Raw genomic sequence first — 144,179 nt, forward strand, 5'->3', positions numbered from 1 at the left:
AAGTTGGAACACTTGTGGTCACAGAATGTAAATTGTCAAGCAAAGATGAATCACCTAGTGCGATAAAAATAAGGTGCAAATCAATGACATGAGGATTACAATATCTAACACAGACATGACCAAATATAGCTAATGCATTAATTATTGTGGAAAGATTCCAAGTAGATCCTAAGAGACATACTTACTTGTACTAAAAAATAATTTTTAGATATATGAAGGGTACATCTGATTATGGATTATGGTATGATCGATGACATGATTTTACCCTATGGGAATACATTGATGTATACTAGGAAAGAAATGTGGATGATAGAAAGAGTACCAATAAAGGAGCATTTTTCTTGAGAGGAAGATTAGTTTCATGGCTAAGAAAGAAACATGATCGTATATCACAATCTAGAGAAAAAGAAGAGTATGTAGCAATAATAAACAATTGTAATCATATGATTTGGATGAAACAAATGTTGAAGGACATAGGTATTGAATTTTTAGAACCTATTATCATTCACTGTGATAACACAAGTACAATTAATATGTCAAAGAATCTAATATTGCATTCAAAGACTAAAGACATTGCTATTAAGTATCACTTTTTGAGAGAGAAGGTAATAGAGAAGGAATTAGATTAGAATATGTTAGTAAAAAGGAATAGATAGAATATACGTTTACAAAACCTTTGGCTAAGGATACTTTTGAGTACCTCAGAGGTATGATTGAGGTAGCCAACCTTATTTAGAGAAATTGATGCAAGGAGTGCATCAATCCAGTATATTCAGAGCATTTTCTTACATCTAGACTATATATTTTATGATGCTTCCTTTGGTAGAATTGTCACTTTGAGTAGAGTAATTAAAAAATCTTGAGTAAAGTATTGTATAATAGTGTCTATTGGCACTTGGATTTTGAAAATTTTTTTTTGGAGATGATTGAATGATGAGAGAACTTTAGATTCTTAGATTAGCATAGTGACACCTTTGTCATTGATGCCAATGGAGGATATTTTTACATGAAAGACCTTATATAGTATATGGTGGAGAGTAATATGAATGCAAGTGATAAGCCTATAAAATTTCATATTTATATCTATCTATTATAAAACTTTAACCCATGGTTTCAATATATTTCCAAGCCATTTCCATACATTAACTTGATTTATGAAGCATTAACTATGATAAATGATTTATTGATTTGCATTTGTATGTGTAGCTAGTTAATGCAAAATTGTGATGATTTATTATGATAAGTGGTTATTATTAAAATATAGTTATCTTTAGATGATTAACATGTTTTTTTTGAGGTATTTGAGTCATTCATATAGATGGGAAGAAGGAGAAACAAGTTGACACTTGTCAATATTCAGTAGTTGTAGGAAATGCAAAAAAAAGTCAAAAGTCAGTTTCAGAAAAATAGGCATATCTCACTCAATTCTTAATGAAATTAAGAATGGATTATGGATTTGGAAATCTTAAAATATGGTGCACAAACCCTTTTGAGAATTTGAGTTGGTTCAAAATAGTTAATGAGCACCATGGATCAGAAGTTGACCGAGTAAAAGGTGGCACATTTTCAGGCAACAAAAACCCACTTTCAATTAAATGATCATAACTTCCACATTTCTTAGTTGAATTCAGATTTTAAAAATGATTTGGAAAGATTAAAATGAGGAGAATAACTTGTAAAAGGGTTTGATCTAATTCATAACAATAAAGGAGAATCATGCATTTGAGTGGAATGTTGAAAATGTGGAACGAAAAATCAGCACACTTAGTCATTAGTTTTGTAATAAATCTCTTCCTTGTTTAAAGGAATGATGAGACACTTGTTAGATGGTTGTTAGAGAGTAAATAATATTATATATTTGAAATCATAATCAAGAATTTCATATGCAGACATACATAGAGATATAGACAAATTAGATAATATATAGTTCCTGCAGCCATTACGGTGCAGTTTTCTTGTAGTTTCCTGTAGCCATTACTATGTATTTAGATTTATTTCCAGCATTGTCATTTTTAAATGATAGAATAACTTAGAGATTTTTATAGTGCATATACTTTGAAGACTTGTTTCAAGTATACGTCCTTGGGTTGACAATTTAAATGAACCTTCTCTATTAGAAAGATAACAGCTCATTTTGGATGTCTAATCCATGAGTTGTGTTTGTAAACCAAGTTATTGATTTAATTGGGAAGCCAATGGAGAGTATGTATGAGGAGAGTAGTAATATGGAGAAGATGTATTACACAAAAGATTAATGTCAATGTGGGAGTATTCAATTTGAAGTTTTGGCATTTATGGTTTTTCAGCATATGTTGTCATCAATGCCAAAGGGGGAGAGTCTTCGCATGAATTTTAAAGGGAGAGATAGTTATCATGTTTGGTGAGATGATTGAGTACTTATGTGTTGAATTTATGACTTGGTTTGTAATTGATGTTAGCATATTTGTATTCTAGCTATTATAGTCAAAGTTGTAGGGGCAGATTTGGTCATTGAGGTTAGAGTTTGTAGAACTTTGTTCTATGGGCTAGAATCATGTATATGGATATTTCTTGATGTCATCTCTATGTGTGCAGAAATTTATTTGAAGTATAGAGTTATTTTTAGTAGATTATGTGAAGATTGGTCATAGGGAAGATTGTAGGAACTAGTTTACTAGTAAATGAATTTTATATGTTAAGCAAGATGGAATCTAGTTGAGTGAGGTTGGAGTATGATTGAACATGTGTTCAAGATAGAAGATGCTAGAGATGATTCTATAATGGTTGAAAAAGTGTAACATGTCATATGTCACTATTAGGCCAACTTTTTTGGTTATGTTATTTTGGAAGTTGTAAATGTAATGTGACTTGTAATGTAATATCTTAATGAGGTCCTATATTATTCATTTTACATTAAAGAAGCCTAAAGAATGACTCAGTTACTTGTCAAGACAAGGTATAAAGGATAGATGTTTTCCTTGGTTATAAGATTGATTGTGTAAGTCACATGTTTAATTTGTTGAGGATGCAAATTTGATGAGATCAAAGTAGAAGATGATGTTGATGATGTATTGAGAACTTCAAAGACACTATATTAGAAAATAAGTTTTTTTTTTGGTTAGTTCACTCTTGGATATGTTATCCTAAAGAATTATTTTGTGAAAAAAATTCTAAAGCAAGTTAGACTATGGGTTTAGTTGACTTCCTATCAGCTCCTAATAGGGTTGGAATCTTCTAGTAGGGATTCAAAGTATCCTAACATGGACTACATGTACTAATTGTAACAAGATAATTTTACTGGTACATCATCTTGTGGTCATCATTTTGACTAGGGTTTTCCCTTCGATCAATGGTTTCCCTAGTTGAAAAATCTTTTATTATTGTGCAGGATTCTTATCTTGTGGTTGTTTCATATATTGGTTATATGTTTTGGATTTGACAAAGTTAATTTAAGTTGTTTAAGAACACAATTGATTCCTCCCTCCCTCTTAATTGTGTTGGTGGACTTTACTTTCTAATAAGAGGGGTAAAAGTCTCAAAATGAAGTGCTTCCTTTTTTAAGATAGTACATTTTCCCCCCACTTTAGTGAGAGTATGAGGCAAGTCATAATCTCAGTAAAGGATGTTGAAGAAAAAGAGAAACGATAGAGAGATCAATGAAAAGTCACAATGAGATAGAACATCACCAAAATCAAGGATGTAAGTGCCTAAAACTTAGGATCATAACTCCATTCCCATGTCTAAGAGCACAAAAATGGTGCAAAAAAAAAGGAAATGAAAAGAAAAATAACAACATAAAAAGAATCAAAAAAATCCAAACCAACTAGTGAAAGGGACCTCAATCAAGAATCCCCTGCCCACTAATATCATATTTGGAAGGCTATTAAAAGAGCATAAAATATCACATAGGAAATAAAAGAGCATCACAAAGGATGATATCTCTCATGATTCTATCTTACTATTATGAGAGAGTGTGTGTGTTTGATTATCTTGCTTAGTAAGGTTTGTGCACATTACTATGAATTACAAAGAACAAAAACAAAAAAGAAAGATTGAATGGTCTAGTAGGTTTGTGCACCTAATAGTCAATCTCATGCACTCATTAGTGAATTTTTTATGCATATGTGTATGCCCTTTGATCAATTCCTGGGTATCACCACATAGAGTAGAATATATTTGTGCCATTTTTGGATGGACAAGGATTGGTTATTCATAAAGATGTGTGTGTGTGTGTGTGTGTGTGTGTGTGTGTGTGTGTGTAAATGTGTTGGTCCACACACAAGTAATTATACTAAGGGGGGGTTAGTTAGAATACTCTAGATAACTTCAACTTTTATCACCTCTTTGACTTTACATTAGTCTACATGTTAATTCTAGCTATAACTTAATTGACCGGGATTAAGCAAAAATAATAAAGTCAAAGATAGCATCACATAACACAATATTATCTTGTGGAAACCCAGCTATGGTAAAAACCATGATATGTGAGTTGTTCCTCACAAATTTTGCACTCACTTGAAGTGCACTTGGTCAAGAGCTTATCTCTTTTAAAATATTACAAAGACATTGTTAGATGCCATTTGATTAAGGGATTTAGATAAAACCTATGAAATTCTTTCCTGGTTAAGGGAGGCCTAGTTACTTCGAAACACAAACTAATGTGCCACCCTATTAGGGGATTTAATACAAAAAAACTTGTTGGGGACCACCCTCGATGGGATTTTCTATTATAGTGATTAGAAAACAATAGATGGGATGATTTAATAAAAATTAACTACTACACTTAGCTTGAATATAGATCTCTTTGATGCTCCTTGGACCTGTCTACAACTTTTCTCTTTTCTCCCTTAGCTCTGCAACTCAAACACAGTAACTTATGTGCTTGTCTCTATTAGTTCTTGCATACTGCCTTGTGTTTAATGGGAACATTGGCTTCTTCTCAATACACTAACTTCCTCTCACTTTTTGGGACCTCTCAACATCACACTTCTTAATCCAATATTATACTTAGCTTAGCTATGTGGATCTCTTTATATTCACTCTCCAATATAACCTTTTTCCTTGAAGAAGCATTCTCTTATATAATATTTTTGTGCTCTACTTTGAAACCCTAATCTATGAATTCAAAATTTGAATCCTCAAGCCTATAACTATCTTTTCCTCCCGTTATTGTCATGCATTATTCTTGTTATTTGTAGAATGTATAAACAAAAGTCATGGATGTTTTGTGACCATGATGGCTTGCACTACTAGAAAGAATTTAAATTTGAATTCTCTTATTTGTTCTTGATGTGACAACACTATCTCTATTAATGTAATGCACTTCTACCCACTTCATGATGTGGTAGTCATGGGTATCTTGCTACTTGCTTTCTTTTTACTAACTTAGCCTAACTATTTTGCATGACTACTAGTGACACCATCTTGCCTACATACTCAACATCTTCCTTTAGGTTCTTACTCACTGAGCATGGTTGGGCTTATCTTTTTTCTTTCTCTCACCACCCTTATGAAGTAGAATCACACATATGTGCTCAACATGCCTCATCAGCCATAGCTTCATACTAGTAAATATTCCTTCTTCACTTTGATATCAATGAGAATTTAGTCATAATTGAGTATACTAGTCACTCCACTGATCAATCCTTAGACTTTTGGTTATTTGTGCCAATAAAATGCATTTCCATGGGATGAAGAATTGTCACTTGTATCTATCAAGGAGTGGCATGTTGCAATATAAAAGTAAAAGTGCATAAAAAGTAAACTATAATACAAGGATGATGTATGCTTTTCACCCTCCTTATGATGACTGAGTAACCCAGTGATGAACGAGTGTTAGAACTTAGTGTTGTCTAAGGAACAAAAATTTAACAATTTATGAGAAATCATAATTTCCATCTTGTATCGCCCCGCTTAGGAACCCAAAAGAAATAAATCTAATATGTTACAAAGTTTACAAAACTATTTTTTTTCTAAAGTTTATACAACATCAAAGTAACAATGCAAAGTAATATTCACAAACACTTGACATTTACACATGCAATTACAATATAGATTTCATTCCTCAAGGGTTCCTTCATGTTGAGTCACATTTAAGATTTTCTTATTATTTATTTAATTCTTAAGTACAATTTCAATAATCATAAAAATATAACATATTAATCTCATAATAAAATGAATGAATAGAATGGATACAATGAAATACATCTAATGAATAATTGTCAGTGTAGTTTTTTATTTTTCCTATTTTGCTAGGTTTTTCCTACACTTTTTAATAATCTCGCTTAGGTTAATAAAGCATGTCTTATTAGGTGAATGGTTGTGAGGTGTCACCTTCCTACATGTGAGCATCCATTAGCTATCTTGGGAAGATACTTTGCTATCTTTAGTCCGATAAATGGTTGCTCCTCATTGGTTGGTGTTGCCACCTCCTCCCTCTTCCTAGCCTATATAAGCATGCTACCTGGCTTGTATTTGCATCTCTTGTTTTTGCATCCTCTTAATGCTATTTTGCTTCCAGAATTTGCATTACTCTCTTGGAGACTAACTCTGTGTTGCTATTTTGATTTTGTATCATCTGCATTCACAGTTTAGATATTTACTCTTTGCACTAGTTTTCTAGGTTATTAATCTTATCAGATTCTAACAATAATATCCACTACACACATTACAGGGTATGCAAGAATAGATACAAGTACATCAAAATACAAGATATATGATAACATATAAATACATCAACTAAATAGAAGTCTCCAAGATAGGGATAAGAATGATAAAGGTACAATTGCATCTTTGATTTTCCAAAAAAATTTAATCCAAGGGGGACCCAAATGGTAAGAAGTCACTACCTCCCGACCACATGGTTACCTAGTTAGGCTTCCACTCCCACTATGCAAGTAAGATAATGAACAAGCCACATACAACTAATCAAACCATAAAGCATTCCTACGCAAGGAATCCTAATAGCCAAATCTACCTCAAGGGTAACACAAACTACTCAAGAAGAAAAGATAACCAAAGTTGAAAGAACACTCATCCAATATCAAGTCAACATACATATACCAAGTATATATCGAGTGCCAAAATCATGAGATAAAGTCCACAAAAGATATCTACTCCAAGTCAAAAGACACATGTCAAAAGTGCAATCACCATGAAGCACCAATCACCATCAATGAAAGTAAACACCAACAATAAGTACAACACCAATAACTACACCACTAGAGGCAAATAATAAATCTATGGAGGATACTTAAGCTACATACTAGGGAGTGTCATCACATGGTCAAACTACTTGAGTTACCCTGGACTGGTCTTTCATTAGACCCCAGATGCTCAAGCATTGAGTTACCTTGGACTGGTCACTTTGGACCCCAAACCCTCAATGTGACACGTGTTGAACTAGAATACTCTCTCATGAAGATGAGAAAAACCAGTTTACCTTTCACTAGGTATAATCTCATTCCCATCCTTATCATGTACAAGCACTCAAGGCATGAGCGAGGCACATCTCTAACTTATCTTTTAAATGTATCTCAAGGAAAAGGGCTAAGAAAGATATTTTAATTACTATGTTATCACTTATTACACAACTTACAATAGGTTCCCTGGTATTGACCACTTTTGGTCTCAAACCCCTATTGCAAGCCACTCCCAAAGACATGTACCTAGACAACCTCCCCTAAGCACATAAACTACAATTGTGTCCCATACCACAACATCCATAATGATAGAACTTGGTTCCTTAATAGGCAACCCAAAAATAATTTGGTACTCAAAACCCAAGTCATCATATATTCTCATGAAATAAAAATCTCACAAACATAAGCCTCAATTTTTAATCGTAAAGTACATCTTAACATCTAGTCAAACAACCATCATAAAAGACATCTTAAAAGATGCCTTTGGTGCACATCCTAGTTTGGCTAGCTAAATAGTTCACATAAAAGCCATCACAAAACAAAACATCATTATAAAATCTCCAAAACCCATCACAAAACAAATACCACAAAACCTCGAATAAACACACATCAAATAATACAAGGTTCCATCAAATGATTTGGATTAGATCATTTTCAAAAGTTTTGTTTGATTATAAAGGGCATATAAGTGTAGATAAATTAAGTATGCTAATTAACTAATAATTTTAGAACTATTTATTATTATTTAAATCAATAATATTTAACAATAAAGATAAAACATTTTCAAAGTTCATAACATTGTGTTTTTATGCAATTTCTCTATATAAATTACCTGGTAATTTAAATGTTATAATCTCATATGGAATGATACAAATCTATAACCTATATTGATGGAATGATAATTCAATTTCATATATCTTTCATTACTACGAGTCCTAAAGAAACATTCATTTGAATGGTGTAAAATGTAAATCTTCCTAGCAACACTATTAAGATTTGAAGGTTACCAATCTAGAAGAAAGAACATAACTTTTGTTTGAACTGTTCGATCTTCATGAAAACCAAGAAAAGAATTCATAATAGAATTATTTACAATGCAAAATTTCTTTTCAATTGGTGAATGGACTATTTTTTCATCTGCAACTAGACACTGAGCTAGGGTAGTTGTGCCCTAGCTTGTCTCTATTTTCTCTGCGCATGTGAAGGTGGGGAGAGTTTGATCGATTGTGTGGGGCCTAGTTTTTGTTGTAGATGTTTGCTAAGGTGTTGGTCTATTCATGTTTGGCTACCCTTTTTTGGGTGGCATTCTCTTCTAGTTGGGGGTGCCTTGGATAGATTTTCCCGTATTGTGGTCTATCCAGGGTCATGAGTAGCTATGTCTTAGTGTGAGCCTTCTAGGGTTGCAGCTAATATGGATTTTCATGCTGCAGTGGGCTTGAATCCACCAAGACAAGAGGTGAGGGTTTTTTTAAATTCCCTCTTTTCTCTAATTATAGGAGCTATGAAATCGAACTCACCTAGTGGATCTCAAATCTAGAAGATTAATGGCTGCCTTGAGCATTGCAAAGAAAGACCCAAACTGGTAATCCAGTTTGAGATGATTGCTAAGGATGTTGAATACTATTATAAGCACTCTTTGTGTTGCAAATTTTTGGGACTAAGATTATCTCTTCAATTTTTGGAAACTTGGGCTTAGAGAATTTGGGAATGAAAGGGCAAAATGGAGGTCAAGTTACTTGCAAATAACTTTTTCATGGTCACATTTATCTGCTTGGCTGATCGCAATAGGGTTTTTAAGGGTAGGCCCTATTTTCACAACCAAGTTGGGCTATTCATCAAGCTATGGAATCTAGGATTTAATCCCTCTAAGGAGCTTACAAATCATGTTCTGGTGTGGGTTTGGTTATCCAGATTTCCAATTGAATGCTATCGTGAGGATGTTCGGCATATGCTTGCATCGATGCTCAGAAAACCAGTGGGGTCTTCAACAAAAACCCTAGGTAAAAAAGTAATGACTTTTACTTAGATTTGTGTGGAACTTGATTTGAGTAGACCATTGCCATATGCTATTGATATGTGTGTGGGCTCACATTCTTGGGTGCAGTAATTGGATTATGAGATCCTTCATTTTTTTATGTCACCTCTGTCATGAATATGGTCACCTATTGTGAAGATGCCCGAAGGCTAAGATAGTGGATCAACAGCCTCCACCTCCTCCTCATAACACTCCTAGTGCTAATAAAGGGAAGAATCCTATTTTTGGCAAGGGGAAGGATGTTGAGGGTTTTGTTTAGGTTAAGGCTCAAAACCAAAATAGAGGTCATAAGAGGACTTTAATGGAGAGACAAGATGAGGATACTTTTAATAGGTTTGAGGTCTTAGATGACTTGGGTCATCAAGAAGTTAATTTAGGATTAATTAGTATAGAACAATGTGTGGTGGGTTCTATCTTGGAGAATAACACTTCCATCCCTCCTCTTGTGGAGAGGAATCTGCCATGCCTGTGGTCATAGATGGGTAGACTGGGCCCCAAATCATATTAGGGCCAAATGCTCAATTTAGATAGGGAGAAGGGGGCACTTCTCTTCCTACACAGATTGTTGTTTTAGATATGGATGAGTGTGGCTAGTCTTCTCCTCATCTGGGCATTCTTTAAAAAGATGGAAAGAAGGGGGTTTCAGTGAAAAGCATTAAAATTGGTAGAAAGAAGGATTTGGAAAAGATTAAGATGATAGGGGAGACTTTGGTGGAGTCAAGATTTGTTAAGACCTTGGACTCCCATTTCTTGACTCCTTCGAAATGATCATTATTTCATGGAATGTAATGGGCTTGAACATCGGCCCTAGACAAAAAGTTGTTTGGGAATTGGTAAGAAGTCATTCTCCTAATGTTATTTTTCTTTAGGAGACCAAGGTATTTGTTGAATACATGATGAGTATAGTGCCTAAATTGTATAATTTTGCTAAGCTCCTTTAATATGTTAAGTATCAACTTAAACGGTGGAACCAACAATGATTTGGAAACTTTTACCATCCAAAGAATGTTGCACAAGCTGAGTTGAATGATATTACCAGGTTGATTAGGGAGGATGGGATGTCTAAGAATTTGTTGCAAGAGGAAGCTAGGGCTTTAAAAAATCTGGAGGAATGGAAGATGAGAGAGGAAATATATTGGAAAAAAAAATCTTGGATTGAGTGGATTCAGGAGGGTGATAAGAATATTGCCTTCTTCTTCAATTCGGTGAAGGCCAGACAGTATGGTAACTCTATATCGACTTTGGTGACTAACAAGGGAGAGGTTCTTTCTTCTACTTAGGATATCTCAAATGAAGTTGTTTAGTATTTTGCCTCTTTATTTTGGGAGGAATCATAGGGGGAATCAGTTGAAGAGGCTCAAGTCCTCTCTTGTATTCCTTCTTTGGTTTCTTGGGAGATGAAGGAGCATTTTATGAGTGCCATATCTTTGGAGGAGTTGGAGAAGACTATTTTCTAGATGAAGAAAGGAAAAGCTCTCGGTCCAGATCACTTCCTGATCAAGTTCTTCTAGGAATTTTGGGACATTATCAAGTTGGATTTATTGGTAGTTTTTCAATAATCCTAGAAGAATAAGCAAATGCTTTAGGCCCTAAACTCTACCTTCCTTGCTCTCATCCCCAAGGGTGAGGAGGCCAATCGGTTAAGTCAATTTTGCACTATATCTCTTTGCAATGTTATTTATAAAATTATAACTAAGTTGATTGTTGATAGGTTAATAAAGTGGCTTACGCTACTAATTTTTGAAGAAAAAAGTGGTTTTGTGGCTGGCCGCCAAATTTTGGATGGGGTGGTTGTTGCTACTGAGACTATTCATTCCATAGCCAACTCCAAAGATAAGGCTATGTTCATCAAGTTGGACATGGCCAAGGCTTATGACAGAGTTCGATGGTCCTTCTTCCAAAATGTTTTTGGAGCCTTTGGTTTTGAGGAGGAATGGATTCGTTGGGTTATGAGTTGTGTGACTTCGGTTTCCTTCTCAGTTTTGATTAATGGGGAGCACTCTAATCTCTTTGGTGTCTCTTAGGGTTTATGGCAAGGTGACCCCCTCTCTCCTTGTTTCTTCTTTTGGTGGAAGGTTTGGGTCGACTAATAAAAAGGAATGTGGAAGGGGGCTCCATTCAAGACTGGCAATGGGGAGGAGGTCTTCTTGTACAATCTCACTTACAGTTTGTGGATGAAATGAATTTGATGGACATGGCTACTATTAGGGAGGCTTCTAATATGCACAAGGTGTTGGATATTTATCTTGTTGCTTCAGGCCAGTTAATTAATGAGGGCAAGTCTTCCATTTTTTTCTTCAACACTTCACCCTCCATACAAAGAAGAGTTGCTCATATTCTTAGATTCCAGATTGGGAGTCTCCCACTGCCCTACCTTGGGATTCCTATTTTAGTTGGTAGGTAGTCTTGGGATTCTTGGTAGGTTATTCTGGATAAGTTTCGTGTCAAATTCACTCATTGGACCCATCATTGGCTATCTTTTTCGGGTCAAGTTTAGTTGCTCCAATTTGAGGTTTAGGTTCTCCCTCTCTATAGGTGTATGATTCAGGTTGCATCAATGGGTTTTGTTAGGGATCTTGATTTCTTAGTAAGACAATTTTTGTGGGTTGGTAATATATCATCTTCCAAGTGGAGCCTTGTTAAATGGGAGGTCATATGTAGCCCGAAATAGTTTGGTGGTCTTGGATTACGATAGTCATTGCTATCTGGTATTGCTCTAGTAGCCAAATTGTATTGGTGATGGTGTGTGGAACATGACCAAGTGTGGGCTAGAATTTTGAATCAAAATTACTTTCTAGGGATCCCTTAAAGAGATATCCCTCAATATAGATTGATAGGGAAGGGTTTGATGATTTGGAATACTCTCAAGAAAGGGGTTGCGCTCATTAAGGGTGGCCTATTCTGGATTTGAAAGAGTGGGTCAGAGGCACATTTCTAGCATGATGATTGGGATGGATACCCTTCCATGGTTTTCCAATATCCTCATTTGCATATATTGTGCCAGAAGTTTTGTGAAGCAAGATGGTCAAGGGTGCACGACTTTAAGTCATTTTCCCTTGAGGGGCAGTTGGTGGAAGTGAGATGGAAGAACCCAGAGGAATGGCCTATTTTTGGTTTGGAGGTGGAGTGCATTGAGATTCATTACATTCTTTCTTGTTGAAGCTATGGCACCCTTATGGATGATGATGTGTTGGCTTGGTCTCCTAATCCCAAGGGTGCTTACACTATTTCTTCAAGGTATCAGGAGTTTCTCTCCCAACAACTTACAAGGGGGGAGGTTCATTGGTGGAAGAAGGTTTGGAATAAATTTTCCTAACCAAAGTGTAATTGCTTTATTTGGACTTTGGCTTGGAATAGATGTTTGACTTGGGACAATATCTAGAAGAGGGGTTTTTTTGGCCCTTCAAGGTGTGTTCTATGTGGTTGTGGGGCGGAAGAATCTCCACACTTGTTCTTCTGATGTTCTTTCACCCTACAGCTCTGGCATTTATGGTGAGGTGTTTGGAAATGCCCATGCATTCATGCCTCCTCCCTAGCTGAGTTTTGGATGAGACTAGGGAGGCCCCCCTCCTCGGCCCCTTTCTTGCAGGATGTTTGGTATGTTGGACCCATCTTTCTGCTTTGGCAAGTCTGGTTGGAAAGGAATCGAAGAATCTTTCGAGGTGAAAACTTGGGGATTCAACAGGTTTGGCTTAGAATTATGGGAATAATCTAGGATACTGTTGAAGCTAAAAGTGAGATTATGTTGCCACTTGAGAAAGGAGATATTGAGATGGTTGATCGATTTGGAATTCAGGGGCTATCTCCAGCCTCAACTTGCATCAGGAGAGGTAGACATATGAGGCAAAAATTTCAAAGGATGGGGAGATGGCTACACCCTCCTATTGGTTTTTTTAAAATTAATATGGATGCTTATCTAGGGGTAATCTAGGTCTAGCTGGGATTGGCAAGATTGGTAGGGATTCTTTTGGTTTAGTGGTTTTTATTTTCTCTACTAATGAAGGGATTTAGATTGTTAATAGGATGGAAGGTTCAACTGTCCTATATGTATTGAAGTGGGCTTATGCTTTAGGGTGGCATAAGGTGATTTGTGAGTTTGATTCTCAGGTTTTGGTCAATCTACTCCTTGAGAGGAATATTTATGATGGTAGTTGGTAGTTGACTACGATGGTGCAACAAATATTACAGGTTAGCTCTTTGATGGAATCATTTTCTTATGTCCATATTCCAAGGGAATGGAATAGAGCGGCTAATTGTCTAGCCAAATATGCATTAGAGAACATAGATGGCAAGAAAATTGATGAGTGGGAGCAGATGCCCTGCAAGTTATATCAAGATCCGGAGAGGATTCTTACAGAGGATGTGAGTGGTATTGGGGAGGGATGATCTAGTTCTTGTCTTTTCTTGTGGTCTCCGTTGATTCCTCGAGCTCTGGCCCTTTGTTGTTTTGTAATGCTTTGTTCTAAAGTTCAATAAATTTTTTACCCCCTTGTTTTAAAAATAATAATAAAAAAAAATATTTCCTAACTATATAGTTTTCAAAAGTTATAAGTGATTGTTCATGTGTCCCTAATTGAAAAATCAAGCTCAAATAAACCTAGTTTTAACATGATAGTCAATATCTGACCATGTTCGTACAAAACAATCATATGTGATTTTTATACATGATAAATAAAATCCAAATGGGTGTCCAAATGTATGTTTACATTTTTTATTAAATATATTAAATAAAAGTTATAGAAAAATCACATGTTTCAAATCCTCAAAGTGACACATAAGTAACTGTAAACAAATTTATTCATAATCAAGAATATAACTATATATTTTAATTAATTTATATAAAATAATAAAATAATAATTATAAATAACAACACCATACTTTATATTAAATCTTCTCTCCCAAGGTTTCCAATCAAAGTTTCTTAGAATATCAATTATGTCATAAACAAATTTTTTAATAGAAAATTGAAGGTTCTCATTCAAATTGAAAGCTAAATTCACAATCAAGAAAATACGAAGAATACAATCTTTTCAAAAAAAATTGCAAAGAGATGTGAAAACCCCTACCTTCAAACATCAAGTTGATTTGTTAAGAAGAAGAAGAAAACCCAATTGTAGACTTCACTCCCAAGCTTTGAAGAGAATCTCCTACTTCAAAATCTAAATGAATAACCTATAACTTGTCTTCTAAAATCTTTGTTCTAAATTATCTTTTTTTTCTCCAAAAATCTTCTCCCTCAAAATGACCAGAATGACCTCTTAATAAAAATAAATAAATAAAAATAATAAAACTAAAGTTTCTAAAATGAGTAAACTTACAAAAGAAGGTAACTCAACTAAAATAAAATAATAGTTTTTCTTTGTTTTCTTATATTATTAAAAATAAATAAAATCACTTCACTTTTTTTAAGTAAAGAAATACATAATTTATTCTTTTTCCCCCTTTCTTTTAATATTAAATAAATAAATATTTATTTATCTATTTACTTTCTTTTCACAAAATAGATTTGTCTTTTTATAATAAAATAAATAAATATCGTTTACCTATCAAAAAATTAAAAAATATATATCATTTCTTTTAAATCAAATAACTTATTAGCCACTAAAAAAATAATAATTTTATTTTATTAATTATTGTGCAATTAAATTGCATATAATTAGTTAAAGCCCACTAATTATGTGTCACTCTAATTTTATTATCATTGATTAAATATTCATGATAAATCAATAGTCAGTCTTTAATATTTTAATTTATCCTTTTTTCAACTTTCACATTTTGACTTTTTAAATCAAGTCTTATAAAAAAAATATATATTTAATTAATTTAATTTTTGAATTAATTAAATATCCTGATATAATAATTCTTCTTTTTATTTAAATAATATTTAATAATTCTAATAGTATGTGATTGATCTAAATATCATAATTAAACCTTTTACCAAATAAACAAAATCGTCAAATCCACATAAGCAAAACTATTCAAAACTCACTTTATAAACAACACATGCAAAGACAAACTCACGGGTTTGAAAAGGGGTAGAGAGTCAGATACAAGTCCTCCTTACAGGACAAGTCTTTAGGCTATGGCTGGGATTGGACCTGATCATTATCTTCTGATTCTTACCATTATGTTATTGCGATATGGCACGTTCATCCTGGCAATTCAAGGAAGTTGATGTCTGATACCTGCATCCTGCATAAAAGATGAGCATGTACATGTGCATAAATATATCTAAACTAAATAGGAAATGACAAGGAGTGGTACATCGTATAGATCCCGACTAGCAGGTGACTACGACTCCCTCCCTTAGCCACATCAGACACGTCAGACATAAAAGTTAAATAGACATGCACACCATACACATGCAAGTATGGGGTAAATACCATAATGAATCATGAATCAACTCATCAAATGCTCAGATACAATAATGCATTACTATGAATGTAGAATAATCATCATTAAAGACATATCACCTGACATCATTATGCAAGCAATCACATTTACTAACTAATAATCATAAAGCAACATTAACACATAAGTAATCATAATCATAAGACAAAACATGAAATATAATCACCTATGTAATCATAAATGATATTTTGAAGTTATGAAATAATATCATACCACATATCTATGAAACTAACACATGTATGAAATAGTCCTAAAAGAGTTCAACATATATAATATAAAGCAAATTATGGGTGGGCATTACACGACCCACTAAGTTGATTTCTTTAGATATGGAAAGCATGTTGAAGATAAGGATTGATGAGCTAGATCATTTAATGCCAAGAGAGGATTAGATAAATCATCTAAGGAGTGGATTTTAAGAGAAGTTTCTAGAAAAGAAGAGGATAAACAAAATGGTGATCATATTCATTGTATGTGATGGATCTAATCGTAAACCCTAAGATCTACAATGATGTTTAAGTGGCAAAAAATCATAATGACCTATTTAAGGAGGTACAAGGGTCTAACCTACTATGTGTGTGAGCATGTGGAGTCAAGTGAAGGTTGGAGTAGTTGTTGATGTTATTGACTGGCAAATCTAAGCAAAAGGCTTCGAAGAGTTGAGATGAAGGGGAGTGATTGCTTGAAGGGTTTCCAAGTGAATCAGAGACTAAAATGAAAATGAAGACCAGATAGTGAATCAATGCACAAGAGTCAATTTGAGATCTATACATGCAAAGTGAGTTGTACTTGACAAATCAAAACCTGTTGTTACTTTCTAACCATTGTAAACAGTATTTGAAATCCTTTAATCAAGGTTGTCCTAACAATCATATATAAATCCTTTAAAATGGGGACATTCTAATGGAATGTTCTAAAGTTTTCTAACAAGGCCACTCCGAATAGGGTAATTAAATTCTTTAGTCTAGTGTGTTTTGTAACCTTTAATAGGGTTGACTCCTAACAAAACTTACTTTAGAAGAGTGAAAATTGGTGACAGGTTGTTTAAGTGTTTTTTTGAAGTTGGTTAAGTGTTTTTTTGTTCAATTGATATATCTAGACCTTGGATAACCGATTCACCCTCACCCCCCACCCCTAGTTATTCTAAATATTCTAACAATTTGTATGAGAATTTGAGAATGAATATGCAATGAGAGCACAATTGTATGAGATGACCAATTTCTATTTTTTAACATTCAATTAATTTTAATATATTTATCACATATTTTATAAATAGAATATCAGTTTAAATTTTAACCTAATATTATTAGTGAGACATGGCACACACAATGCATAAATAGTTATATATCATTTAGTATAAATATGGGCGAAGATAAAGAAAATGAAAATTTAAAATATCAACTAAATGATAAGCATAAAATTATTAGAATTTAATCTATAAAATAAATAAAATAATAAATAATTATACATTTGTAAGTTTAATTATACTTTAAAATAAATGTGCATAAAATATAATATAGTTTATAATAGAAAAAATTCAACGCATTTTTTCAGAAAGCTCTTTGATTTTGCACATCATAAAAAATAAATAAAACTACACTTGCAATAAAATAAAATAAAATAAAATAAAATCTTTCACAAAGTTTCTAATTTTATCAAATAGAACTCTTTAGACAAATTAGCACAGATACAACTATATTTTTTTAAATGTATTTGCAATTGTTTTTCTTTTTATTTTAAAAACTTGTATATTAATAAGGTGATAATTAGTTTTGAAGATTTTCAACTATGATAATAAAAAGATAATATAAAAATAATTTAAAAAAAAATAAAAACTATATATGCATGTGTTTAGTAAAATAACTCTAGTTTTTAAAAATGTATTTTTTTGAGGAAGCATTAGAAATAAGAGGTTTAATAAAATTTTATAATCTCTATTTTATGATTATTTTCCTATATTTTAAATTCATTTTATTTAAATCAATAACAACAATGAAATTTTTCTATCATTTAAATTTTATAAATTTCAATATCAATTTTCAATCTCTACACTATGTACAATCTAAATATCAACCTATATAATTACATATAATATAATAAAATAATTTAGTTAAATTTTCCACAAGTATTAGTTAAAAATATTTACAACAAATTATTTTGTATTTCAGTAATGAATGCAAACAAGAATGATTAATGTAAAGTACAATTTATTACTTGTTTAAAGGAATACATAAGGAGAGATCTTGTTTGCAATCCATAGTTCCTCGGTCTAAAAGGTGGGAGGATGAAGTTAAACCACTTTTGACTTGAATTTTTTTCCCCCTTGAGTACCCTTGAGGACTGGTGTAGAGATAACAAGTGGTAGCTTCTAGAACAAGATTTGTACAAACATTAAAGACATCTACACATTTAATGCATTCTTATCATGTAGATTTTTTAGGCTTTTGTTCAATCCAAAAAAATCCAATTTTTCCCAGGAAATTGGCCATGTGCCAATCACAAATAAGAATTTTAAATGTTATGAATGAATTTAAAAATAATCAGTCTAAAACTTTAGCTTGGAATCAAATTTTCTTAGTATAGGGACTAAAAAAAATAGAGTGGGGGTCAAACAAAAACATTAGTTCCCTACCTTATATAAGACATGGAGTAACAAAGATAAAATCTTTAAGACAAAATTAGAGGGAGGATTTAAAAAAAGCACTTATTTAGCCCCTTGTGGCTAGGTAGAATAGGGATCCTTGGATGAAGGATGACAAATTTTAAAACACACAGTAAGGGTAAATTTTTATAATGAGCACAAAATCTGTAAATAAAGAAGATAGTCATGATCAAGACAATAATTAGTAATAGGAAAAGGACATCTCATGGTAGCGAAATGACATTGTACTAAGGAAAGTCCATCCTTAGAAAAAGAGATTAAGGATGTGCAAGGATTCAATCCCCCAAAGTATGGAAGCAATAAACCACAAGTGAGCAATGAGAAGGAGTCCATGGAATATTATAAAGTGATAGACAAAAACTTGTAAGATATAAAGAAGAATTGTAAGAAACAACGATAATCTAGCCTTGCATATGTGAAATCGAGAACCAAGATGATATATGTGAATGTCAATTGAACCAATTTATTAAATGAAATAGATCTAGGAGAAATATATATGCAATCAACCCAACTAAAATATGGAAAGAATTTTATGCTAAGAGAATAAAGGAAGAGTAGAAACCTAACCTTAAAATATAGATGGGAAAGTGCTTTTTTGTACCATGAATTTGAAACCATTACCAAGAATTTAACCACAACTATGTGATTAGAACAAAAAAACCCGAAAAATCCAAAAAAAACTCTTAGATCTCTAGGTACATGCTAATTTGAGTGACATCTACTAGTAGGTTTACTAGATGACACACATGTTCCCAAAAAAAAAAAAAGATAACTGAGGTTTATTCTTGAAGCCCTTGACTAGTAGACTTTAGGTCTGAATTCAAAATCATGATAGCCTTTTCCTACACAAAAATGATTTTGTTTATATGGGGAGGACTTGCCTTAGTTAAGCCCTAGATTGAGGAATCAACCTTGAATTTTAAATGTAGATATTGATAAAGGAAATGATAGCAAGTAGTAGAACTAAACCTAAGAATGAGGAATAAAATTACGTTTATAGATGTGATTGAATTCAATATATAATCAAGTATGATAATGTAATATCCTTGACTCAACATGAAACCAAAAATGAATTGTGAAATCTAAAACCTCATGAATGAGAATGTTTGTGCCATATCTTGATGATGAAAGAAAGATCTTGGATGAATGAATGGATGATATCCTCATTACAGTTTTTTCTCCAAGAGACCCTTTCTTAAAGGCATCATAATAAAAATCAAGAAGTTTCAAACTAGTCCATTCAATATTCTTCCAGTAGAACTTGGAAGGCATTCCATCTAGCCCTTGATATTTTCCATTAACCAAGGATATAATAGAATCCTCAATTTATTTAGTGGTTATATAATTTCTCAAGATCATTTTCATATGAAATAAAAACCTTTTTGGGGATTAATTTCAAACAATTACTAAGGATTCATGGTTCTTTCCATGTTTAGTATAAAACAAGCTTTAAAAAAATTACAGAATGGATTTTTGATATCATCTACTTCTTTTGTGAGTCCCTTATCACTTTGAATTTTAACAATAAATTCCCTTTTCTATTTGGTTATGATCATATTAAAGAAGTATTTAGTTCCTTTATCTCCTCCCTTGAGCAAATTCATTTTAGCTTTGATCATTTGACATTAAAAGATATAGTGGTACAACCTCCTAAGCTCTATTTTGGTAGTGCACAATTCTTCCTCCAAGGTTTTATAAATTTTATTTGATTATAATATCCTTTCTATAAAGTTTAGTTTAGACTACAAAAGTCTTGATATTGTTTCCATCTTTTACCTTTTTCTCACCAATCAATTGAAACATCATCCTCCATACCAAAGTGACAGAATCTTAGAGTTTTCTTGGGTCAAACACCTTATTACATAATTTATAAAGACATGTAGCCATCCTTATTACCTCAAGGGAGTCATTATCATGTAATAGATAAATTTTAAGTTTCAACGAGTTCTTGGTTTTCAGCCCAAGTGTGTGGGTCACACTCTCATAAATCAAATTAGCAATTTAAATAGGGGAACTTAGTTTAAGATAGTAGAAGGAGAGACCTTTACTAATGATAAACCATCAGAGGTAGAGAATTAGAAAGAGAAGAATCAATACATACTTGGTCAAGACCACACTAACCCCTCTGTCTCTTTGCACATGTTCACCATATACCAAAGAACAATTGTTTCTTACTTTTGATGGGATCAATAAGACTAAGAATCCTCTAAAATTTAGCTCAAAATAAGTTTTCATTGCCCTTCCAAGTATTCTTAATACCTCCATATTTCTCTTCACCATGTCAAAATCTCTAGAACAAATTCAATGATCTTTGGTGAGGGATGAGGCCATATATTCCCATAACGCAACTCTATCTTTGTAGTCATTGGCAACATAGATGTTCTAGATACCGATGGTTTTATCCTACAACTTAAGAGTCACCCAAATTTCTCTATTACTTGGAAAACCTTGAGCTGTAATTTATATCTTATCAACCTGCTAGGGAATAATAAATATAGTCACCCTCCCTTCTCCTCTTTCATGTTTAAAGCATACTAGGTGACTTTCTCCCAAATCAATTTCACCATTTTATAACAATGGAAACTGATCACCTTGACTTCTTGAATGAGCTTAATATATTTATTTATTTTTTAAATCATTTTTCACCAATCCCTCCCAACATATTTCATATAATTCATTTCTAACGCTCTCACATTATAACTATCAATGTTAATAATCATGAACTTAGTTTTGAGTGAGTTTCTAATTCTTGTAAAGCTTGTTGAAGAAATAAAAAAAGTTGGAGTTCTTAGACCTATTCTCATTCCAATTGAAATTGATAAAGATTTTATGTTCATAGTCTTCCACTTTTTATAATAATTTTTGCTAAAAACTTCAAAAAACTGACTATCATCCCCACCTTTCATAATAGATTCATTCTCAAGTGGCACAATTTCTTCACCTCATCATTGATAGAATCTATGAACTTAGGGGGGACCATAATATTGCAAAGGCGTCTGTTTAGATTTTCTATATTATTTTAGCTCTTTCATTAATAGTTTCTAAATTAATATCTTAGGTATTCTTTTTATTGGGGATAGTCTGATCAATAGGAGGAGGGATTTCTAATTAGCAACATACTATAAAGGAGGTGGGCTTACCATGTTCCTCAGTGATAGTGATAACATCATAATCATCCTCAAAAATAGGATTAGTGGGAGAAATAAATTTAGGTCTCTCACTCTTGGAAGGAGGTTTATGAGTTTTATGGTTCAATTTATTATCAATATTCTTTATATTTACATATTTATACACATTGATACATCTCTCTTTTGTATTATTATAATTATTGTTTTCATTATTTACAATAGGGTTTGTACCCCAATTAGTGTAGTAGACACATTAAAATCCACTTCTTGTGTGTATTTTAGAGATAAGAATTCCCTTCTAGCACAGACATTCAATTTACAATCAAAATAAATATTTAAACTACCCAGAAAAGTAAGTTCCCAAGTATAAATATTTTCATCAATTTTCAAAGAAATCCTTTTTAGAATAATTCTTTTAGGAGATAGGGCTATCAAAATTCTACATTTAGGTGAGGAAGAGTGACTCTTGAATCCTCCATATGTAGGATCAACTCAAAATGTTTTAGGTTTTGAGGAATAAATGAGCATAATTTGAGTTGAAATTCTCTAAGCTCCACCCAATTTGGAGAGGATTGTAATGTCCCCATTTTGAGAGAGCAATAAAGTCAATGGATTTAACCTATCACTCGGTCCTTGTACGATAATATTGATGGACCTTATTGTGAGTTTTGGATCCATTTTGAGGGACTTACTATATATAATAAGTCAATGGATGATTCCAATGAGATCATATGATTTAGAGGAGTTATGTAATGCTTCTAGATATTATTTCTAACTCCTGGATTGGACTCCAATATTCTTAGAGAGAGTGTCTATTTTTATAAGTCACCCATTTGGGATTATTCATCATATTTCATCATCACCATCACTCCTATGTGGTCGGATTTCACTTTCCATGTGGGTGGGCAATTTTTGCAAAGTTAGATGCATTATTGGTTTTAATATTTATTTAAGCGCACTAAGGTTATTATTTATTGAAATTATTTAATGGGCACCTTAGTGTTATAGCTTATTAGAACTGAGATGAGAACTATTAAATCATGGACACATGAAACAAGGAGCCTTTGTGTTATAATATTAGTATATTAATGAAAAGGTCATTTTGGAGCAATGGGGGAGTTTAAATTAATAAAGTGACTTTAGTATATGTCAACTTTAAATTATTACTTAAAGTTCCTCTTGGAGGTAAATATAATAAAATATTATATTTTGAACTTTGCAACCAAAGAGGCACATATATAAGTTATGTGAGGAGTATGCTGGAAGATTCAAGCTCAACCTACATTTGAGAATATGTGAGGTGCGTATTAGAAGATTCAATCTCAATTTAAATTTGAGAATTATAAATGCATTCAATGAAAAAAAACCATGTTCATATGCATGATTTTTTATGGATTTGTGTAGTGAGGATATTAAAAAAACTTTCAAAAATAAAATAAAGTAATAATTAGTTGGAGTTAGAACCAACCTAGACCTTTATAGTGGTATCATAGCTTGTATGTTGTGTTTGGAAAAATGTCAAACCACAAGAATTGAAGTTAGAACTAGTTGGGGTAAACATGTCATCACTTGCTCAAGGTTACCCTTCAATGACCATGGAAATGCATGAAAAAGAGAGTATTGAACATTCTTGAAACCCTTCTTCAAAGATCTAGCTTGTATGTCATTGTTTTCAAAAAAATAGCAAAGAAACCCTTCTTAGTCATATGACAAAAAATTATATATCTACCAATCATTTTTTACCAAACATTTCATTGCTAATCAATTTTTTTTTTGAGAAAGTAGGAATTACAATCAATAAAAAAAAATAAAATGACTATATTCCTAAAATGAGTCTTTTCATTCCTAATAGCCTTGACCATATTTCTCATTAAGAGAGTGAAAAGTTTTCCAAATTAGGAAGAGAGGACTTACCGCCTCCTCCCACTCTAGAGTCTCTAGCTTGGAAGATGCATCCATCTCTATCTCCAGTGGCATTGACACCCAATAATCCTCACGGATTGACTTTGGACTAGAGGATGATTCCATTAAACTTTTTAGATAGATGACAACATGTAACTATATTCTTAGAGATAATTATTTTATGTAATAGTTGAGGGCCTTCTTTCTCTGCAGTTTTATGCACTTCATTCTTAGCAACCTTCATATTTCTTTGATTAATATCATTCTCCTTATTCCCGATAACATGTCAATAATAAAATTCATTAAATGTAGTAATGGGGATCAAATACCTTTACCCTAGTGTTAAAAAACCTAAATAGAATGACACACACTAGTGAAGGAGCATCCTTGGGACCTAATGTGCCTACATGAGAGAACAGTTTATATATATATATATATATATATATATATATATATATATATATAGTGTTTCTAGATTCCTATTTTGACCATTAATGATCATCTAGATCATTATGTCAATTTTTGAGTCATTTGGACAAAAAATGTAAAAGTTGTCATGACAACTTTTACAACTCAATGACAACTTTTAAAAAGGTTGTCAAAAGTTATTTATAGGTAGTTGTAGATTGGTTGGATAGTTGAATATTATGAAAATTATAATCTTTTGATCCCAAACTCGAATTAAAAGGTTGGAGAGGCTTGGAGAAGGATGAAATAAGGAAAAAACTAATTTTAGTATCATCCTTACCATTTTAAAAAAAAATTCATAATTTGTCATATGAAACATGGAATTGTACAACCTTTTTTTGACCTCATCTTGAGGAATATAATATATTATGGAAATTTTTTTCTTATTTCCAATTATTTTTGTCTCGTCAAATTTCATCAAGTTGTATGTGAGATATGATACTTTTAGTGTTTGCTTCTCCAAATGACTTGTGTTTCCTCTAACATTCTAAAATAAATGTTTGGTACAAACATGTGCAATATGGTATGACCCTAAATGGGTGACTCCCAAAAAGTTCAGGTGCCTCACCTAGATCCAATGACTGCTAAGTGGTCCATTTATTCTCACAAGATATGGATTTGTGTGAATCAAAACTCATGAAACATGAGTCAATGAGTTTGGCTCAAAAACTACATAGTTAAAGCCTGCTAGCAATATCACAATTTGACTTGTTGTAGAAAATATATCCTAATTATCAATTGATGAGCTTAAGGGGCTTTCTAATGAAATGTTCATAAGGAAAAAAACTTGGTGAAGGTTTTTCAAATGGGGTTGCAAATAGAATGGGTTTAACCATGGAGGGAACTCTGTAGTTAAGTGTGCTCAAGCTAGAGTAGTACTAGGATGGGTGACCTACTAGGAAGTCTCAATGCTTCACCTCTATGAGAATCACCTAGATCCAATGAGTGCTAAGTGGTCCATTTATTCTCATGAGATATGGATTCATAATCACTACTCATGAAACATGGGTCAATGAGTTTGACTCAAAAATCACGCATTAAACCTGATAGCAATATCACAAGTACAAGATATTTTCCATAGTAAGTCAGATTGTGGTATTGCTATCACAATTTAACTATGTGATTTTTGAGTCAAACTCATTGATCCATGTTTCATGAGTAGTGGTTCATCAAACCCACTTGACACTTAGCACTCATTGGATCTAGGTGATGCTCACATAGGTGAAGCATCAGGACTTCATAGGAGGTCACCCATCCTAGTACTACTCCATCTCGAGTGCGCTTGACTATGAAGCTTCCTCCATGGTTAAATCCACTCTTCTTGCAACCTTATTTCACCAAGTGCTATGTGTTCCATTCATTCTCATGAGAGATGGCTTCAGTGAATCACTACTCATAAAATATGGATTAATGAGTTTGACTCAAAAATCACACAGTTAAATCCTAATAGAAATATCACAATTTGACTTGTAGGAGATATCTCCTACTTATCGATTAATGAGCTAAGGGGATTTCTAATGAATGGTTCATAAGGCACAACACTTGGTGAAGGTTTTTCAAATGGGGTTGCAATTAGAGTGAGTTCAACCATGGAGGAAACTCTGTAGTTAAGCACATTCAAGCTAGAGTAGTACTAGGATGAGTGATCTCTCAAGAAGTCCTAGTGCTTCACCTTTGTGAGAATCACCTAGATCCAATGAGTGTTAAGTTTTCCATTCATTCTCGTGAGAGATGGGTTTGGTAAACTACTACTCATGAAATATGGGTCAATGAGTTTGACTCAAAAATCACACAGTTAAATCTAGATAGCAATAACATAATATCTTCTACTTATCAAATCTACACCTGTTTGCTTGAATATGAATCTCTCCCCTAGTGTTATATATAAAGTCTTAATTTTTTGATATGATTTACTATTTCTTTGGCTTATTTGAAGTGACATCTTCTTGAATATTAAAATACATACTTGTAATTATTTGAAATTATACATATTATAACTAATCTAAATACAATAAATATATATGAATATGATCTTGACTTCAAGATCTACAAAAGGGTATTTTTAATTTTTGAAGATTTCTTTAATTTTGATAGAGAAAGTAGTCCTAGAAATTATAAGTCTAAAAAATTTATAGTTTTTTCTTATGTGGTTGCCACATAAGCAGTTTTGACCAAAGGGGGTTTTGTCAAAACTAGTTTGACCAATCCCCCCAAAATGGCTAGACATGCAACCACGTAAGTAGTTTTGGCCAAAGGGGGTTCTATCAAAACTAGTTTGACCAAATCCCCCCAGAATGGCTAGACATGGTTACAAGAGCAACTAAGCCCTTAGCCTCATAAATAATTTTTTTTTTTGAATTTACAAGTTTGGTCAAAATAGTTTTGATCGAACCATTTATTGCTGAACCATTTTTGCCTCATCTATGCCACATCAATGCCATCTAGCACCATATATATTCAACCAAAAATAGTTCTGGTTAGAAGCCCTTTGGCCAAAAATATTTTGGTCAAAAGCCCCTAAGATATATTTTAATGTGACACAACTTTGTGCTTTACCCTACACTAATAATATTGTTTTAGAATACATGGTAGATAAATCGAGTTTGGAAATAATACCACACCCCACACCTTATTCAATGGCTTGACTTCAAATAGGCAATAAGGTACCCAAAAGTTATAAATTTAAAGTTGAATTCTACAAAGGCCCTTATAAGGATGAAATACTTTGTTCTATTATGTATTTGGATGTATGCCATAATATTTTTGGAAGGTTTTGGCATTATAGCAATGAAATAAAGTATAACAAGATAAACAACACATAAGAGTTGGAAAAGAATGGGGAGAAATGTCCATTAAGGGTGAGTACATACGAATTTAAACTCATTGTTAAATGCCATATGAAAGAGTGAAGAAAATATAAATGAGGTAATGGTAGAGGTAACCAATTCTAAGAAAAACATGTTGTTTGAAAGACTAGATGAAAAAGAAGTGGAAGAAATTTCTTTAGAATTTTCTCAAACTAATGAAAGTAATAATGACAACAATGTTGAAATGGGTGATGTTTACTAAGAGAAATTGATAATAGCAGATATTTTAGAGGACTCAAGGATAGTCCAAGTAGATAAGATAGTTATGGAGGGTAAGGAGATACATAATTTCTCAAGAGAAGAACCAAAACTTAAAAATATACATAATTTCTCAAGAGAAGAACCAAAATTTAAAAATATTGATGTCGAGGAGATCAAAATAATGGAGGAGCAATTCAAAATAAAAGTGAAAGGTTGAATGAAGTTGAAGTGAAGCCAAAGTTTTGGAGGATAATGAAGAGACAAAAATATATGACAAACAACATGAGGTGGATGAAGAAGTTGATGATAAGTAATGACAAGAGGCATTAAGAAGGAATAAGGAGAGAGATGTAGATTTTATGATTGATTTTGATACTAATCAATTCAATTATGTCCATAAATTTTTCATTATGTTCATTCCAATGTAGGTGATAAATAAATTATGCTAGAAAAAAATTCTCTTTGACAGGTCCAAATATTTTTGTAAGAAAATGAGAAGGCCAAGGGTGAAGATAAAGTATGAAGATTGTGCAAGTTCTAAAGTTGATGCATTTTTTTTCGTACCTTGTAAATTGAAAGGCATACTAGGTCAAATAAGAATTTGAAGATCAAAGAAGTAGGGGATTAAATATGATTTTTTTCAGGTCCTTGCTCAAGGGAGTTGAGTTTCATTTCTATGGAGAGTATGGTGCAAGAGCACCCTTAGGACCTAATGTGTTGTAGTGCCTACCCCTAGTTCGCATTTCTGTTATCATTGTTGAACTCTTTTAGGCTAGTTTTACACTTATGATTAGTAGCATTGCTTTGAGTTTATCAGTTATTGTTTCAGATTTAGTTGATTTTTATGATGAGATTATTTGGTACTCTATATTTCATGTATGTATGATGATTATTCAGTATTTTCAGTTATTGATGATGATAAGTTAGATGGATTATAATATGTGTTTCTTATGGATACTTACCCCATACTGCATGTGTATGGTGTGTGTGTTTGTTTTCTTTATGTATGACGTCTCTGATGTGGTTAAGGAAGGGAGTCGTAGTCACCTGCTAGTCAGGATCTACATGATGCACCACTTCTTGCCATTGCTTGTTTAGCTTAGAATATTGTGTCTGTACATGCGTGGGTTTTATGCAAGTTGCAAGTACCGGGTATCGAGTTCCTTGAATTGCTAGGATGAGCATACCCTATCACATTATCTCAATGGTAAGAGAGAGGAGATAAATTCTTAAGTCCAAATCCTAAACCTTTAAGCCTTTTGTCCTAATTGATAATTAGGACAAGTATCTAAGTCGAGTACCCTCCGAATGCATCGAATGACGTCAATTCATGATTATAACCCTTTAGTTTGATTTAGTATGTGTTTTGCTTTGATGGGTTTTCGTATGTTGTTCTATGAGTCTTTCATGTATTTTCTATTAATTAAGTCTAATTAAAAGATTAAATTAATGATTTAATTTAGTGAAAAATTATTATGATATTTTAATGTTTAATTATATTTAATTAATTGATAAATTAATTAAATAAAAAGAATTAAATTTGGAGATAAAAGTTTAAGGATAAATTCAAAACGTGATAATATTTATTTAATTTAATAATAATATATATATTTAGAGTTCATTTTTCAATAAATGCTAAATATTATTATTATTTGAGTTAATAAATATTTTATCAATTAAGTTTCTAAACTAATTTAAAAAGTGAAGATATAATTATTTAATAAAAGATTTTAGATTTCATGATGCATGCATTAGTTTAAATAGAAGAAATTAATTAAATAAAAAGATATTTTAATCAATAAAGTGTGCATGAGATTAAAGTAATAAATAAATTAAAAATAGAAGTCGAGTGAAAATTAAATAAAGTAATTTAATAATTCACTTAACGTGCATGAAAAGATAAAAGAAAAGATTAATAAAAGTTAATTGGAGTTTGAGTCTGATGAGCACGAAGTTCTCCCGAGTGAACGCACAATTAGTGCCCCGATTTGAGGAGAGAACTCCTTATCATCACTTGAGGGTTCATTTTTGAAACACATGAATTCTGGAAACAAATTTTAGAAGACGAATTTGGATGCAAAATTTTGGAGGTGAATCTTCTCACAATTCTCGGGAGTTTGTGTGTTAGCATCAGGTTCAGGTAGGGTCTTGTGTTTTGATCATTGATTGAATTATGTAATTTGATATTCCTGTCTACTTCGTGATTGTAAGAACTTGTCTTCTCAAATTTCATTATACGAATGTGTCAATTCTTTATTTTGGATCTTTTGCTATTCGAGTCCATCTGTTAATCCAAATTGAAAAAAAAATGTTTAGCAAACTTAGTAACACTTTAGGTTAATTATTTTGGATCCCTTGGCGGGGTGTTACATGTGCTTACATGAGAGGAAATTGTATATTGATTTTCTTTGTTTTGGGTTATTTAATGCTTGTAAGGTGATTTTTTACCATTCATGTTAATGTTGGATAAGTATGATAAGTTTTGAGTCATTGGGAAAAAATGTAGAAGTTGCTCAAAAGTTGTCAAAATTATCATGACAACTTTTGCAACTTGACGTCAATTTTTAAAAGTTTCTCAAAAGTTGTTCATGGATAGTTGTAGGTTGGCTAAGAAATTGAATATGATTTAAATTATATAATTTTTTTTTACCAAACTCAAATTTGAAGGTTGGAGAGGGTTGGTGAAGGATTGAATACAGAAAGATCTTACTTTTGTAGCATCCTTACATTATTTTCTTGAAGTTTTTAGAATTTGTAGTTTGAAACATGGAATTGTATGACTTTTGATGACCTCATCTTGAGGAATGTAATACATGGATGGAAATTTATTTGTTTCTAATTTCCAATCCTTTTCGTTTCATTAAATTTCATTGAGCACTATTGTGTGAGATATTATACTTTTAGTGCTTGCTCTAGATGACTAGTGTTTCTTGTAATAGTCGAAAATAAATATTTGGTGCAACCATGTATAGTATGGTACAATCCTAAAACCAACTAGAAAAGTTGAATAAATTACTATACTTTAATCTAAAAGTGGTTTTGAATAATATTTATTAAGTACTATGAAAGTTGTGACAATTTTAGTGTTGTTAGGTTGAAACCCTACCTAGGGTTTCTAGTTTGAAGGAAAATTTATTTCTCTTAATTCCCATAGGGAAGATCCATAAAATTTTGTGAGAAGTTATATAATTTTTTAATCTAAAATTTCTCTAATGTAAAAGTCTTACACTTTAATTTGTATGAGTTATTAAGGATAATTGTTTTTAGATCATAAGGTGAAGTAGATTGAAGATTGTCTTGAATATTTATGTGTTTTTTTCGGTTCAAACCATTTGCTCTTACATTACACACTTGCGAAGAAACTATAAAAATAGACCAAAATAATCCCTAAAAAATACAAGGAACAATGGGAAATCCAAGGGAAAGCAACAAATGCCACAAAAATGACCAAGTACACAAAATGCACATCAACATGACAACTGAGTATGGAAATCAAGGCAAATGAGGTGGCCTTTTACCTCCCATAAAGCATACCTAGGGCAAGAGACCCAATAGCCACCCAAGCTAACTTCTCTCACCTAGATCTCTTAAGTCATATGTCAAATTAAGCCAATTTTTTTGGTGTACCTCCATAGGTGACTCAAGAGCTTAAAGATAAGGTTTTGGTGTTTAGGTATTTATGAATCTCTCTATAGAGGCCATAAAGTGCACATGAATTGGTTGAAAAGTGCCATTTTAAGACCCTCGCTCCATACCTATTATGTTCACCCCCTAAAAGTTACTTCACCAAAAACACCAGTACATATGGTAAATGCTCCAGTAGTCATTATGAAATATCCCAATAGGGGTCCACAAATGGGTCAATCACTAACTAATTTTAAAAATAATAATCCATTATTAGTACATGTGTGATTGACTATTGGGGGTATCTATGACATCCACTCTATCATGATCATTGGTCCTCCTAATGGCTAGTGAACCTCTTCCCCTAGTTATAGAGCTATCATGTCCTTCATTGAGTTTTGTTTACAAGGTGAGTTTGAGATACCACTAATGTTTGTGATCACACTGCCATTCACATTGCCCCCAAGTGAGTGTGACAATAAAATTCTCAATAGGAGAATGAAATCTAAGACCATAGAGATCTACTCACAACCTCTGACCAATTCCAATAGGAACTATTATTTGAAGATGTATTAATAACACAAAAAATTATTAATCCCAAAATACAACTTAACATAATCATTTTTCAACAAAAAATTATATCCATTATATTTTTCAATTACAAAAATAAATACTAAACTACATTTGTTCAAGTACAATTCCTCATCTAAGTGTGACATATGACACGATGAATCTGAGAAGCTTTAAAACTTACTTCTTAACAGGGTCTCATGTGTTCCACTTTTTACCAAGAGTTGATATACAAGTAATTTTTGCCACACACAGTGAACAACAAGCTTAGATTTGAAATGAATTGTGAATCAATGTTACAAATGCCAAAATGACTAAGCTATTATTGGATTGTTGAGTGTGTGTGTGTGTGTGTGTGTGTGTGTGTGTGTATTGATGGAGGTTAAACATTTTTTTTCTAGCCTTTGGTTAAGAAAAAGGGCAAAGAGGTATACATTCCTCCAAATTTGCCCAGGGCACGATTCTGACCTTATCCCTTTTAGATGTTAGAGGCCTTGTACTCAGCAAGACTTGATCCCTGGTGGGCTCTTTGTGAGCCTTTCAACTTCAATACTAGACCAAGAGCCCTTTGAAACTATATATACATACATACATGCATACATGCATACGTATATGTATATGTATATGTATAGATATATGAATTGGAGATAATGCACATTATTTGATTCACAGAAGAGAGAAAGATGGTTGTAAGAAGATTTTCAATTTGTAATGTCTACAACAGCACCACCAAAAACATCAACAAAGGACCTTATATTTCCAATGAGAAAAAGGAAGGTGCTACACGTGAAAATTTCAATGCCAATAAAATTAAAATTCTAAGAAATGGTGAGAGAGCTTTGAAGTCCTTTCACTACAATTCACACTATCATCTATCTTTAGAATCTAGTGGCATTGTCAAAGTGAAGGAAGAAGAAATGATACTCAATTATAGAAATAGCCTTAACCATATTCTCATTAGGAGAGTGAAAAAGTTTCCAAATTAGGAAGAGAGGACTTAGCACCTCCTCCCCCTCTAGAGTCTCTAGCTTGGAAGATGTCTCCATCACTATTGACACCCAATAATCCTCGTGGCTCCACTTTGGACTCGAGGGTGATTCCATTGAATTTTTAGATAGAGGACAATTTGTAACTATATTCTTAGAGACAATTATTTAATGTGATAGTTTAGGGCCTTCTTTCTCTACAGTTTTATGCACTTCATTCTTAGCAACTTTCCTACAATACTTTGATTAATATCATTCTCCTTATTTGCTGATAACTCATCATTAATAAAATTCATTAAATGTAGTAATGAGAATCAAAGACCTTTATCCTAGTGGCAAAAAACCTACATAGTATGGTACACACTAGTGCAAGAGCATCCTTAAGACCTAATGTGTGTACATGAGATAAATTTTTATATTTAATTTCTTATTTTGGATCTCTTTAGTGCTTGTAGAGTCATATTTTGACCACTGATGATCATTTGGATCATTATGCCAAATTTTGAGTCATTTGGACAAAAAATGTAAAAGCTGTCAAAATTGCCATGACAACTTTTTAAAAGTTTGTCAAAAGTTGTTTATGGGTGGTTTTAGGTTGGTTGGATATTTGAATATAATGTAAATCATATAAATTTTGATCCAAAACCCAAGTTCAAAGGTTAGAGAGGGTTGGAGAACGATGAAGTAAAGAAAAAACTAATTTTAGTATTATCCATACAATTTTTTTAAGTTTTCAAAATTTGTCGTATTTTTGTCTCATTAAATTCCAAACGACTAGTGTTTCCTCTAACAATCTAAAAGAAATGTTTGGTACAAACATGTGCAATATGATATGACCTTGAAAATAATTGGAAAAGTTGAACAAATCAATATACTTTAATTTGAAGGAGGTTTGACCAATTTTATTATGTTTTGTATAAGTTATGATAATTTTTGTGCTGGTAGGTTGAAACCCTACCTAGGGTTTATAGTTTGAAGGAAAATTCATTTCTCTTAATTCCCATGGGGAACATCCATAAAATTTTGTGAGACAATTAGTAATGATGTTATATAAAATTCCTCCAAAGGAAATGTCTTTGCTCCTCAATTTGTATGAGTTATTAAACATTATTGTTTTTAGATTACAATCTCAAGCAAATTGAAGACTTTCTTGAATCCCTGTGTGTTTTGTTTGGTTAAACCCTTCACCTCTGCATCAAATTGGTAACAAAGTCCAAAAAATGGGGAAAGAGAAGCTTTAGAACTCTATATTTTGAAAGGATGATTCCTAATAAGAATAAATGGGAGAAAGGAATTAAAGTTATTAAATAAATTATTCAAAGTAACAAATATGTTATAGATGAAGAAATGGAAAAGATGCTAGCGGGGTAAGAAATTTGGAAAAGGAAATATTATTCTAGACTATATGAAAATATAAACTTAAATGTTGTTAAGCTGTTATTTCATATATTGTAGGGTAAAAGCACAAACATATCTCACACTTTTATAAAGGAAAAAGATGACATCAAACAAATTGTTCAACTTTAACGACATAAAAGTGGCATTTGTGTTAAAATTTTGAAGATGATGTAAACTAAAGAATTGTGTAAAATTCGATGAAGTTTATATCTGTAATTAACAAAAAAATAATTGAGTAAGACTATGCATTTTTTAATTTTTGAAGTCTATTTTTTAATTGTTGAAAAATGTTGAAAATATAGGTTTTCATTCCCACTAAACAAATACATGCAAATGATCTTTTTTTGCTCTAATTTTAGAATATTTTATAGTTGACATGTATAGCTAGTGTACAAAACAAAGATTTGAGTTTTGATGCATATTTTCTTTGTTATAAGTGCTCAAAGTCGAACTTATCAGACTTTGACAAAAAATTTCCCCCAAAAATTTTCTATCAAATCTACACATTTTTAAAAATAAATTACATATTCTTGAAGAGGAATCTCTCCTCTGGTGCTATATATAAAGTTTTTTAAAAAAATATGATTTACTAGTTTTCTCCCTTTTTTGAAGTGATATCTTCTTGAATATTAAAATACCTACTTGCAATATTTTGAAATTATAACATATTATAACTAATCAAAATAGTTTTGAATTTATATGACCATGATCTTGACTTCGAGATTTACAAAAGGGTATTTTTAGTTTTTGAAGAAATTTCAATTTTGATAAAGAAATTAGCCCTAGAAATCATAAGTTTTAAAAATGTGTAATTTTTGCTCGTGTAGTTGCCACATAAGTGGTTTTGGCCAAAGGGGGTTCAATAGAACCTATTTCGACCAATCCCCCCAAAATGGCTAGATATGGTTGCAAGATAAACTAAGCTGTTAGCCTCATAAATACATTTTTTTTTTTAATTACAGGTCCAACCGAGCCATTTTTGGTCGAATTGTTCTTGCCTTGTTCATACCATGTCATTGACGCCATCCAACAACATGTATATTCAGCCAAAATAGTTTTGGTTGGAACCCCTTTGACTGGAAACACTTTGGTCTGAACCCACTTAGATTTCATTTAGTGTGACACAACTTTGTGTTTTTACCTGACATCAATAATATTGTTTTAGAATACATGGTAGATCTACTGCATTTGGAAATAATACCATACCCCACATGTTATTCAATGACTTTGCTTCAAACACGTAATAAGATACCCACAAGTGAGAAATTCAAATTTGAATTTTGCAAAGGCCCTTGTAAGGATGAAATACTTTGTACTATTATGCATTTGGATGTATGTCATATTATTTTTGGAAGGTTGTGGATTTATAGGAAGGCAATAAAGTATAACCAAAAAAATACCACATAAGAGTTGGAAAAGATTGGACAAAAATGCACATTAACAACTTTGAAGGGTGAGTACATAGGAATTAAGCTCATTGTTAAACAAGAAGAAGGTCATACGAAAGATTGAAGAAAATATAAATGAGGTAATGATAGAGGTAACCAGTTCTGAGAACATGTTGTTTGAAACACTATTTGAGAAAGAAGTGGAAGATTTTTCTTTTGAATTTTCTCAAACTAATGAAAGTAATAATGATAGTGATGTTGAAATGAGCGATGTTCAAGAAGAGGAAGTGACAATAGAAGATATTTTAGTGGACTCAAGGATAGTCAAGTAAACAAGATAGTTATGGAGGGAAAGGAGATACATTAGCTCTCAAGAGAAGAGCCAAAAGTTGAAAATATTGATGTTAAGGAGAACAAAATAATGGAGGAGTAATTCAAAAATAAAAGTGAATGGTTGAATGAAGTTGAGGTGAAGCCAAAGGTTATGGAGGATAAGGAAGAGACATAAATATATGACAAACAACATGAAGTGGAAGAAGAAGTTGATGAAAGAAATGGCAAGAGACACTAAGAAGACTCGAGGAGAAAGATGCATAGTTTTATGATTGATTTTGATACTAATCAATTTAATTATGTCCATGAATTTTTCATTATGTTCATTCCAGTGCAAGTGATAAAGAAATAATGTTGGTAAAAGAAACAAAATCTCTTTGACAAGTTCAAATATTTTCGTAAGAAAATGAGATGGCCAAGGGTGAAGATAAAGTATGAAGATTGTGCACGTTCTAAAGTTGATGCCTCTATACCTTGTATATTGGAAAGACATACTAGGTCAAATAAGAATTAGAAGATTAGAGAAGGGTGAAATTAATTTTTTTCAGAGGTCCTCATTCAAGGGAGTTTCATTTCATTTCCATGGTGAGTATGGTGCAAGAGCACCCTTAGGACCTTGTGTGCTTTATGAGAGAAAAATATATATTGATTTTCTTTGTTTTGAGTTATTCAGTGCTTGTAAGGTCATTTTTTCTGTTCATGTTAATGTTGGATAAGTATGATAAGTTTTAAGTCATGTGGGCACAAAATGCAAAAGTTGCTCAAAAGTTGTCAAAATTGCCATGACAACTTTTGCAACTTGATGTCAACTTTTTAAATTTTCTCAAAAGATGTTTATGGGTAGTTGTAGGTTGGTTGAGTGATTGAATATGATGTAAATTATATAAATCTTGTTCCTGAACTCGAATTTGAAGGTTGGAGAAGGTTGGTGAAGGATGGAACATAGAAAGAACTTACTTTTGTAGTATCCTTACATTGTTTTCTTGAAGTATCTAGAATTTGTAGTTTGAAATATGGAATTATATGACCTTTTGATGACCTCATCTTAGGAATGTAATACATGGATGGAAATATATTTGTTTCTAATTTCTAATTCTTTTTGTTTCATTAAATTTCATTGAGTTTTGTGTGAGATATGACATTTTTAGTGCTTGTTGCTCTAGATGACTAGTGTTTCCTTTAACAATCTGAAAGAAATATTTGGTACAACCATGTATAATACAATACAACCCTTAAACCAACACAAAAAGTTGAATAAATGAGTATACTTTAATCTAAAAGTGGGTTGACCAATTTTTATTATGCACAATGAAAGTTGTGACAATTTTTGTGTTGATAGGTTGAAACCCTACCTAGGGTTTCTAGTTTGAAGGAAAATTCATTTCTCTTAATTTCCATGGGGAAGATCCATAAATTTTTGTGAGAAGTTAAATAATGATGTTATCTAAATCTCCTCCAATGGAAAGGTCTTACTCTTTAATTTGCATGAGTTATTAAAGAAAATTATTTTCAGATCATAGGGTGAACTAGATTGAAGATTGTCTTGAACCTCTATGTGTTTTGTTTGTTTCAAAGCCTTTGCTCTTGTATCACACACATGAGAAGCAAGAAAAAAAATAGACCAGAACAATCCCTCAAACAAATATAAGGAACAATGGGAAACCCAAGCAAAAGCACAAAAAACCACACAAATGACCAAGTTCACAAAAGGCACATCAACATGACAATTCGATATGGACATCGAGGCAGATGAGGTGGCCTTTCACCTCCACAAAGCATACCTAGGGGAAGAGACCCAGTAACAACCCAAGCTAACTTCTTGCACCTAGATCTCTTAAATCACAAGTCGAATTATGCCAATTTTTTTGGTATACCTCCGTAGGTGACTCAAGAGCTTAAATCTAAGGTTTTGATGTTTGAGGATTTACAGATCTCTCCATAGAGGCCATAGAGTACGAAGTGGTCAAAAAGTGCCATTTTAAAACCCTCGTGCGATACTTGTATGTCCACCCCCCTATAGTTGCTCACCTAAAACATCAGTTTTTGTGGTAAAATGTCCCAGTAGTCATTATGAAATGTCCCAATAGTGTTGCACAAATGGGTCAATCACAAACCAAAAAATCTAAAAAAATGATTGACTATTAGTACATGTGTGATCGACTATTAGGGGGTATATATGACATCTTCTCTATCACAGTCATTGGACCTCCTAATGGCTACTGGACCTATTCCCCTAGTTGTAGAGCAACCATTTATCGTTCATTGCGTGACAATACTAATCTTTGTGATCATGTTGCAATTCACATCACCCCCAAGTGAGTGTTACAGAATAATCCTCAATAAGAGAAAGAAATACGAGACCACATAGATTTACCCACAACTTGTGATCAATTCCAATATGAACTATTATTTGAAAATATATTAATAACATAAATTTAATTGAATTGTTAATCCCAAAATACAACTTAACATAATCATTTTTCAACAAAAAAAAATTATATCCATTATATTTTTAAATTACAAAAACAAATACTAAACTTGGCCTACATTTGTTCAAGTGTAATTCTTCGTCTAAGGACGACATATCACAGGACGAATCTGAGCAGCTTTAAAACTTTCTCCTCAACAGGGTCTCATCTTTTCCACTTTTTACCAAGAGTTGATATACCGGTAATTTTTGCCGCACAGGGTGAACGGCAAGCTAAGATTTCGAAATGAATTGTGAATCAATGTTACAAATGACAAAATGACTCCGTTATTATAGGATTGCCGAGTATAGATATTTTTTAATTGGAGATAATGTGCATGATTTGATTCACAGCAGAGAAAGAGGAACATGGCTGTAAGAAGATTTTCAGTCTGCAATGTCTACAACAGCACCACCAAAAACATCAACAGAGGACCATATGTTTCCAAGGAGAAAAAGGAAGACGCTACACATGAAAATGTCAATGCTGATAGAAGTAAAATTTTCAGAAATGGTGAGAGAGCCTTGAAGTCCTTTCACTATAATTCACACTATCAGCTGCCTTTAAAATCCAGTGGCATTGTCAAAGTGAAGGAAGAAGAAAATAAGAGGAAGAAACGATACTCGATTACGCAAATAGACAACGATAAGGATGGTGGAGAAGGGGGAATCTGTGTCGGGGACAATGGAATTGCGTACAAAGTCCCTGGTGCCCCATTTGAATTCCAATTCAGTTATTCAGAGACACCCAAGATCAAGCCCGTTGCACTGAGAGAGCCCCCTTTTGTTCCTTTTGGACCTACTACAATGCCGAGGCCATGGACTGGAGGACCCCCTCTGGCTCAGAGCAAGAAGAAAACCAAAAATATGTTTCCTCAGCCTCCGAAGCAAGGGGTTCCTCGGTTTCAGCAGCCTGTTTTTGATGGGACTAATGCTACTCGTATCAGTAGAGACCAGATTTTGGGGAAGCCTCTTTCTGAAGAAGAGATTAAGGAGCTTGTTAATGCTTGTGTGCGCAGCAACCGCCAAATTAATCTGGGTATGTGTCTTTTTTTTGGCTTAATTTGCTGGTAGAAGTAAGGGCACGATACCCAGTTAGCAACTTAGAGCTTGGGTGTACTTACTCCTTAGTCTGCAAAATAATATTGGTCTATGCTTTCTGAACTTGTCAGGCTTTTTTTTTGAAGGATTTCATTTCAAAAAATTAATACCGACTTGGCCTTGAAAGTTTTTCATTTCTGGATTATCTTGTATGCTTTTGAGGATTTCCAGATTCCTTTTTAGACATGTCGTATAATTTAAACAATGGCCTTGAGATTATTTACATCTCTAGATTATTCTGTCGGTATATGTTTTTAGAGGCTTTCAGGTTCCCTTTCTATTATATGTAGTTTGGATAGCAAAATTCGAACCTGGGAGGAGGAATCGGAAAATGGGATTCACTGTAAAACTGAGGAAATACTTTTTAAGAATTATAAGTCACTGTTTCTGGTCTGATTTCCAGAGAATCCTTATGGTGATGTTGAGTTAGCAATGTAGAATACAGATCACAAGTGCTCATAGTTTGCCACTTCAATGCAATGGCCGAAATTTATAGATAAATGATTTTAAGAAACTAATAGAACATGAATTCCATAGTTATATGCATCCTATCAAGAGGAATTGAATTCTATGCAAGGACCACCATCGAGGTCCCACTGGGCCATTATCTTAGTTGTGCTCCACATGAACTAGCACGAGACCTTGTTGGACAGGTTCACATTCAGCTTGAATAATTCTATCGCTTGACTTTTAAAAAGTACACATGAAAAAAAATGTCACATAATATTAACATATCCCTGCGTTTCTTTATAAAACTTCAATCAATCACACAATAGAAGAAACACAATGTCCTCTCAAATATATGTAATTCCCCATTTGGCCTATAAGGGTATTTTCATGTCTGAATTGTCGTGTAGGATATTGTTGTGCACCATTTTTAGTGCTTTTCAAGCCCCCTTTTCAAAATTTTATGTGTTTGAATTAAATTTTTGTAAAATCTCCCATGCACGGAAGATCTGGCCAGGAATGAGTCAAATATAATAAGTTGTGTACAATTCCATGTATATAGTGGCATCGACCCTTGGTCAATAATATTTGTGATGATGTCTTTAGACTAATATGGTGTAGACACCTATCCATGTGGTAACATAAAATAAAGTCACACATAGGTCAACATCAAAGTTTCTCTTGGCTGGTTACTATTCTTGAACGCCAGGGATATATTAGTCCAAAAGTCATGACCTCAAAAAGCTATGAATTAAGTATTGCAAATTGAATGATCCAATTTGCAACATCTAAAAAATAAAACTAAAATCAGAATTTTTTAATCTGTATTCTCTAATTGACGTTAAAAAATAAAACTAAAATCAGAATTTTTTTATCTGTATTCTCTAATTGACGTTATTACTTAACAGACATCTATTAAGGTCAATGAAATGAAGAGCTTGCTTCTCTTCGCATTATAGGCATCTCATTCTAATGATTTCCTTAAGGAAAAGGCACTGGTCACCTCTACCTAATGCATCTGTCACATAAACTTTACCACAAGAGAAAAACCAATATGCATAGAATCAATTTTAATAGCAAGAGGTTTTGTTGCCAATAGTCATTGCCTTGGCTGCTAGTTGTGCCTCGAGTCCTAATGCCATTAAAATTGAGGAATAAAGAGCCGAAGACTCCAATACACAAATTAATCATTCATCTTCAATACTTTTATAATTGTATTTCAATGGCATTATATGGCAATAAAACCTACAACTACCTAATAGCTAACTAAAAAACTAACATTAGTACATTTTTTATTAAGATAAGAAGGGTTTTGAAAGGGCTTTAAATCTTGAACAGAGCATAGGATAAAGCTTGAAGCACTGCCAGACACCAATGAACAACAAGAGGAGCTATACAAAACTACAAAGGACAAGGACTTAACAAAAAACAAACAGTCCACCCTAAGCCAAGGTGTCTTAAAAAAATGATCTATATAACTTTTCTTAATCTCAAAACAAGATCTATAGTACTTTTCTTAATCTCAAAACAAGGATCCTTCTCCAGAGATCTATATTTTTTTTGAAACAAGGAGTCGTTGAATCACTGACAGAACCATCAACCAGCCCAAAATCATTACAGTCCAGCTGAGATTTACCTTTGATAGCTAATTTCTAGACCTCCTTAAGGTTAATAAGGGAATCTGTCTTAGGATATGATAAATCCTTCTTCCAAACAAAGTATTATTTATTTATTTTTCAAACAGATACCAGAGGTATGACCCACAGTACCACAGTAGTGGCAGATCAGAGGACAATCTCATAGTCTATCTGCTGCACCTAAGTACCAAATTTTGAAGGCAAGGTAATCTGATTGGGGAGCTTCTCGTGTTTGTCCACAAACACACATAGTCTAACAAATAACCACCTCCTTGTAAATTTATTGATCTTATCAGTAGCACAATATTCCTCAAAAGATTTAGTAATAATGATGAAGACCTTTTAATTCCAAAATTTCAAGGATAACCCTGGTAGATGAGCCCAAATAGGAAACTTATATATTTTGGCAAGTGGTTTGAAACCTAAAGATCAAATTTGAAGACTAAGACCATCAAGACCCAGAAATCAGGGTCCTTCATGAAGATTCCTAGAGATATCCTCTTGGCAGGAAAATGATAAAAGGTAAAAAACCATTCAACGTAGCTGATACCCTGACCTACCTGCTAGTTTTCCAAACCCGAAGTATCTATCTTCTAACTGTATCAATATTGAGCTGCTTTCCACAGGCTTTCCCAAGAAGTGTGTTCCTAAGCCGATTGGACAAATCAGAAAGAATAGAGTCGGGACAAATCAGAAAGAATAGAGTCAGGAACATCAATGTCAATCCATGCATCCTCAAGATCTACAGGAGAATACCTGTAGTAGAACTCCCAGCGTATTAGACTTCCTCCACACCCTTAGCATTAAGATTAGAAACATTGGCCAACTGAGAAGAAGCATCAGTCAGAGGGGAAACAGAGCTAACATCAGGGGTTGGGTCAAGAACAATAATCAACCATGAAGAAGTAGCAGCCACAGGGAAACTGAACTCACAACAGCGGTCGACTCAAGAATAGAAATCAAAGAATCAGCAACAGTAGGAACAAAAGAACTCTTATCAGTCTTTATACACTTCAGAGGAGAAATAACCTCCTGAGTAGCATTGTCAACACATTCCTCCAGCTTGTCAGAATGAGAAACAACATCCTTAATATCCTCAGATTGAAAATCTCTGTCATCCTTAAAAGGATACGAGGGTTTTGGCAAACCTGGAATTTTCTTGTTTCAAGAAGGAAGACAAAGGACCAGCAGTAGGGAGGAGAAACCCTTTTCACATATAAAATAGATTACTACCCATCGCCTCAAGCATCTTATTCATCTTTAAGTGAGCATCCAAGAGGATCTTCAGAAGGAGCTCATCCTCTTCATCCAGATAATCCCCATCAAAAGGTGAGAGATCAAAAGAAGACGAGGAAGAAGGAAAACCATTTTCCTGTTCCCACAAAACCCCATCCTCTCTACCAACCATATCACTAGCAAGCAGAGCTTCATGAGCAGCAGTTTCACCAGTAACACCATAATCTGCCCCAGAACCAACATCGAAAGTTTTGGAACAAACCACCACCACCATCTGAGATAAGGACCTAGAGATGCAAAGCACCAAGGGAACATCCTCCTGCATCATTCCCTCACCATCGACCACTTCAGCTTCAATTGCACTAGCTACAGCTGGGAAAGCAGTGGAACCAGTAGTGCAGCATAAAGGGTCAGCAGGGATGCGATCAGCAGGGTGCTGCACACATCCAGAGGGGAGCACTATTCCCTCACCATGGACAACTTCAGCTCCAATTGCACTAGTTTCATCCAGGAAAGCAGTGGGACCACTAGTGCAACCAAAAGGGTCAACAAAGATGCCAACAGCAGCGTGCTGCACACCAGGAATGGGAGGGGAAGCAGGACCACCATTATTAAGCCCACGGAGAGCATCCCCACATGCGGTAATGGCCAGTTCAGAAGAAACCACAAGAGGACCTCCTTCACTTGAGTCACCATCACCATGTCCCAAGTCACCATCCTCTAAATCATCATTTCTATTGGTAGATTTCAGGATTCTAGAACTGGTTACTCCTCTTCTCGCACTTGCCTTCACCTTTTCTCTCATTTCCATTCTATTTTTGTTGTCTTTTTCACATTAAAATGTTAACTTCCTATATTTTACACTATCATTCTATGTCATTGCACTAATCGATAGCTGACACCCCACTTTAGTACTGAAATAGAAACTTTATTCTTGTTGCATTGATGAATGGTTTCGATCAGTTGTCATCTCCATTAATTAAGTTCTTGTTGAGTTCCATGTGTTTCATTTTGTTCTCCCCACTTAAACAAAAGAACTTTAGATCTTTTTGGATGTCACTTTCCACCAATAGTGCATCCAAATTATTATAGAAATATTTGAAAAATTATAAATTTCCTTTCTTTGTTTTCAATACTTCCATGATACACAATCACACCTTTATGACTTCAAATACAAAGCTTAAAAAATATCACAAGAACTTCAATATTTGTTTTGGGCTCTGCCATGGCATCCCTTGAGAATATAGAGGTCAGGGTGAGCATGATGAGATCCATCACGTCATCCACACGAGAAATGGAAAACTACAGATCAAACAGACTCTGCTCATAGGGATCCACATGCTCAAGTATTCACATGTTGAAGTGGGTGAATATAGTGCTCCTCTCTTTGGGGCCCCTCTCATTGAATTAGTCTGTGGAAGCTGATCAAGCATCCTTCATACCCACATTTCAAATTGTTATCAATCACAGCCTTGTAATTAGCATTGTAACATTTGCTATATTTACTTTCATGTAGACAAAAGTTAGACGAAGTGAATTTAATGTTAAAGTCTTTAAAGACCTATAATGCACTTAGAATAGTTTCAAATAGCATTCATAACTGCTGCAATCTCATTCCTTTAGAGCATAAAGCCAACCATAGTGTAATATGCCTTCTTAATGCGACCATCAATATTAGTTGTTGCAAACAATTGTAATGCCAAAACATAACAGTAATATCCGATGCTTCCAAGTTTCAACAATAGATAGATCATAGGCCTAAGCAAGATGTTGCTCTTTACAAAATTCTGATGACATATTCCACACAATTCATCGAAACAAGAAATCATGTTGAAGTAGCTATAAAAACAAAGAAACCATAACAGTTTTGCATCCATATCTTTAAATGGCAAAAACCATAACAGTTTTGCATCCATATCTTTAAATGGTTAAAACAAGAAACAATTGCAAGTTTTCTAGGACTGCTTACACTTGATATTTGATTGCTGTCTATGAACAATAGAGGTTTCTTCTATTCATTCATGTGATTTTCAGATGCCTCCTTCACATGGCCAGGTTTCTTATATCTAAGTCAATCTCATGCTTTTTCAAACAACCTGAAAGCACATCTTCCTTTTTACAACCCTGATTTCCTCTAACTAAAATACAGATTAATATTTTTTTGTTAAAAATCATATAAAAATGAAAAAAAATGGAGAAAAAACAATGAAAGGAGTGAAAAAAAATAGAAAAAGAACAGAAATGCAAATTAATGATGAATGTCACAAATTTGTGTGTGGTTGTAGATAGGTTTTACAGAAAATTACCAGAACATGAATTTAATCTATCAATATTCAATATCAAGTTCAACAGAAACATATAACAAAACTACTACCAATGAATAACATAACTAATACCGTATGAATGCGAAGGCAAAGCAGTATTCTTTATTCATCACCAAAATGGTGTATACATCTTTCATGTTCACAAGTCCTTAAATACATCCATGGTTGGTTAAGAGTACCAACTGACACATCCCTTCGCTATGCCTAACTGCTCGAACCCCTCACTAAAAATTCTTAATCAAGACTATATTATACTAATGTTTTACTATGACTCTACACTATCCCCCCCCCAAAAGAAGTCGTCTTCCAAATGACTAAACAAAACTAACAAACAAATCCACACTTCTATGAAGTAGGGTGGGAAGACGTCCCTAAACTAGAGGTATGGTGCTGCCTTAAGATCTGCAAGTCTCGGTCCACTGCTAGTTGTTTGGCCCGTGTTGTTTGAAGTAGTCACAGTGCATCCATCTGATCCTTTTCTGCCAGTGCTAACTTCTCTGCCTGAGTCACTTTCTCCATCTCCCATTCGTCCTCAGACTTATGCATCTTTGCCTCCAGGAGTGTCCATTCTTTTGTGTTTTCTGTTACCTCCTTTTTTGCTTGCAGGAGCTCTAGAAAGGTTGTCCTAAACACACCCTCCATCTGTTCCAGCATTTGTATAAGGAGCTGCTGCCCTGCTTGTGTCTCCATAATGTGAGATGTCTTCCACTTCTCTGTTCCCTCTTCCTTCCCAATTCCTCCTTCCATCAGAGTGGTCCACTCTTCATGACATCCACCCTGTATAAATGTCAAGAGTGATTCTTCTGCCTTCACTATTGTGTCCACATTAGACTCCTATGTGCTCTATACGGCTTCCTAGGTAGCCTATGTGATCTATTGTAATTCTATCAAGAACTTTCCAGGTTTCTCTCGTAAGGAAAGTACCTTCTTTTCAGTCATCCCTTCTGTGTGCTCACTTTCTGCTTCCAGTGATATGCTTCTCCGTTCTCCTAGTCTCAGTCAGCATGATTATCAATGCAATTGTTTAGCCACCTCTACTCCTCGAGGGGTGGTGATCTTGATAGTGTGTGGTGCCTTCTTGTGGGGTTGAAGATCTACCACTTTAGCTTGAGTTATTTGATTTGTTGGAACCATAGTGACAAAAATTGCTGCAATTCATCCGGTTTAGGTGATTCAGCTTGGCCTAGCTGATTTTTGCTGACTGGTTGAATCAGAGTGGCGTTTTTTAGCCTTGAATTTATATGAATTGCTAGTTTGGGCAATTTCTCCAAAAATTGCCAAAAACACCTAAAATCCTCCGAAAAATGGCAAAATTGACCCCAAAAATCATCAATTTTTTTATGCATGTGATGGATTTATTGTTTATGTTAGGCTTTAGCTTTTATTTGATGATGTTATAGTGTGTTTAAGTTATATTCAATAAAGGGTGCATGAATTTTTTTTTTGAATCTTTAAAATCTCTAAATTTTAAGTTTTTTCTCACTTTGCCGATTTGTAGGCAATTTGTAGGCAATTCATGGCCGATTCATGAGTCGAGTCAGCCTAGCTGATTCCGATCCAATTCTGACTTTTGGTTCTTTGGTTGGAACTAAGTTTGCCACTGACGACAATTGAGATGTTGGAAATGATACTTGTTTAGCCCCCAGTTTGGGAATGCCCATACTGTATGACTTCCTTCCTCTGTATGAGTTCCTTCATTTCCCCCTATTGACATTGTACGGGTGGCTTCTGTTTTCGTATGACTTCCAGTACAAGTTTCTTTGTTTATCTCATTTGTATGGGCCTTCTAGGTTCTGTCCTCTATATGCGCCTCTTGGATTTTGTCCTCCATACGGGTCTCTTGGATCATGTCTCCTGTACGATTTTCTTTCTCCATACAGTCTTGTGTTTCGGTCATACAGTCGTATACTAGCATACGAATGTCCCTTGTTGGCATACGATTGCCCACTTCTAGCGTACGATTATGATATGTGTCCTGTCCATCCTCCTACATTCCAGTCGTATGGGCTTCCTATACTTCCATACTCGTACAGTCTTTTCCTCTTCTCGGTGTTCAACGTGTTGCTCCCTTTGGATTTCAGCCTGTTGCGGTACAACTCTTGGCAAAGGTCCTTCAACTGGTGGGACATGACTTCCCTAGGTGTTCCTCGAAAAGTGTTGTTTGGCAAACAAAACTCATTTTCATGGGAACTTGAAGATGAATCCTCCATACTTGTATCGTCACCTCCTGCTCCATCATCATCTGAACTTCCTTCTTCCACTGTGCTTTATATCTAGATGGAAACTTCCTATTTAACCCATTTGTTCCAAGGTTCACCACTTCCCACTCCAAATGTGTCTATGTGCAGCCAATATGTCATTATGGGCTTGTAGGGCTCCCCTATATTTGCAAGGATAAAAGTCATCCAATGCTCTGGAGCAACCTTTGTGTAGAGAGTTTCCAACACGACTATGGCATGATGCGGCATGTAGAAGGTTTTATGCCTTAGCTCCAAAAATTCCTTCAATCGTTTAGAGAGAAGGGCCCAATTTATTACCCTTCCCACGTTCAATCCATTCACTAGGGGAAACATCTATGTAGCTAGGTCAGAGGTTCAGATCCATCCTGAGAGCTTACAGTTGACCAAGTCTACAATGCACCTCCATTCTCCATTAGCTATGAAAGTTTTTTTCAAGCCCCAACTGTTTCTTTTACCAAGAGTGCTCTCCCACTCCCTGTCTATAAGATGATCCCTGCATATTAGTCCAAGCCATTTATGCTTTTCTTTTGTTGTCATTTTAGTTGGATCTTTTGCCGGATCTTTCCCTTGGTTGGGAACCCCAAATACCTTACTCACTCTTTTGTAGAATAAGAAATTGTAATACTCTGCTGAAAGTTTTGGATTATAGACTTGTGACCTTTCTTATCATACCCAACAATCATTGTTCAAGTATAGGATCAAATTCCTTTGAATAAAGCACGTGCATAAAAATAATTCTATCTACCTCTTCTTTTCATGATGCCTCCTTTAGGATATGATTCTCTTCAGCATTCTCCCACCAGGTTCAACACTCGCTTCCAGATAGACTCTTAAATGTAACATTTGCGGTTGTAGTCTTCTCACTGCCCTTCTTTTTCCCCCTTTTCTTGGTAGAGGCCATATTCTTTGCCTATAGCATGTTGTCGCTTCCAGAATCTGTTATTGTGCCCTTACTGGGATTGCCCATACTGGTCTTTACCATGTTGAATTGATTAAATAGTTATTTTTTTCTTTTCAATTATTCTTGTCACTTGCAAATGATTGTTCTCCATGTGTCCTTTTAATTGTTGCGTGCCTCTTTCTACAGTCTTGCATCTTGTGTAACTGTACACCTTCTTCTCGTACGGTCATCCTCTTCCTTTCCAAGCAATGTCAGACTTGTATGGTGCCATGCTAAGCCACTGTCTTTTTCTCCTTCCGTTAGTCGTATGTCATATGGTGGTTTTCTGTCCTTGTATGGTGACTCTTGAACAACAATGCAACCATGTCCTTCATTTTTTCAGATACTGTATAGTCATTTGCCATACCCAATCCTTGCCCCTTTTGTGTACAATGGTCTTCGTATGTTGTACAAAATTCTTGTCCACGTCTCCTTCTGCCTTTATTTTTGCCCATATGGTTCCCTTTAATTTCTTGTCTTTGTACTTTCTGCTGAATTTATAAGTTTCAACCATTTCCTTTGTCCATTGCCTTCCATTTCTTTTGTTACTGTTTTTGATATTTTCTGTTTTTGTTTTTGTTTTTTTTTCAATTCTTCCTTTTATTTTCCTCAAACAATTTTCCCACTTTATAGAAAAGCATCTTTTCTATCCCCCATTTATTTCTAGTAAATTTATACAGAGTCTCTTTTCTTTCTTTATAAATCTTCAACTTTGATCCATTTACAGGGTCTTTCAAAGGATTATTGTCCATAGTGGATAGTTTTATTGCTTTGTATGCTCCAACTTCTCTTATTTCATAAGGTCCTAGACAGCGAACCTTAAATTTTTCTAGTTGTATCTCATTCTTACCATTATATTTAAGTACTAGTTGTCCCTGTACAATTCATTCTCTTCAAATGTTTTTTGTGCTAGATTTTCCTTTCCTTTTATGCTACCTCGGTAGCTCATTGTGTTGTCATTTTCCTTTCATCCAACTTCATTAGAGTGTTGAACCTCTCCGTTAGGCTTTCTGTATCTCCTAGTCTTTGTTCAATTGCGCCCCCTTAGACTAGGAATTGTGTATTTTGCTAGCATTACAACCTCTTCTCTATACATTAACTGAAATGGAGTTTTCCTTGTACCGACTTTCTAAGTGGTCTACTACACCCATAACACGACATGCAACCTTTCCTTCCAATCATCATGTTCCACCCCACATGTCTTGTACATAATGGATACCAATACTTTGATTGTGTCCTCTGCTTGACCGTTGGTCAAAGGATAGTATGGACTGGAAAGTGTACAAAAGATCTTGAACTCAATTGTCATCGTTTGAATCACTTGATTTACAAAATGTACTCCTCTGTCACTTGTTATTTGAAGAGGCATGCCAAATCGAGTTACTATTTGTTCATACAAGAATGTAGCAGTACTTGTGTTGTCGGAAAGAGCCTTCACCTCCACCCATTTTGTGAGATACTATATGGCCACTATTGCATATTTGCATCTATTCATGTTGCTCATTGTTAGGGATTCTACACAATCCAATCCCCACCTTTTGAATATCTCTTGCAGTTGTGATGGAAAAAGAGGCATGAAGTCCCTTTTTAAGGGTTTACCTGCCCTTTGGCATGTGTTACTATTTAATACCCATTCTCGGGCATTTGTATGTAACGTAGGCCACCATAGTCTTGCTAATAACATTTTGCATGTTGTAGCATTAGGTCCCATATGGCCTCCTGCAATTCCTTCATGGGATTCCCTAAGTACTCTTGGAATCTCCTCCTCCATTACGCATTCGCATAGTACATTGGTTGATAAGTTGAAATGTCTTACTTTTCAACGTAATCCTCCTCCTTTCACTGACTAGCATATCCCTTGGGAAAGTAGAAGTTGATAAATACTGGCCAATTCCTTTATACCAATGAGGTAGTATTGCAATCTAGAACAAATGTGTGTTCGAAAAATCCTCATCCACTCCCTCCTCTACAAGTTCTCCTAACTGTATCTAAGACAATTGATCTACAATCAAATGGTTCTTTCTGTGATATACTATGATTTTAAAAGTAAACTCTTGGAGGAAGATTATCCACCTACTTACCCTTGTATAATAGACTAGTTTACCAAGTACCTTAGAGCTTGATGATCAACAAAAATTGTGAATGGTGTGGCTAGTGAATAATTTCCAAATTTATGAATGACATTAACCATGCCTAGTGCTTCTTTCTTTGTTGTGCTATAGTTTTGTTTGGCTTTTGAAAGTAGCTGGCTTGCGAAGTACACTGGATGGTCCAATCCCTCTTGACCTGTCTGGGCTAGTGTGGCTCCTATTGTAGTTAGACGCATCCACGTGAACATGGAATTCCTTATTCCAATCTAGATACACCAAGACAGGTGCTCCTACTAGTCTTGACTTCAGTTCTTGGAATGCCTCCTCTTGTTCCATTTGCCAAGAAAATAGTTCTCCCTTTTTGGTTAGCTTCTCCAAAGGTAGGGGCACCTCCGCAAATCCTTTTATGAACCTCTTGTAGTATCTAACATGCCCCAAGAATGATTTGATGCCAATTACATTTGTAGACCTTTACATATGAATGATAACATTGATCTTTTCGAGATCTGTTTTCACTCCTTCCTTGGATACTACGTGACCAAGGAGCTAGACCTACGGAACCATATACCTACATTTCTTTGATTTAGAGCCAATCTCACTTGTCGGAATTTCTCATGCATTCCCCGAGGGATTTCAAATGGTGTTCTTTTCCACTATAGATTGACTAGTCATCTACAAAGGCTTTGAAGCTCCTCACAGATATCCCATCAAAGATATGGAGTATAATCCTTTGGAAGGTGGCTAGTGCATTACATAGTCCAAATGACATCTAGTTGTACGCATAAACTTCATCTTCCACTACAAACGTGGTTTTCAACATGTCTTCTTTAACTATGCTAATTTGGTTATAACCCAAAAATCCATCCATGAAGGAGTATATTTCATGGCCTGCCACTTCTTTTAGAATACTATTTGAGAATGAAATTCGAAAGGGATCCTTCATAGTTACTATGTTCAGACATATGACAACTACGCAAACCTAGATCTGATTACCCTCCTTTTTAAGGGTATGACTATAGGCAAGACCCATTCACTGGTTTACACCTTAAAAAAATGATGTCAATATCCAACATCTTGGCAATCTCCTCCTGTACTCTAGTGGCATAGTTTCTATTCATTCATTAGGGTCTTTTACATATCAATCTAGCTCTTGGTATGATGGGTATTTTATGGATGCATAGTTTTGGTGGTACTCCTTTTAGGTCCTTATACGTCCATGCGAACATGTCATTAAACTCCCAAAAAAGTTTGAATGTTGTTTCTTTTAACACTGGGTCCAAGTTGTCACCAACGAGAATCTCCTTGGCACGATCTTCCTCCCCTAGATTCATTATTCTTAGTTTAGGTTCTTCGTATTTAATTTCTTTGTCCTCAAATTTGTGAGTCAAGGTGTCATCAAGTTTGGTCGTACCTTCCTTGTATTCCTCGTAGTGTCTTGGGTACTTTTCCTCAAGTTCTGTTTCTTGAATTTGCAACATATTACATTCTGGTTGAAAGACCTCATAATCTCCCATTTTCCAATGAAACAACCCGTTAAGGGAGCTCGTTTCGTCTTCTGAGCAATTCCCCAACCATAATATGCCTTCTTCACCAACTTCTACTCCATCTTTGTCCCATTCTTCTCCTTCTGAATCAAAGGCCATCTCTTGACTCACTATTTTGTTTGAAAGATCAATTACAGACTTCCGTCCATTTGCTTCAATGGAAAGAGTATTCTTTTTCCAATTATGATGTGCTTTGGTTGTAACAAGCCAACTTCTCCCCAACAGTGCATCATACCTTTTCTTTTCTAAAGAACTAACCATGAAGTCTTGGGAGAATTATTACGTACCAATCAATGTTCCAATGGGCTTGATCCATGTTGGTTAACCCCTACCAATTGGAATGTGGGCAGCCAAAGGGTTGGTTTTTCGAGGGCCTTCCAATTTTCTTCAAGAAGGATGTTAACATTTGATCCTCCATACACAATAGTGTTTGTTAACTTACAACCCATTATTTTGTCCTCCCTACCCCTACGATGAATAGAGTACTGGTGTCCTATTCTCCCTTTGCTTCGTCCTTCTCTCGCCCCTTGGGTTTCTCCTCCTTATCACTCTTGTCTTGTGTTACATCCCAATTTTTGACCTAGCTTGAAATATAGACGTTGAGGTTCACATGAAGTCAGTTGGCAGTTTAATTTGATATAATCTGGCAAAATGGTAAGATAGTTAGTCGTTATGATTTCAAGTGAAGATGACATGTTAGTTGATCGTTAATCGTGAATTCATGGAATTAAGATGAAAGGTTAATTGATATGATTATTTATAATATATAATTTAATTACAGAGGAATTCCTTACAGGGAGCATGTCGAAGGGGTGGAAGCATTGTCAGAAAAGAATTAGGTAGGGCATCACCATCACTGGCAGACGGGTAAAGGACCTAGCGATTTGAAACAGGATACACCCGTGGAATTGCATGAGTTATTTAAATAAATAATTTAAAATAAAATAATTGAGTTAAAATATAAAACGTATCTTAAAGAGTTTTTAATTATCGTTTGTCGTAGTATCTTTAATAATTGTTTATAAATATTCATTTAAATATAACCATGATTTGGCACCATTATCATTTAATAATTTAAAAGTTGTATTTTATAATAATGTTCGGATTATAATAATTATATTATTATAATCTTTGAATTTTAATTCTATTTTCTTCTTTATTATTCTTGTTTTCAATCGATTATTGTTTAACATGTTTAATAGTATTTATTTTTAAAATTCTTTTAGACTTCTTTGGAATTTGTATAGTTTCTTGTAATGGATGATAGCTATAGAGTCGGGCTCTTATTAAGTGATGTTACTTATAAGATTTTAATAATTAAAAATAACTTGTTAAAACCTTTTACCTTCTTTCCTTCTTTCTTTTCCTTTAGCCGATTGTTTAATGTTTCGAATGATCTTTGTAACTGCTGGGTAGCTGTATGGTTGGCTCAACTCTATTTATGCAATCATTGTCGTATCTTGGTTTCACCTCAGCCTACGATTTCTTCCTTACATCTCTGGCCGGGTTATTAGTTCCAGAATTTCGAATTTCTTTAGGATAGAAGTTATTTCTTTTTGAACGATTCAAAACCAGAACCATACACTAAGGATCTCAGGCATGGTTTTTCAGAGCCGGTTAGGCAGTCTTTCTCAGGTGTCGGCCTTCCAGAGTGCAGTGAGAAAAGAAGTCACGTAAGGTTTGATTTATGTTATTTTCATTTTCAATAAGATTGCTGAGTTTACATAAGAACTGAATCAAAGCAAATAAATATATAATTTGCTCCTGTTATATATTTGTGTATCGTTCTTCCCCATGTATTAGGAAAACCCGATTTATGCATATAAAATCCATATTCAATCTGACTTTTAAATAATAGGAAATAATAGTTGAAGCCGTCTGCCATAGTGCATTTTATGCATGTAAGATCAATCGACTGCCACAATGAATTACATTTTGAATCTGTATCATTATATATATCAGAACATGCAATAATGCTGTAAATCTTTCTTGAATGGCTTTTTCCTCCATGATCAAATTTAATATACAAAATAAAATAATGATTATAACTGAGATAAGCTAACTTCCAATGTAAGTATGATAGGAAAGGATAAATGTGTTTACACCATTTGTAGAACCATGCTTTAAACTCAGATAAATGTGATTAAATCAGAATACATCCAAATTAGATATGACTTTGAGTTACAAGTCTGAATTTCTTATTCCTTCACAATTATATTTGTCTGAATATGTAGAGCTACATGAAATAATTAGTAAGTCTTTGAATGATCTTCTTCTATGATAAAAGTTATAATACAGTATGAAATATTGTTTTAATTTGAATTGAATATCAAAACGGAGTACCAAGGAAATTCACCAGGCTGAGAGCTAGAATAAGGTGAATAAGGTACAAGACTTAACAATAAGGATAATTGACATTGTTTAGGCACCAAGAAGTCACCAGCCAGATGGCTTGATTATGGTGAGGAGATATAGATGAACCTATTAAAAAGAATTACAAGAATGTTGACAATTTGAGAACTCTTAAGAACATAATCATAGAATATGAAGTGATGGATGAATAAATGGAGCCGTTTGCTCTAAGAAATCCTGAATACCTGGAACCGAGGTGAGAGAAAGGAAATCTACAACAACATGAAAAAGTAATCAGTTATGACATTTCAATGTTATCAATTAAATATGAATTAATAGCTCATGCACATTCTTGCTATTGTGATCTCCTACTGCCAAGTCGTATGGCGTGTTTATATCTTGAAGTTCAGTGGATGGTAAGATGTTCCCTGTCAATTCCGGGTAGGGAGGGCCTTTCTCATTGGAGATTGTGTGGGGATATTATGTGGTCTGAGGTTGGGTGGTTAAGCCCCTGACAATGTTTCACCTCACTCAAGATGTCGACATAAGTAAGCTATGCATTCGATTGTTTAGCAGCAAACAAGTATTATCATTTTGATTATAAAGAGGTAAGATTGAATTGAGTTAAGTTTATTGTTATCATTATTTTACACCTGGATTGGTTTGTGAATCGTTTTCATTTATATGAATATTGAATATAAGTAATTATCTAATCTTGAGAAACCGTCACAGATAAGCAATCAGAAGGAAAAGAAAACCGAAGCCCTAATTGAATTGTGTGATAGCTGGAACCTTAAATGATATAGTGGTTTTGGAAGCCCTAATCGAATCCGTGGTATCAAAAGCCCTAAATTGAGTCTGTCGTCGCAGAAACCCTAGATAGAATTTATCCTCACGAATGCCCTAATTGAATTCCGTGGTCGCGGAAGCCCTAAGTGGTGAAGTGGTATTAGAAGCCCTAAATAAATTGATGGTAATCGATGCCCTAATTTGTAAGATGATATGTGATGCCCTAATTTAAATTATAGTTGTAATCATCAAATGATTTTTGAGATAGCAGTCGATTTTGAGAAATTGTTAAAGTATTTGTGGACTAACCCGAGTGGTTGCAGAAGCATACTTAGATGATTTTCAGTCTCAGTTTTCCGAGGTATGTGATTTCAATTTTTGAAGTAATTTCATTAAAAGGTATGTCAAGTATTTAGTTAAGAAATTTTTGTTTAACTGACTTTAACGGTAAATCTTCTTCACTTGAACATGAATGATGTAACTACCTTCTTATGAAATCGAAGTTAGAACTGTATTCTATGCTTATGTTAGATGTTAATTTAGACCTGGAAAAATCTGGATGTTACATCTTGCGTTATAGCCACCCTCAATTGAGTTAAGGTTTCTAAAAAATCTGTTACGTTCACTGGAATGGTGGCTTGTAACACTTGTAGTCTAATATTGGTTTCCGATGTTGATCTTAGAGGAAGGGGATTGGGGGTACTCGCCTGCCCTTTTGTCATGGCCTCTTGGATATCTCTCCTTGCCTCTTTAAATTTCTCTTTTTTCGTACTTGCATCAGGATAAGTGAGTTTTTTGGCCTGGGTCCTTGTAATAGCTAGGACTTCCCTCCTTGGTTCTGAGATATCAAGCATTTTCATGCTCTTCTGTCTAGGACAATCAACATCCTCATGATTGCCAGGTCTACACCATTTGCATAGCATCTTTCCACTTTGTCCTCCACTTTGTTAGTCATGAGAAAAAATGACCCCACTCCTTACATCTCTTGCATTTGATCGTAGGGCATCCCTTGGTGTCATACTGGATGCGGCTCCAGTGTGTATTAGAATTGCTATTATTATTACTTCCCCGTCGAGTGTTACGATATCCTCTTGGTGATGCCTATATTTGTGTTCCTTAGGGGTGTAGATGGTGGTGTAGATTGACCACCTTGAGTGAAGAATTGCTGGGCATCCCTTGCCTTCAAGTTATAAGGGCATTCCTTGATGAAATGTCCTAATACCTAACATATATCATAGATTGCCTTCTTTGGGCAATTGGTTTTATTGTGTCCTTCCATTTGACAGTCTGTGCACCAGAGTTCCTCTCCTTTTGTGCGTTCCTTTCTAGTGGTCATCGCCTTCATTATTTGCATCATTTCCCTCCTTAATGCTTGGATTGTTTTGGATTCTTCCCCATTCTCTTCCATACTGTCGCTGTCACTTCCATGCTTCCTCCCCTTCGAGATTTTATTTTCACTTTTGATATCCATTGCATTTGTGCAGACATCGACATAGGATGATGACAGTACCTCTTTCATCTGATGACATAAAAATGGAGTTCTCATTTGACTTAAATCAAAATAAGTTTGTCTTCCAATTTATCTCTAGAAATTTAAGAGGAATTTCATTTATATTTTAAAATAATATTATTTATATGTATTGAGATTCTCATCTTAAGATTGAATTTTTTTGTTGCGGATTAAACTAGAGGAAGATTCAAAGTGGATCAAATGCAAAAAGAAAGGACTATATACGTTTACTGCATTAGATCATGTCTTCACAAGATAGGTAAGGCCTATGATGGAATGGACTATGCTGCATCATACAAAGGCACTAGGTGAGGCCTGCAGTGGAATGGGCATGAGCTACATCATACAAGGGCACTAGGTAAGGCCTGCAATGGAATGGACATGAGCTGCATTATACAAGGGCACTAGGTAAGGTCGGTGGTGGAATGGGCATGAGCTACATCATACAAGGGTACTAGGTAAGGCCTATGGTGGAATGGGCATGAGCTACATCATACAAGGGTAGTATGTAAGGCCTCCAGTGGAATGGGCCTAGGTTACATCATACAAAGGCACTATCTTGGGAGTAATGATCAGAGGGAGGTAGTTACAATAAGGGGGAACGGTGAGGCCCACTAGGCACACCACTCCATATGACATGGGGCCAAGGGGGTTGGGTAACAGATAACCCTATTGTAGTCCTTCCTCCAAACTTAGAAGGAATCTGAGTAGACCACCTTAAGGGATGCCTAATACCTGCCATCAAGGCCAAGGGGATCAAAGTCTCACCCTTGGGCTTAGATTGGACAAACTAAAGAAGGATATAATGATTATCTAAGTAGATCACCTTGATGGATTCCTAACACCTGCCATCAAGGCCAAGGGGTCAAAGTCCCGCCCTTGGACTTAGATCGGGATAAAGTATAAATATGGAAGAAAGCAAGCATCTTGCTAAGTAGGCCACCTCATGTGGATGCCTAACACCTACCATCGAGGCCAAGTGGGTCAAAGTTCTGCTCTTGGGCTTAGTATGGAATTAGCTTGAACCTAATTTATCATAACACACGTTTCTTTGAAATTTGTACGTATGTATATATATACTAATGATTTTGTGGCTGCAGAGTTCACAATCAAGTACAATAAGGAAGTAAATATTGTAAATCCTAACCATGACAATTGCAAATTACAAGACTTAATCAAGGAATTGCATAATGTGTGCATTATGTGTTTACACAATTTATGCTTAGTGTCTTCATGCATCATCTGTCCACATTGTGTCTTCATGTATTCATGTGTCTACTTTGTGTATTTATGCATCAATATATATAATCTGTGTATGCTTTATGTTTTGTTACATCATATTTTTATGGACATTAACTTTACATGGAAATATTTGTATTAATTATCTTTGCTTGAGGACAAGCAAAATTTGAGAGGGGAGGACTGTGATGTCCCCAATTCCAAAATAGGTTTTAATAGGAAATAAGAATTAATTATCAATATTAGATTATTGAGATAATATAAATATTATCATCTATTTTAAAATATAAATATTATTTATAATAAATAGATCAATAATGTAAAATATCTTTAATATATACCAATGGATATATTTAAATTTAAAAATTTGTATAATGATAATATATTATTATTGGATAATATATATTTACTAATACAATAATCTTATGATATGCATAATAATAATAATAAAATTAATATAAATTAACATTCATAATACATCAAACAAATAATGACCAAATTATTCTATTATCTACATTATTAATATAATAGGTATATTATATTTAATGGACACATGAATATAATAAAAATATAGAAATATAAAATAAGTAATAATGTATTTAAAAATTATATGATATTATTGATAATAGATATAATATATATTATAGAATATGAGTTAATTAAATCTTAACTATAATAATTAGATTAATTTTTACTTGAAAGAATGTGATTGTTGGCAACCACTCACCAGTGATGACATCTACAAAAAAGAGAGCAAAAGAGAGGCTTGAGGAAAAATATATAGAATTTACTGAGTTCGATGAATCATTAAGCAAATTAAGTACAGTCCTAAAAAGGGACATTACAAGTAGAGTTTTAAGTATGAAAATTAAATGGAGAACATCCTTGGGAGTGGTGGAATTCTGCCACCCTAGAGGATTACAAAATCCTTGTCCACCTCCACCCAAAAAGATCGCAAAAAAACCCTTGAAGTATTCCCATTTCCACCTTGAATAATGATTAGAGGGATTGATGTCATTGTGAGAGAAGAAGAAATGCTGAAGGCTTGATCAAAGCATGTAAATATAGCAACTCCTCAGGGAGTCCTCCATCCCCGAGGATAAAATCCTCATGCATATGAAATTTCCACCCAAGAAGACTCAGCCTAAGTATTTGAGATGACAATGATTTTAATCTATCTTCCCCCAAGTTTCTAGGACGGGGACAGTAGGGGATAGTGGGACAGGTTTCCGGGACAGCAATTTTTTTTGCCAATTTTGGGAACCGGGTGGGGGGGACGACAAATAGGGATGGCAAGAGTGACATTTTTGTTTATTTTTAAAAATTTTTGTGTGTTGAAATATTGGGACGGATGCAAGTCCCCAGTGAAGTCCCCAAGACAGGGATGTCCTCGTCCTTGAAGAAACGTTGGCTTTTTTGGGGGGAAATGTGTCCTCGAGGAACAGAGATTTTAATCAAGGGAAGAATAAACATTTAAAATATCACTCTCCCCTCACCATTGGTCAACCTAAGGAGCTTCTAGTAATTTACTTTAAATGCTTCCTACTGGTTTGATAAGACCAAGCCGGTCTGCATAGATTGTTGTGCCTTTTCAAATCTCATTTACCTATATAAGTAGGAAAGGCAAAATCATGTTGACACCAAATTAAAATCAATTTCATAACTGCAAGAAGACAATGAAGCTCTCCCTAATAGGCAGTGAATTCAGCTTCAAGATGCAGTAATTTTTGTGCATAAAGGCAGTTTTCCTCCAAAAAAATATGAGATGAGGGTAGTAAGAACAAAATCTGGGAATATTCTTACACCCAAAAACTCATTTAGAGTCCATATTTTTGAAGTATTTATTTCAGATTGCAAGAACACAGATCATTTTACCAAAATTAGAAATCAAGATTTGCAAGAGAATGAGGGAATGGTTTAAACTTGAAGGAACCCTTGAGAAAATCCATTTTGTTTTATATTGCTGTAATTTCTTACATGTTTTCTTGTCATTCCATGAGCTTAATGTTTTTTCCCCTCTTATTTTGCAAGGTGAGTTGCTGAAGGAGGATATTCGAGACTCCGAGTGGATACTTCATGCAAGAGGATCATGATCGAGGACTTCAAGTGGGAAGGAATATTTAAATCAAATTATCACAAGGACAAGTTCAAGTGAAGGTTCAAGTTTACAACCAAGTTCAAGTCATAGCAATGCAAAAATTCCCTAGAAAAAAGATGATGAAGATTTGAGAAGGTGAAGCGATTTGGGCATATGCAATCACTATTGAAGGCTTGGCAACAGTGAGTATCAACTGATATATCTTGATCACAAAGAGAGATCAAGTTTACAAGATACGGATGAGGAGGTGGCACCCACTTGTTTTCTCAATTAGGAAATTCTAGTTACACATGTTTCACTCACATCATGCAAAGTTTACAATTTTCTCATTGGCTTTCAAAATGATTGTAATTTTCTGATTAACCCACAAGGTTGTGCTTCATGTAATTGGTTGACAATATGGAAAACCCTTATTAGGGTTTCTAGAGGGTAAATCTTAGCCCTTGATCTTGAATTGATCTTGTCCCTCCTTTGTAATTGAACAACTATAGAAGGTCAAGGCCTCTTCATTGGTAAGGGGTTAGATTGTAGATTCCTTTAGAGGAGAGATTAGATTAGATTAGATTAGTTGAGGGAGAGCCTTGATCAAATTGTTGCTAAAATGCTATCGAAGTGATCAATGATTCATTTTTGGTCTTCATGGTGGATTATTTAATGTTTCTTTGTAGTGTTGCATGGTTTCTTCAATCCCTCACTTGGAGTAGATTTTTTTAATGTTGTTTAGAAATAATTCACTTGAATGAAAGAAATTGTGGATGTTTAATTTCCTTGACTCAACATAAATTAGGCAACTAGTGTCTTGCCCGAAAAATTAGGGCAAAAACACATCAACAATTTTTAAATTTAAAAAAATGATAATAACTAAGTTGTCTACAAACTAACATTGAAGGAGTTGCAAATAAGATAATGGTATGACAAATTTTATAAGTTTTCAGCATCGAGGTTGCATGACTAGTTTACTAGTGTTTAGGTTTAAGATGTAGATTTGCATTAACATTCAAGGTGATAGTAACAAGGTGAAGTTAAGGTACATATGAATGGATTGTTCTCGCTTCTAGGTTTAAACATACTAATGAATTCGATTAACATTTCTCTATGATTCAAGGTCGATTTGAAGACATACTTTACTAAGTTTGAAAGGCGACAATGTTGTCGTTATAGGAAAACTTGATCCCAGGTTGATAAGGTTTGATTGATTAACTATTAGGTCGTGAATAATAGGTACACCATATAAGGTGGGGAATATTTAGATTCAATTTCATTCTACAATGTTCGATCTACTAAGTTATCATTTAAAAGGTTAAGTTCAAGTGTGCATAACAAAATATTTTACATACATTTTTCTAACACCAAAAGAAACATTACTGCACTATCAACATGTAATAGTTACCAATATAATCTAAACATATTCCAATATCCTAACTTACTAAAAGAATACACTTCTAAATATTTATAAAATAAAAGAATTAAATCCAATCCCTAATTACTATCACTCTACCTATGTTATCATGATTTCAAAATAACACCATCAACTTCTTTAACTCACTCAATACTTATGACATGTAAAATCATAAAACCTTTTAAATAGTAATCTAATAACAACTTACTCTACAATATAACCACTAACTACAGTTACAAACTAAACGTGTGAATCACTAGCTAAGACAATCAACTAATATCTAACATTACTAGTTAAACACTAATTACTAACAAACATATCCTACTCAATCTCACCTTACTACTAATATACTTAATACTAATAAAGTTCCCTTCTAACCACTAATTAACACATTAATAAAGAGCTAATTACAAAATTAACTACTAACAACTACCTAAGTCTACCCTAGACCCTATTAACCTCCCCTATCTCTATCCCACTTGCCCACTTGTCACAAGTGGTCCTTACACCTAAGCCCCACCCCAAGGTCTGCAGCAAGGTCAGCCCCTTGGGGCACACGCATAGACCTTGGAGTACGCATGGGCTGCAAGGAAAGAGAGTTGGGGGCATTAAAGTTTACTCCAATGCATGGGTGAGAAGATTGGAGTGCTTGGGAAAGTAAGAGGAGGGTTGGGGGGTGTTTGGGACCCACCCAACCAAGGGTCCCATCACCAAGTCTTTTCCTTTACAAAGCTTTTTTTTATTTGACATTAACTCCTTAGTGCAAGCCCTGTTAATGCATGGAAATGCATGAGAAGGGAGTTAGGGGGGAGTTGGTGGCCCCACCAACTTAAATGATCCCCTTAGCAAGGTTTAACAAGGTTAACATGAATGCCAAACTCATGTATTCAAAAGTCAGCGTGAACTTTGGAGGAGAGAGGAGAGTGGGGTGTGGGCCCCACATAGGTCACATCCCACTCCCTCAACTTGATTTTTTTTATTGTTTTAAATATATTGCTGTAAAAGAAGTTCTCTCCCTTTTCATTTTACAATTGATTTATATTTTCTACTTGAGTGTTTGATTTATTCAAATGTTTAAATATGCAAGTGGCCTCTTTGAAAAACAATATTTAATTGACTATGTCTGGGATTTGTATGGGAGGAATTTATTTTTGCTACCATACAAATTCTAGAGACCTGTAGGTCTCATTTTGGAGGAAAAATGCAAAAGTTCTATTTGCTCTCTAATTTTTTTTTTAATATTCAAATCAATTTTGTTAATGCATTGAATTACCAATTAGACTAGGGATAGTCTCCTAAGTGTTATATTCAAACTGTTTTATGTGGATTTTACTATACCAAAAGCTTACCCATTTAATCTACTGTATTAACTAATGATGAAACTATGCAGTAAATATCCATTTAGAGATTTGATTAATCCATGAACTATATATCCTATTTAAATTTGGACTTGATTCTACCATACAAAATTATGAATTTATAATGAAAAATCCCTTTTTTCTTCACCATTATTTCCAAATGCAAAGGATTGAAATTTCACAATGAACTAAATCCATGTTTCAAGCAACACATATTTTATTTCAACTTGAGATCAAGGATTACAATGGAGAACATTATAGAAGTATTACATCTTTTCAATACATCTTTACTCATATAATGAAACTATCATTTCCTATACATTGATATGTAAATACAACTTTAATCAATTCAATACATTGCAATAAATACAGACATTCCATTCATTACAAGGATGCAACAATGCAACAAGAAGATGAACACCAATGGAGAACTCTCCAACCACAATGTGAAATAAAGACACCATCAAAAGCTCAATTTCCAAGCTTTCTCCAACCTTTGAATCCATCAAAACCTGCAAATATAATGAACAATACCATGGAGAGCTCACCTCCCAACCTAGACCTCAAGGAGGCTACTCACCGAACTAGGAGAAGTAATACCAACTGGGTCACATTCAAACTCAATTACAAACACATGAACAATACAAGAAACACCCAACCAAGACTTTCACAATGGGTTACACTTATGAACCCATGACAAAGGGTGAAGGTGGAACATCCATGAAGGAGATGCCAATGAAACTTACAAAAACATGCCTTCCTGTTGATGTGAGTTTTTTTAGCACTACATAACATATTAGCAATTGAATATCTAATACGGAGTATCAAACACACAATTCCTCTCTTGAAAAGTTAATGCTCATGGGATATGAAAATAACTCCAATGTTCCTTACACATGTGGATACTCGCTCAGTTTATCAATGTGATTTGCTGGTAATCACGTAGGTGGACTTACGTTATTCATTCGAAGATAACTTGGACTTTGGTGGAATGATGGTTGTGGTGATTTGGTGTGAATGCTAGATGATGTTGATGGAGACAGTAATGGTGGAGGATGTAGCGCCATATAATGTTGATTGTGCGAGGAGGAGGCTATAATGCTTCTAATGACTTCTACCTTCCTAACTTCCTTAGAGTGAAATTTGACTACTCAACTACTCACTATTCTACTCCTACTCCTATGAATGGAAAGATTAGCAAATGGACAGGGATTGAATCTAATGAAAGCTTACCAGCAGCTCCACCTCCATAGATGCAATGATTCAAAGGAAAAGAGAACTAGTTTACCACACAAGGCTCCCTAACCAGCGGCTACGATGCTAGTGGTCTAGTTGTAGATCCCTATCAAACATTCACTAACATCACCATACAATTAGCCATCTACTTCTATTCTAACAACATGAAATGAAATCTTACTTTAATTTGAGAGATGAGAAGAACCATGCAATACACCAAAATGATCATGTATATCCACTATGCAAGTTACAAAAAAGAATAGAGAACAATTTTGATAGTATTTTGGCAACAATTCTCCAACATAACTCCCTCACAAATGAGAGCAAAATGGCCTTATATAGAGGCCAAAATTACAACTGACGGTAGAGATCAAAAAGGCAAAATTGATGACCCAGATTGAATCTTAGAAACCCTAATTAGGGTTGCCACCCCATCAACCAATGAGGAGACGCCACTTCATCAATGGACCAATGAAAAAAGTGAAAATTAGCAACTAATTAGAAGGCACCAAAATGGTGGCCAATCAAAATTAGACACTTGTCCTACCTTAGAAGAAAGAGAAATTGCCACTTGGGCTTACATCAAATGATCTTCTAATATAAATCTCCTTTTTTATTTCTTTCTTTTAACTAAGGCAATGAACCTAGCTAGCCTCTCATTGACTTGCTCCATGGGAGGACAAGGTGTATACTTCATCTTGAGTTTAGCTGATTTCACCACGCTGCTTGTTGCTTGTAGCGTCTTCTCATGTGCCTTCTCGTATTCTTTTGCAAATCCGATAAAGGCATTGAGGGAGGAAAGGGTGTTCAAATGTTTCTTCTTGATAGCAACCTTTCCTAACTCATCCAATCTTAATCCAAGCTTTGTTTCATTGATGTCCTCTTCTTAGATATCTTCAAAATCAAGTGCTGCTCTGATGTCACTCATCATGGTTGTAATGGAAGTGTCGACGCCTAGGCTGTGATGTGCAACCGCCTTCTGTATCTCCTCTTTGCCAAGGGGGATTGTGCTTCCTTTAGTCTGTCCTTTATCTGTATCATGTTTACTGTACCAACATTGGTATCGATTATTCGCCTCATTTTCGAGAAGAAAGTTGTTTTGGGCATCATATCCTCTTTGTCTTTCTTAGTGTTTGTTCCCTTAGAATTCTTGCTTGCACTACCATCCTCCATCTCGTCCCCCTATTACGAGATGGTAAAGTGGTGGACAATGAATGCAAGAAGAACCAAGGGAGACAATGTCTAGACAAGAACGAAAGAGAGAAATCCGCTTGAGGACCCCTTTCAACTCTAAATGATTTGAAGTTACCTTTACTAATAGCCTGGTCATTTTTTGGATTTTAGGATTAGACTTAGTATTAGGTTTTCTGTATTGACATTGGTATCGGTTATTCGCCTCATTTTTGAGAAGAAAGTTGTTTTGGGCATCATCCTTTTTGTCTTTCTTATTGTTTGTTTCCTTAGGATTCTTGCTTGCACTACCATCCTCCATCTCGTTGCCCTATTACGGGATGGTAAAGTGGTGGACAATGAATGCAAGAAGGACCAAGGGAGACAATATCTAGACAAGAACGAAAGAGAGAAATCAGCTTAAGGACCCCTTTCAACTCTAAATGATTTGAAATTACTTTTACCTATAGCCGGATCTTCTTTTTGGAATTTAGGATCAGACTTAAAGAATTTCAAACCCCTTGCAAATCTTGAGGCCATAGCTGGAAAAAATCAGAATTTAATGCTCTTAGAATTGTCCACCATTTGCCTAAAAAATCATACCTTTGATCACAATAATCTCCTCCAAACAAAATTGCCCAAATTAGGGCAGAAATCACAGCTTCTAAGCAAAAATCAGAATTTTGTCTCCCACAAAATTCACCAAGTAAGAAGAGTGCAGATCTGCCTTCAATCATGGAAAATCGCCAAACATAGAGATCTCGTGAAAAAATTTGCCAACAATAATGCCAATTTGCCCTAGCTGGAAAAATCACCCAAAGAAGAAGAAATCTGCTCCAAGTCAAAAATCGCCTAAGCACCAAAGAGGAGGAGTGAGGAATGAGGAAATGAGAGGAAAGAGTTTCCTCTTATACCCAACTTGCTCATCCTCCCTAGCTGGCCGACTGGGACCCTGGGAGCAAAAATAAATCAATTAGAACACAAGACATGGCCCCCAATTGAATGCTTAGCCCAAAATTAACTTTGCCAAGATGAAATTTACTTTTTTAAATTGCCAATTAGACCAAAATTGCAAAAAGAAAGTAAATAATGCCTTGGAGATGTTAAATGTTCTCATTTAATGAAGATTTAGTAATTAATACGTCATTAAAATTGGATTTTGGCTAGCCAAAAGCCATTTTTTCAATATTAAATTACCAATTTCATTAAAGGCTTAAAAATTTTCAAGGCAATTTTAATCCATTTAAAGCCAAATTTTGCAATTCAAATCAATCCAAATCGAATTTGCTATTCCATTTTAATTTTCTTTTTGACAAAATAAATCATCTCTCTAGAGTCTAAAATCGATTTTGCAATTTGATTTCATCATAACAAAAATTAATTTTCTCATCAAAAAAAATTTCAAGATTTTGCAAAAACCTCAAATCTAACAAAATTTCACTTTTTGAAAATTATCCAAATTTATACAATTACATCCAAATTTTCAAACGAATCGTCTAAGTACAAAATTTACAATTTTATCCTGCCAAGTGTGGCTCTCTGAAATTTGTTCGGCCTAAGGATGAAATTGGTTGTTCTGGAAAATCAAGTTGAAACAGGGTGAAAATAGATCTAACCCTCTCCCCTCTGGCCTAAAGGTGTCAAAGACTTAAAGTTTTCAAAAATCAAATCAAAATTGTTGGACAATCCAAAAATTTGCCAAGGTGATTAAAAAAAGGGGGTCCCCAAAATTTTGGGGGCCATGGTGTGAAAATCGCACAACATCTGGCAACTCCACGAGTGAAATGTTCCTAAATGTTTCAAGAATAAAATAACTTAGTATAAAAATCTCAAGATGGCTTACCCGAAAACCTACTTAAGGACAAGCACTCAACAAGGGAGAGAACTCTCAAGTTGAACTTAAGCATCTTGACCATATGTTACTCACGTGTGTGCAAATGATTTATTCCCCGCTTGACAAGAACTTAATACTCTCTCGGATCCATTAAACTTAGCTTACTATAATATCCAACTTCAAAAGCAACCTAGATAGAGCCCTGCTGCCAGCCAGGCGTCTATTAGCCTCGATGAAGTTATCGCTGTGGACCACAATCATGGCTCTACCTTTAGTGATTATTTTTATAACACCGGTAGAGATGATTGCACACCCTTGAACCAAATTTCATCTTTATTTTCACTTTGATACTGTCTTTTATCTTTTCTCATGATATTCTCTCTCTCTCTTTAAAATCTTTAATTTGGTTTGCAGGCAATGAAGCTTGCGGAGGGTTTGGAAGACCACAGTGGCGTTGAAGCAAGTGTATAATTTTTATTAAGTCCAATTTCACTTCAAAACATCAAGAATTCAGAGCAATTAAGTGTGAGTAGAATCTTGTAACCATGCCAGAGATAACTTAAGAACCTCCATCGAGCCTAACCCAAATTTAGGACAAGTTGTACCATAGACCAACAACTAAACACATCCTTTAACTTCTGAACTTTGTTAAATGTATTCAAGTAATGAACAAGACGGACTCTGTTTTGTCACCAAAAATGTAAAATCTACACACCTCGCCCACGAGTGATAACATGGACCCCCTTTGCACTTGCAAAGGCCCAAAACCAAAATCTACTCTCGACTAAGGGAAGCTAAAAGATCCCAAGTCAAAAGACTTGATGCAAATTGAGCTTGAGCTACCTCACAACACCTAAACTAAACAACTAAAAGAAATCTACTCTAAACAATTGAAAGGGAAACTACTCTAACCTTTGGACCAAATGGTCCAAAACAAACTCTATTCTAAAAAAAAAGACAAAAAACAAACAAACTACTAACCAAAAGCACACCTATTCTAACTATGTACAAAAAGGCTCCAGATGGAGTCCTAGGCTTGGAAATAATGCTTGAGGAATTGCCCATTGACAAGCAATGGGACATCCTCGTCAGTGAGTGTCTTAAGTCTAAATGCATTATCTCCAATGATCTCGGATATCTGGAAAGGACCCTTCCATAGTTTATCGAATTTGTCGTGTTGCCCTTTCCTCTCATGGGCTTTGTCCCAATTTAAGACCAAGTTAGAGATCCTGAAGGCCTTATTTTGTGCTCTTCTATCGAACCAATGCTTAACTCATCTCTTTTCTCATCTAATTGCATCAGTTGAGCCAACCTAACTTGGACTCCGTCTTTGTTTTCATCATAGTATTCTTGTATGAACCTTAAAGTTGGAATTTTCAATTGAATCGGGAATACAAGATCTTGTCCATAAACCAAATGATAGGGTGTGATCCCGATGGACTCTTTAACTCTTGTTCTGTCAGCCCACAAAGCGTATCTCAGTTGTGTGTGCCAATCTCTTGGGTTCCTGTCTAAAAGTTTTCCAATCACGGTCAAAAGGTTCTTATTTGTGGATTCTGCTAGGCCATTTCCCTGGGGATAGTATACTGATGAAAATTTTAAAATAATCCTGTGGTCAAATGCCCAAGTGTGAAATTTCAAAGAAGTGAAAGCAAAACCATTATCACATACAAAAGCAGGACACCCAATCCTGGTAGTTATCTTTTCCTCTAAGAACTTAAGGACAGTCTTAGCAGTGCAATTCTTGAAAGCTTGAGCTTCTGACCACCGAGTATAGTAGTCAGTTGCAGTTAGAATATACTTGTGTTGTGCTGAGGAAGGTGGATTGATAGGACCAATGAAGTCAAGTCCCCACATCGCGAAAGGTCTTACCTCAATAATAGGCCGCAAAGGCATTGTTGGATTCCTTTCTCTCTTCGCCGCAGTTTGGCAAACATGACAAGTCTTTACATGCTCGTGAGTGTCTTTGAATAGAGTTGGCCAGTACTATCAGACTCTCAGTATCCAATGTGCTGTGGCCAAATCTGATCCATGTCCTGTTCCCCATTTATCATGAAAATGTTCCAAAATGTTCTTGGCTTCTTCCTTTCCAACGCATCTCAAATATATCCCCTCATGATTTTGCTTGTAAAACACTGCTCCTTGTAGCATATAGCTTCTGCTCTTGAATCTCAGTGCTCGTTTTTGCATTGGGTTCAAATGTGAAGGGCATCAATGATTTAATAGATAGTTGATTGTTTCTTGATACCATTCATCGGGATGTATATCCTCCAATTCATAAACTTGCTGCACAAGTCTAGGCCCCTCTGATGCCATGGTCCATGCCAATTGTTGTCCTCTAACCAATTTCATTGGTTGAATCTCTATGTCATATTCTTGGATAGCGGTGACCCACTTGCCTCGTTTTTCTCCAAGCTCGTTTTGCATCAAAAGAGTCTTCACTGCTGTGTCAGGCACAATTGCATGTACTTTGCTTCTCAAGATGTAATGCTTGAACTTCTTTACCGCTTTCACCAAGGCATAAGCCTGTTTCTCCACATTTGGGTAGTTCAATTCGGCCTCCTTGAAAGGTGCACTCATGAATGCAATCAGATGTTCTTCCCCTTATTCTTCTGTGTTAGAATGGCCACATACGCGTGATCAGAGGCGAAAGAATATATGTTGAATGGCCTTTCATAATCTGGGCTTACTAGGGCTGGTGCATTGATGATAGCATGTTTTATCTCTTCAAATGCCCTCTTTGCTGTCGGAGTCCAATCCACTTTTGCATCCTTCTTTAGCATGTCATTCATTGGTTTTACAATCTCAACAAATGCAGATATGAACTTTCTCACGAAGTTGATCTTTCCAAAGAACAATTTGAGCTCTTTTTTGTTAGCTTGTATACCAAGTTTGGAAATTGCTTCCACTCTCTCTGGATCTATCATTATACCCTTCTCTGAAATTACATGTCCTAGAAGTTTTCCTTCAGTAACTCCAAACATACATTTCTTTGGATTCAACAAAACTCCGAATCTTCTACACCTCATGAAAACTTTCCTCAAATCCATAATGTGATCTTCTCTGTTCTTTGAAAATACCGTTATGTCATCCATGTAAATGATAATGCATTTGTCCTTTAAGTCCTTGAAGACATAATCCATGGCTCTTTGAAATGTTGCGCTTGCATTGATCAGGCCAAAAGGCATCCTTTTGTATGCAAAAGTTCCCCACTTTGTGCTGAAGGTTGTTTTCAGTCTATCTTCTTCCTTGACAATCACCTGATTGTATCCTGAGTATCCATCCATGAATGAAATCATTTTAGCCCTGTTTACAATTTGCAAAACCTTGTCCAGTGATGGCAATGAGTAATTGTCCTTTTCTGATGCTCTATTCAAATTTTTGAAATCAACACATAACCTTATCTCTCTGTTCTTCTTCTTGACTGGGACAAGATTGGTGACCCATGTTGAATGTCTTACTGGGAAGATGATCCACGCATCTAGCAACTTCTTCACTTCTTGAAATATCAATGGTTCCAACAAAGGGTTGACTGGCCTTTGTCGCTGCCTAAATGGCTTACTCCCTTCCTTCAGTGGAATTGTGTGTGTAATGATGGCAGAATCATATGTTTTTAAATCTTCATATCCCCAAGCAATCACGTCAGGGAATTCCCTCATCAAACTCAATATATCCGCTTTCTCCTTGGGTGTGCAAACTTTCCCAATGTGGATAATTTTGGGACAATCCTCTATTCCCAAGTTAATTTTTTCACACTCATCGCCTCCTGTAGGTTGATATTGCGCTTTGTGGAATTGGTCCAGGTCGAATATTCTTTCTAATTCAATCATTCCCTTTGGAATAGTATTTGTCTTAAGCTCATCACTCCTACGTCAATTTCTGCTTCTTCATCCACCTCACCATCAATGATTTGTGTAGTGAAGACATCCGAATTAGTCAAGAACTTGAGGATGTGTCTATCATCTTCAAACGCCTAGAAATTCTTGACATTGTCTGGTACTAATGGGATTGATGCCAACTCAACTCTAAACTTCTTCAAACCATCCAACTTAATTGGTGCTAGTGAGCTTGCAGTTTGTGCGAGGGCATTTGCCACCTGATTGTTTTCTCTATAGCTAAACTTGATATTAAAGGCATCGAAGCCCTCTGTCAAATCCCAGACTCTGTTTCTATATCTCTTCAATCTTTTGTCATGGTAGGCGAACTTTTGTTTTATCTGCTCAATTCCTAAATAGGAGTCTCCAAGTACAAGAATTATCTTGGCACCTTTCTTGATAGCACACAACAAGCCTAGAATCAAAGCTTCGTGTTCTGCCGTATTGTTGGTGCATGGGAATTGCAATCTGTGTGCCTCCAAATGTGTTGCCCCTATTGGGTTGACTAACTCAAATCCAGCTCTAGCTCCTTGCTTAGTTTTGGAACCATCAAACCTTAGAGTCCATACTCCACTACTTTCTTGATACTTCTTCTTTTGGAAATTCTTGGACTCATCTATTTCATCATCTTCTTTTATTTTTGCATTGGGTGGTGTAATTTGGTCCTTTGTTTCAACCATCATACTACTTTCCGCTTCATCAACTTGTTGAATCTCAACCTTCTATTTGCCACGTTGATCTTCTCGCTTTAGAGCCCCTGGGATTCTCTTTTCCACTTGTTCTGAGGCCACTGTACACAAGGAGCAAGATAACTCCGAGTGGAATGCATTGTGAATTCTGCACCAGTTGGGAAATAATAAGTCTCTTACTGGCATTCGGTTACCCAACTCTATTCCTTGTTGCACAGTTCTAGTCACAAAGTTCTTGAAGTTCTCAAACATGCCTTCACCCTCCTCGGATGAAGCATTTGGATCTGACTTAATCAGGATCTCAGTGGAATCCCTTCCTTCACTTATGATGTTCATAGTCAATACTTCCACCTTCTTTGGTCTATAGGTGCTCATATTTGTTTCTAGAAACAATATTTCGTTTGGTTCCCCATATTCTGTGACTATCAATCTCAGCCTCGGGGTGCTATCGATTCTGATCTAGTTGGCTAGTCCTTTCCACGGAAGCCACATGTGAGAGAAGTCAGTTGCTACATATCCATTCAATCTTCTAGCCCAATCTCTACCTAGGATCAATCCATAGGTATTGGCCACATCTACTACTGAAATATCTACCATGTGTTCCATTCTCGAATCGATTGCCAACTGCATGTGTATGTTGTGTAGTTCACCCACTATTGACACTTCCGTTTTATCCAATTGGGTAACCTTTCTGTTTGATCCCAAAGGCGTGATTCCTGAACTTCTGCAAATGTTCAAAGGCATGACGTTACTTGATCCTCCTTAATCTATCAGGCAATTGTGAAGCAGTTTCCTAAATATCCTTATTGATAGCAAGAATGGGGCTGGCTCATCTTTTCCTTGATAATACACCATGGGTGTCTTATGTACTTGCTTTGGCTTCACTCCGAAATCTATTGGTTGAGTTGCCTCTTCTTTCTTCACCTTTTCTTTATCGTTTATTGGGTCTTGACTCCTTTGAGTTTGTTGTTCCACCGGCGTTGAACCTTGAGCCACATAAACTGGTTGAGGCCCTGGCTGTCTGTTGAATTCACTGATATCGCCATATGCAATCTCTTGTGTAGAACTTCCTATTTCTCCGTATGAAATGTCTTAGATGAGTTTGTCATGTTCGCTCCCAGAATGTCTTGGATTACATGTACCGAGTTAGGGGAAGACCTCCCTTGAGTATGTGTCATTGCACCTTGAGTGTGAGATCCTTGTGATTTATTATCTTTCAAACTATCAAGGAACGTATCTCTAATCTCTGCTACCTTCAATAATTCAAACAAAGGGAGATTGATTTTGACATTCTTCATCTCCTCTGTCATACTTTGTCCTAATCTCTTCAACTCTTCATTGTTCACAACATTGTTTCCTCTATTTGCTTCTTGTGTTGACTGGACATTCTGCGGTCTTTGAGTACCTTGATTGTTCTGTTGTGTGTTTTGTTGAAAGTTCTGTTGCCCATTTTCATTGTCGTGGTTACCTTGTCTGTATTCAGGTGCATCCCTTGAAGCATTTGGTACATTACTCGCATTGGGGTGTGGAGGCGTATTGAAATTATTTGGGGGTATGGAGGATGTGAAGGGTTCATCATTTCTCTTGTTATTCCTTTGATAGAACCTTGCATTGCTAGCCAGTTGTTGAAATGTTTGGTTCCCACCTATCCCTTGAACTAGAACAGTGTCTCCTAAAGGTGGGAAAGGAAACCGACCCATTGTTATACCCCTTCTGATCCATTACTTCATCAATTGGTCCATTTGCTGACTCGAGAGGAAATCTCCCCTGGTGTTCTTCATATGCTTCAAATTCTGGAGGAAATGAAAACTCCTCAAAAGTCAGACACTGATCATATCCCGGGGATGGGACAATCTCATACCCCGAAACCTTAACATCTTCCTGATTATTTGACTCATCTATTATGTTTCGAAACAAGTTAGATGCCCTCTTGAATTTTGCACATCCTAACTCTGAATGTTGATCAGTCTCATGGAATCTGCAGTATTTAGACATGGCAGACTCAGCTAAGAATATCTTGTCTACTGGTCTATTATCCGTTGGAACTTGATTATCAAGTGGCGACACCACATTTCCATTGTTTGGGCCTGTATTCCAAGTCCTCTTTTGGTTAGACTGATTGTTGTATCCTTGGTCTTGTAGTTGTTACCTTGATAATTATTGTTTTGATAGTTCCTTTGATAACCGCCACCCTGATTATTTCTTTGCTAGTCTTTGTCTTGATAGTTTCTCTAGTATCCACCTTCTTGATGACTTCTTTGATACCCTCCTTGATAACTTCCACCTTGATTCTGGTAATTATTTCCTTGATTATTTCTTTGGGAATTTTGGAGTTGATTGTTCTGGTTTCTCAAATAGGTGACTTCCGTAGACAGCTTCTTGACTTGGTCAATCAATTCCTTCATCTCATCCTTTTCTTCTTGCGTTCTTGTGGATGAAGCTGCACTTTGCAAATAAACTGGCATTGATGGCGATGCTTGAGACAACGGAGGTCTCAGATGTACCACCAATTGATTTGTAGGTGTCTGGTATGCAAGTTGTGGAACTGGATTGTTCAGATATCTAGCGCCTGGGGGTTCCATTCCTGGTTGGCCTAGTTGCTTCCCTATCTCAATTGCTTTAGTGTAGGCCTTAGTTAACGTTGTGGGAGCAAGATTCGCCATCCTTGTGAACATAGCAGTCTGGTTGTAAGGCACTGTAGTATGCTTCCAATGCACCTACTTCCGTCATTGTGTAAGGGGCTTGCAATCTCATGTAAGCGTTATGGAAACGATCATTGAAGGAACTTATTGACTCTCTGTCATGTCTCCTTATGTCCACAAACATTCTATGTAACTCTAGTGGTGTGGTGGGCATGCCAAATTTTGCAACAAAGGCTTCTCTGAGTTGAACCCATCCCGTTATAGATGATGCTGGCAAATTGACAAACTAGTAATAAGGTTCTTCCCCTAGTGAATAAGGGAAAAGCCTACATGCGACATCCTCCTCTTGAATTCTTTTGTTGCATAATGCCTCTTCAAACACTTTGATATGCTCCTCTGTTGTACGATTAGGGTCATTGACAAAAAACTTGGAGCAGAATATTGCCGGATTCTTCGGTAGATCATGGTATTGTTGGAATGAAATGGGTGAGGCATTGTTTCAAATCCATGGTGGTTGAGACATCGTTGGTTGATTGACTTGAGCTTGAACTGGTTGATTGACTTGAGCCTGAATTGGTGGGTTAACTTGAGCCTGAACTGGTTGGCTACTCGAGGGGCTAGCTAAATCTGAGGCATCAACTACCCAACGATTCCTTGATTTCTTATGAAATTCTAACACAAGTCCTCTTCTTGGTGTGGTGTATTTCTCAGTATCCTTTGCCTCTTATCAGTTTTCAGTTTCTCAAACCTTTCGGGGGAAAAAAACCCGATCTTTTTATCTAGCTTTGGAAATAATCCCAACTCAATTGATTCTCTAATTCGAGTTTTCTTCAACAATAGCTTGAGCTTGTCTTTGTGCTTTCCTTTCTCTCTCAAGCTTCCTTTCCAATTTTCTTTGACGTTCCAACCTTTTTTGAATTCTCCTTTCAATAGCCCTTGCTTTCCTTTCTTCTTGATTTAACACATCAACGGTGTCTAGGTACTCTCTAGTGTTCTCACTTTCCTCCCAAGTAGTTGAGCACAAAATTGCTACGATATGATCTTGAAGTGTTCTCCAAGTTGCTCTAGGCTGATTTGATCTAGGAAGTACCATTCTTCTTCATAGTTGAATGCCATCAAATCCTCAACATAAATTTCCAGGCCCTCCTAGTGCTAGATAATGTTGGTGCGAGTTTTTGTACCACTACATAACATATTAGCAATTGAATATCTGATACGGAGTATCAAACACACAATTCCTCTCTTGAAAAGTTAATGCTCATGGGATATGAGAATAACTCCAATGTTCCTTACACTTGTGGATACTCGCTCAGTTTATCGATGTGATTTGTTGGTAATTACGTAGGCGGACTTACATTATTCATTCGAAGATGACTTGGACGTTGGTGGAATGATGGTGGTGGTGATTTGGTGTGAATGCTAGATGATGTTGATGGAGACAGTGATGGTGGAGGATGTAGCGCCAAATTATGTTGATTGCCGGAGGAGGCAATAATGCTTCTAATGACTTCTACCTTCCTAACTTCCTTAGAGTGAAATTTGACTACTCAATTACTCACTATTCTATTCCTACTCCTATGAATGGAAAGATTAACAAATGGACGGGGATCAAATCTAATGAAAGCTTACCAACGGCTCCACCTCCATAGATGCAATGATTCAAAGGAAAAGAGAACTAGTTTACCACACAAGGCTCCTTAACCAATGGCTAAGATGCTAGTGGTCTAGTTGTAGATCCCTATCAAACATTCACTAACATCACCATACAATTAGCCATCTACTTCTACTCTAACAACATGAAATGAAATCCTACTTTAATTTGAGAGATGAGAAGAACCATGCAATACACCAAAATGATCATGTATATCCACCATGCAAGTCACAACAATGAATAGAGAACAATTTTGATAGTATTTTGGCAACAATTCTCCAACATAACTCCCTGACAAATGAGAGCAAAATGGCCTTATATAGAGGCCAAAATTACAACCGACGGTAGAGATCAAAAAGGCAAAACTGACGATCTAGATTGAATCTTAGAAACCCTAATTAGGATTACCACCCCATCGCCAATGAGGAGACGCCACCTTGTCAATGGACCAATGAAAAAAGTGAAAAGTAGCAACCAATGAGAAGGCACCAAAATGGTGGCCAATCAGAATTAGACACTTGTCATACTTTAGAAGAAAGAGAAATTGCCACTTGGGCTTACATCAAATGATCTTCTAATATAAATCTCCCTTTTTCTTTCTTTCTTTTAGTGAAGGCAATGAACCTAGCTAGCGCCTCATTGACTTCCTCCATGGGAGGACAAGGTGTATACTTCATCTTGAGTTCAGCTGATTTCACCATGCTGCTTGCTGCTTGTAGTGTCTTCTCATGTTCCTTCTCGTATTCTTTTCCAAATCATTAAAAGCATTGAGGGAGGAAAAGGTGTTCAAATGTTTCTTCTAGATAGCAACCTTTCCTAACTCATCCAATCTTGATCCAAGCTTTGTTTCATTGATGTCCTCTTCTTAGATATCTTCAAAATCAAGTGCTGCTCCGATGTTGCTCATCATAGTTGTAATGGAAGTGTTCTGTATCTCCTCTTTGCCAAGGGGGATTTTCCTTCCTTTAGTCTGTCCTTTACTTGTATCATATTTACTTTACCGACATTGGTATCGGTTATTCGCCTTATTTTCAAGAAGAAAGTTGTTTTGGGCATCATATCCTCTTTGTCTTTCTTAGTGTTTGTTCCCTTAGGATTCTTGCTTGCACTACCATCCTCAATCTTGTCGCCCTATTACGGGATGATAAAGTGGTGGACAATGAATGCAAGAAGAACCAAGAGAGACAATATCTAGACAAGAATGAAAGAGAGAAATCCACTTAAGGACCCCTTTCAACACTAAATGATTTGAAGTTACCTTTACTAATAGCCGAGTCATATTTTGGATTTTAGGATTAGACTTCGTATCAAGTTTACTGTATCGACACTGGTATCGGTTATTTGCCTCATTTTCGAAAAGAAAGTTGTTTTGGGCATCATATCCTCTTTGTCTTTCTTAGTGTTTGTTCTCTTAGGATTCTTGCTTGCACTACCATCCTCCATCACGTCGCCCTATTACGGGATGGTAAAATGGTGGATAATGAATGCAAGAAGAACCAAGGGAGACAATATCTAGACAAGAATGAAAGAGAGAAATCAGCTTAAGGACCCCTTTCAACTCTAAATGATTTGAAATTACTTTTACCAATAGCCGGATCTTCTTTTTGGAATTTAGGATCAGACTTCGAGAATTTCAAACCCTTTGCAAATCTTGAGGCCCTAGCTAGAAAAAATCAGAATTTAGTGCTCTCGGAATTGTCCACCATTTGCCTAAAAAATCATACCTTTGATCACAATAATCTCCTCCAAACAAAATCGCCCAAATTAGGGCAGAAATCGCAGCTTCTAAGCAAAAATCAGAATTTTGTCTCCCACAAATTTTGGCTCTCACAAAATTCACCAAGCAAGAAGAGTGCAGATCTGCCTTCAATCATGGAAAATCACCAAACATAGAGATCTCTACCATGAAGAAATTTGCCAACAATAATGCCAATCTGCCCTAGCTGGAAAAATCACCCAAAGAAGAAGAAATCTACTCCAAGTCAAAAATCGCCTAAGCACCAAAGAGGAGTGAGGAATGAGGAAATGAGAGGAAAGAGTTTCCTCTTATACCCAACTTGCTCATCCTCCCTAGCTGGCCGACTGGGACCCTGTGAGCAAAAATAAAACAATTAGAACACAAGACATGGCCCCCAATTAAATGCTTAGCCCAAAATTAACTTTGCCAAAATGAAATTTCCTTTTTTAAATTGCCAATTAGACCAAAATTGAAAAAAGAAAGTAAATAATGCCTTGGAGATGTTAAATGTTTCCATTTAATGAAGATTTAGTAATTAATACGTCATTAAAATCAAAATTTTGCTAGTCAAAAGCCATTTTTTCAATATTAAATTACCAATTTCATTAAAGGCTTAAAAATTTTCAAGGCAATTTTAATCCATTTAAAGCCAATTTTTGCAATTCAAATCAATCCAAATCGATTTTGCTATGCCATTTTAATTTTCTTTTGGACAAATTAAATCATCTCTCTAGAGTCTAAAATCGATTTTGCAATTTGATTTCATCATAACAAAAATTAATTTTCTCACCGAAAAAAATTCAAGATTTTCCAAAAAACTCAAATCTAACAAAATTTCACTTTTTGAAAATTATCCAAATTTTCAAACGAATCGTCTAAGTACAAAATTTTCAATTTTATCCTGCCAAGTGTGGTTCTCTGAAATTTGTTCGGCCTAAGGATGAAATTGGTTGTTTTGGAAAATCAAGTTGAAACCGGGTGAGAATAGATCTAACCCTCTCCCCTCTGGCCCGAAGGTGTCAAAGACTTAAAGTTTTCAAAAATCAAATCAAAATTGTTGGACAATCCAAAAATTTGCTAAAGCAATTAAAAAAGGGGGGGTCCCCAAAATTTTGGGGCGATGGTGTGAAAACCTCACAACACTTCCCAAGACTCAAAATCACACACATCATCCATAATCATGCTCTCGTTATCTCCCCCAAATAACATCAAAATACATTTGTGACAAGGGCTCGTACACCTTGCCTTTTTCCCTATTCTCCATGAGAAGAGACTCTACACTTCAATGGAGTCACAACTAACCCCTTCATCCACACATGGCCACTTCTTCCCTATCTAAGGGTGAGTAATGCCATCACTCTTATTAACAATCCCTCAAGCAAATGTAAGGAAAAACAAGAAACAAGATTGAAATCACCATCTTCCCAACTCTCACAAACACAACACAACAATACATGTAATGCAAGAACAAGGAACTTAAAACACAAACTACTCTATTGCAAGAATGAAACAAACATCTATGGCTAAGGAAATCACCAACCTTTCTCAACGTGTTATGGAATAGAAAGTTGAGAAGAGCCCTATCCCTTTGTTGCTCCAATTCCAAACCCTAGTATCTCTAAAGATAGAGAGTGAGTGAACACCCACTAACTTCTCCAAGGGCCTCTAAAAGGGCCTCCAAATCCCACCCACAAGCAATAACTTCTGAATTGAGCCTAAGTCCTTTGGCCATCATACATGTGCCCTACCATTAATGCAAGTTTGGGCAAGAGTGTGGATATGGGTAATGTCATAAGACCACTCCATTTTCGCAACTATTGGAAAATGAAAAGTTTAGAGGGTCCCTAAAGCTACCTGGCCTTCTAGTGGTGCTAAAAAGGTCCCCAACTCATACCCTTACCACTTAGGCACTTAGATTCCACTAAATTTGGCTCCTATGACCACTTTTTGGCATCTAAAAGTGACTCAAAAAAATTGAATTCAAATTCCTAACCAAGTTATCTCTAACCAAGGGGGATTAATTTAGGCTCCTAATTAGGTTCAATTTAAGGTTAAGGGTCACATTGCCAAACCCTAATTGACATGTAATTTTACACATATACATGACAGTGTCAGGTGACACTATAAAATCACATTACATAAACAATTGACATGTCGCTAAATGCAAAATGAATTAACCTAATACACACATTCCAATTACGATTACAGATTAAATTACATGACAACAAGGTTTGAATCTCTTCATTAGATTCAACCTTGGTTTTACAGTTTGCACATAGGGTTGGTTATTAGTTCTCTGATAAATTTCATTGTTAAATTTCCTGCAAACTCAATCCGAATATCAGTAGTTTGAGAGAATCACACGCGCACGCGCACACACACACATATAAGCTTGCATAACCAGATTTAACCAAAACATTCTAGATCTCATTTTGGTAACCTTTTTCTATTTTTGCACATTGATTAAAATATGTTTGATTTTCATAATTAAAATACCATAACATATTCATCAGTTCAAATTATATTATCGAAATCAAACATCACAATGCATGCATCTACATAAAACATTTTTTCCATTTTTACACATTGATTAAATATATTTGATTTTCATAATTGAAATACCATAACATATTCACAGTTCAAATTAAATTATTGAAACCAAACATCACAATGCATGCATCTATATAAAACATCATAAATCATCATTAGTAAAGCATACTAGAGTAATCATTACATGGCATAAATAATACTGATCAATGTTTAATCCGTCCAATAATGTCTCAAAATATCGAATCATAATGTATCGGATAAGCTATAATGGGTTAGGGTGAGGCCTCACAACTAGCCTCTTGCTACTTGTAAGTCTTCCATGTGTGGTTAGCTAGTGATTCAAAGTACTTAACTTCTGTTGATATTCAATTTTTAGTTCGCATCCATTGATGGGATTGAAGATGAGATATTGATTTGAAAACCATTTGAGTATACCCTTGGAATATTGCACTAGTGGCTGGAGTCATTCACAAGATTGCATCTAGTAGAGTCCAAGCTCATCCACACTTCCTTGTATTCGTAGATAGAAGTAGAAGTAGAAGAAGTTAAGTTTGAGTTCAAGTTGAGGTTCAAAGTTGAAAAATATAACAAACTATATTTTCATTGCAATTGTGAAGCCATGTAGAAGTAAGTTGATATCAATTGAATGAATAAGTGTAAATCTCCTTAGTGATTACCAGCAAGTTACATTATTTCATAGGGTGTGTATCCCAAATTGAGGACAACCTTGAAGTCATTTTATGATCTTACTTTGCAAGCTTGACGGAAGAATTGACCTTATTCAAGAGGATTGAGTATTTAGTGTTTCACCTCAAGACATTGAGTGTTTGATTTTGTATGTTGTAGTGGAACAAATCTCATATCAATAGAGTCTTTGGGACAAGCATGTCCAAGGTGTCTCAAGTCATGGCTCCTCTAGAACATTTAATTCCCTTAAGCAATTCCATGAATTTCCTTCTCATTTCCCGATTTCCTTCTCATTCATGTCTCAGATCTGATCAAATATCTCATAGTTTCAAGTGCAAATCTGGTCTCAAATTTGAACCTCATCTTAGATTATTGATTTCACTTTTGAATGTGATATTTGAGCATGCAATCCTTCCTGATTTAAGTTCTGATTTTATGTTTTTATGGAGGAGGTTGATCTTTTCACCATCTTGAATCCAACTTTCATACTCGGGGTGCCTATACTCCTGACAGAATTTGATATTTAGTTTTTGGAGTCCATTTTTGAGGGCAGAAAATGAGGGATTGGTAGAATTTGCATTCCAGATTCTGACCTAGAGCCAGAACTGGAGTTCCAACACCTGGTTGGATTCCAACCACGTGATGGAAATTTGGAATTCCTCCAATATTGCATGTTGACACGGGATTGCTAATTCAACCTTTCCTACTTGCATTTCATGATTTCATCATTGTTTTTCACAATCTTTTGTGCATTCTTGATCTCAGATAAATCCCATTTGATTTGATTTCGTTGAACTTGCAAAGGATCCGCTCTTGTAATATGATTGTCATCCTTGGAACTTTGATTGAGTCACCATCAACTTAATTCAATTTGGGTTTTCCTCATCAGTTTGAGTTCATAGTGTACCTTATACTTTCTTAAAAACCCTTGTCTTGGGCAGAAATGAGGAGGGTGTCGGAATCTTCCATGTTAGGAAGGGTGGAAATCAAGGGTCTGTCGGAACAAGAGTTCCAAGGGGTGGTCGGTATCTACACCGTTTGGAGTTCCTTCCAAGGGTCAAAAGATTTGCCTAAGTGTTCCCCCTTTCCTTTGTAATTTTGATTTCTCTCTCTTTACTTTGGCAGAAAACTTCTCTAATCTTCTTTTCATCTGATTTTCAGTGGCATTCATCTCAGATATGCATGTCTAAGTTCCCATTTTCCATCTTTCTATACTTAGACTTTGTCCATTTGCAATTGGATCCTCATTCCACCTTCTTGATTGTTGAGTTCCATTCTTTTCCAATTTGTTTACTTCAGTTCATAATCCTCAAATCAAGTTTTACTTCAGGTATTTGTCTCAGATCAGATTGCAAGGCTTCAAAATTCCATATCTCTTGTTTTGATTTTGTCTTGTCATTGCATCTTGATTTTCATCTCATATTTTCTTCACTCTACTCTTCAATCCTCTTTAAACTCTATTTCCTTCTCTCTCAATGATGAGAACTTCTACATAAAATCAAGTTGGCCGTTCTCAAATCAGGCTCTAGACTCCCTAGACTAAAATTCAAGTAAACTTTGGCACTTGACTAAGTGTTGGATGCTTTCTTGACTTCATCCTTCTTCATGGCTTGACTCTCATGTCGACATGACTTGCACCTAAAGTTGCTCAAACTCATCTCATTGTCTCAGAAACTACAAAACTGCCACTAAATTGTAACCCATTTTTAGCAGGTTCCTGCAGTTGGTTTGGTCAGTTCATCATCGCGACACTTGTGAGCTAATTGTGGGAATTGAGAGTCTCAGTTGCGGAGTTATTAGGCTTTCTAGTGGCCTATGGTGAGTATTGGCTCCGCTATGAGGGACATTCTATTTATAGTAAGTCAATAGTTGGCTTAGATGAGCTCAATTGAGTTAGAGGAGTTGAGTGATGCTCTCAGTTTTTATTTCTGGCTTCTAGCTTGTGCCCCAAGAATCTTGGAGGGAGCATCTATTTTTAGTAAGTCACCCTGTCAAGATCATTCATCATTTTTCTTCCTTAGGATCACTCCTATGTTGTCAGATTTCGATTCAAATGCTTCTAGAGTCATTTTTGCAAGGCGGCTGAATTATTATTATTATTCAACTAAATATGTTGAGGTTGCTATTTTTGTTGGTATTGTCGAGGTTGTTATTTTTGTTGGTATTGAATGTCGGCCAACATAGTGTCATAGCTTGTTGGAACTGTGTTGAAAAGTTCTAAATCTTGGGCACAAGAAGCAAAGGCCTCACATGTCAAAAAATATTTTGATATGGTTGAAAAGGTCGTTTTTGGGAGCCTAAAGGAAATTAATAAATTATATTATGTGCCTAAGTATAAAGCAAAAAGGCTTTTAAGTGAAAGGTGTGTAGTTGAAGCTAATTCACACAATAAAGATTATAAACATGGCTCCCATTATGAGAATTGATCATTGGAGTATTATTTGCTTTTGTTGATTTGGTGAGAGTATCTGAGATTGTTGAATTTTGTGCCCTTGTTGAAGTATAAGGGTTTAAAGTTGAGAAGTGCATTGCAATTCACAGCTGAGGTATTGTGAATTAGTTTCTGAGAATTGTTTTGAATCACTGCTGACGTATGCTGATTTGGTTATTTCAGTTGAATCTCCTACTGTATTTATCTGTGGCTGGGAGATATTGCTAATGCTAAACGGAATAGCGTGTGTTGCAATCAATTAATTGCACCTGCGATCTGGTCTGAGGAGATATTGTTCGTTGTTGGAGGGCTACGAAATTCAATTGATAGCAGTGTTAGACTCTATTCCATACATGTGATCAACTTTACATGGTCTGCAATCATTGTTTGTTACTGCAGTTAAGCATTGGCAGGCAGCATTTGGGTTTAATAACACCTTCGTTTGCAAAAGCCAGACCTGCGACTGATTACTTTTGGCCTGCATTGCAATTTAGTGCCCTGTGTTTGAGGATTCAGGGTCACATTGAGCTGGTAGGAGCCTGCAATCACATTCACAGGGGTAGCGTTCATACTTTTGGAGCCTTAATTCCAATTTCTGAGGCTTGTGTCCAAGCTGGGAAGTCTGCTATTAACTGTGAGGTCTGCATTTAATAACAAGGAGGCTGCCAGTGATCTGTATGGGCTGCAATCAGTTGTGCAATTGAAGGAAAAACTCCCTATTGTGCAAAATTCAGGTTCCTTATTTAATAAAAGTAATATCCAGTTCTTCCTTTGCAAAAAGTGATTGCATAGTTGGCTTTGATTTCCATTATTAATGTTTAGCATCATTTTTTATTTGAATGCATTTAACCTGCAAAAATCATCTATATCTGAAAAACACAAAAAAAAAAGACAAATACATAGAAAACATCATATACAGTTATAAGCCAGGTTGAGTGCCGAGTGTTTGACGAAATATCAAACCATGGATTGGTGAAGAAAATTGATGATTAATTTTGCTATGGCTGAACCAGTGTTTGTACATAAACTAAAGCTAACTAAAACATCTATCTATACTGCCAAGCAAAAATAGGGGTCCCCATTTGCAATGGAGCAATGGTGTGAAAAGGTCACAATAGGGTTCAGCAAATAAAACACAAATTACTGGTGGTGTTGCACTACTGTCAATGCATTGAGGTGAAATCATACCATTGTATTTCATTAAGGACTGAAGAATACTCGTCAAGTCCCAAAGTAGGCAGTAGCTGCAAATCTGCTACTTTTACTTGTTTAGGCAGTGTTCTACTAGACTCATAAAATATAAAATTACATTTAAGAAAAAGTAATTATATAAGTGACATTTTTTTTACTTACCAATCATGATCATTCCCATTTAAAACATGTTTTTTTGGTGGAGGAACTTTATTTTATGTTCTTTCAAATTACTATTAGTGAATTTAGCCCAAGGAGTTTTACTAAGTCCAAGGCTTACTTAAAAAAGAGTTTGCCAGGTACTCAGCAATTGCAAGTCTCATTGCCATAGATGAAAAACTAGGATTCAGCAATAACTCAGCTAAACTAAAGTTTTTTAAAACTTCAAGACTCAGTAGAAATTGGAATTTTTTAATCATTTAAAAACAAAAAATTATGTGAAATTATCTTTTGAAAACATGTATATTACCGAACTTAGGAGATATATATATATATATATATATATATATATATATATATATATATATATATATTCAATAGAAATTAAAATTACACTTTAGATTATAGATTTCTTCTAAGATTGAAGCTTATAAAAGCATGCTGCTGCTGTGTAGATGTCCTCAAACTGGGTGGTATAGCTGAAAATGCTGCTCAAGAAGAGCCAAATAAGCTGACGAGCTAATTTTTTGGTCCCCACTGCTTGCAAACTGAAATGTTCTTGCTCCAAAACTGCAACTCAAAAAAAGACTTCAAAAAAATCCAGAATGACTTTTTCTTGGTGCAAACTTACATTATGAAACCAAAGTTGTGATATTGCTATCAGCATTCAACTGTGTAGTTTTTGAGTCAAACTCATTGACACATGTTTCATGAGTAGTGGTTCACGAGAACCCATCTCTTGTGAGAATGAATGGAACTCTTAGCACTACTCACTGCATCTAGGTAAGTTTTTTGATAAACATTGCTTGTTTTTGGCAAATAATCGATAAGTGTTAGACAAAAAACTCATTGATTACTTGGCTGTGAATTACTTATGAGCCACTTTGACCTGCAAATGCTCACGGGTTATGCAAGTACTTGGTGGATTTTTCAACTCTAAGAGGAAAACATCTTAATTGATACCAATGCATTGATCATCCATTGCTATTCCTTATTTGATTTTCTTGAAATTTCTAAATTTTCAGGGTAACGCTTGGAAAGGTGACTAGAATTTTTAACTAAACTTGAAATTCATTCTTTTCTTAGGAAGGGATGGCTTCACTCATAATATGTTGGAATTAATTCATGAACATTGGAGACGTCGAAGTGTTTGCAAGATAAAGTGCAAAGGTGTACCCACTGTAGATATGAATAATGTTTGTTATCATATTGAGGTGAGAACTCCAAATTGAAGCTAATATATGAATATTTCAAATTTTTATGACAATTAAAATTATTTTTCTATAATAAGAAGTTGCAAAATTTCTTTTGGTGCTAAATTATGTTGTACCTCTTTGTTAGTTGCAATAATTTCACACTTCATTAGTCGTTTTATGTTTTTTAAATATTCAAAAATTCTTTGTATTCTATTATTGAAATTAATATTTCAATTTTAAACTTATGCACTGGCAAGATCATGATTAAACTACTATATTTTTTTTCAGAAAAAGGCCTTAAGCCTGTATCTATTAATATATATTAAAAATTACAGTGTCATAGAAAGAAATGGCTCTTATTTAGCCCAGATTTAGTGCTATATATTTATACAAGCTGCACTTATATTTGCAATTTTTGGATGCATTTGAGTAGGCTGTTTCTTATAGATTTTCATTCAGCCATTACAAAGTAAAACGACTATCCTATTGTTGTTCTCATACCATACAGTTGCAAGGAACTTCGATGGTTAATCCAAATTACAACAAAACTGCCAAACTAGGTTTCCACAAAATGAAAAATATAAGAAACAAACATCCACATTACATAGATAAGCTGACCCAATATGATTGGCAACAAGTTGTTACACAATAGCAGATAAAGATCATCAATCTATAATATACCTGAAATAGCCTAAATAAAATAAATTAATCCTTGAGTGATTCTAGTTCTTGGTGGTTCCAGTGGTAGCTATAATGACAAAAATAAGGGTTTAAACTTTAAACAGAATAGTCTCATACACCTTATTGTACGCATTTGTATTTTTCTTCACAACATGTCTCTAAAATCTGATTGCTCCCTTTATCACCAACAAAACCGGGCAAGGAAATTAAAAGAGGATAAAGATAACTACTTAGGTCGATTGCTATTGTGTTTTGTGACAAGCTATGAATATCTTCAACTATTTGACTTTTGCTCTCCCAAGCTCATTTTTCTAAATGGGTGTAGTATGCTACCCAGTTTTGTCTTCATTTTTTTTGTTTTTGTTTTCTGTAAGTCTTTGCAATAGTTTTGAAATGACAAATAAAGTGTAGATAACAGAAATATTTGCAGCTAACTAATAAATTAGAAAACTGACGATATTAAAAAATACCAGCTGAAAATTTCAGATTTTTATATCAAGTTGTATTAACAATTTTTTTTTTTAAAACTATGAGTAACAAAGATCATTAAATAACTTTACATATCTAAATCATACGTACCCACAAAATGCAACAATAACTAGCTGGTTCTGTTCATAAAATGTGTAATCTGGCTCACTAAAACTGTTCAGCACAACCTAGGTTCACCTTCATTGGCTAACTTGAAGTTATCTTCATGTTCTCCAGACTTGGGCGATCCAAAATAACAAGATAATCTCTCGGAATCCTAGCTGATGAAGTCTCTTGAAACACAACATCCCTCTACACTTGTATGACCAACAATGGAAATAATACGATTGACATAAAGCAAGATAATAACAGCTCCATCCATCCTTACACTACACAATTAATAAGCCTCCAAAGATTTGCAACTGTTAACTGAGAAACCATGAAAGCTTGAGTGTGTTTACTGAATAAAAGCACCAAGTAAGTCCGCCAGATTGTGCCTTCCAGCAATGTGGAGAATGTTGCTGCAAAGGTTGTCCTCACAAATCCAAGAAGAACAATCTCCTCCAGAAGCACAAGCAATATCAAATATCCAATATCAACATGATAAAATGAGCTCCACAAAATTGCTTATATAGCTCTGCTGGGAAAATTGACCCTCTTCAATAAATGTCACTCTCTAATTTTCCATTGAAGCATCCAAATATAAAAGGCCCCATTCATCTAAATTAAATCAGCATTCATTTTATAGCAGGTCCATCTGGTCTAACTTTATCAATTATAACTTTTCATTATTTTATTTTAGACCATCAGACTATCTAAAATGTTGATATAATCATCAAACTTGAATCCACGATGCTAGAAAGAATACTAAATGGTAACCTTACCAGTTTGCTTAGCTAGTGCCTGAAACTTACTAACAACAGGAAGTACTGGGAGACTAACTCAAAATCAGTCCACAAAAGGACATTATGCTTATAATAACATCTGGAGCTCAGCTAAACATTAAATATCACCAAACTGTTGGATAAACTGCCTTCAGAGTTCCGTAATCCTTAACTCATTAGCCTGTGGGAATTAAGTTGAGTAGGATAACAGTCCACTTACTCAACTAGTTAGGAAGGAGACATTGGAACCCACTCTTTCCAAAATTGTTTGTCCTCAAGAAATGTCAAGACGAGTTGCTACAAATTTTGCTCATTTCCCTCGTTGCACCCTCCAATGATAATTTATTCCATTTGACTAAAAATTCTTTGATGACCCTTCCCGAAGAGTTCACTCTATGGTGTCAATGATGGCTTGTGGAGTTTATATCAACTTCCCATTTTCATCCAACTATGGCAACTCAGATGAGGGAACCGCATTTTGACGAGTGCCTTCTTGAGTGTGGATACATGAACCACATTATAAACCTTGTTGCTAGCTGGTAACTAAAGTTCATAGCTAATTTAACCTCTCCAACCTGTTGAGATACTCTGAATGGACCATAGAATGTAGGCTGGAGTTTGTCTACTCCACTCTTCTTGAGAGTAGATTGTCGATGTGGCTCAATCTTAGATAAGCCTTGCTTCCAACTGTATAACTCTACTCTATCCGATGCTAATTATTATATAACTTCTGATTTTGTGCTTGTTGCAAATTTTCCTTTAGTGACTTCGTGATGTTCTGACTCTCATTTTGCAAGTCCTTAGCCTTACACACTCTACTATCCCCCAAAAGAATATTCACAAATTGGGAGCCTCATATCAACATAAAGCTTGTACGGTGTCTTCCTAATTCACATATGATAAGTTGTATTATTGCAATACTCACCAAGGTGCAACCATTTTATCCAAGCCATTTTTTTTTTGGAAACATAGTTCATGACATTCCCTCCCACTCATTGATTTATTATCTCTGTCTAGCCATCCATAAGCAAGTGATAACTCGTATTGGGAATAATCTCAACCCACTCAATTTGATGAGTTCTTGCCAAAAGATTATTAGGAACTTATTGTTCCTATCACTCACAATGTTCTTGGGCATCCCATTTTTAAAAAAAAAGTCCCCTCAAAAACAAGTCAGCTACCTATTCTGCTATATAAGTCACCAAAATAGAAAAGAAAGTTGCAAATTTTGTTAACATGTCAACTACCACATATTACAATCTTCGCTTTGTACCCTAGGTAATCTTCTAATAAAATCCGTGAAGCTACATTCTTGTTTTGATTAGGAATGGTTAAAGGATCTGTTGGTTTCCAAAACCGCAGATTGGAAATCCAAGAGCCTTCCACTTCTTTGATAGGATTCCGCAGTTAGTTCTGGCCAACAAACGAGAATCACCATGATTCCCCTCCACTTCAGGCTTCGCTACACCTAGGCAGGTAGACCTTCTCCTCGAACTTGATTACTTGATTCAGAGCTTTTTTTAAAGCGAATGCTTTGGGAGTTCTCGGGTTGGCAAGGTCCTCAAACTCAATTAAAATGAAAATTGGATGCTGGATAATGGTTGAATGTAATTGAAAAATAGTATGTTTGATGCTTGTAAGAAGGAAGTTATAGATCTTCTGACAGCAATAATAAAAAGGCCAGTGCCTCTGCTCATCAGGGAAATAGAGTCAACTTCAGCGAATTTTCACGTACAACTTTATAATGTTCCATGCACTTATACTGTCAACAATTAAATAATCAAGATGCGATAGACCAAATATTACACAATCGTAAATTAGTCCAGATTGAATTTTAACTCCTCTGGTAGGGAGACAAACTGGAAACAGATACAAAAACAATTTAATATTTCACAATATATGTGATGATCAAATTTAAAATGCTAAATGACCATGTCCACTTATTTGACATTAAAATTGTATACAGAATTCAGAAAAATAATTATAAAAGACGATTCATTTGCAGTTTAAATCTCCATGCCTTTAATAGTAAACAAAGAACATTTTATTTTATTATTAAAATAAAATAATAGAATTTATATTACAAAGTCATAATGTTGCTCCTTGTTTCTCCATACAAATAAATATAAAATACTTCTTGTTGAAAATATGTGAATCTGAATGTTCTTGAATATGTCTTGTTTCCTTCTTTGCATCTTTATATTTATATGCAAATGAAAGGTCCTAACTTTAAACAACATGCCCTTTCACCCTAATTATCATAGGTTTATGATTAAGTCATATCTTTAATATGCGATAATCTCCATTATTATAACCATAGATGGAAGACTCGCCGGTTACTCGGCGAGTTTTTAAAACTCGCCGAGTGTTTTGGGACGGCGAGTAAATCGCCCAAAAACTCGCCTGCCAAAAAACTCGGCGTGAGTCCAAAAACTCGCCGAGTAATCGACGAGTTTTAGTCAAAAACTCGGCGAGTTATGTAAAAATACTCGCGGTTCAGGGAACCCGCGGCCAGACGCCTAAATAGGTCAAATTTGCATTGTTTTTTGCATTGTTTCTTTCATTTGTGTGGAGCAAAGAAGGTTTTAGCTGATTGCAAGTGATTAAAGGCAGATTGGAGTGGATTTTGGAGGATTCTAACCGAATTTAGAAGAGAAATTTCTTTCCAGGTATGTTCATCTTATCATTGTTTGAAAACTTTTTATAGTTTTAAGCAAAGCTTTTATTGTTTTTGTTGTTGTTTGTAAATGATTTCAAATCATTTGAAAGTTGAAACCCTAGTGGCTAGTTGTTCTAAACTTCTAGCTTCTAAGTTTTAACTCTAAGTTCTAACTTTGTTTATTCGTTTTTCTATAAATTTAATTATTTATGTGTAGGGCAGCGGACAAGCATTAAGAAAACATGACAAACCCGCAAGAAGAGTGGCCACAAACACCATGCCCATCTGGATATATAGGCACTCGGCCTAAAAATGCAAGAGATAAGGCATGGCGGTATGCCTATGAAGCTCCAAGTCCAAATGATATTGGGAAGGTGATATGCATTCCCTGTGAGAGAATTATTTCTGGAGGCATAAACCGCCTCAAATACCACCTTGCAGGCATAAAGAAACATGACTCAAATCCTTGTCTCAAGGTAAGTGATGAAGAAAAAAGATTCATCCATGCCCTACTTGCAGCTGCTGAAGAGAAAAAATTGAATAGGGAGAGGGCAAAATTATCTATGAGGGCAGCCATAGCTGAATCTGAAGGAGCTCCTTTTGATATGCAAGAGGAAGAAGAAGCACTTGAGAACATACCAGGATCTCTTCGTGGCCCACGGATCCGCAAACAAAATTTCTCTTTTACCGGTTCCACTTCTTCTACATCTCCTACTTCTTCATCATCACCATCCGGATCCCCATCAGGGATAGGTGGTTATTTTGTGCCCAGGAACACACCTGGAGCACAACCATCATTAGAGGGCACTGCATGGTTTAAGGAGGTGCATGAGCAAACTGATATTGCAGCAGTTGATTTTTGGTTTTTCAACAATATCTCAATGAATGCCGCTGATAGTCCCTATTGGGTCAATATGGTGAATGCAATGACAATATCAGGCAAAGGGTACAAGCCGCCTAATCGCAAGGATATGAGTGGAAGGTTAGTATTTTACTATTTAGTAATTGTAAATAATTGAGATTCACTTTAGTTCATTGTTATATTTTAAATCTTAATTGTTATAACTTATTTCCTAATTTTTTACTAACACTTACACTTTATTTAATATTACACTTAAATTTTGTAGGTTGCTTGACAAAGCGGTTGGTAGGGCAAGATTGTTGATAGAAGACCAAAAGAAAGAGTGGAAGAAGTATGGCTGCACCATTTTATCTGATGGGTGGACAGATGGAAGAAGTAGAACCATTATTAACTTCTTGATTGCTTGCAAAGATGATGTGGTGTTTTGGAAATCTGTCGATGCCTCCAACAAAATGAAAAATGCAGCCACATTGGCTTTAATGTTGGAGAATGTTGTCATGGAGGTGGGAATAGAGAATGTGGTGCAAATAATCACAGATAATGCAGCAGCATATGTGGCAGCAGGTAGATTTAATTTTTTATATTTGAATCAATATGAATCATGAATGTAATGCTATGGTATTATTCAATTTAGATTTGATGTAATTTGTAAATACTAAATATGGAAAGTTTGTTACTGATTATTGATTTTTTGCTAATCTTTTAGGTAGAATCCTCCAAGAGAGGCATCCCACACTTTTTTGGTCACCTTGTGCAGCACATGTCCTTGACCTTCTTTTGGAGGACATAGGAAAACTTGATTGGGTGAGTCCAATTGTGGAAGATGCTAGGCGAGTCACGAAATATATCTATAATCACCCATGGGTTCTCAGTTTGATGAGAAAAGCCACTAAAGGCAAAGATTTGATGAGACCTGCTATGACAAGGTTTGCAACGGTCTTCTTGACGTTGCAAAGTATTCTTGACCACATATTGGCTTTGAAGCAAATGTTTGTGTGTGCTGATTGGGTTGCTTCACCTTACTCAAAGAAGCCCGAAGGAGAAGCTGTGGCACGAATAGTCTTTGATGATAGCTTTTTTGCAAAGGCTAAGGAGATTGTGGAGGTAACTTCATTATATTTTTAGTTTATTCAAGTTTCATTTTCAATTCATAACTTACTATGTTATTAACTAATTTGTATTTTTCGAATTTCAAATGTAGATGTCTCTGCCCCTGCTTCTAGTCTTGCGCACATGTGATGGGTAGCAATCCCCAATGGGAGGTCTTTATGAGGCCATGGATAGGGCGAAAGAGGCTGTTAGAAGTTACTATCACGGGGACAGTCTCAGATTTGACCCCATTTGGGAAATAATTGATAGGAGGTGGAACAATATGCTCCACCAACCTATTCATGCAGCAGGCTACTTCCTCAATCCCAAATTCAGGTACTATGATAATTGATTGTCCTTGAAGTTGGGATTTTAATAAGTCTTTATTTTACTTTACTTTTTAAGGTTGTGTAGTAAGACTTGATATCATTTTCTATTTGTTTTAGGGCTGATGATTCCTACTTAGATCCTAATGGAGAGGTCATGGAAGGTCTCTCTAAATGCATTGAGAGAATGATATCAAGTGAAGAGGAAAGAGACCTTATTGTGACCGAACAACAAATCTATGTGGAATCAAGGGGTCCTTTGTTCTCTTCTATGCTAGCAAAGAGAGCAAGATCTACTCAAGCACCAGGTAAAGCGTCAAACTTTAAAACTTTTGCTAATTGATAAGTTGTGCTTCTGATTTTGTTTTGTAGATGCTTGGTGGGCAAGTTGGGGTGGCAATACCCCCAATTTAAGGAAATTTGCTCTCAGAGTCCTATCCCAACCTTGTAGCTCATCCCATTGTGAGCGCAATTGGAGCTTATTTGAGTCCATCCATACAAAGAAAAGAAACAGAATGACTCAAAAACGGCTTAATGACCTTGTTTATGTGCACTATAATCTTAAGTTGCTCATAAAAAAATCACAGCTCTTAGAACTACCTGGTCCGCTTGATCTAGATGAGATAGATCCTTATTCTGATTGGACAGCACAGGAGCCAAGTCCATTTTTTACACCAGATGAGATCGCTGATTTGGAGAGGCAGGGCATGGAGGGGGAGGTTGACACTGATTTTCAGTTCACTATGGATGACATTGAGGATGAGGACGAGGATGATGATGATTCAGGCGAGGATCAGACATTACCATTAGGTGGAGATGCATCCTCTTCTAGGACGCCGAGCCAGTCAGTAGGGACGTTGAGCGAGGGGGCACAGCCACAGAGTTCACAGTCACGCAGCTCACGCCCTATCCCAGTGCGGGGCACTTCTTCTAGGACTAGACCCCCTCGCTTTCCTGCTAGTGCAAGTGGAAAGAGGAAGATGTGATTGGCATTGTCACATTGTATTGATGTATTTATACTTTTAGTATTTACTTCTAGTTTGACAGATTGAAACTATTTAGTAATTTACTATTTTGCTTCCTACCATGAGCATTCTGCATGAGAATGCAATTTTGTACGCATTATGCATTTATATATATCTAAACTTTGTTTCTTTCTTTTGTATTGTCTTTAATTAACTTATTAGATGCATCTTCTCATTAAATTTTGCAAATTAAATGTATTTTTAATTAAATTTCAGCGGTTTTTTAGGTTCCCGAGTTTTTTTTTTAAATCGCCGAGTTTTTCCCGATTAAACTTTTGGGGGGCTTGGCGAGTTTTTGCATTTGGTGAGTTTTCCAACTATGATTATAACCATAGCCCTTTGAAGAATCAAATGACCTTAATCGATAATATGAAGCTCTTATTCATTTTGCCGATATGTTTGCTGCCAATATTATATCTTTGATGAGGCCCTTCGAAGTTACAAGATTCCCGATGACATTGAAACCTCAAAAAATTCCGCTTTGTCCACTAGCGTGGCTCCTTGATGTTATACTAGATTAATGGATCAAATCTCCATGGACGCATTCCAAGCGTAAAATTTGAAGCCGTCATTCTGCAGGTGGAATTCCCCGTGTATTCTAGTAAAAAAAAATTTGGATGATAAACAACTTTTACCATTCCAAACTATTCAAATGGTACTTGAAGATCCTTTGGTCCATTTCCACAGGCAATATTTCACACAAGGAGAGTGGTGGGAAAAAGCAAGCATTGATTTCTGAACCTGTCTCTGCTTCCATAGCTGTGTTTGTGATGAGACGAGGGCTTAGGCTCAGACCATAACTCACGTCCCCACTTCTACTTTTACTTTTCTTTCTCATTGACGGATGCTGAATAGATTAAGTCTTCTACACACTGGATGCATCCAACGATTTGGGTAGTCACACTATGGTATTCGTGTGATAAGACCTGGAGAATATTCACAAAAACATGTCTTCTATTGGGCATCATATTCAAGGGTTCATCTTCAGCAATATGTTTGGCTTCATCATTATCAGGCCTTCAACTTTATCGTTTCTTTTGAAAATGCAGACTCCTCCTTTATTCAAACATTTCTATCTTATTGTTGCATAGATCAGGCTTTGATCCTGTCACAGTTTCATTCAATTCTCTAATAAACTTAATGTGCAGGCCCGATCTTGTTCATTTAGCTTATGACTTCTTCATAAAAATGTCGGAATCTTGATTTGTTCCTAATAACTTATGGGTTACTTGTTGATGGTCTGTGTACAACAGGCAGATTAGATGATGCTTGTAAACTGTTTAGAGTGTTACAATAATCCAGTACTGTAACTTTGGTTCAAATGACAAACAACTCAATTTGCAGCATTATGCTATACAGCACAAAGAAAGGATTTTCTAGTAAGCTTTTCCTAAACAATAGGCACGTTGCAAAGACTGTTTGAAAGGATATAGATTTCTGATAAGCTCCATGAAACTAAGATTCCATCTCAGATTTCTGAAACTATAGTGGATAAAAAAGGATGTATCGGTTCTGTTTGTTTGTTCTATTCACTCCTCTTATTAGCCTTCACATCAGTATTATTACTTTTCTTCGTATTAATTTAATCATGGACTTGAATATATATATTTCAAACATAGGCATCTCCTGGCTGTATCTTTCTGATTAACCATAATAACCATAACACTTCCATTGGCTGACATGACATGGATAATGAAGTGATAGGAGCATGTGCAAAAATGGAGACTAGAATTTGGGCTCCATCAGTGGCTCTTATTGGGGACATATGCTCCTTAAGGGCATAATGAGATTCCAACCATCTCTGGAGGAGTAGTTCAAGCATCCATGCTCAACATGATGCACAGTGAAATTGGGTGGCCCCAGGGCCCCCATAAGTGAACATTGTGTCTTTCCTCTATCAAATACCCAATACTGATCATGCAAAATCTTCTTCCTTCTAACCATTGTATGCTTCTCTTTTTCTACTTCAACAATGCCATATTTGATGTCTAACTTCTGTTTTGCATTTAAAATATTATCAGCCATACTTGTGTCCTTACTGAATAGAAAATCTTCATAGCCACGTATGTGATCAACTATATAAACATCTAGATCAGGGTTTTGAATACATCCTTGCGTACAATCTGCTACACACTCCGGATGTTTCCTCTCACAAGAAACTTTTGAAGGTAACTGAATTTCAGGGCCTTCTTTCTGATTAGATAAGATACTAGGGCAATTTTCAGAACTGCTCTTCAATACATCATCCTCATCATGCCTTGCTGATTTTATTTTATCTTTACATGTTTGATACAATTGCTGCTCATGTGATGACTTGAAAGATATCTCACGTTTTGAATGCACAACATAAGTTTTATCAACTTCAAAAGTGGGCCTGTTATCTTCATCATTTTGCTGATGGATTTTGCTGCATGGAAGATCTTCCTCAAATAAAGGATTCAAGAACATAGAAAATTCAAACCTGTCTTCTATTGCTTCTTCTTCAAACAATGGTTTCAAGAATAAGAGAATTCAGCCATACCATGATGAGAGCTTTCATCGGGATCAGCAAATGTTTCATCAACAAAGCTATTTTCTTCATTATCTCCTGAAACTTCCTCTTGTTCATACACCATATGATGTTCTACTTCATCCTCACTATATGATTCGTGTGAATTATTATCTCCTTCATCCAGTACCCCTTTAGAATGCACTAATCCATCACCTTGTTCACCATGGTGATTTGAGAAAAAATTTGGACCATTTCTTTCAATATGTTTCTGATACTCTATATCTAACAAGGCTGAAATCTCCTCCACACTAAGAGAATCCTCTTCCTCATTATCAAATTCACTGTCATCTATAGGCATATAAGTATCATCATGGGCTGATTCTCCTTTAGAATGTTCAAAATTTTCATCTCCATTCAAATCTGAAACTTTACTTGACTTATATATTACTTCAGTCTCGCATTCATTTTTCTCTGCAACTAGTTCATTATCCATGAGTTTGAGAAAGTGAAGAAACTGATGATCATATAAGAGGCCTAACTCCCGCATCCTGTAGAGATGATCAGATGATGGAGGTCTGTATTCTAAAGGTATTTCTTGATAGGCATTAAACATCCTTATGAAGAATTCTGTTGCGGATTCATCTTCTTGCTTTTTTAAATTCAGATATGCATCCAAAGGAGATATATAATTCGGACTTTCATCCAATATTTGGAAGAGAAGCATCAAATCAAGATCTTGTGGTGAGATTCCCAACCGACAAAATTTTCTTATCAATTCCTTGCGTGGAGGCATATCTCTGAAGGTACCTCCTAAAAAATATTCAACATCCTTATAAACAAATGTGCCAATGTCTCGCTTTCATTTCTTTCTAGATTGAAAAAGGCATCATAGTACATATTCTCCATTGTGCACAATCAAATTATTTCAATCAAATTATTTCCTTCTGAGTCTTCTCCCTCAGTAGAGCTACCAACTGAAATGTTTTATTAAATAATCGCCACCTCTTTTGAGGAATGTATTAATTTGTTGATCTTTTGGGTTCTTACTTCTAGCAGAGTATACTTCTAAACAAATTGATATAATTCCTTTCTAATTCTAGTCTTACAAAATTTGAAACTCTGGGTAACTGCACAACACTTGTTGCAAGCAACTCTCCCTAGTAGAGTCGCCAATGTGTTGGTGTACTCGGATGGGGGGAGTAATACTTCTCAAAATGTCTTGTAAATCAAACTAAGTAAACTTCCAAAATATCTAATGGATAGTTCCCCAGTAGAGTCGCCAATCTATAGGTTCCCAAAACCACAGATTGGAAATCCAAGAGCCTGCCACTTCTACGATAGGATTCTGCAATCAATTCTAGCCAATGAACGAGAATCACCTTGATTCCGCTGCACTTCAAGCTCCGCTACACCTAGGCGGGTAGACCTTCTCCTCGAACTTGATTACTTGGTTCAAAGCTTTTCTAAAGAAAATTTAAACTTTGGAAGTTCTCCGGCTGGCAAAGTCCTCAAACTCAATTAAGATGAAAACTGGATGCTGGATAATGGATAATGGTTGAATGTTTTGTATAATTGAATAATAGTAAATTTGATGCTTGTAGGAAGGAAGTTATAGATCTTTTGACTTCAATAATAAAAAGACCAGTGCCTCTTCTCATTCGGGCAATAGAGTCAACTTTAGTGAATTTTCACGTACAACTTTATAATGTTCTACGCACTTATACTGTTAACAATTAAATAATCAAGATGCGACAGACCAAATATTACACAATTTTAAATTAGTCCAAAATGAATTTTAACTCCTCTGGTAGGAAGACAAATTGGACACAAATATGGAAACAATTTAATATTTCACAATATCTGTAATGATCAAATTTAAAATGCTAAATGACCATGTCCACTTATCTAACATTAAAATTGTATAGAAAATTCCAAAAAATAATTATCTGTAGTTTAAATCTCCACTCCTTTAATAAACAAAGAACATTTTATTTTATTATTAAAATAAAATAATAAAATTTATATTACAAAGTCATAATGTTGCTCCTTATTCCTCCATATAAATAAATATAAAATACTTCTTGTTGAAAATATGTGAATTTGAATGGTTTTGAATATGTCTTGTTTCCTCCTTTGCATCTTTATATTTATATGCAAATGAAAAGTCCTAACTTTAAACAACATGCCTTTTCACCCTAATTATCATAGGTTTATGATTAAGTCATATCTTTAATATGTGATAATCTCCATTATTATGAAGAATCAAATGACCTTAATCGATAATATGAAGCTCTTATTTATTTTGCCGATATGTTTGCTGCCAATATTTATATCTTTTAGAGGCCCTTCGAAGTTACAAGACTCCTGATGACGTTGAAACCTCAAAAAATTCCGCTTTGTCCACTCGCGTGGCTCACTGGATTAATGAATCAAATCTCCATGGACACATTCCAAGCGTAAAATTTGAAGCTGTCATTCTGCAGGTGGAATTCCCCGTGTATTCTAGTAAAAAAAATTTTGGATGATAAACACCTTTTACCATTCCAAACTATTCAAATGGTACTCGAAGATCCTCTGGCCCATTTCCACGGGCAATATTTCACACAAGGAGAGTGGTGGGAAAAAGCAAGCATTGATTTCTGAACCTGTCTCTGCTTACATAGCTGTGTTTGTGACAAGACGGGGGCTTAGGCTCAGACCATAACTCTTGTCCCTGCTTCTACTTTTACTTTTCTTTCTCATTGACAGATGCTAGATAGATTAAGTCTTCTACAAACTGGATGCATCCAACAATTTGGGTAGTCACATTATGGTATTCGTGTGATAAGACCTGGGGAATATTCAGAAAAAACATGTCTTCTATTGGGCATCATATTCAAGGGTTCATCTTCAGTGATATGTTTGGCTTCATCATTATCAGGCCTTGAACTTTATCGTTTCTTTTGAAAATGCAGTTTCCTCCATTCAAACATTTCTATCTTATCGTTGCATAGAGCAGCCTTTGATCCTGTCACAATTTCATTTAATTCTCTAATAAACTTAATGTGCAGGCCCGATCTTGTTCATTTAGCTTATGACTTCTTCATAAAAATGTCGGAATCTGGATTTGTTCCTAATAACTTATGGGTTACTTTTTGATGGTCTATGTACAACAGGCAGATTAGATGATGCTTATAAACTGTCTAGAGTGTTACAGTAATCCAGTACTGTAACTTTGGTTCAAATGACAAACAACTCAATTTGTAGCATTATGCGATACAGCACAAGGAAAGGATTTTCTGATAAGCTTTTCCTAAACAATAGGTACATTGCAAAGACTGTTTGAAAGGATATAAATTTCTGATAAGCTCCATGAAACTAATATTCCATCTCAGATTTCTGAAACTATAGTGGATAACAAAGGATGTATTGGTTCCGTTTATTTGCTCTATTCACTCCTCTTATTAGCCTTCACATCAGTATTATTACTTTTCTTCGTATTAATTTAATTATGGACTTGAATATATATATTTCAAACATAGGCATCTCCTGGTTATATCTTTCTCATTAACCATAATAACCATAACACTTCCGTTGGCTGACATGACATGGATAATGAAGTGATAGGAGAGTGTGCAAAAATGGAGACTAGAATTTGGGCTCCATCAAGATGAATTAACCATCCAGACAAGTGTGCGCATTCATTTTACTAGTAAGAACACTCTTTGACAGACTTGAAGACTCATTGTAAGCCTTTTCAAGTAAACCTCTCTCGAATCTACTTGTAGATCTTACAAAAACCTAGGTGACTAGTTGTAGGTTCATGGAAGTTCCTCATCATCCTCACCTTATGCTATGAAGAAGGTACCAAATAAATCATGTCCTTATATATGGTCAACTCATTAGTCACCGTGTACTTGCCATCATAAATTGTACCCTCTAGAAGTCCTATTGCCCATGAATCTTTGGTATACTCTACTACAGTTGATTCTCTCCAATTAGTACAAATCTTTTTCAAAGAACATATGTTAGGCATCCAAGAAAGTGTATCAAAAATTATATCTTTCTTCCCCATAACATAAACAATGTCAAATCATATGCTTACAATCACTTCTACTACCTATTATTGAGATCCTTTTGAGTCATGAAGTACTTAATGTTGTCATGGTTTGGTTTGATGATAAACTTGCGCCCAAATGGGCGTGGTCTAAATTTGATTACAAATATGATGGGGTGCTTCTCCTACATCAAAACAAGTAGCATCCCCTCTTCTTAAGCATCACAGTCCACCTGAGAAAGAAATTGGGTGGCTAATGTGATGATCTTTGCCCTCTGCGATCCATGACATTTTCACCACAATCTCAGATGCTTTTGTGCCATAGTTCTGAGAATCCTGCAACATAATAAGTTGTAATATAATGTCATATCTCATAAACATACCAAATAGTAAAACTAAAGTTACTAATCTCTAGAAAGTAAATATTAATCATTTAATAATGAATATTGAATTAAAAATTACTTGTAAGAGTGGCAAATTCCGTCCACTCAGAGCGAATCTCACCAGCAGTCTCAACATCAAACATCTTACTAATGCACCAAAAACACCTGACCTTCACCTCATCATCATGAAGTTGTGTAACTCTACCAGGCTTAGGTATGTACCACTCAATGTATAGGCACCCATGTGCAAATGAGTATTCAGTTTCTCCCACCTGCAATGAATGATGGGCTGCATGTTTGTAATATAAAATGCTAGAGTGGGGTCCCTCTCATGCACAACCACCCTCATCTTGGAAAGCATGAAATCAATGCACTCATAAACCTCTCCAAGGGTAGGTGCATCCCCATCACCATATCTGATGACTTGAAAAGTGGAGTAATGATGGAGGCTATGCATTTTGCATCAATCCAAAACTGATCACTCTTCATTGTCTCCTTCACCCTCTTCCCTTTCTCTATTTTGGACTTAGCCCACCGACTCAAGTCTCGTGTCATAACCATGAGTTGTAGTGGCTCTTGAATTCTCTCCAAGAGAATCTAATATGACACAAATCTGGTCTCAACTGGTTTTAGGAACTCCTTCGTGAAGCCCCTGAAGAGCACATATGAAGTGTGGTGATTGCAAATAAATATCTGAACCTCTCTCACATCATTAACCACTCATTTGATCCAGCCAATTTTCCCCATCATTGACTGCATTATTCATGGCATGCACACGACGTAGATTCCACAAATTCGTCTATAAGATGCCTCAACAAGCTTCCCGGAGCTTTCCACATATGCACTGCATCTGTCACTACTTGGACCACATTTTGTGGTCCAATCTCCTTAATAGCCTCCCTAAGGATGTGAAATTGAAAATCAACATCTTTACGATGCATTGAACAATTAAATGCTCTCAAAGTATGAGCCCTCAATGCATGTAACCATAATGTTGGTGAGTGGATGATGTCTACTGTCCGTCCACCCATCCATAATAATGTTGCAACCTGACTCTATCCAACATCCTTCATCTACTTCATCAAAACTCCAATCTTGTTATATTGCCTATCCAATATCGTGGTCCTCAATTTGTGCTCACCTAGTGGCACAAATGATGGCCCTCCCTCCTTCACCACCATGGACATCACGTTCCTATAGCAATGAGATTGATTACATATGATGGAATGCCATTGGCAAAGAAGAACTTACCAATAGTATCATCCAATCGATCCTTTGCGTGCATGTTAAATAATTATATCAGCAATGGCGTTAGTAGTAGTAGAATTTCCTACCTTGGAAAATTCCTCTGCTAATGTCCCCTACTGAACCCTAAATGGATTAAGGAATGGAAGTTGAAGCTTACAAAGTCCTGCTCTCTGATGCAATATACACGTAGAAGTATCTTTCTGCGCCTCTAACAGCTGAATAGCCTGAACTTGTTGCCTACTAGCCAAAAATTTAGGTGCTGGAACTATATTATTATCATAAATGCCCCACAATTTGTTTATTTCAATTCTATACTTCACATTTTTAGCATTTGAAAGGAATTTGCATGAATTGACACCATATCTAGTTCAAAAGAGGTGAATTAACTCTAGTAATGCTACCATACCATTATATGCCACAATAATTATATTTTCATTTTTCTGTGTGCCACCACCTAAAGCTAAAGGGAGTGAAACTCTGATTGCAAATTGTTTTAGAGGGGACTTCGTATCATAAGGACCGCTAGAAAATTGTGCCAACATCTCAAAGAGGCAACCAATAGAAAGTCTTCCTGGTGCAACATAAGTTGGTTCAGATTGGGCTTCTGGATCAGCTCCATGCTCACTTCCTTGATCCTCATGCTCAGGTTCATACTTAGATAAACTTTCTCTTTGACTTCCCTTATGCAATTACATGTCTTCTCCACTTTGTCTAGAGGCCATTGAAACACTGAATTTCACAAAATGATAGAATTTGGCCTAATTAGTAATTTAAATAAATTAAAGCTAGTTTCAGATTAGATCAGAAATTGATAATGAGTTTCAGCCTAAATAATTTTTTTTAACATAATGCATTCAAAATTTCAACATCCAAACATTTAGATTTATGGATCATGACTTATCATATTTTTAAAAAATTAACAATGCATTCAAAGAATAAGAATTAAAGTTCAAACAAGTTACAAAAATTTAAAAAACTATCAACAAGAATATTTAGTTCAAACGACGCATTCAAATTTTAACATTTAGTTTTAAAAGAAAATTACAAAAAATGAAAATATGAGAATAAAACAAAGAAATATTGAAAACCCCACCTTGTGTTTGATGAATTACTTGCAAAATAGAATCTTCATTCTCCTCTTGCTCCTCTTGATCTTGCAATCACTTGCGAAATGATTCTCCACGCTCTTTCAAACTCTTTTCCTCACCTTGCTCTCAGGTGTTGCAAAAATGTGAATGCCAAATGAAGTATATGGGCCTTATATGGGACTCACATCCTTTTAGGGTTCCCTAGGAACCAATTAAAAAACTAAAATTAAAAAAACTTTAGTTTTTTTCACTTTTCCCAAGTTGCCAATCAGTCTCACCCCATTGCATCCTAGGTACAGTTGAGGGATGATTGGGAACTCCCCAAGTACCATCCCTTGGTACCCACATCTCGAAGCACTTGAGCGGTATGGGGACAAGTGCGGCAAGGGCCGCGGTGGGGGTGCTTGGGTGCATGGCATACCTGTTTGAGGGACATCTCGACACTCAATACTCCAGTGTTTTTTCCTGGGTTTCACTGATATTTTTAAAAATCTGGCTTTTGACCCTTACCCATCTCGGGTTTTTTTTGGATTTTAAAACATAAAAAGAACTTTTTTCCTGATTAATTGTTTCTTTTTTAAGTCTGATTTTCTCAGGTTTACCCTTTCCAACATGTTCAATATTGCAATTTATGCAACACATGCTTCAATTTATGTGTCTTCACAAGGTTGACCAGAAATCTCAGTTTTAATGATGACCTCTTTGACCAACATTATGTTGAAAGGAGAAGCAATTTATTTGTATGAATAGATGTTTTTTCTTTTCCTTATATTATTGCACAAGAATTCTTGTTCATCAGTTGCATTTTGCTTTTTACTTTCTAGGTGTGGAAATGAAGGCCAGAATATCTATCTAGTAGATTTCCATTCTCAGAAAATCCCCAAAGTTAAAACTAGTATTTGGAAACCTTGTAAATTTTTGTTTCCAAAGTTTATAAAGTTTTGGGTCTTCAAAACTTTTGGAGACAATTTGTATATGATTGTAGAAATGGGAGGTAAACTAAAAAACCTTAAATATTCAAGCATATAAGTAGAAATGCCTCATTTGCTATAATAAACTATTCCCTAGTTTAAAAACCATGGCTCTAAAGGACATTTTCCCACACAATTGTAGAAATCTCGCAATCAAAACTGATATTCATGGCTCTTGCAAAGCTTGCAATTTTTGTGTTGATGCAACTAGCATTTTGGGACTTTGTCATAAGAAAGTCTACGATTCCTCCACTTGTTTGGCTACAATCAGGTCTTTTATGTCAACTGCAGAAAACCGGAAAACAAATCTGTATCATTTGCAATTTTCGCAGCTTTACATGACTGGTAAAAATCACACGCCCTTGGTGAAAATGTGATCTTATTGTTAGTTTGCCTGTGACCCCTACAAAAATTGATACTAAGTTAAAATCCTCTCCTTGATACCCCGTTGAGAAAGAGAGCTAATAACATAATATAATATAATTAGATAGTGGACTAAGAATTTCAATTTCTTTCATCCCCTTATAAGGAGATTGAGAGATGTAACTAGCAATTAAAGATGTGACACTTGTCCACAACTCTAAAACATTATCAGTAGCAACTCAACATACCACTCGGTACAGTGACTTTATTACAAAGGTAAGCCATATATTCTAGTAATTATTTCAACCACCAAAGAAAATAAGTTATGAACTGATTCTGCATCATTGATTCTTAGAATAAACAAATGCAATATAAAGAATTAGTGGGTTGGTTTTCATTTAAAATTGATACTTCCAATGTAAACAATTGATCGCATAACACAGGGGGTCTTTTAATGTGATGCATCAACCCCTCATCATGCTGGCATTGTTATCGATTACCAACACAACAGACATGTATCTCAAGTTAGGTGACAATTTTTATGCCCAAAATTCATCTTATTCTTGAGTTTAGCACCATTTTTGTTTCTCATGGTAAGAGAATTGTAGGTCTCAGCTTGCATAGACTGTGAAATCTTCTGCAGTTTTCTGATTCCTCTGAGTCTCTCTCTCTCTCTGTCTGCCCTACAAATAAAATAAATTAAAGAATATTTATTGGCTATAACTTATTACTAATTTGTGAGGAGAAATTGTAGGAGCTAGAGAATTGTAGGTGTCAGCTTGCATAGACTGTGAAATCTTCTGCAGTTTTCTGATTCCTCTGATTCTCTCTCTCTGTCTGCCCTACAAATAAAATAAATTAAAGAATATTTATTGGCTATAACGTATACTAATTCGTGAGGAGAAATTGTAGGAACTAGTAAGTAAACAGTGTATGAGACAATACATTTATGCGTTCTGTTGAGGCATCCGCTCCTTGTCTGGGTCATGGTGTACTTTATTGCTAAAAAATACACACAAGAAATCAGATTACTTGGACAAAAGATTCTGAAGTGTACACATTATGTCATTTTTTCGTTATGTTTCCCTACTTTACATGACCTTGCCTTTTGTTTGTCTAAATTACCTTTCATCAGCTTTTGTTTCTCTTATAGTAGTTATCTTTTACTTTGTAGCTTCTTTCTGGCTTCCTCTTGCTATTGTCTCTAGTTGTATTTCTGAGCCCCAGTTATGTGTTTTGGATGCTTGAGGACATTTGCATATTTATTTATTTCTCTCTGTAAAGCTTGCCGTTATCTGTTTAAGCTACTGTTGGCATACAAACATGTTATGAATTGAAATTTCAAATATCATTCTTTTTAAGTCTTTGTTATGGCTATCTTTGAAATAAGCTTTGTACTTATGTTGCCACATTTGGACAGGATAAAAGTGGAGGAAAAATAATTCATCAGGCTGGAGGAACCGTATATCTTTTTCGTGGAAGGAAATATAATCATAAAACCCGTCAAAGGCTTCCTTTGATGCTTTGGAAACCTGCAACACCTGTATATCCAAAACTAATTGAGCGAGCTCCTGCAGGGTTGACAGAAACTGAAGCAGATGAAATGCGAAGAAAAGGACAGTATCTACTATCTATTTGTAAATTAGGTATAACTTACACTAATTGAATCTAAAGCACTTTTTTGGTTTTGTTCTATTTTTGATAGGGATATTGGGGATCTGGTGTAATTGCAGTAAGGGAGTCATCTTGATGACACAACAGGCTCTTCATAATTTGACAAAAACAGAGTTTTTGAATGCTCGCAAAATCTATAAATCAGGCAAGGTGGTTTTAGCCAATTTTGTTCCAAGTAGTGATTCATCTGGGTGCAGAGATAAAATTTTGATATTGCTGAATTTATTAAGTCATATACGGCATATTTTCAAATCAAGCAAAATCTAAGGCATATTTTCAATTTGGGCACAATGCAAGGCACGGAGTATCGAGAATGTAGTTAGAGCAAGGAAGCATAAATGGGGAATTGGTAATTTTCATTTTGCAGGTCCTATAACTGTGTGCTTCTGTGTCAAATCAGGATTTAATAAAGCATATCTAATAGAAGAAAAGTACCAAAATGGCTATGCAAATAGGGGTTGATAATCTAGGGAAAAATGTGCATAGGCAGAATAATATTATAACATTAGGAAAATGGAAAGATCTGTTGGATTCAAAAACCACATCAACTTCACCCAGAAAGGTTCTGTTACATTTCTGGGAAGTTCTTTTGGAAGGTAAATAAAACCCTTGATTCCTACATGCTTAAAATGCAAGAAGAAGCCACCATTACAAAGCTTCTTACATCAAAAGACATAAATTTATAGAGATATATGAATGATTATTTTTTATTACTATTATTTTTTTTGATAGATAATGGGCTGAAACCTAGATTAATTTTTGTTATTATTGTTTGTTGAGATTAATTATTATTATGCATTAAACTTGCGTAGACTCAAACCCAAGACCTCCTAGATGAGAGGCTCACAAGTTACCATTGTGCTATAGGCTCTTTCTTGGTGTATGCATGATTATAGATGATAGATAAAAAATATTTTTTCAGCTCCTTGTTTTGATTCCAATAATTGTATATGTGAGTAGATCATGACTGTCTTCAAATGGAATATAGAACATAGCTTCATGTCTTGTCTCTTCCATGCAGCCAAAAATGGTGTCTATTGTGACCTTGTGAAGGACGTAAGGGAGGCTTTTGAAGTGAGCGAGCTTGTGCGAATAAACTGCAATGGATTGAATCCAAGTGACTACAAAAAGATAGGTGCCAAGCTCAGGGTCAGTTCTGCACATATATTTTCTCACTGCAATTTGGAATATAATATGTTACTATTGATGTTTAAATATCTTGAGCACATTTCTCTACATTCTAGAAAGATTGATTTGGAAAGCCTTACAAGAGCTGAAACATTGTGGTCAATATGCTGGTTTTTTACATGGGGAGCAGTTCCCCATGTGAACAATGAGTAGATTGACCACAGCTTACTAGGTATTATGCTGGTGGATTGATACAACCCCAACACCATAACATGATATTTTAATTATGTAGAAGTGTTTTTATTGAAGCCTTCTCATATTTTACTGTAAATGCATCTGGAATTAAATTTGATACTGGCATGCAGGATCTCGTTCCTTGTGTATTGCTTTCTTTTGATAAGGAGCATATATTAATGTGGAGAGGCAAAGACTGGCAATCAATGTGGCATTTTCAGGAAGAGAATGATAATTGATTTAGTGATCATGCTGAATATGATCCTGAGCTTTTCCTGTCTGTATCTTCCACTAAAGCAGTTTTATGTATGTTGTTATGTTTTGTATAATTGTTGTATCTACTATCTGTTGGCTCTTGAGTCTGCATTTTCTACTTTAAAATTTCACCAAAATGAGATGCTTCTTTCAAAGCTATATTTAGCCAAGTGATATAGCATGATGATCCCTACAGTAAATTCACTTTTTCGGTAACTTGTATTTTTAGCTGAAATTGTATATAAACGGATGCAGACTAAAGGAATTGAGCTTGTACAGCTGCACGATTAATCTTTTCAGGCATTGTATAGTATATATAATGGTAGAAAACATACTTTGTGCACATCAAATGAAGTAGATATGTGGGTAGACTTATATTGTGTATGTATTTGGATGAAAGGTTTTTTCTGCCTTTGTTTATTCTTCCAAAGCTTCCACATAACTTTGCTATTCTTCTAATACATGTTTCTATTTTATTGGCCTTGGAGAGGCTATATAGTTTTGGGTTGATTGGTTGATTCTTGATCACCCAAATTTCTTTAGTAACATATCTTCATGAAAATCCCATACTTTGTACTATTATTGGCATCATTGTTATTTTTCTAAGTTACTAATTCGGATGCAGATTCCACAAGTAGATATAGGATGCAGGATTTTTTTTTTTAAATGCAGATGCGGGACGAAATGTATCTATACATATGTGCGCACAAAGAAATGCAAGAAATATACAAAACCAAATCATTTGATAGTATGACTATGATACTTCACCTTTTATCAAAATTCAAGATATTTCAAAATTCATATGATATATCAATATGTGCTTGTCCAAAATGAGTTGTGAATGCTTCAAAATTCATCCTTAGGGTTGTTTTAGGATTTCATAGGAAAAAATAACCTAAAAAATCAATTTAGGCAGATGCATAATGGGGAACTTAAGTTGTTTTTTGGTTTTTCTTTATGTTATTGGTCGTTGGCTCTGTGGGTGTTGCTTGATACTTTCGGAAGCCCTGTGGAAGCTGGTCACAACCCAGCCACAGGCTTCCCACCAGCTTCCACAAGGCTTCCAGAAGTACCATGCATCTGTCCGCTTTGGATGCGGAAACCAGCCCTATATAGGAGGAACCAGTATCGTAGTTATTTTTTATAATGATTGTTGAGAGATTGCATGAGGTGCAAAATCTAGATAGTCAAGTATACAATATATAACATTATTGTCAAGATAGAATAGATTACCTAATTAATCTTAAGTAAATATTTTCCTTAGCAAGAGACGTAAGTAGAAATTACAATAAATATTATAGAATGCTTTTAGGTTCTAAATGAAAGAGGGGCAAAAGGTTACTCATAGAAAGGGACAATAAAAGAACGGGATTAGAAGAGTAATTCTTTAAAAGGTGCATGTTATCCATTGTTTTGCTCTAATAAACTATGCTAGACCAAAAATTGTTGTCAAGAAATTGCATCACTCACTTTGCTTTGTGCCAAGAGGATTGCTAGCATGTGCAATGTCGTTTGGTTCCTATCCTATTTGTTTCAATAATAATGTAGCCACAACCTTTCTCCTACAATGAAAACTCAATATCTAGATGGTCAGTGCCGCACCCTTGTTGGGTTCTTTTGAGGTAGTTAGACAATTAATTATCCATGGTAATGATCAAGCCTCACAAATAGTTGAAAACAAATAGAATATTAGAACCTTGGGAAATGTACAATGTATTTAATATGGACGTGTGCAAGCGCAGCTCCATCTAGAGGATATGGATGGGGACTGAAATGGGAAGATAACATCTAACATTGGAAAAAACAACTTTTGAATGTTGTGGATGCAATCATGTGTAGTTTTATCTAGGGGATGCGGGCATAGATGCGATAGTGTGCAATGTGCATGGATGGTTTAAATGGAAGTGGATTTGAGTTATCAAAGGTTGAGATGATTGAATGTGCACTAAATTGTGGGACTAGAGTCAAATTGTTTGACAAATGATAATAAGACTTCATGGTAGGTGCAGAACATGAGGTGAAAGTGCTTAGTGCTAAGTAAGCACTTTTCATCTCTACATTTTCTCCTCATTTTATAATGTATGTGTGTTTAAGAGAATCATACATATCAAATTAAAAATAGCAATTAGTAATTATACCTATTCAAAATGATATAAAAGAGTTTTGCATTTTGTTATTTTACAATTTTTCTTGGTAATGGCTTTAGAACTCAAACACACCAAAGGGACACTTATAAAGAAAAAAAATCATCATAATTTTTTTGTCAAAGTCTATCGTATGTGGGATATATGATCGAGTTGGCCTCCACAAAACCCTAAAACAAGGTTGGTGAAAAAAAAGAAATAATTTTGTATGAACAAACATGGTGTTGTAATTGAGTTTGATTCCATAAAGGTGGAACTTACCATCATGTGCGAGTACTATAAGACTACAATTGAATTGATTTAACTATCGATTGGTGTAAGGACTATGCATGTATTTGCAATGTCAAGATGTGTAATGTCAAGACTCAACATTGTGAAAGTGTTTCAACTATTGTGTTTGAACTTGTGTGATATATGAAAGGACATACGTAACTATTGTATTGTTTTTAAACATGTATGGTGTATGAAAGGATATATGTCCCTCAAAAGTAATTACATAGAAAGTGATGTGACCAATTTGAGGAAAAGAATATCTAAATAGTACAATGTCATGACCTACAATATGCTTATTCATAAGAGATGTAACTATTGGAGTGAAAAATAAGAGGGCAAAAATTGTGCCATTTGCATGGTTTCAAGTATCAATCAAGATATCAATTTAAAGAACAACACAATTAAATTACCAAATGATATTGCTATGTAAGGTGTTTCTCTTAGAATGCATACTGATTAAACTAGAACGTTTTTGCAAAGAAAACATATTAAGAATATTTAAGCATTTTATGAATAATAAAATATTGAAAAACAAGAGATCAAAAGGTTTGGCTTTGGACTTTTTATAAAATCACAAAAAACAAAAATTCTAGGTTAAAAGAGAACATTGATAACATTGAAGAGTAAGGGTGTGGATTTCAAGGAGGAGCAAACAAAAAAATGGAATGAGGAAACAAAATTAGGAATACAAAGAAACTCCTCCAAAACAATAAAAACATAGAGAAAAACATAATTAGGCAAAGAGGATGTTACTTGATATATTAGTTAGACACCAATAACTAGTAGCATGGTAACATCCATGTGAAGGAGTATGTGCAAAAAATGTGTCAATCAAGCTTAAGGGAAAAGAAATATAAAATGGATTTGCATGAGACGACATAGATGGGTTTTAAATGATCTTGCATCTAGCTGGGATTAATCATTCCTTTAACAATACTAAAGGGGAATCATTAATGTTATTTCATTAAAATGTTCTTGAATGTAAATAGATTTAAGGATACCATCATGGAGGGCTAAGACCTTTTCATTTTCACCCATACTTTTGAAAGATATTAGAATTGGTTTCATATTGTCTATTGAGAGAGAGACAAAGAAACATGATGATTAGTTTCTATCAAAAGCACCATCACATAATGTCATATTTTTAGGACATTAGAAGTCAATTAAATAATTAATTTTTAAGTTGTCAAATTATATAACTTAAATGACAAATTAGTTTAATCATTTGACATAGTATTAATACAACTTTAGTGGAGTCTAGTGAAAAATTAATAAGTCCATTTTAAGTTATAAATAAATAAAATAAAGAGATAGAATAAAGAATATGAAGAAATATAGGGAAAATGAAGTCATAGGCTTGTCCTCTAAAAGAACATTAAGAGATTCATTTTTCATATGGTTTCTATGTATTTGATTGTTTCTTCCTCTTTTGGAGAATTATGGGAAGTTTTGGCTTTCAGCAGGTTTGAGGACAAAAGCTCACCTTGGAGGTATTGGATGAAAAACTATTGTGTCTTGGAAATATTACCGAGGCATCTCACTTTGTGTTTCAAGTTCGTATTTATGGTTATCCAATTGACTCTTAGCTCTATGGTTGTTGTTAGTAAACATATTTGTCTTCTTCCAAAATCCTTCACAAATAACTCTTAAATGCCCAAATTGAAAGAAAAACTCTGAAACCAACAGTTGAGTTTATAGTAAATGATTCTCTGATTATGCCTTTAACCAAAAGGCAAATAAGGAACACTAACATCCAGTCATCAAAATGAAATGAATGTGAACCTTGATTTAAGTAACTTAGAAAAAGAAAATAAAATATATAACACATGGTATCTAATCAATCTCTTCATTTGCTGAAAAATAGGATGGCGTGTAATAGACCCTTGCATATTTTGGTACATAAAACCACACAATCTCATGACACACAAAATCCTTGGTAAATGAGAGCAAGATAATATTTAAAATGTGACCAAAGTAACCACAAGATCACTTCCAACCAAAGAAAAATAGATTCAAAGAAAAAGATCTCAAAATAGATTTCTATTTGTTCCAAACATACAAACAAAATAACCATATGATCATTTTGCCCTTATGCCAAAAAACAAGTTTGCAAGTGTAAACTAAAATAATCTTTCAGAGATATCAAAAGCCTCAAGGACAAGCAAACTGAGCTCGTTAACAAGCAAACATCTCTCTTGACTGAAATAGAGAAACATATTAAATCTTGGGCTTCCTCTTGCAACAACTCCAGCACTACACCTCTGCCCGAGGTGAAAAAAATTGTCCAAGAGAAGTTGGCAGAAGACTGGGTTACGTGCTTCTAGGAACTCAACCTTTGGGTTAGAGGTCTTCCTCTGTCCTCCATTAACTCTACAAGCTACTCATTTCTCAACGAGCAACTAAGTATTTCAGATATTACATTAGACAGAGCATGGTTTGGACATGATGGCACCCTTTTTCTTAGGTTTCTTTCAATGGTTGATTGATTACAAGCTCTTAGGGTAAAGAAGAAGCTCTTCCCTCTTCCCACTAAGATATTTCTTGACGAGGACCTCACAAAATCATAGGTAGCTAAGCTAAAGAACTATAGGAGTCTCGTGGTGGAGGCAAGGTGTAACAAGAAATGGAAAGTTATAAGGAATCTAAAAGCAATTATTCGTGACTCACCTCCTAGTGGTTGGGAAGTGAGACATGCCCAAGCCAAATGATGATCTGATCACCAACAGTTGGGCAAGCCTAAGCCCCCCATTAATTCTCTACTTGTCAACTGTTGGAATGACAATGACTCCATGTGGTCTTTGTCGGGCTTACTTCACGATGCAGTTGGGTCTACTAATTTTTTGGTTGTTACTAAGACTCATGAGAGTCCCACATGGCCCCTTCTAGGTTACGCAAGGTATCAGTAGCTTTCAGTTTGTAGAGAGGAGGTCTGCACTTCCAGAGGAGTACATGGTTCTGGTGGGGTTGCATGTTTGATTAGAGATGATATGTTCAGGACTACCACATTGGTTCCTTCTAACACTTATGCCAAATTTATGTGGATCCATGTTGAAGGCATCGACCACTGTCAGAGAGATATCTTCATTGTTGTTTGCTACTTTCCGCCTCACCTTACACCATGCATAGTATTGAGGACGAGAACCCTTTCACAGACCTATACAAGAGCATCTCCAAGTTTGGGGCTATGGTTGACATCATCATCTTAGGAGATTTTAATGCATGGACTAGAGATCTCTAGACCCACCAATATGACTGTGGGTTTGACTTGATTTGTACTATAGAGAGGGATCCTACTAGTATGGGGCTTCAACACTTGACCGAGGATCACAATGGGCCTCTTTCTTGCTATGGTCGCCACCTTCTCTAGCTTTGTGAGTCCTCTAAGCTGGTAATTCTGAATGGCCTATCTTGCTTCCTAGGATCTAAGCTTTATACATGTGGGCCTCAATGGGGGTGCGAGCGTGGTTAACTATATCCACATTTTTGCTTCTTTCCTCCCCTTCATCCACAACTTTACCATCTCTCATCTTCCCTTGGTTGATCATGCTCTCCTTAGCCTTTTGGTTTGCGTTTCTTCCCACCCTCTACCACCCATCTCTAATCCCCCTACTCAGATCTGCCCCCATACCCATTTCTGTTTCGATGAGAGTGATCAAGACCTCTTCATCTTTCATTTGATAAGATTCCTTTGTCCCGCTAGCTTCACAGATCACAGTTAGGTGTCCACCATGCTTCACTTACTTGCCACTGCGATTTGGGAGTCTTCTCTCCTCTCTATCCCCCATCGCTCCATTCCCTGCACCTCCAGATTTGTCCAATGGAATACTTGTCCCATGAACCAATGGCTTGATGAAACTTATAAAAATTTCCACCTCTCCTTATGCTTGGCTTTCAATACTCATTCCCCCACTTTCACCAACATATGACTCTCTTAAAAATGCTTTCTTCGTTATAAGAAGTGGTTATTTATTGCTTCATAGGGAAGATCCCTCCTTGACACACTTATACATTGTCCCAAGATGTTTTGGCACATCATGTTCCCCCAACGTCCCCAACCCCCATCCACCACTAACCTTCACCTCCTCACCTCCCATGTCTCCATGTTGTATGACATCCTGGATCAGCTCGCTCCCCTTCCCATCCCACCCCCACATTATCACTTGTTCTCCACCTCCAACATTTACAAGGCCATTAGTCTTATGAGATGCAATAGGGTGGATGATGAGGAGGGCTTTTAGGCTGAACTCTTCAAGCTTGGTACCATGATCCTAGGCCCTTATCTCTCTACACTCTTTAATAGAGTGGTTTGTTGTGGTTTTCTGGACTCATGGTCCAAACACGTTATTCACTCGATCCATAAGTCTGGGCTAGCTTTTGACCCCGAAAACTATAGGACCATCATGATTGGGCATATGTTTGCCAAACTTTATGCCACAATATTGAATACTATTTTATCTAGTGAGCTTAACAGGAGAAATTGTAGGGCTAAGAATAAAGCAGGCTTCAAGGAAGACTACCAAGCCATGGATCATATCTTGACACTACGAGCTATTATCGAGGAGGCCCAACACCACTCGAAGAAAGTCTACTATTGTTTTGTGAATTTTTGTAACACTTTTGATTCCATCCCTAGAGAAACCCTTTTTAAGAGACTTAGAGATATTGGTATTTATGAGATCTTACTGACAACTATCATGAGGTTATATGAGATAGTCGTAGGTAGACTTAGGTCAACCAAGGGCCTCTTCAACCCTATCAAGAGCACAATTGGGGTGAAGCAGGGCTACCCTCTCCTACCCACCTTGTTTGGGATCTACATTGATGAGCTTAAGGCCTTTCTCAGTGACTCCTCCCTTCCTGGTGACAATTGCCATCTACACCAAGTATTGATCTCCATCCTTCTCTTTGTTGACGATGTGGTTCTTCTTGTTTCTTCTCCTAAGGGTCTTCAAAGGCTTCTGGATAGACTTGTGTCTTTTTATGACATGAGACAACTGGTCGTGAACTTGGAGAAGACTTGTGTTATCTCTGCTCCTCATATTATCAAATGTCATAGATCTAACCCCATAGTGTTATTGTGGTTGAGTTTGGAGCCTACCCATTCAGGCTTGCAACCATTTTTGACCTAATCTGGTTTCTCCACCATTTTTGAGGCTTTGTAGACTTGGCTGAAGGCCAACACAGATACCCTTACTTAGCCTACTACTCTTCAGTTGCTATTGCAGACTCTGATCCAGCCACTAGAGCTTATTGTTGGTATACTCAGGTTACAATCCTACTGAGATCAGTTGGGATAGACATCAGCCATCTCCCTCCCTGATAGTTCTCATTGGACGCTCTTGCTCATCTCATCCCCTCTCAGTAGGAGTTGAACAGGTATGTCAGATTTGATATCTAGAGACAGCATATTATCTGGACTTGGGTTGATCCTCCTGGGGGTCTACGTCTGAGAATGACATTCTATGTCAAGCACTTCTTAGATATTCAGGATGGGATTATTGTACACACTAACTACTTACACAGACATTGGACACATGCTCTATATATCTCCCTTGGTTCCTTCTGGGTGAGCTCGCACTGACTCTAGATCCAAGTCGATCACTATATTGATAGAGAGGATCAAGTTTGTAGACTTTGTACCTTAGCAGAGGAAGAATCTGAGACCCATTTCCTTTTCAGATGCCCCATATGCTATGAGATTAGAGGGAGATTTTATTGTCTATTTAGAGAATGTAGATCCCTCTCAATTTTCTTCACGTACACAGGTCAGTGTTGCATTGCACTCTATCTCTGTGAGTCCTTACAGCTTCATGAACACACTTTACAGCTTCATTCCCCATGAGCCAGACCCATGCACAACTTATCACGACCTTCTGCTTGCCCTTAGCTTTAGCTCAGGGTGTGAAGCGACTGTGCAATTTCCCTAACACTAGCCATTCCAGATCTGTGAGACCCCGTAGTGGACCTCTTTGCCATCAACACTCCTCCCGTAGCACTTGGCAATAGTATAGGGCCCCTAGTAGCCGCCAGCCATATGAGTCGCTATTGGATTTTTCCCCTTTGAGGACAGATACCTAATCCTTTATGTGATGTCTCCTACTCTCTTCTTCATTTATTGTGCTTGTTCTTTTGTGGACATCGTTTGGTGCTCCATTTATTCGCTATCTTCTTGGTTATAAGCTTCTAGTCCCATAGACCCATGTTGTGGTCTTTTGTTGGATATTAATAAAATTATCTTATCTTATTTTATCTACTTCTCTATTACAAATTTGACCCTAAAAATGTCTTGCTTTTCCTTGAGAAATGTATAGCCTCTGAAAAAGAGGAGAAACCTATTACAATAGATTTTCCCCTTTTTAAAGAATTTCACCCAAGTAATTTCCAACTCCCTGTAACTTCCTTTTATTAAAATATATTTTCCCAATAGTTTCTCTTCGTACAGTTTTTTCTACAAGTGTCTCATGTTACACTAATAATAATTTATTTTAAAGAATTAATCATTTCAAATTCTCTTTCCAATTTACCCTACCCATAAACTTACCTAACTTACCATTTTTACATTCATGGTCACATTACAATAGCAATAATTATTTATTTATAAAATTAATTATGTGAAAAATCATGTTACCTTAAAATAGTTTGATATTTTATTATTTTGCATGTGGTAATATTTATTTCTTTAAAGGATTAAATATAATGCAAAATAATTTATAGTGATTTTATTTTGAAAGTATCTCTTTTTTTTAGAGGGGGAATACTAAGGGTTTCAAAACCCTAGGTATTAGCTAAAATTTGATTTTTTGTTGCTCTATTATAGATTTTAAGACAAGATTCACATTTCATTTCATACTGTGTATTCCAACTCTTTATATTATAATTTTCTCTACATTGTGTTGGATATGTTGAAATCAATTGTATGCAAAATATTTGTTTAAATTTCCAAAGTTAAATGTGGAGAAAATATCTTATTGGTATAAAGAGGTGTATCATGATGGTCTAAGAGGTTAACATTGGAGAAATCATTTGTAAATTCAAATTTAGAAAAGGTTACACAAGAAAAATAATTAATTTGTAAGATTAAAATTAAAATTTCATCTAAAAGACACTATGGAGGGTTTCAACGGGTTTAATTGAAAAGAGATTTATTGATGGTTTGGTCAATATAATTATTTTTAAGATGTTATTCAGTTGCAATGAAGTTGTGGCTTGAAGACTTCAATAAATCAATAATATAATGTGATTGGAAAATATGTGATGGAGCATTGATGGAAGAATAAAGACGAGAGAAACATTTTACCACATAGCTAAGTTGATAATAATAATTTTTTTTAAAGTTTGAGCAATCATATATATTAGTCAAATATTTCAATGGATGTTAAAGTTTTACATTCTCGAACATTTGATGTTTTATATGCACAACTCTTATAACTATTGGATACATACATACATACATACATACATATATACATATACATATACAAATACATAAATATACACAAAATATACATATATACACACACACACACACACACACACACATATATATGTTTGTATGTATGTAGATATATATATGCACCCACACACACATATACATATGTATGTATATATATCTATATGTGTGTGTACACACACATACATACGTACATACATACATACATATATTGAAGATCATTTACAAACCTTGTGCTCATTGAAACAACAAAAGAATTACAAGGTTATTCTAGCTCCCTATGAGAAACCACACTAGAAACAACAATTGAAACACCAAGAGTCACAACTTAGAATCCACCTTTGGTGCAGGAGCACCTAGGGTTTAGGCTAAAACCTTAAGATATTTTGGCTTGTAAGTGTCCCTAGCCAATTCATTGATGAATAAGGGCCTAAATGGTGTGTTAGTTTGATTTGAGTACTAATTAGGATGTTTGGGCAAAAGATGTCAAGAGTTGGCACAAAGGAGTTGCCAAAATTGTCAAATTTGGGAAAAATATACAATATGACCCTAAACTATCTGAGAGGAGTAGGAATGATGCTAGGAAGACTTTAAAATGTCTAAATGATCGTTATGCATTGATTAGGAGGGTCCATGACTTGAGAGAAGTCAAAATGCAAAAATGTTGTAAAGTTTTCATTAACAACATTGCAACTTTGCAATGTTGTCATGAAAACATTTTGGCAAAAATGTAAAAAATGTCAAGTGGTGGTTATGGGTCAGTTCCAATAGTTGGAACATGATGTATGATGGTATTTAAGATCATCCAGGGCCTGAGGAAAAGGTTGGTTGATGAATTGGTTGAAACTAAGTTGATTTTCCTACAGATTCATCATAGTTAAGCTTGCAACCTGAACAAGTCACCATTAATGGATTGAATGGAGTTTTTCTTGATTGAAGATAGTTAGATTATATTTTATTCTTTCTTTGTGTGAATTGGTAGCAATATTTCAATAGATTTTCTTAGCCAAATAAAATTTCTCAATATGTAGCCAAATAAAATTTCTCAATATGTAGCCACTATATTATTTCTATTAGGCTTTGAGGGATAAAAATACATCTTCCATGAAATCCCATTGTGGGACCATCACAACCTTTTGGGACATGGAAGAGAACCCATTGCATAATGTATATACAAGTTTTGGAGTGCAGATGAGGTGGTTTTCTATTTTTGGTAGCTTGCCCTAGGTTATACAACCAATACCCAACTAGGAGCAAGCACAACCGCAACTAAAGAAAGAATGGATGGATGGATGGATTGGGAAGTGTGCAAAAAGGGCCTAATAGTATTGGTTGAGAGTGTAGGGCACTATAGAATCAAATCCAAGTGCTAGTGAATCCATTTGGATCAAGTATAAGTCAGAAAACATGAATTGGTTCAAAACCTTAAGCAAGTAGGTCAATTTGGGGGTCCAAAACCTAAAAATATTTAGTCCTCCCAAAAGGGTATTATATCATGATTTTTTTTATGAGCTTCTTTGGAAAATTTTAGCAATATTGAGCAAAAACTACATTTTGAGGCTTAATTAGGCCTAAAAACCTACTAGCCCTATTTTATAGGGATTTATGAGATTGATAAGAGATCTAATGGAATAATGATAAAAATGATGCCAACAAAGGTTGAATCAGGATGTTTGAAATCCCATCCATCCACTTTGGGGTTGGCCATGGTCATATGGTCATATGTTTGTTAAGAGACTATAGAGAGACTCATAAAGGAGGATTCACTAGTAGAGAGTTGAAGCAAAATCACAAGGTGAGTCTAATTTAATTGAAGAGAGTACTTAGGCTAGTGGAAGGGGAAATTTCAATAGAGACAAAGGATTCATTAGTGGCAACATAAGAAGATTTGGTTGTTTTAGTAGAGGTTTATAGTTTTCCAGCATGAAATGTTATAATTGTGGTCAGTTTGGTCATCCTACCTATAGATTTTCTGATAAGACATCATCCTCACAATCAGAAAACAAGGTATCTTATGTTCAAGAAACAAGTAGTGTCAAGTTCCCTAAAGTGAATCTAGATTTAGAGAGTGGTGAGAATGTCATGTTTAGGAGGGTCTTAGTTAAAGAACCTACTAAAGAGGAGCTCAAACATAGAAGGGCATTATTTAGGGTGAAGTGTAAGATCCTTGACAAAGTACGTAAAGTGATTGTAGACTCAGGGTCCATAGACAATATCATCTCAGCAGAAGCAATCAATAAATTGAGGTTGAAAAAAATCCCACATACCCATCCTTACAAAGTTACTTGGTTGAACAAAAAGAAATGTGTATTGGTGAATAAATAAGTGTGGATTGAATTTGCAATAGGAGGTATCATGACAAGATCTTGTGTGATTTCCTATCCATGGGTTCTTGACATTTTTTTTTGGGAAGACCATGGTAGTTTGACAGAAATGCAGCACACCATGGTAAGAAGAAGTCGTATACCTTCCAAAAAGATGGAATGACCTACAAAATATGATCTCTTGTGGATGAAGAAGAGTCTAACACAATGGATTCTAATGTTTCATTGATGATTGGAAAGTTCTTTCAGAAAGGAAGAAGACATAGGATTTTCCATTGTGGTAAAGCCTAAGGAGGAAGAGAAACCAAAATAAGCACCTTTGTTAGTAGAAGGTCAAAAATTGTTGAATCAATTCAAATACATAGTTAGTGATGGGGCACCTATAGCATTGCCTCCCTAAAGAGAAATAATCCATCAAATTGATTTTATAGCAGAAGCATCCCTTCCTAATAAGACATCCTACAAGATGACACCTGGTCAAAATAAGGAGGTAGTAAGGCAATTCCAAGAATTGCTTAACCAGGGTTTGATAAAAAAGAGCATAAGCCCACATTTTGTTCTATTTGTTTTGGAAAGTGTATACATGAAAATATAATTTTTTGGAAGCACACGTAAACAAGAAAATATTAGTTGTACATGTATATCTAGATTCAAAAAATAAAATAACAACTAACTAGCTTAAGTTTTACAATGCAAAACAACCAAAATATTAAGTCCCCACATAACCTCAAGAGAAGCTCAACTAGTGCACCTAAAGGGCTTGTTGGTGCTCAATGTTTTGGTATGATGATGTGCTCTCTTAAACACAACTATTTGAATCCCACAACTTTGAAATGCAATTATATGATAATCTATGCTAAAAATGATCAAGAACGCTCCAAGAGATGGATATGGAAGTAATCGTTCTTAAGAGAACTAAAAGGAGGTGATTATGGATGCATGATAATAAAGATAACAATGCAAGATAGCATGAAAATTCAAGATCTAAGACTAAAATGAAAAAAACTACCAAAGATTAGCTCTAAGCATAAAAATCTCTAAAAGCTCTAACAATAAACTAACATGATAACAATGCATACGAGGGAGATGAGAAATGCTTTAGACAAGGGATCTATTTATAGGCTTGAAGGAGACATTGAGGAGATGGCATCTATGTGACATCCACATAGGTGTCATAAGGGAGACACATGGACTAAAAGACAAGCCATGCAAAAGTCAAAAAGAGCCTTTAAGGTTTGAGTGGCCCAAGGTGTGCTCACACATGTGTGAGCAACCTTGGGGGAAGGAGTGGGGGACAAAGGTGTAAGAATACCTTTTGGAGAAGTTAATGAAAGAGGGGACCTTTGGGATTGAGTTCCCCACACATGTGAACAACCACTTAGGAGCTAAAAAGGGAATAAAATGGTACTTAGGTTAAATAAGTGGCATTAATTAGGGGGTGGGTTTAGGAGGATGAGAGTGATGGGTGGTACTAGACTAGGCTTTAGGTAGGATGTAAGATTAAATTCAATAGGATTTAATTTTATGGTGGGTTTAGGAAATATTAATCATGTGGAAAGATTTAAATAAATAAGATTTACTTAAAAAGGGGAATCTATGAAGAATTATGTATTAAATAAATCTAATACATTAGGTGAATGCACTTGAATTTAATTCAAATACTTTAGGGAAGTGAACATATTTAATTAAATAGTTAGGAAAGTGTAAAAAATATAATTAATTAAAGTGCTATAGGATATATTAAATAAATTAAGATAGTGTTTGCGACGATTTTAAGAGTCTACACCAAGAAAGGAGGTAAGTGGAGATTGTGTACTAATTCTAGGGAAGGTGATAGGATAACAATAAGATTTAGGTTTCCTGTTCCTAGAATAGAAGATCTAATGGATTGTTATGGAGGGGCTAGGTATATTTCTAAGATTGAATTAGAAAGTGACTAACACAGAATTAGGATGAACGAGGGGGATGAATGGAAAACAACCTTCAAAACCATAGAAAGCCTGTATGATCGAGTTGCTAGTTATGTCATTTGGGATTACAAATGCCCCTAGCACATTTATGAGGTTAATGAATGAAGTGTTTAAGGAACACATAGGTATTGTGGTGTCCACAACACATGCCCCATCCCTCACTAGGAATGGGGACCCCCTACTTTTTTTTCAAACTCCCAAACTCATAGTTCGAGAGTCGGGAGAAAATTGTTAGAGTTAAAGTGCCAAAAAAAATTGAAAATTTGAAAAACAAAAAACTTGAAAATTTGAAAAACACAAAAAAATTGAAAATTTGAAAAAACACAAAGACATCAAAATTTTTTGAAAACATTAAAAAAAAAATCAAATCAAAGGCGCGTGCGTACACAAACTTGTATCACGCACCCATGCATTAGTGCGAGGCCATAAGCGCGGTGGGGGTTATAAAACCCCCACACCCTCACCCTTTTCTCAGCACTTAGCATATTATTTTGGGGGTTTATATTTTGTTAAGACCACTCGCGGTGCATAAGGTAATGCATTGTGCACTTAGCACTCGAAACTCGCCGTCTGTGACACTTTAAGCGCTCACACTGCGATGCTCTAAAGTCCACCATCCATGACATTTCAAACATCACATGTGGTGCTTGCACCTACAACACTTAAAAATCTACCGTGCACAACATTTTTGTGCCCACGGTGCTCTAAAATCCTCACCATCCGCAACGCTTGAAAATCTCCTACACGCGACGCTTTAAGCGCTTGCGCTGTAGTACCAAAATCCACCATCCATGACATTTCAAACATCGCACAAGGTGCCACCACCCGCGACACTTGAGAATCTCGTGTGCGGTGCTTTAAACCCAATGCCACGGTGCTTGCGCCTGTGGCGCTCCTGTGCATGGCACTTTAAACCCTACACTATCAAAACCCTAGCCACGATGCATTTAGCAAATGTAGCACCAAGTACTCACACCCATGGTGCATTTACCACCTATAGTGCCATCAAAAAAAGAAAACACATGCACACGGCACAATCGCCTATGGTGGTGCTTTGCACCCGTGTGACCCTTGAGTCGTAGCGTGTTTTCCATAACCCGTACACATCATTTTTTTTAAAAAAATTAATTAATTTTTTTGATTAAAAAAATGATTAAATGATTTAAAAATGGAAAATGATTTTAAAAATAATAATTAAAAAAAAGAGAGAAATAATAAAAGAGATGAAATAAACCAAAGGGGATTTTTTTTAAAGACTTTAATTAAACATTTTTTTTCTTTTGCAATTAGTTTTGGTCTATTAATTAACTAAATTTTATTTTGTTCTATCATAATATGCAGGTAATCAAATGGTGTCCACATCCAGAGTAGCATCCAAACTTGTCATGTTCAAATTCTAAGGTGTACCCTCAAAGTCAAGATTCCATGATGACCATGCAGAAATTAGAGATACCGACCTCGGACACACAGACTTAGGAGAATTCCTGAGAATTTGCAATAAGACAACAAAGAGATCAGCCTTGGTATCTGCATTGACTCATTCTGGATTAGTGAATGCAGCATCACATCCCATGTCAATACAATCGACTGAACTAATCATGGCCCTGTCATAGTATTTTGTTCCTAATGAAAGAGTGGTCAAGAGTGTCACAAGGAAAGTGGTGTTGGATCTGTGACTCGACAACATTGAGAGGGTCTTCCACCTACCAATAGCAAACTAGTTCATCTAACTTTCCTATGAAATAGCTGAGAGGTGGTACAGGGAGCATCAGCAAGAGGCAATTGACATCATACCGTCTTTGTACCTCATTGAGAAGCCTCTTCGGGGAAAGATAATAGGCAAAGTGGATATGACTAGGGGATACATGAAGAAAGACATCGAGTATTCTATTATTCTCCTGAGTAGAGTCATGGGCTTACCTGTAGCGGGCCACTTCAACACTTTTACGGTCAACTTTATTGAGACCATCAGACAGGCAAAGATACCACTAGACTGGGCCACCACATCAAGTAAAAACTTGTGTGAGCAATTGAGGATGGTGAAGGATAATAAGAGGTTTTACATGACTTCTTACATGGTATACCTACTTGCAACAAGGGCAAAAAACTATCTCGGTTTGTACAGGATAGGCAGTATGTAGGATCCTAATGCCTGGCCATACATAGTCTATCCCCAGCTAGTGAAGAAGAAGCTCTCAGGGTAGAGAAAAGAATACAAAATTTTGAATTATGTGTTCATCTTTGCGATCATTTGATTCATTGAGGGAGACTATGGGAAGAGGTTATCTAATGAAGCCAAAGCACAAGTCACAACTCTTGAAGCCTACTTCATCCAGTTCAAGATGTTTACATACCTACAGGTAGCTGGTGCATCCATCAATCCTAAGAAGCTCCCAAGATATCCTAGTGACAAATTTGTACTATTGGAGATCTCCTAGCAAATTGAGTCAGCCTATGAGAAGATAAAGAGACAACGGAGACCTTGTTGGGCATGGCCATTAGTCATTGGGCCGTATCAGGTGAAGCAAAAATAAGACATTCTGTCTTTTGAGTGGGAGTGGGAGAACTATCCTCTTGAAGAATACAATTCTCCCTAACCATATTTTGACAATGTTGGGAAAGTGGAGAGTCTAGCAAGAAGAGAATCCCATCATGAGGATGTTGTTGAAGATCACTGGATGAATGTCACAAATGACTATGATGTTCACATAAGGGATTGCTATAGGATGACTTTGTATCTAGCAGAAAAGGCTCTCCAATTGAACATTCCAGAGGAGATAAAGCAATAGGATTTGAAGGAGTTATTGGACCTCCTATTCAATGCAGAAAAAATTGACGAAAGACCCATTATGAATGTTGAGGTTGACAGGGAGGAGGTTGATGATATTAATCATCAAGTGAGGCATGTCATTAGAATGACAAAGGATTGGATTATGAAACCTTTTCCACTTGATCCAATTCCTGATACTATAACCTTCCATGCACAAGCTTGCCTATAAAGAGGTAGAGTAAGGAAAGTAACAATTCCTACCTTTGCAGCTCAGTCTCCTATCTGACCAGAAATAGTGTACCATCTTGATTTTCTAGTTGGATATTATTATCCTCTTGAAAGGAAGGGAAAGAATAAAAGAAAGAGGACCTATCCTCAAAGGATTCAAATAGAACAGGTGCCTCCCCAGCAGCAGGAATAGAGTCCACAAGGGTCCCAAGATACTGGAGCTACCCAGATCCAGGATGAACTGTAGTTGCTTCCCATTGTGTCTAGCTAACCACAAGAGAGAGAGAGATTCCACAAGTCTCCATTCCTCCTACACAAGATGGGCTAGCTTCTCCTTCTACCTCCAAGAAACAGAAGAAAAGAATTAAGATTCGGATGAAGAAAAGGCAAAGGATCAATAGAAGATTAGTTCCTAATCCATCTATTCCTGAAAGCATTCCAGAGGGAGATGAAGAAGAAGAAGAAATAGAATTAGAGGAGAAAGAGGAAGAACAAGTGCCCCTACAGGGAAAAACTCGGCTGGCTAGAGCCACAGAATTGTAAAGGAGAAAGAGTGCCACAAGTACCCTGCCATCCACTCAAACAGAACCTTTAAAGCTCTCTTCTTTGGAAGATGAAGTACAGTAGTGGGTGGATGAGAAAAGTTAAGAAAGTGATGATGTTTTCACAATGTCATATTTTGATTTCATGCCTATAGGTACAGAGTTGATTCAGGATAAGAAGACTGGATGCAAATGCCACCAAATACACAAGGTCCTAATTTTACTCCTCCATCTCCACCATGAGTTACAATGGTAGAACAGGGCTTGATAAATCCCCCACCTCAGAGTTCAGAGGAAGAGCATGTTCAAAAGGAACTCTTATCAGAGGAGAGCGAAAACAAATGGCGACCAGTGAAGTGTCAAAAGGAAAAATGGTGGAATATTCTCAACCACTTTCCCAAGACACCAAAGTTCAGGCTACAGGGTCTACTAAGACTGAGGCTACACAAAGAGAGCCCTCTGAATAGGATACAACTCCTAGCAAGAGCGAAAAAGGGAAGGAAGTTGCATAACATACTCCTTCGTCATCAAAACCTAGGTCCTCAGCAGGGTGCATCCCTAGATGGATCTGAAAGGAGATAATGAGGAGTACTAAACCTCAATTCCATGCTTCAGAGGAAGATATTTGTGATATTGTAGAGATCTTGAACAAACCTAAGTCTCCATCACATGAGGCAGTGCCATTGGCATTTGTCACTACCATATGGAACCATGATTTATTTGCACAAGTGGCTCTCCTTCTTGAAGGTACATATGCGGAAGGCCTTAATATCAAAAATTATGAGTTAAAGGATGTTATGTTGGGAAGGCCTACATGAGATTCAACCCAAAATATGATGACTAGGGGAGTTGAAGAGGTCCTCAAGTACATGGAACAAGAGGAGATTGAACTTCATGCACTTCGAAGACAAGTTGAGATCCTAAAAGGATATCTAGTAGAAGTTGTTGGTCCTCTTGATCCTGAACACCCACAACATACTTTGAACACTACACTTAGAAAAGGGGGAGGTGTGCAACTTGACCCATTTTTCAAGGCTTATCAAGAGTGGTGGAAAAGTTTTGAGGAGAAAGGTGTCACCATCATCACAGGGAATTTGAAGTTACTGCATGCTATGTAGGAGAACATGAATAAGATCGTAGCAATTTTGAAGCAGGACTTCAGTATTATGGATGAGGTATGAGCCTAGAGTAAGGATTTGCAAACTCTACAAGCCATATGTTGGAATATTCAAATAGGAATTATGCTTCTGGGGGGGGGGGGGGGGGGGTGAATCAGAAGTATTGTGTTTTGGCCATTAAAACTTTTTCTTAACTGAAAATAGATTGCATGCATATAAACATATCAAACAATTATGAAAAGCACATAATCATCACCACATAACACTTGAGATTTTGGTAACCCAGAAACCCTCTAGGAATAAGAAGGTAAAACTGGGGCGGGGATGATACCCACAAAATTTATTGCAGCAATAAGGTTTAACCACTTCTGATGGTCTGCCCTATTAAAGGCCTACCCTGTTAAAGGCTTTACACTATATCAATAGTGACCTGGTTAAAGGATTTCAAACACTTTACAAGAAGTGTTACCCTACTAAAGGATTTCATCACCTATTTATAGGATTTATAAAATATCTACTAAGCTAACCTATTACCATAGGATTTTCTTTCTAATACAATTGTTGGAGAGTATTAGGTATAATAAACCTGATAGCTTACAATCCTTCGATTGCTGAATATAGGAACTTGATCTGCTTTTTCTAATCTTGATCCTCTATGATCTGATACTCTTCACTCTGATAATTAATTTTCCTTGCACACCCTCGTCCATCCAGCATAGGGTTCAATGTGATTTCATCTTCCTTATAAAGACATTCGAAGACTTAGGGTTAAGTATGGATCTACGATCCATATTGAATCTCTATTTCTCGTTTATTCCTTGCACATTTTCAATTGGTTGCATGCCTTCTCCATTTTTCTTATTGGCTGCATGCTGATTGTATGGGAAAAACAAAAGATTCGATCTTATCTTTTAATCCTTGAAGATTCATCATATGTCGGCCATAAAAATGGTTTACATCTAAATTTGTAATGTTACAAACTCATATGTGCATTCTGTGTTGCTCGGCACTTACTGATCTCTGATGCTCGACACTTATATTAAACTAGCTTACTCGGCACTTGTTGTATTTCTATATTGCTCAGCATTGTCTATGACTTGGCACTCAAATGTCACTCGACACTTGTATCATGCTCAACACCTAAAGTCATTTAGCACTTGAACTTTACTCGGCACCTGATCTTCACTCGACACCTGAAGGCTGCTCGGCACTTGAAGATCACTCGGGATCTGAAAGCTTCCTTGACTCGGCTCATGTTGTGCTCAGCATACATGGTGTACTCGGCTCCAATGTAGAAAGTGATTAAGTGTGTTGGCACTCAAGTGTCAAAAACCATTTTGAGACTAACAATCTCCCCCTTTGACATGAGTGACAAAAACACTTAACTGCCCTTATGAGTACATGTACTAATCTGCTTGGTATATACAGAGGTTTTTAAAACCTTAATCAAAATTTGTAATGTACATTATATATACCTCAAAAGTATTGTAACTCCTCCTAAGTTGATTGTACCATTATTAGTGCTATCTTGGTAACCAAAATTTGATGTTGTATATCATGCTCCGCCTTTGTTGTCTTATCTCCTGCATTATCTTGTCTCCCCCTATTTTTATTATCTCCCCCTTTTTGACACTTATGTCAAAGGGTTTTAAGGGTTAAGACCATATTTTGCCAAAAATATGTTGTTTACCTTCATAATCATCCTAAGAGCTACATCCAAATTATGCAAAGCAATTTCCAATGATTTATGCTTGAGGGCAGTCTCTGTAGCAAGATGAATAAGTCCTTCTAAGGTAGAAAGATTAGGGTCTTTCTTGAGAACAGTTTTAGCATAGACTTGTTCTTTATGGAGGATTTCAAAATGTGGGGTTATAGAAGATTGGAGCTATAATAGTTTGGCCTTGATGGTGGCCTCTTCCGTTGTTAATACAGCTATCTCTTTCTGAGTGTGAAGTGTCTGAGTAAAATGCTTCTCACTTTGAGTTGGATCTTTAGGTAGCTGCATGCTAGAAATATTCAAATTTCTTTCCAGGCTCCTTATCTTTTGGTTGGTCTCTTGTGTGAAATATGAAAAGTCACACAACTTTTTGTATAATGAGAGTATATTCTCAAGTACCTTTTTGAATTTTTCAATGACCTTTGCCAATTCTATCTGAGAAAGTGCTATTTCACTGGATATTTTCTCATTAACTTTTCCTTGAAATTTTCTTTCAAACCATTCCATGAGTTTTGCATTTGTTTCTAGGTCTGCATTTGTCACCTGTTCAACAATGTCTGATAATTGTTCCATGATATGCTTTGACTCATCTAGTGACTGAATATTGAAAGCATCCATAAATATATCTTTAATTTCATGCATTGTTTTCTTTTGTTGATACTCCTTTCTGAGTATTTCTTGCCTCTTTCTTCTATTTAGTGCTTCATGCACCTTATTGATTTGATCAATGTTTATTGTTTTTGAGTCATAACTCAGGATGACTATCTCTTCATCTAGTTTAGGGTCTCCATAGTGAAGTATCCTTGCAATATTTGTAGAGCTTGATCCTGGTGCAGATATTTGTAAAGGCTTTTGTGTAGGAGTCCCCGAGGTAGGCAAATTTATCGATGTTTGTATTGCCTCCTACTCTTTAGGGGTTTCTTCTATTTTCTCCTCTTGTTGTCTTCCTTGATTAGTTATTGTAATTTTAGGAAGTGCACCTTGTGTTTGTGTTGTAGGATCAGATGTAATAGTCAATCTTGTTTGTTCTAGTTCTTTATCTGTTGCTGCACTTGTCTTCTGAACTGTGGTGTCAACTATGCCTGTTGAAACAACTATTGGCATTTGAAGTTGACCACTAATAGTTGTAGAGATGTTGGAAGGTGGTTCTTGTGGTTTTACCTTATCTCTAATTGTGTTTTCTACTAGTTTTTGTAGCTCATCCATACTGACTAATACTGGATTTGCACATAATCTTGCTTGTTGCGTAGATTGGTCAAGGATTCCTTTGAGATCCTTTGCAGTTAATGGATTGATGTTCTGACCAGAAGTGTCAGGAACATCCTATACTATTACAGTTTCTGTAGGTGCTATGGGTACATGAGGAGGGCTTGGTGGTGGCAATTGTGTGTCTTGCATACTCTAATCTTGTTGCTGCTCTTGCTTAGCTATTGTCGTTTTATCTTGCTTTGGTGTCTCCTCCTCCATTTCTCTCTTTTCTTCTTCTGTCTTCTCTTCTTCTTGTTTCTTTTCTTCTTCCTTCTTCTTTTCTCTACCTTGCTCTACTTTTGTCTTGTCTTCTCTCCTTTTTCTTCTTTCTTCTGGTGGAGCAGAAGCTTCTTCCTTGTATTCTTCTTCAAGAAAATCTTCAATCTTTTTGTACAAGTTCTTCCATGATTTGGTTGTTCTTTGTACAATATCTTCCATTTTGTTTTGGAGAATGAGGAATTCCCTATATTTAGGTGTAAACCTGGCATTGTGCCTTTTGACTAGTTTTTCTAGTTGCTCCTTAGTCAAATCAGGCAGTATGCTTGCTAGAGTTGTTTCTCTCATCTCCTTTTCCATTCTTAAACAAAAATTCCATCTGTCTTCTACAATTTTTGACAGTTCATCTGGAAATTGTCCATCTAGTTCAAGAGGGGTGTACTTGAACTATGCCATTATTCCATGAACTGATTCCTCTATTCTTCTTTAGTGAACGTATTGAAATCAACTTTATTTATATTGCTTAAATCTCCATTTTCAATCTTTTTACATAATATATCAACTGAAGAATGACTTACCTTTTCAGATTGATCTTCTTCATCAGTATCAGGTTGAGCTACATATCTTCTTCTTTTCCTAGGCTCATCCTGTGTCTCCTTGATTGGTTTCTTCTTTGTTGCTTTCTCTTTGGCTTTTTGAGTAGAGGCCCTTGTTACAGCTCTCATTGTTGGCTTTTGGGGTGATGGTCTAGCAGCTTTCTTTGGTTTCAGCTAAGCTAGAACCTGATCTTTTGTCTTTCTTTTCTTTGGCTCAGCTTGGGTTGGTGTTTCCTTGGTTTCTTCTTCCTCAGAACCTTCCTCCTTGTCTTCACCTAGGCCTTGAGTTAATTCCATTGGGCCTTGCTCTTGTTCATCCTCTTCATCATCATTGTCATCATTGTCGTCTTCAACTTCAGCCTCTACCCCTTCACCAAATTGCTTCTTAATTTTCTTCATCAATTTATCTTTCTTTTTCAATGTGGAGGCAATTTTTAATTCCATATTTATTTTTGATCTTACCACATCATAAGTGCCAAAGTGTGGGGCACTTTTATCTGTTTCTTCTGCCAACAATGCAGTTATTGTTGTAGATGCTTCATCAACATTGATTTCATAGCCAAATGGCCTTAGCCATCTCACCCTTGGAATTGCAGCTTGAATGTAGGTGAAGTCAATATCAACTAAGAAACATATACCATTAATATGTTTTTCTACTAAAGAAATTGGTATTCTCACCCTTTGCTTCATAGATTTCTTGAAATCCTCAAAATAGCTTGTCATCAGAGTATCAAAATTTTCTCCCATTTGTTCTATATACTCATTTATTTGGGATATGATAGTCCTATCACTCCTCCATGTCACTTTGCCAAAAGAAGGAAATTCATTCTGAACATAAAAGAATATACAAACCAAAATTGCTCCAAATTTACATTGTTCACCCTTTGTCCTTCTTATGGCAGTTAGGTTTTCATTTATCTGTTGTAGTTGTATTTTAGCAAGATCATAAGTATGATCCTTTTTCACCAGTTTATAACCTACATCTACTGCTATACACGGCACACTGTTGAGTCTACTGGATTGGTAGAATTTGTGGGCAATAACTCTAACAGCAAACTCAACTAGAGGATCCTGAATGGTATGAATAGTCATTCCTCTCTTGTTCCACTGAGTACCTGTATTCTTTTCAATGACCTCCTTGGATTCACTTCTCAAGGTCTTGTGCCGATCTAGGGTAGGATATCTAGTTACCCTATGAATTATTCTTTTTGTTAGTTTGACAGGGACATCTTCTAACCACAAACTACCATCATGAATTCTTCTCAATACAAGTCTAATCCACTCTGTCTTGAATACAGTGGGAAAACTTAAAACTTGTGTCAAACCCTTCCTTTTAACAATTTTGTATTCATATTTTAATACTCCATTGACACACAACTTTGCAAAGGCTTCTCTAATTTCCATGTCTCCTAGGGCTCCTATCTTGCAATTGTAACATCTTCTTACATCCTAAACCATGACAACGTTTGGGGGTATGCAAGAAAGGGCTCCGGCTGGGTCATTTTTGTATGCCACTTCAAAAATAGGGTGAAAATTAGGCTGCCTAACTTCATTAGACACTAGCTAGACTTCAAATGATTCTTTTTCTAGGGTTTTCTTGGAACTCAAAGCCATTTATGTAAACTAGGGTTTCTTTTACACAAAAATATGAAACTGTGTAGCTTGGCACAAATAAAAATACCTTAAGATCGATGAAAACTCATTGTAGGAGGTTGCAATTTGCTTGGAATACTAGATTCTCTATTGTGAAGCCGCTCTGTGCTCTTTATCTCCTCTGCTTCTTGATCGTGATGAAGAAAAATGATTGAAATTGCGATAATATACCCTATTTCCATCGCATTAAATGCTCAACTGCAAACTCAGCTTATGAAGGATTTTTTACACTACTCGGCTTGCACTACATTCTTATTTTCCTCGGCTTCCATAGGAGTTTCTTAACTCGGCATCAGTCATCAACTCGGTTGTTGTTAGGAACTCGGCTTCCACTAGAATTTTATTCAACATCCAAAGACAGTCTCGGCATCATTTTGTCTTGGCATCTTGTTTCATGCAAATTTGTACTTTGCATTGCTTCTTCATGATTTAGGGCTAATGTATGATACTTCTTGTATGTATCAACCCCTTAGACTCATCTTGAGATTAATTGGATGAGAAATGATCACTTGACCTTGTGGGTGAAGTGACCCTTTCATTGGATGTACTTGATTCATTCTTTTTCTGCCATGTCTTCTTCATGTTTGTTCTAATGTATTCCTCATCAATCTTTTCTTTGCCCTTGTTTGATTCAATTTTTGGTGCTTTTGACCTTGTAGGACAGTTTCTCCTGATGTGACCAATTTTCAGGCAACTAAAACATGTGGTTTGGCTTAGCCACTTGCTATAATTCTCTCTGAAATGTGTTCTTATGCAATTCTGGGGTATATGTCCATATTCCTGATAATAATAACAGCTATACCTAGTGTTGTAATCCCAATGGTACTGATTTTCATTTCCTTTTGTTTTTGTTTGTTGATTTGATGTCCACATAGGCTTTGATTTGCATTCAAATGCTCTGTGTCCATACTTCTTACAATTATGACAATGTCCATCAAATCTTTGGGTCTTTGTAACTTTGGATCTGCAATCTTGTGTCATATGTCCTTGCATGTTGCACTTGTGACAGTAACTTTTGTTTTTGGGTGTATTTTTCTGATTTATTCTTCTACTCCTGCAAACATTAGCAGTATGCACCCTTTTATTACAGTAATCACAAGTAGGTTTAGAATCCTTACCTTTGTCACTTCTTTGTTCAATGCTCTTTGATGGTTCTCCAATTTCAGTGCTATTTTATCCAAGTCCTGATGTATCATGGGTTGATCTTGGAAATTTCATCAATTGTTCAAAGTACTTGATGGCTTCACTTGATTTGTTGAGATTCTCTGCTACCTCTTTTTCTCTATTCAATTCATTTTGCAATTTTTCATTTTGCATCTTCAAAGTAGAGATCTCAATATCTTTTTATATTGAGTTCATGATGAAGATTCATCATTTGGGCAAGTGTATCCATCTGTATGTTTGAGATCCTTGTCAATTCAGTACATTTTTCTTCAAGTCTGTTTGCAAGATTTCTTTTGTCATTTTCCATCATGACTTTATCCTCAACTACTCTTTTCTTTTGTTCAGTGATTTCACATAACATTATGGCCTGAGATTCATGTTCCATCTTGAGAGATCTTATCTCATCTGCTTGAACTTTTTTTTTCTCCATCAGCTATGCTATTGTTGCATCAAACTCTTTAGTGTCTCTAGTGGTGCACAATTTTGTGGTATCAATCTCCTTGTAGTTTATATCATTTTCAGCTATGGCTATATCCTTCCTTCTCTTCAAGGATTTTCTCAATTCCTCTCTTGCTTCCTCTACTTTGTGTAGAGCCAGTTGTACATCAATCACTTGATTGTCAATAATCTTCCCAAGTTTGAAGACTTTCATCTTTAGATCTTTTTCTCCAAGTTGTTAGACTTCTTCTTGGGAGAACCTATTTGCTCTAATACCAATTGTTGGAATATTCAAATAGGAATAATGCTTCTAAGGAGGGAGGGAGGGGTGGGGGTGAATCAGAAGTATTGTGTTTTGACCATTAAAACTTTTTCTTAACTAAAAATAGATTGCATGCATATAAACATATCAAACAATTATGAAAAACACATAATCATCACCACATAACACTTGAGATTTTGGTAACCCAAAAACCCTCTAGGAATAAGAAGGTAAAATTGGGGTGGGGATGATACCCACAAAATTTACTGCAACAATAAGGTTTAACCACTTCTAATGGTCTACCCTGTTAAAGGTCTGCCCTGTTAAAGGCTTTACACTGTATCAATAGTGACCTGGTTAAAGGATTTCAAACACTTTACAAGAAGTGTTACCCTGCTAAAGGATGTCATCACCTATTTATAGGATTTACAAAATAGCTGCTAAGCTAACCTATTACCATAGGATTTTCTTTCTAATATAATTGCTGGAGAGTATTAGGTATAATAAACCTGATAGCTTACAATCCTTCGATTGCTGAATATAGGAACTTGATCTAATTTTTCTAATCTTGATCCTCTATGATCTGATACTCTTCACTCTGATAATTAATTTTCCTTGCACACCCTCATCCATCCACCATAGGGTTCAATGTGATTTCATCTTCCTTATAAAGACATTCGAAGACTTAGGGTTAGGTATGGATCTACGATCCATATTGAATCTCTATTTCCTGCTTATTCCTTGCACATTTTCAATTGGTTGCATGCCTTTTCCATTTTTCTTATTGGCTACATGCTAATTGTATGAGAAAAACAAAAGATTTGATCTTATCTTTTAATCCTTCAAGATTCATCATATGTTGGCCATAAAAATGGTTTACATCTGAATTTGTAATGCTACAAACTCATATGTGCATTCTACGTTTCTCGGCACTTACTGATCTCTGATGCTCAAAAATTATATTAAACTAGCTTACTCGGCACTTGTTTTATTTCTAAATTGCTTGGCATCGTCTATGACTTGGCACTCAAATGTCACTCGGCACTTATATCATGCTCAACACCTAAAGTCATTCGGCACTTGAACTTTACTTGGCACCTGATCTTCACTCGGCACCTAAAGGCTGCTCAGCACCTGAAGATCACTTGGCATTTGAAGGCTTCCCTGACTCAGCTCATGTTGTGCTCGGCATACATGGTGTACTCGGCTCCAATGTAGAAAGTGATTAAGTGTGTTGGCACTCAAGTGTCAAAAACCAGTTTGAGACTAACACCATAAAGGGCCAAAGATACCAAGTTTTGATTGATGTATATACTAGAGAAGAATTAGACATAATTGATGACTGGATAGAGAAAATAGTGGATAGCAATAAAGTAATGGAGACATTACATGAGGAGATTCATTGGCTAAAGGACCAGGCCTGAGAGAAAATTTTGGAAGCAGAGAGACATTACAGTGATGCATGCTTGGATATTTTTGAAGATGAGGAATGAGAGAAATTGTTACTTGTAGAGATAGTAGTGGAAAATTTTAGGAAGATTTTTGTGGAGGTTGTTGATGATGAGGACATCTGACAAGCCTTTAGGACAGAAGAAGCCTTGTTAGAGTTGGACACCAAACTTGAAAATTTTGTAGAGACTCGAATTGAGGTGGACAACTATAGACAAAAGGTCAAGGATAAATACGAGGCTTTAGATCTTCCAGATGCGGCTAAGATAATAGAGATGATATAGAAATTCAAGGGAAAACATCCAAACATAGCTTTGGGATGAAGAAGAACGAAACCCAAATGCTGAATTTCAATTTTGACACTTGGTAAAATTTTGAGATTTTTGACCCTGTTGAGGTCCACAGGTCCACAGGTATGCAGGTCCACAGCTCCGCAATTTAGAGGTGCAGCGACAGTGAATTGCTTGTTCCAAAAATAACACTTTCCCTACAACAGGAATGCATTTTGATGGTAGTTTAACTTCGACACATGCCTAGTGAAGGACTAGCTTCTATTTTTGGCACATCTAGATGCTCCTACTTCAACTGAAGGCTTCCTCCTACTTTCTCTCTCATGATTTCTTTGTTTTTGACATGTAAAGGGCTCATGCATCTAACTAATGAATAAAATATGGATGGAGTCCCTCTAAGCACCAGATTAATTGTTAGTATGTATATATTTAGTTTGTTTTAATGTTTTAAAAGAATTTTATTGCATGAAGATATCTCTCACTCTCAACACAAATTAAGGAGACGATTTCTTATAAATACCCCATTGTAAAATGTAAAAAGGGCCACTGTTATTATGCAATAAAATTATACTTTTGGTGCTCGCATTTGGAGTGTAGTGATTCTTGCCTGAATGTGTCATTGTTTTGTGAATTTTGTTCATGAGATTGTGATTGAGCCAAAGGTTTATTGAGTTGTTTCTGGTTGTGTGATCTTTTAGTTTTGGCATTTGCTATAGATTTATGAATTTCGCTAACATATTGAGCTTGAGAAGAGATCATCAAATTCTATCTGCATATCTTTTTGTCTCGCATGAGCTCACTTTTTCTAGCCTTGCAATTTGATGAAAGGTGAAATATCATACAATTGTTATAGTTTCTCACCAATGATTGCATCAATCAATTTTAGGAAGCGTTGCTCCTGTTTTCATTGGTTTCCCACCTATTTCTTTGAAAGCTTAACTCGCAACGTGTTGTGCTTTGTAGATTATGTCCATTTAGGATTTTAATTTCATGTTATTTCAATTTCATGTTATTTGCTTTTAGTTTCATTATTTTATTTGCTAACCCCTTGTTAGAATAGGAACTCATTTTAGTTGCACTATTAGAATTGCATTCATTAAAAAACCAAAAAATACAAAATATTGTTCTTTTGTGTGTTATTTTGAGATAGAAAATAGGTTTACTTCATTCCGAGATCATAATAGAACCAGAAAAAGCCTCCTCATGAACAATCACATTTATCTTCAATTGAGCAAATTTTAGAATGTTTCAAGACAAATAATAAACCTTGGAGTTTATCCCAAAAAGATTAGCTTTTCAAGAGAGGAATTATGCAATGATTCCTACCGTTGACCTCATGCAAAATGACTGCCCAACAATAGGGAGATTTTATTTTATTTTACGTAGATGACATTCTCATCTTTAGCAAAAGAAAGGAAGAACACCTAGAACACCAAGAACTTGTATTAAGGAGATTGCATGGGGAAAAGTTAGCCATTAACTTCAAGAAGAGGGAATTTATGAATGAGAAGCTTATTTATCTTGGATTTTTGATCTCCCAATGTGATCTTAAGATGAATCTTAGAAAGGTGGAGGCAATTCTCAGTTGGCCCACTCCAAAGGCAAGGGTAGAGTAAGAAATTTTCATGGATTAGCCCAATTCTATAGAAAGTTTGTCAAGGGATTTAGTAAGATTTGCACACTTGGTTTAGACACCATAGAGGATGATTTGAAAATATAGCTCAAATAGACCAGGAAAGCTGACAGAGGATTTGAAGTGTTGAAGTAAAAGGTAGTGACTCAGCTTGTTTTGGTTCTACCTAGCTTTGAAAATTTGTTTACTATGGAATGTGATGAAATCAATGCAACAGTAGGAGAAGTACTTAGCCAAGAAGGAAGGCTTGTGGAATTTTTTAGTGAGAAACTAAATAGAACTAAGAGAATGTATTCCTCCTATGATCTAGATCTTTGTGCATTTTTTCAAGCCCTTAGAAAGTGGAGGCATTATTTATTACCTAAGGAATTTGTGGTATTCAGTGATAACCAGGCACTAAGTTTCATAAACACTCAAGATAAACCAAATCATAAGAATATAAAGAAAATGGAGTTTGTCCAAGCCTATACTTTTAGTATCAAACACAAGAATGTTCAAAGTAATAAGGTAGTTGATTCCCTTAGTAGGATGTTTATTACTATTCAGGAAGTACAGTTGCAAAGCATTGGGGTTGATAGTTTTAAAGACCTTTACAAAGAGGATGAAGACTTCTCAGAGGCCTATAAGGTATGTGTTGGATTTAACAATAAGTTTCATAGTCAGTTTGCAGATTATACATTATAAAATGGATTAGTGTTCAAGGGTGGTTAGTTATGTGTGCCTAGGGGCTCTATAAGGGAAAAAATTATATAGGAGAAGCACAATGGGAGCCTTAGTGAGAAAACCTTGTATAGGAGAAGCATAATGGAAGCCTCCTTGAGAAAACCTTATATATGAGAAGCACAATGGGAGCCAAAGTGGTCATTTTAGCTTCAATAAGACACTTGATCTAGTGCAAAGGTTCTAGTTCTATCCCAAGATACAAACAAATATCATGAGATATGTTGATTAGTGCATTGTGTGTAAAAAAGCCAAGGGTACATCTACCAATTTTGGTTTATACCAACCACTACCTATCCTTAACAAACCATGGGAGTGTATTAGCATGGATTTTATATTTGTTTTACCAAGGACTAACATTGGATTTGATAATGCATTTGTAGTTGTTGATAGGTTCAATAAAATGAGCCATTTTACACCATGTAAGCCCACTAATAATGCTAGCTACATTTCCCATCTCTTTTTCAAAGAGGTAGTAAGAATTCATGGTTTTCCATTGAGCATCATCTTTGATAGGGATGTAAAATTTATGGGTCACTTTTGGAAGACTTTGTAGAAGAGATTGGGTACAAACTTATTATTTGGTTCAACCTACCATACACAAACAAATGGTCAAACAAATTTCATCAATATGGTGTTGGGAAATCTCCTAAGATGCTTAACAAAGGTGTATTTTCAAATGTGGGATCAAGTATTACCCTAAGTTGAGTTTGTATACGATGATAGTGTGAATAGATCAACTAGAAAGAGTCCTTTTGAGTTAGTTTATGCCATGCACCCAAGGGGAGTGTGTGAACTTAGATAACTTGAAAGCACAAAAGGAAGGAGTGGACATGCTAAGGACTTTCTTAGTCATTGAAAGAGATACATGACCAGGTTATAAAAAAACTTTGATTGAAGCCAACCAAACACTTAAAGCTAAAGTTGATGAAAGGAAGAAAGACCTACAATTTGAGGTAGGAGACTTGGTTATGGTTCATCTTTAAAAAGCTAGACTACAGAAGGGCATTCCTAGAAAGCTATAGATGTGAAGAGTAGAACCATGCAAGGTATTGGTTAAGTATGGATAAAATGCCTACAAGGTAGACCTACCTACATATTTGGCCAATTCACCAGTGTTTAATGTGCAAGACTTTAAATAATAAAAAGGTCCTAATGTGGCCAAAAAGGAATAGATTATAGAGTTTGATAAAGACCTTACTGAGGTGCCTATACCATAAAGGAAGAAACCACAAGCAGAGAATATCCTAGATTCTAAAATCAAGAAGAAAACCAGACATGGGGTATATATGGAGCATCTCCTCAAGTGGAAGAATCTTCCTAAGTTAGAAGCCACTTGGATAGTTGAGAATTAATTCAAGAATTTTTTCATTAGCATTGACCTCTTAACACTAGTTGTGACATGTCTTCCTTGTTGTATGGGAGAATGGTGCAAGAGAACCTAGGGTTTAGGCTAAAACCTTAAGATGTTTTGGATTATAAGTGGCCCTAGCTAGGTCATTGATGAATAAGGGCCTTAATGGAGCCATAGGTGTTTTAGTGTAATTTTAGTAGTAATTAGGATGTTTGGGAAAAGATGCCAAGTGTTGGCACGAAGTTGTCAATGTGGCCAAGGAGTTACCAAAATTGTCAAATTTGGGCAAAACATGCAATATGACCCTAAATTTCTTGAGAGGGGTAGAAATAATGCTAGGAAGACTTTAAAAATTATAAATGATCATTATTCATTGAATAGGAATGTCCATGAGTTGTAAAAAGTCAAAATGCAAAAATGTTGTAAAGTTGTCAATGACAACATTACAACTTTGCAATCGTGTCATGACAACATTTTGGCAAAAAATTGAAAAATTCCAAGAAGTTCTTATGGATATGTTTGAAAATTTGGAACATGATGTATGATGGTATTTAAGATAATACATTTCATTGGTTGCAACTCAATAGCAAACCAGGTTGATTTTTCTACAGATTCATCACAATTGAGCTTGCAACCTGAACAGTTCACCATTAATAGATTGAATGGAGTTTTTATTGATTGTAGATAGTTAGATTACATTTTCTTCTTTCTTTGTATGCATTGGTAGCAATATTTCAATAGATTTTCTTGGCCAAATAAAATTCCTCACTTTGTAGCCAATTTACTAGTTATGTCAAGGTTGGAGGGATAAAAATGCCTCTTCCATAAAATCCCATTGTGAGATCACAATGACCCTTTTTAGGAATAAGAGTACTCATTTTACATTTTATACACTAGTTTTGGAGTGAAGATGAGGTGCTTTTCTATTTCTAGTAGCTTTCCCTAGGGAGACAACTTGTACCAGGCTAGGAGCAAGCACAATCACAATTAAAGAAAGAAAGGATGGATGGATTGGGAAGTGTGAAAAAGGGCCTGATAGTGATTTTTGAGAGTGTAGGGCACTATATAATAAAATCAATCCATTTGGATGAAGTATGAGTTAGAAAACTTGGAATAATTCAAAACCTTAAGCAAGTAGTCCAATTTGGAAATAGTGTCATGCAAACAACTTGGGGGTCCAAAACCCTAAAAATATTTTATTCCTCCCAAAAGGGTATCTAGAGCATTTATTTTTTGTAGCTTCTTTGGAATTTTTTTAGGGATATTGAACAAAACCACATTTTGAGGCCTAATTAGGCCTAAAAGCCTACTAGCCTTATTTTATAGAGATTTATGAGATCAATAAGGAATCTAATGGAAGAATGAAAAAAATGATGCCAAGAAGGGTTGATTTAGGATGTTTTAAATCCCATACATCCAATTTGGTGTTGGCCATAGTCAATGATATGTTTGAAGTCAACTTAGTTTATTGATTTCAAGGAAGAAGAGTGAATTTTTTGACTTGATAGAGAAGTCTCAAAGGTTTGGGGAGTTAGACTGAGTATACCTTAGTAATTGGGTTACAAAGTGAACCTTAGAAAGGATAAAAAGAAGGCCTAATAGTATTCTTAGTGGAGAAGGGACTCAAAGTAGGAAAATCTCCCTAGCTATCAACCTTTTACAATGAGACAAATATAACCAGTGGAAGACCAAGAGTCACAAGTTTAATTTCACAAAGATGTCCCTCTTGGGATTTGAACCAGGGTCTACACAATGAGAACTCATTGTTTCAACCAACTAAGATAAACCTCTTGGACACACACACACGTGTGTGTGTGTGTGTGTGTGTGTGGATAACCATGGTCTATACAATGAGAACTCATTGTTTCAACCAAGCTAAACCCCTTGGATACACACACACACACACATATACATGGGATTTTTGTAAAATTTTCACATATAGATGACTGCAATTTAAGGAAACATTAACAGTGGTTTATATTTCATAATGGAAATGTTGATCTCTAAGCCTAAGTTGTGTATTAGTGTCTAACACTTAGTCATTTCCAAGGTAGTGTTGGATGGTCATCACTATGACCAAGCCATCCAAAGAAGGCTGAGCTATAGAGGACTTATTTATATTTTAGCATATGTCAAGCAAGTCAAAGGTTGTCGAGCACCTGAGTAGAGACCGAGTCAGCATACATGCTAAGTAACATAGAAGAGATTGAGCATTTGGAAAGTCAGTTAATGTTGAGTGAGTCAGTATATACTGAGCATATAGAAGCCGAGCGACAACATGAATGTTAGTTATGACCGAGTGTTAAAACATTCAAGTGCCGAGTAAACTAGTTTTTAATTGTACAAATACCTATCTAAATCATTTTAGCTAACTTCTACATGACATTTAAATATTGTAGAGACAATTAAGGAGAAGGTTATGTGTCTTGTTAGAAGGAATTAATCCCAAGAAAGGAAGAGAAATGAATCATAAAATCAAAAGGGAAAATAAAAAAAGGATGAAATATGGATCATTGATTAAGATCTAGATTTTTCTACAATTATCTATATAAGAAATGGTTCTAACCCTAGGATAATAACAATGAATGGAGAAGTGAAGGAGAGAATAAGATATTTATAGAGCAAGGAGCCTAAGTCTGATAGGAGATCAGATAGAGAAACCTAATAGTGAAGTTCAGAGAAAAAATATTAGATAAGGAGATCAGTTTGAGATTTTGAAGAGAGGAGATCCATTAATATCTTTCAGAGCAACTAAAGGATCAGGTACTAAATTAGTTCTGACATATTGAGTTAGGAAAAATCTCTTAACAGAGTAGTTCTAACAGACCTTATTTAAATTTCCTAACAGAGCCCTTAGTTTATTGTAAGTGTAAAATCCTTTAATAAGATAAGACCTAACAGTCTTAAATGCTTTTAGTAGAGAAGACCCCTCACAAGGTAGATCATCAAATATGATCAAATTGTGGCCCTAACAGGTGAACTTTGTTGTTGCAACAATAAAGATTTGTGGGTTCCATCCCACCCCAATTTTACCTTCAACTTTAAGTATTTATGGGTTACCAAAATCATCGTGTTATGTGTTAATATTTTCGTGGATGTTATTCTTAGAATTCATTTCAACATTAAAATTTTATGTTTATATGGTATGAGATTTGAGATATATGAGATGGATTAGGTGTAAATACAGTTTATTTTTAGATTAGAGAAAAGTTTTATAGATCTTGATTCATCTCCCCACCCCCCCCCCCCAGTATCTTGTTTCCCATTGAGATTTCCAATAATTAGTATCAAAGCTTAGTTCTCTTGAAAGAAGTCTAACATCTTGAGAGTGCATATATTGAAATGGAGGTATTCAAAATGGAAAAGATCATTGAGAACCAAATGATTGAAATCCTGATCATACTACAACAACTTGAAGGATAAAAACATGAGTTAAGGAAATCCTTAAAGAAGAGGAAAGATATGATCATTTAGTAGGATGAAACACTACAAGAAATTTGATGTCAGAGGATTGCTTAATAGTAGGAATACTAATGGCAGTAATGCAACAATAGAAAATCTACGAGAGAAGAACATCATTCTAAGTAAAGATCATTTGATGTATAGAAGCTCACAAATAATCAATTGGACATGATGAACTAGTTGTTAATTAAAAATTAGGAGTTGAATAAAAAAGGACATGGAGATCACAAATCTAATATTGCAAAGTGACAAACTAAGGAATGAGTCAAGATGTGAGAAAGAACTTCTAAAAAGAATGAACAAACCAAACAAAGCTATCAAATATTTTGAAGAACTTATGAGATCACCAAGGTCATCCAATGATACTTATGGTCTTGGAAATATCAAGTATTCTTCATCTACTAAGGAAGGAGAATTTTCAAAGAGTGGAGAGAAAAGAAATACAAAATCCACATGAAAAACTACGTGTCATCATTGTGGTAAACTTTGACATATTGCTAACATTTGCATAAGAATAAATGGTATGCAAAACCATAAACCTGAGTTTACTGGTAACTATTTTAATTGCAATAAACAAGGACACCAATCACATGAATACAAGTCAAAGATGAGTGATGCACATACTACACCCAAATTTGAAGGACATTGTTATAACTGTTAGAAACATGGACATAGAGCTCATGAATGCAAATCCAAAGATAAATTTAGCTAGACATATGAAAGGAAAACACATGCACCTAAGCAAGATAACTTTTACAATTGGGATTAAAAACATGGTATAATTGTCATTATTATGGAGAATATGGGCACATTCCATATTTCAAAGGAAATTACAAGAAATGGTTGAATGGAAAGCTAGTTTGTTTTAGTTGTCTTAAGGTTGGACATTTTAGTAAGAATTATAGGGCCCAAGCACCAGAACCAAATAGTGAGAGCAACAAAGGAAAAAGGAAAGTTGAGATGAAAAAAACATGAAAAGAGATAGTAGAAGCTGGAAGCAATGGAGAAAGAAAAGTTGAGATAACCCAATCCAATGGATCGAGTGATCACATCACATCCAACTAAGAAAAGAGGTATGTAAGGGACTGTATATTTAAATGTTATATCATACATCGATGCCTAACAAGAAAAGTGATTAAAAGTCCATATCAACATGAATGAAGATGCATTAGGAAAAATTTGAGAGAAGTATTGGACAATAGAATATGTTACACTATCAAATGTTGGGCATAAGTAATACAATCTGTATTGACTGAACATTGCAATATAGATTGAACACTTACAATGACTGAGCTGATAAGTTGATCGAACAAATTGGTATTGACCAAGCAAGGTGATAATGACTAAGTATTTGAATGAAAAGAAGTGTGAATGCAACTTGTGAAGGCTAAGATAGTTGTTGTGCACTTACCAAAGTACAAAGGTATTTATTGCAGATCTAATAAAAATAATAATAAAGGTATATATATCAAATTTTGGTATTCATTTTCATTTCACCAAGTGATTTTCAGTGAACAAGCAATTCAAAGGCAATTTCAGCCATATAGCATTTGAATCATGGTGTGCCATTAGCAAATTGGAAGATCACATAAAGTTAAGTTTTCAGTGTCGAGTAAGTTATTTTAGAAGTCATTAAAGTATATTTGTTCAAAACCCTAGTTTAGAAATGGCATCTTCTACATCTACATCTGCGAAGGAAATTTTGATGGAAAGAAATGCACAAATTGTGAGAAATGATCAGTGTCCTCTACCAAGTTTCAAGGATTATCTAAATGTTGCTTTGCCTAGTGATGAATTTGGCACCCTATCATCAATTCCACCAAGGGTATTAATAATTCAAGATGTACAATCATGTTAGATGTGTAAAGTTAGAGAAATTGGAGATTATGAACTTCGTGCAACATTTGAGAAATTATGTGATAATGGAGTATTGAAGGACAAATACAAGATTATTTCTAAGAAAGGGTTGACCCATACCCTAGCCTTTTCAAAGGTTTTGAAAGTTGAGAGGATAAAGATTGTTTTGAGCCATGTGCATGACATAAAGATATGGTTAGAAGGAGAACCAATCAAGATTAACAAGGCTATCATACACCAAG

The 144,179-nt window shown here is 35.4% G+C and overlaps 2 protein-coding genes across 4 annotated transcripts; both read left to right on the plus strand.

Moving 5' to 3' along the window:
* Positions 1 to 37,939: 37,939 nt before the first annotated feature.
* LOC149561434 (CRS2-associated factor 2, chloroplastic-like) lies at positions 37,940 to 107,434 on the plus strand. Of its 3 annotated transcripts, XR_016363819.1 has the most exons (6): positions 37,940 to 38,880; positions 85,085 to 85,212; positions 105,189 to 105,414; positions 105,502 to 105,587; positions 106,464 to 106,591; positions 106,936 to 107,434. XR_016363819.1 is itself a non-coding variant. In XM_089825148.1 (5 exons), the coding sequence occupies exons 1-5, from the start codon at positions 38,211 to 38,213 to the stop codon at positions 107,041 to 107,043; spliced, it is 1,260 nt and encodes a 419-aa protein (XP_089681274.1). In that variant the 5' UTR covers positions 37,941 to 38,210; the 3' UTR covers positions 107,044 to 107,434. The 3 variants fall into 3 exon arrangements, 1 of the variants encoding a protein (XP_089681274.1); XM_089825148.1 differs by lacking the exon at positions 105,502 to 105,587 and having other exon boundaries at positions 37,941 to 38,880; XR_016363818.1 differs by lacking the exon at positions 106,936 to 107,434 and having other exon boundaries at positions 37,941 to 38,880; positions 105,189 to 105,587; positions 106,464 to 106,592.
* On the plus strand, positions 89,749 to 92,119 carry LOC149561435 (uncharacterized). The gene is made up of 5 exons (XM_089825147.1): positions 89,749 to 89,896; positions 90,104 to 90,868; positions 91,014 to 91,312; positions 91,455 to 91,852; positions 91,950 to 92,119. The coding sequence occupies exons 2-5, from the start codon at positions 90,129 to 90,131 to the stop codon at positions 91,992 to 91,994; spliced, it is 1,482 nt and encodes a 493-aa protein (XP_089681273.1). The 5' UTR covers positions 89,749 to 89,896; positions 90,104 to 90,128; the 3' UTR covers positions 91,995 to 92,119.
* Positions 107,435 to 144,179: the final 36,745 nt, after the last annotated feature.

This window comes from Cupressus sempervirens, chromosome 4 (genome assembly GCF_028749045.1).
Source record: "Cupressus sempervirens isolate cs-2001-9-10 chromosome 4, ASM2874904v1, whole genome shotgun sequence".
Lineage (NCBI taxonomy): Eukaryota > Viridiplantae > Streptophyta > Pinopsida > Cupressales > Cupressaceae > Cupressus > Cupressus sempervirens.

Bases quoted from the DNA above. Each gene is read 5' to 3' on its own strand.
- LOC149561435 (XM_089825147.1), top strand. From the start codon at position 90,129: ATGACAAACCCGCAAGAAGAGTGGCCACAAACACCATGCCCATCTGGA. The intron at 90,869-91,013 runs GTTAGTATTTTA...TAAATTTTGTAG, and splicing joins CGCAAGGATATGAGTGGAAG to GTTGCTTGACAAAGCGGTTG. The intron at 91,853-91,949 runs GTAACTTCATTA...TTTCAAATGTAG, and splicing joins AGGCTAAGGAGATTGTGGAG to ATGTCTCTGCCCCTGCTTCT.
- LOC149561434 (XM_089825148.1), top strand. From the start codon at position 38,211: ATGGCTGTAAGAAGATTTTCAGTCTGCAATGTCTACAACAGCACCACC. The intron at 85,213-105,188 runs GTGAGAACTCCA...ACATTTGGACAG, and splicing joins ATGTTTGTTATCATATTGAG to GATAAAAGTGGAGGAAAAAT. The intron at 105,415-106,463 runs GTATAACTTACA...TCTTCCATGCAG, and splicing joins ACTATCTATTTGTAAATTAG to CCAAAAATGGTGTCTATTGT.